This window comes from Pelophylax lessonae, assembly GCF_965119305.1.
Source record: "Pelophylax lessonae genome assembly, chromosome: 1".
NCBI lineage: Eukaryota > Metazoa > Chordata > Amphibia > Anura > Ranidae > Pelophylax > Pelophylax lessonae.
This window is the reverse complement of record NC_138768.1, coordinates 680656490-680787859: the sequence shown is the minus strand read 5'-3', so window position 1 is coordinate 680787859 and position 131370 is coordinate 680656490. Positions and strand designations below refer to the sequence as shown.

The following is a 131370-nucleotide window of genomic DNA, read 5'->3' as shown; positions in this document are numbered from 1 at the left end:
CATCCAGGCAGAATGAAATGGAAGGTCCATTAAGACCTTCTTAGAAGTTTGATCCGCAGACCAACACTCCGGTCAAGTAGACTCCGGTCAACCACCGCCAAAAACGACAAGGTGTTATACAAGGGAGCCTCGACCAGCGCGGCATCGCAAACAAAATGCAGCCCCTGCGCCAGCTGGTCCAACAGCTCCCTCAGAGCAAGAGGGACATGCCTCACACCAAATTGCGGTGTTGGGACTCTGCTCATCAGGCAGAATCTGCGTGGCAAGGGCAAACATGAACACTGTTCCAGTGCAGCCACAGCCCGCGCCATCCTATCTACTAAGTCCTTAAAGGACGGGGATTCCTCCACCGGAACAACGGTAGTCCCATTCAGCTAGAGACCGTACGTCCACCAAAGGCGGAAACAGTCCTCTGTACCAGAGACTCCCCCAAAAGGGCAACGGCTAACAGCCGCTTAGACACCCCAGGGGAACATCTTGGACGGTTCCACTCCTACATGAGCAGCCAACAAAATGAGCAGCTCCGGGTGGCATGTGAGTGCCAGATGCCACCTGCGCCCTAGGCGCAGCCGCCGCTGTGACCCCCAATTTGCACGGTGCCAGGCACCAAAAACAGCCAGTGCATCCACCAGCGCCTGTCGCGGCAGGGGAGGTGGAAATGTCATCCTTATCATCTGAGGAGACAGGGCGCGAGGTAACAGACCCGGCAGGGAGGCCCACGTCAGGCCCACGCCTGCGGCGCCTGAGCCAGACTCAGACTCCTAGACATCAGAAGAGGCAGGGGTAGGTGGAGAAACGTTTTAGCGCACCTACCACCACCCCCCAGGCCCAAATGCGTCCCGAAAAGGCATAGACGGACAGTGGAGATCCGGAAGGCCCTGCAGGCTCCGTGAGGGGGTCAGGTAGAAAAAAAAATGGCCCGCAGGGTCCATACTGAACCTGAGAAACCTGCCAGCAACTTTAAAAAAAAAAATTAAAAAATTACATTTTTTTTCTTAAACGGCCCCACAGCGCTACAGCGCCAACCGGAGGTCAGGCATGCGCTAACGGACCCCCACAGAGAGGGATAGACCACCCTCAAGACTCAATGTCCTTCAGGCACTCCCACCGGCCTTCACTGCAAAAAATCTCTAGCAAAATGGCCGAAAACGGGTGTACTAAGATGGCCGCCTCCATAGAAGCAGACAGAGGCTAAAACAAAATGGCGGCCCCGCCCGAAAATCGCGGTATTCGGGGCTCTTTGGGGGACCCCCCCAAATGCCCATCTGCACCAATCACTTCAGAAGAACCCCAGCAAGGCCCCCCCACACAATCTTTGAGCACCGCGGACAGCGCACACTCGCTCGGCTGCCCATGCGGCCTGCACACTAGGCCCCAGGCTCAGGTAGGCCCAAACAGTCCCCCACGTAGGGGGGGCAGGGGGGGTGGACAGGAGGGGGGTCACAATAGGACAGAGGGAAACCCAGGAGTGCGAGGGTCCGACCATCCCAGGGAGAGGGCCCCCGTCCAACGCAAAATCCGTCAGGGAGGGGGGGGGGACATTTACTCACCATACCGGGAACACAGGCGGGCGCCATCTCTTGACAGGACCCCACGCCACTGGCTGTTGGCCAAATAGGAACGCTGCAGCATCAGCCTAGACCCTGTAGTGTGGATCCTGGCGAGACGTTTAACTCGCGGGGCCAGTCCCCGTCCAGTGGGACTATGTCGCGGCTGATCCAGCGCGGAGCTAAGGCCTTCACGCGCTCGCTAGCCAAGACTGGGGTGACCACTGGATATGGGGGTCCAGTCTGTCGCCCAGCCCGGCATAATTGCTTGAAGATCTCACAGGAAGAAAAATTCCGGAGCAAAAAAGGTTAGCTAAAAAAATACTTTATATGCCAGGACCAGAGATCCCAGCAAGGAACTAGGTCCCTAACCTAGGCAGATTAAAACTTACATCCTATGCAGGAAGAGAGAGGGTGTACCCTCCGGGACTGCCCATAGGCGTAGCCAGAACTTTTTCCTGCCTAGTGTCCTACTCCTGTAGGGGGCAGAATAACCCTACTGATATGAATCAGAGAGAACTGCATCCGTCAATGAACGATAGAGAAACCTTTTTTTATAAGTGACTACGTTCCCTCTGTTCTCAGCTGCATAAGAGTCAGGGGGGGGGGGGAGAAGCAGCAGTACACTGAGCTTTCCAGTCAATGGTTGTGCAATGGGGGCGTCAGGATAAGTATGATCATTGGAGGAGAGTACACCGAGTCCCCAGCATAGCTAGAGAACAGACCATGCTGTGCTCTCCTGCTTAGTGTGGTCAGTTTTTAAATAGGAAAATAGAGGGACTGGCAGGATCACCAGGGATCACCAGGGATTTCACATAAAGGAAGCAATACAAAAAGAACAGGATACTTTCTTATACAAGGTACAGCAAGCCCATATCAGGTAAAGTGTTGGGGGTAACAAACGCTTTAACCCTTTCACTGCCACTGCTTGCAGCTGGCCATGTCCATACAACGTATGGACCTAATTTCTCCCTCTGCTATATAAGCTCATGGTCACTTCAATTACCATAAACTTATAACAGAATTGTTCCACAGATCCCTATCCCCTTCATCCCCCTAGCACCGATTTACCCCCCTCATACCTGATCCGACCCCCGCAAACCAAATCCCCTGCAGCTACCTTTAGAAGTTGGCATCCCTCCTCTGCCACTCTCGACGGCTTCAGGTGCTGCTGGGGCTTGCAGGGGATAAAAGTTTGTTCCCCCCGCCAGTCCTATCACCCCCTCCTTCCCCTCCCGCCGCCTGCAGCTACTGACCAGCACTGTCAGGCTGAGAGCAGGGGGGGCTGTGCAGGTGCTGGCGAAGATGGGGCTTGGTAAACCAGCCCCTCCCTGTAGTACAGTGAACCTAGGCAGCGATCACTACCAATTGCTCCTAAATCCACTGACAGCTGATCATAGTGAACCCAGTGTTTACTATGCCAGACTGTCAGTTTATGAATGAATGAGGAGTCTCTATACAGACTCCTTATTCATTCATGTAAAGTGGTGCAGGGAAAGAGACCCTTTCTCTGTCTCAAAAAAAATACATAAAAGAAAAAGTGATATGGGGGTCTGTTTAGACCTCTGATTTCTCACCAAAGAGCCCCCCCCCCCCAACAAAAATAACAACAAAAAAAAAATAATATACAGTATCTCACAAAAGTAAGTACACCCCTCACATTTTTGTATATATTTTATTATACCTTTTCATGTGACAACACTGAAGAAACTACACTTTGCTACAATGTATAATGAGTGTACAGCTTGTATAACAGTGCAAATTGGCTGTCCCCTCAAAAGAACAACACACAGCCCTTAATGTCAAAACTGCGGGCAACAAAAGTGAGCACACCCCTTAGTGAAAATGTCCAAATTGGGGCCAGTCAGCCATTTTCCCTCCCCAGTGTCATGTGACTCGTTAGTGTTACAAGGTCTCAGGTGTGAATGGAAAGCAGGTGTGGTAAATTTGGTGTTACCACTCACACTCTCTCACACTGGTCACTGAAAGTTCAACATGGCCCCTCGTGGCAAGGAACTCTGAGGATCTGATCCACTCAGAACAGTCCTCGCCATGGTCGACCAAAGAAGTTGAGTGCACATGCTCAGAGTCATATCCAGAGGTTGTCTTTGGGAAATAGACATATGAGTGCTGGCAGCATTGCTGCAGAGGTTGAAGGGGTCAGACTGTCAGTGCTCAGACCATACGCCAAACACTGCATCAAATTGGTCTGCATGGCTGTCAGATTGGGCCCGCCTGAAAAACGGATAGGCAGACCCGATCTGTCTGCTTGTGTGAAAGGAGCCCAAGGCCTTGTTCACACAGGGCATACACAGTGTACCTTTACAGGGATGCACAGGTGTTCCGTGCATGTCTGTGCAGGCAATCCCACTGATGTCATTTGGGATGTAACAACTGCACGAACAGAGCTGTTGCTCCAAATTTGACAACCATGTAGGTCCGCGTGCATGTCCCTGAGCTCACACTGTCTGCATTTGGGATCGTGTACCCACACACACAGATGTCAGATTGGGAACAGTAGCTATGCCTGTGCAGCTGTTGCATCCCAATTGACATTAATGGGAGTGCCTGTATGGGGATGCACGGAACACCTGTGCATCCCTATTCAGGTAAACATGGCCCTCCATGGGCGTACACGAAAGTATGCCACATGTGAACGATGCTTTGATAGTAATTTAGCAGGAATTTTACAAGTTATGTTGTGTCATTGTACACTATTAATGATTTTAGTGTATTTTTAGTGAAAATAGCAATTTGATGAACATTTGTGCAATTATTGCAGAGCTCAAAAAATCATTAGCGCTTTTTTTCATTCTACAGGTCATGCACTTTCAGAAAATGTATGGTTTGAGTTGGGGGGGGGGGGGGGGGTTTCTTTTTCAAATTCTGAAAGCTGTAAAGTAAATTGTTTTTATTCACAGTTTTGCGTACCTTTTGTTTTCACCATTTCACTAAAAGGTGAGATTTAAAATGTACAAATATTTGTTATTTATTAACTCAATATAGGTTTAACTTTTATATTTAGTAGGAATTTAGCAGGAATTTTGCCATGTATGAATCCATCCAGTAAACATTAGTGAACATTTGCGCAAATATTGTGGTGCCTTAAAAATCAGTAGCACCTTCTTTTTATTCTACTGGCCATGTACTTTCAGAAAATATATGCTTTACAAACTCTGAAAGCTGTAAGTGAAAAAAGGAAAACCTCCAGATTTTTAGAGAAATTTTTGCGTACGTCCGATTTTTACTATTTCTCAAAAAGGCAAAATTTAAAATTTACAAATATTTGTTATCAATTAACACAATACAGACTTAGCTTTTATATTTAGAAGGAACTTCGCACGCATTTTGTAAAATGTGCTGTGTTTTGCCATGTATGAATCCATCCAATTAATGATTTTAGCGCATTTTTAGTGAAAATATTGTTTTGATAAACATTTGCGCAAATATCCCGGGGCCTTAAAAGTCAGTAGCACCTTCCATTTTTAATACTGGTGTGAATAACCTACCCCGTGAGAAATGCCTACCCTCGTCACTTCCTGTCAGGAACATCTGAGCAGCGTAGCAGTGCGCATGCTCAAAGCTCCTGATACGTCATTGAACAGCTGAGGAACTGACAAGTGCGCATGCTCGGAGGGTATGGATTTATCACGGTAGTGTGTGTAACGTTACATTTGCGGCGGGTACATTAAAACAGCTCGGCTGCAATATGAGTCATCTCCGCTCCTATTCCTGTCACTTCCCTGATCTCGGCTAGTAAATATAAAAGCGGCGGCGGGTGTATGAAATGTAAATGACGGAGATCTCGGCTCCGTGATCCGATTTTACATTTAGTAGCCAAGATGAGGGAAGTGACAGGGATAGGAGCGGAGATGACTCATATTGCAGCGGAGATATTTGAATGTGGTGATGCGGTGTTATAACACACTACCATGAACATTTCATACCCTCTGCTGACATAGGTGCACCGGAAGTGACGAGGGTAGGCATTTCTCACGGGTAGGTTTTTTTCACGGAACACTGGCCCTTTGCTTTCAGAAAATGTATAATTTGGGGGTCTTTTAAAAACGTTGAAAGTGAAAAATGAAAATCTCCAGATTTATGGAGAAATGGGTTTATTTACATTTTTGCGTACGTTCAATTTTTACCATTTTGCAAAAAGGCGTAATTTAAAAATTACAAATATTTGTTATTTATTAACCACTTAAAGAGGAAGTAAACCCTCCTCGGGAAGTTGTACCTATAGGTAAGCCTATGATAAGGCTTACCTATAGGTACTGTAAATATCTCCTAAACATGCACCGTTTAGGAGATATTTACCTTTAATGCAGCCAGTGACGTCACTGGCGCATGCGCTCTGAAGGAACGGCTGATCGTGCCGTTCCTTCAGAGCCCCGTGCCGTGACCGTCGGCTCCCGCACGCGTGCGCGGGAGTGACGTCACCGCGGCTCCGGCCAATCAGATGGCCGGATGCCGCGATCCCGGAAGACGGGCAACTGAACATGTCGCTCGTCATACAGGTGAGTGAGCGGCACGGCGGGGGCTCGTTCTAAGGTAAGTATATCGCATACTAGCTCATTATGTGTTTCTCTTGCAGGTTGTAAAAAAAAAAAAAAAATTTTAAACAAGTTTACAACCTCTTTAAGTGCCGGTTCACACTTGTGCGAGTGCCGGGTTTGCATGTAATATCGGAGCGCACTGCTCCGACATTACATGCGATCGGCTGTGCGGTGCAAGTTTAGCCATACAGTTTGTATGGCTAAATTCGCATCGCACCCGCAGCAAACACGCACAGGAGGCATTTTTGCAGCCGCATCAGGATCGGATCGCACAGCGGTTCACACTTGTGCGATCCGATCCTGTGCGAACTGCACGATCGCACTGCGATATGCGATCAAACTGGGGGTGTCGTTAAGATTACATTGACACCCCCAGCGTATCGCATATGGCAGTGTGAACTGCCGGGGGTGCGTGTGCGATGCGGGAACAGGCTGCGAATTCGCAGCCTTCCCGCATCGCATAAATGTGAACCGAGCCTAAGCCCCAGCCCTATTTCGGACACTTTTTGTTTACAAGTTAAAATCAGTATTTTTTCCTAGAAAACTACTTAGAACCCCCAAACATTATATATATATATATTTTTTAGCAAAGACTCTGGAGAATAAAATGTCGGTCATTGCAATATTTTTTGTCACGCGGTATATGCGCAGCGGTCTTTAAAACGCCATTTTTTTGGAAAAATTACAAAAAATCACATTTCACTGCATTTAAAAAATACTAAACAGTAAAGTTAGCCCATTTTTTTTGTATATTGTGAAAGATTATGTCACGCCGAGTAAATAGATACCCAACATGTTACGGTTTAAAATTGCGCACACCCGTGGAATGGCGACAAATTACGGTCAATAGAAATCTCAATAGGCGACGCTTTAAAATGTTTTAATGGTTAGAGTTAGAGTGTAGCTCTTTTTTTTTAATTATTGCTCACGCTCTGGCGATCGCGGCGATACCTCACATGTGTGGTTTGAATAGTGATTTCATTCGCGGCTCGACTTCCGTTTACGTTTTCTTTCGTGCGCGAGCTAACGGTGACGGCTAAAAAAAAAATTTTTTCCTATTTATTTTATTTTTTAACTTTATTACAGGTTTTTAAAAAAAATAAAAAATCTGATCACTTTTATTGCTGTCACAAGCAATGTAAACATCCCTTGTGAAACCAATAAGCAGTGACAGGTACTCTTTATGGAGGGATCAAGGGTCTAAAAGACCCTAGACCACTCCACTACACATTCATTTATTCCAAACGCCGAAAACGGCATTGTTGCATACAGTCGTTTTTTAAATCTGCCACCTTTTGCAGCAGAGAAACCTGGAAGTGACATCATGGACGCTGCCTCCGGGTTACGTCATTGGAGACCCGATCGAAGCCGCTTCCGGCTTAGATCGGGACTCCATCCAGCCGGCGGACACGCCGGCTGGGTGCTCGGGTCTCCCGTGGGACGGGAGGCCCGGGCAAAGTCACGGAAGGCAGCGGGAGGGGGGGCGGCTGAGCCGCATCGGTCGTTACCGACAGAAAGCCGACCGTCGGCTCTAAACCACAGTACCGAGATGGTGCCTCTAGCTAGAGGCATCATCCCGGTATAACCCCGCAAAGTCTGCCGACGTACCCCTACGACACTTTGCGGTAAGTGGTTAACTCAATACAGGTTAAACTTTTATATTTAGTAATAATTTAGCAGAAGTTTTGTAAAATTTGCTTTGTTTATATCTGCTAAAAATGATTTTACAGAATTTTTAGCTAATATATTGTTTTGATAAACATTTGCGCAAATAGCGCAGGGCTTTAAAATCAGTAGCACCTTCTTTTTATTCTACAGGTCTCGTGCTTTCTAAAAAATATATGGTTTGGGTGGTCCTAAACTCTGAAAGCTGTAAGGGAACACTGAAATCCTCTGGGATTTTAAGAGAAATTTGGAAATTTCTATTTTTGCGTATGTTAGAGTTTCACCAATTCCCAAAAAGGCGCAATCTAAAATTTACAAATAGTGGTTATTTATTAACTCAATACAGGTTAGCTTTTATATTTAGTAGGAATTTTGTAAAATGGGCTGTGTTTCTGCTACTAATGATTTTAGTGTATTTTTAGGGAATAAAACTGGATTTTTGACTTACCGTAAAATCCTTTTCACTGAAGTTCATTGACAGACGCAGCTCCATATAATTCATGACCATTGGGTTATGCTGCCCTCTACAGGAGTAGAACACTAGGCAGGAAAAAGCTTTACCACGCCTATGGGGCCGTTCCTGCAGGCATACACCCACATACTCTGCTATAGGCTTCAGTTTCATTGCAAGTGTTTAGAGGAAAAACCCCAACCCACTCAAGATACATGGGCGGGTGCTGCGTTTGTCAATGAACTTCAGAGAAAAGGATTTTATGGTAAGTCAAAAAACTGAATTTTTGTAAAATCTTACCTGTAAAATTCCTTTCTCTGAGTCCTCCGACAGTCGCCGCCTCCTCTAAGTCATCCCTGTTGGGTATTGACTTCCGCTCCGCAGGAGTAGCTAGGCATAAAGACTTAGTCAAAAGAACAAAGGCATTTGCATATACACACCCATGGGGGCTGTCCCATCTGGTCAATACCCCCCTGCAGTGACCACTCCCAACTCAGTTTGGTAGCATAGCAGTAGGTAATAAGAACCCCAAAAGAGGGGCGGGGGCGGGGACTGTCGGAGGACTCAGAGAAAGGAATTTTACAGGTAAGATTTTACAAAAATTCCATTTTCTCTTACGTCCTCCGACCTCCTACAAGTCATCACTGTTGGGATGTCCCAAAGCAGTATAGACATGAGGGGTGGGAGACGCAACCGTAGAAAAGGCAACGCAGTACCCACATCAGAGAAAGGAACCTTACATGCACAGTAAAGGAACCTTCTGGGCAACAGAAAAAAAACAATGCTCAACAGGAGCAACAGCCCAGGAAAGCAAATACCAACAGCCAGGGACCCAGAAAAAAAACAAGGGTCCATTATGGCACTGCCGCACTGAGAACCTTGCGGCCAAAGGAGGCATCAGCTGATGCCAGAACATCTACTTTGTAGAATTTGGAAAAAGTGTGCACCGACGACCAAGTCGCAGCCTTGCACACCTGGGCACACCCAGGGAAGGGTGGAACCTGTTCCTTCAAGGCGTAAGCCTGTTCAATGGTCTGTCTGCTCCATTTGGCAATAGTCGCTGCGGATGCAGCCATGCCCTTCCGAGGTCCCTCAGGAAGGACAAAGAGGGAATCCGTTTTCCGAAAGAATTCCGTAGACGACAGGTAAACCCTGATCGCCCTGACAACATCCAATGAGTGCAGAGCAACCTCCTTAGGATGCTTAGGCTTCATACAAAGCGAAGGTAGGACAATGTCCTCATTAATGTGGAACTCAGAGACCACCTTTGGAAGAAAGGAGGGATGCGGACGCAAAACCACCTCATCCCGGTGAATCACCAAGTATGGAGAACGGCAAGATAACGCTGCCAGTTCCGACACCCTGCGAGCCGAAGTGATCGCCACCAAAAAGGCAACCTTCTTAGACAGCAAAGGCAACGATATATCCCAAATGTTTTTAGATCTCACAGGAAAAAAACAGGAAAGAAATTTCTATCTAAAAATAAAAGATTGCCAGGACCAGAGATCCCAGCAAGGAACTAGGTTCTTATCCCTGACTAGGCAGGAAAAAAAACTGGAGTACCTTATAACAGGGAGAGAGAGGGAGTATACCCCCTGTGACTACCCCTAGGCATAGCCGGACTTTTTTTTTTTTTTCTGCCTAGTGTCTTACTCCTGTAGACGCTTTCAGAAAGTATATGGTTTGGGGGATTTTTACCAAACTGAAAGCTGTAAGGAAAAAATAAAAAGCAATGAAAAAATTTTAAAAATGGCCTGGCCAACTAGGTTTAAAAGTTGCGCACAGGGTCGGGCAGAGAAAAGGGTTAAAGTGTCTGTATGGGGAAATAAAATTTGATATAAATGTTACAATAATAGCTCCCTAATAGCTCAACATAAGTACTTAAGATACAAAACTGTGTTCCTAACTCAGGGATATGCTAGTATTTGTAGCTAGCATAAGCTCCAAGTCACTTTGCTTCCTTAAGTAAATGAAGTGGCAAGGGGGAAAGTAAAGGAAAAAAATAAAGAAAAAAAAATATATATTGTGTAAATATTTAGAAATCTGCAGTCAAGAAAATATAACTTTAGGAAAAATCATCAGCATGAGCTGCAATAGCAAATACAATCTGTAAACCAAAACTGCACACACAGTCAAACATTTTATGCATATTTTTATTTTAATTTATATTCATAAAAAAACAAACAAAAAATGTAAACTTCAAACTCCTAGATTGTTCCCTTGTATTTTCTTCAATCTTTTAGAGCATAGCTTCAAATATTAATGAAAACTGGCATGATTTTCTTCATAGAAAAAGAACGTTTCTTGTGTCCCTGATTCCCTTAGTTTCACCAGAATAAAATAATTATATACAAATAAAAATCAGCGGCTCCACCTGGTGGTTAGTCTGGAAAGTGACTCATGTCTTAGAAAAAGCTGTCAGAAGAGAACCAGATAACACAATACAAAATGCCAGTACTAGCAGCAAGTAATTTCTCCTTCCCTGAAAAAAAAAAAAAAAAGAAAAAACAAATCAGATGATTTTTGCAAATTATTTCTTTACCTAAAGATGGTAATATATACAGAGATACTCCAGATCATTTTTGAAAGGAAATTTCTGATCTGATAATTACATGTCTGGTCTTCTAAGTAAACCTTAACCTCCATAGTTGTATTCCCGAGTGTGGCTTGGGGTTAATATACAGTGCCAAAAGCGGTAACCCCGAGCCACACTCGGGATTACTCCATAATCAAATTTACCTTCCACTGCGATCCCCTGCCGTCTTCCAGCCATCCTCCCGCTGTCCTCCTGCTGTGTGCTCGGCCAATGCCATCACTCGTCTTCCGGTTCCCTTCCCTGCGAGCGCTGCGACGCAGGGGGTGGAACCGGCGGGAGATTAAAAAAATAATAATAATAATAAAACAAATTACATGATACAGTGTAATCTGTTAGGATTACAAGTTTGTATCATGCCCTTTCACCACAGGTTTTCACCTAGTGGCTTTTCCAGTGCCCTGCCCTTTACTTTTTGCGGTTCTTTGTGCCTGGAAAATTGAGAACGTCCATGGCGTCCAAAAAGCGTTCCTTTAGCTCAAAAGCACTTTTGGACTAACTGGAAAACAGCGGCGGTGAATCGGAATTATTTTTAAGGACTGAGCGATAGTGATTCGTGGGTAAATTCGTCATCAGGTACTGAAAGTGACGATTCTGCGAATGAGCTCAGTGATGTGCGAACTTGGTGCTCTATTGACTGCGGTACGGATCAGACAGCGCCCCCAAGATTCCCATTTACTGGAGCACCTGGTATGAAAGTTGATGTTGACCATGACAACACCTTGGCATACCTACAATTATTTCTAACCGATGAGGTTATTGAAAAAATAGTTACAGAGACAAACCGGTACAAAGAGCAACAATTGGCTACGCATCAGAAGTTTGCAAGATGCAGAAAGTGGGAACCACTGACCAAAGATGACATTTGGAAATTTCTAGGCCTAATAATTCTTCAGGGAGTGGAGTGGAAACCCCTGCAGAAGTGGTATTGGACACCACAATACATTACTTGTCTCTCTATTCTTTGGCACGGTCATGTCAGAGTGCAGATTCTCCCTCATAATGAAATATTTCCACTTCGAAAACAATGAAGAATTTGATGAAATGTATTATTATTATATTATAATTTATTATTTTGTGTTTCAAACTTTATCATATCCGGGATGTCTACTAGACTCTTGTTTGGACAGATTTAAGTGAGTTATTCCTAAGAACTAGGGTCCTTTCACACGGCCCCTCCGCTTGTCCGCAAATCATCCCATCCATTTGCGGATGATTTGCAGACACAATGTAAGTGAATGGCACTGCGGATGTCAGCGGAATACCATCCGCTGACATCCGATTTTCCTCCTTTCAGTTCTGTTCCGTTTTTTCGAATGGAACAGAACCCTATTTTTTCTTCCGTGTAAAAAACGGAAAGGAAGGAAAATCGGATGTCAGCGGTGTCATCCGCTGACATCCGCAATGCCATATACTTACATTATGTCCGCATATCATCCGCAAACGGATGGGATGATATGCGGGCACACGGAGCGGATGACAGAAATGTCATCCGCTCCGTGGAAAAAAAAAAAAAAAGTCCCGCAGCGGACCTTTCACACGGAGCGGCCGTGTGAAAGAAGCCTTATAGGCCTAAAATATAAAACAACATATTTCCATGCAAAACAATGTACCGCTTTTAGCACAAAAATTCTGACATAATCAGACCGCCAGGGAGCTTAAAGAAAAAGGTAAAAAAGGAACATGCTACAATAGGTGTTCTGCATTTAATACTGAACAGTTTATGAAGCATTACAGAAAATGATGTCAATATGCATACACATATTAATAAAGGTTTTTCAATTGTAGGTTTCTTACAATAAAGCCTCCCCACCCTGCATTTTTTTATTTTTTTTAATCAACCTCTACCTTCATGGTGGTGAGATCAGCACATTTTAGATACTCCCCCAGCCAGCGGATCCAATACTGTTTAGGCAGAGATCCTCCTCTCTTCTGGCAGCGCTCGGTCTGTGCTGTCAAGGTTTGCAGTGACGTCATCAGGGAGCTGCTGGCTGTTCTAGGTTCAGCCGGCAGCACGTCTTTCGATGACGCCCCGCTAGGCCCGCCCCCTCTTTTACTGAATTACTGAATTAAACGCTTTACCTACTGGAATATGTGACGTTCCTATTCCCCGGAGGCAAAAGGGGAAAAGTGCACGTCATGTGCCTAGGCAAATTACGTGCAAGAGAGGGCGGGGCCAGACAATTTCATAAAAAAAAAAAAGATCCCTAATTGTGCAGAGGACCGGAGGAAGGGTGGAGAGGAGGGATGATTACATTGAGAGTGAAGATCCGCTTTAACTGGTGAGTACATATTCTGTGTATATTCTTAAGGCTGAACTCTAGGCAAAGAAATACAGTTAAAACATACTTATGGGATCTGTGTTACCTGCCAAAGGATCTGCACTTCTTGTCCATCCAGTTCTAAGATAAACACAGACCTACCACAAGGTACACTGAGCCTGAGACCTAACTCTTCTCTGCTGCAGTTATGCAACACAGTAACTGCCCCACCCCCAGCCTGTGAGCGAGGCAGCAAATAAACAGATGATATTCTTTCTTTATTTCTCCTTCTGTCAGCACTTGTAAATGCAGTGCTTAGAATTTTTTTTAAACACATACATAACTGATATCTGCCTGGAATTCAACGCCACCAGACAGCTATGCCCTGGCAATGCTAAAATAACACAAATGTTTGGCCTGTCCATTGAAAACAGTTTAGCACTGGATAGTTGCTGGTGACCACCCACCAAATCCTTCTATATTTTAGAAACTCTGAAAGATTTTTTTTTTTCTTTATACCTTTACAATTTTTTGGTTTAGTCCTGCATGCCGTTATTTCTGCTTGTAAAGTCCAGTTAGATCCACAGCTTGGAATTGTGACCTGTTCCCAATACGGTCGGCCCTTCACAACTTGGAATTTTCAAGCAGATACTGAAATGTTCTGATACTGAACACAATTTGGAAATCCTGTTCTAGTTAGCTTTATGTTAAAATATTGAATACAGTACTAGATTCATCACTAGGAAATTGATAGCCCAAAAGTGGATGCAGCTGGCTTTGCCTACTCTGTCCCCCTGGATGGCGGCCGTCAATGTCACTCTCCCTTACAAAAAAGTCCTTTATGCTAATAGGAGGTGCCCTAAAAGTTATCACAAGATCTCGGATACATGGCTCAAAGCCCCTGCCACGTGCACCACCTAAATATGGTGGTTTGTCTTGGAGGTGGCCCAACCATACTGTGCCTGTGGGATTTCGCCCACACCCGCAGCTCATGCCCAGCTTTTACAGTTGTTGACTTGCCATCGCAGACTCCTGCCGTGGGCCCTTATTACTGCTGTTACCTGTATTTGTTTAACATGCTGCCCCCCCTGGTTCCTTGGGAGTTTTTCATGTGAAGGGGGGTTAGTACGATACTGTCCGTTTACATGACCTCACCCGGTGTACCACATGCTTGGGTAATGTTCTCAATGACAGTGCCTATACCTGTTTGTATTTTCATATGTGATGTACTCAACTCAATAAACATTTGTTTGCTTTAAAAAAAATATATATATTGAATAAAGTCATGTTTACCTGGTGAGAGCGTGATATAGCAACCTCCAGACTTGAGTAGGACTCAAGGAGGACTGCAGTAATGACTGGCTTGGTCCAGCATAGCCAAATGTTATTTCAACACGGCCACCAAGGAGGCGGCCTATAAAGTCCTTCTCTGCTGGTTCTGGGTGTTGATAGGTTTAAAAAAGGTTGGGGGTTTCCGTGGCTGCAGCCTGCGCAGAGATGGGAACCACAACTGATGGACCTGCCTTCGATTAGTGTACTTTTAGTTAAGGGTCTTAGGTTTTCTATTGACCCTCTTTCATTTACCTTTCCGCTATGATGCTAGACAAGTGCTTCTCCATTGTCCAATGCTGGGACTCTTCTCCTATTAGCAGAAACTGCCCACGTACCTAATTATATAGTATCTCACAAAAGCGAGTACACCCCTCACATTTTTGTAAATATTTTATTATATCTTTTCATGTGACAACACTGATGAAATTACACTTTGCTACCATGTAAAGTAGTACGTGTACAGCTTGTATAACAGTGTAAATTTGCTGTCCCCTCAAAACAACTCAACACAGCCATTAATGTCTAAACCCCTGGCAATAAAAGGGAGTACACCCCTAAGTGAAAATGTCCAAATTGAGCCCAAAGTGTTAATATTTTGTGTGGCTACCATTATTTTCCAGCACTGCCTTAACCCTCTTGGGCATGGAGTTCACCAGAGCTTCCCAGGTTGCCACTGGAGTCCTCTTCCACTCCTCCATGACAACATCACAGAGCTGGTGGATGTTAGAAAACTTGCGCTCCTGTACCTTCTGCTTGAGGATGCCCCACAGATGCTCAATAGGTTTAGGAGACATGCTTGGCCAGTCCATCACCATTACCCTCTTTAGCAAGGTAGTGGTCATCTTGGAGGTTTGTTTGGGGTCGTTATTCTGGAATACTGCCCTGCGGCCCATTCTCCGAAGGGAGGGGATCATGCTCTGCTTCAGTATGTCACAGTACATGCTGGCATTCATGGTTCTCTCAATGAACTGTAGCTCCCCAGTGCTGGCAGCACTCATGCAGCCCCAGACCAAGACAATCCATCACCATGCTTGATTGTAGGTACGACGCACTTGTCTTTGTACTCCTCACCTGGTTGCCACCACACACGCTTGACAACATCTGAACCAAATAAGTTTATCTTGGTCTAATCAGACCACAGGACATGGTTCCAGTAATCCATGGCCTTCGTCTACTTGTCTTCAGCAAACTGTTTTTGTGCATTATCTTTAGAAGAGGCTTCCTTCTGGGACGACAGCCATGCAGACCAATTTGATACAGTGTGCGGCGTATGGTCTGAGCACTGACAGGCTGACCCCCCACCCCTTCAACCTCTGCAGCAATGCTGGCAGCACTCATACGTCTATTTCCCAAAGACAACCTCTGGATGGGATGCTGAGCATGTGCACTCGACTTCTTTGGTCGACCATGACGAGGCCTGTTCTGAGTGGAACCTGTCCCGTTAAACTGCTGTATGGTCCTGGCCACCGTGCTGCAGCACAGTTTCAGGGTCTTGGAAATCCTCTTATAGCCTAGGGCCCTAGGCCATCTTTATGTAGAGCAACAATTCTTTTTTTCAGATCCTCAGAGAGTTCTTTGCCATGAGGTGCCATGTTGAAATTCCAGTGGTCAGTATGAGAGAGTGACAGCGATAACAATTAACACACCTGCTCCCTCATTCACACCTGAGACCTTGTAACACTAATGAGTCACATGATACCGGGAGGGAAAATGGCTAATTGGGCCCAATTTGGAAAATTTTCACTTAGGGGAGTACTCACTTTTTTGCCAGCGGTTTAGACATTAATGGCTGTGTTGAGTTGTTTTGAGGGGACAGCATATTTATACTGTGTGAGGGATTAGCTCGGTGGCGGGTGTGGATGACCCCTTTGGGGGTGCGTTTTCACAGAGAGATAGCCGAGCAGAGGTTGAAAACAAGACTGATTTATTCATGCAATTTACTTCACACAATTGCAAGCGTCAAAACAGCCAAAATAAAATAAAAGACAAAATAAATCCTTGCCTCTGTGGGCGGCTACCTTCTCACGCTGGAACCTACCTAAGAAGTCTTTCCAACCTACTGTTGGGCCGACACTGCTGATCCTACAGCAGACACTCAAATGTCCATTTGTTTGCTTTTCACACAGCACAAACATTGTCCATTGAACATGTCCCTTTGTTTCTTTCACATCAACACATGTTCATTTATAACAGGATCCTTTACTCTTCAGATTCTTCACATGGAACACTTTGTCTTCTCACCTTTGAGACGTCTTCACTCGTGGTTACCCTCCTTAGCTTCACATCGCTGTAGGGGGTCTTCTCCCATGCTCACCAGCTTGTCGGGAGGCACACATCCGACTGTCCCCCTCTCCCAGCCCACACGGCGACAGGCGGCAGCAGTCCTTCTCCCATGCCCACACGGCGTCGGGAGGTACACGTATGTCTGTCCTCCTCTCCCAGCCTACACGGCGACAGGAGGCAGCACTCAATAGATTTTCTCTGGACAAATTATAGAGGCCTTGATCTCCTCATTCTGAACAGCTGAATGGTTTTCAACTTCCTGCTGGCTCTTTTTTCAGCCAACACCCTATAGTATCAGTGAACTTTTCAAAGCAGGTGGGAATGTGTCTCCTCTCAGTGACTACATTCCCAGATTTACCTGACTTCCTGTCACATACCCCCCCCTCTTGTTTCAACCCTAGGGTTGGGACACATATTTCCAGGCACGCATGTGTCAGGCACTGCTGACTCACTGATAAGCCTCCTATTATCCTCAAGCTTCCGGATGAAACTGTTTCTGTCATCTTCACTGACAGATTTCTCATAAATGCCACACAGTTTGTCTCTCATCTCATATACACATTCTTCAACTGCATTTTTGGCATAATTTTGCTCCTTCTCGTTTCTGTCATCTTCATTGACAGCTTTCTCATAAATGTCAGACAGCTTGTCCCTCATAACCGTCTGTCCAATCCACCATGGAGGACCGTGATCCATAGGCAACTCAATTGGGCTAGTCTTAAGGTCTTCAACATTCTTAAGACGCCTCTCTCTGCAATCCATAAATGTTTTCCACAAAACTTTGAGAACCTTTGCTTCACTAAGCTTTGTTCCAAGTAGGGACTCTTGACATCCCTCTGTGACTTGAGTTGCCTCTCCATACAGCTGTACACAATCATTGACTTTTTGTTGTAAAAGGGAATGATCTTCCTTCTTGAGCTTTGCTTGCTCTAAGATGCTGTGCAGAGGATTTTCCAATTGAGACAACAGGCTGTCACACATTTCTTCAAAGTGACCCCTGTTCCTTTTCCCAGAGATATCAATATCATTCAAACATTTCATATTCATAGGCAGATCTGAAGCATTTGCACTCATCAACTTCTTAAACTTTTCGCCCTCCTGAGCGAGTCGCAGTAAAGGCCTACTATTTGATTTGATATTCAGTTTATATTTCTTGCCAAACTCTTCACAGAAGTAGCCAACCAGAACATCATCAACTTTCCTTCCACCAACATAGGGGTTAAAGGCAACAACACAGTTGAACCCAGCGATCTGGGTGGTATCCATTATAGACCTCCTCTCTGCATCAGTGAAGAAGCATGGAACTGCAACACATTCTTTTACAGGTTTCTTCAATGCACTTTCTGCTGAACTATTTGACCGCTCAAGGTCACCTAGTTCCTTTTCTCTATCTGAATTCCACATGGAATGTATCTCAAGATCACGATCAAACTTCTGCCACCCGTCTTTCACCAGTTCCATTTTGGAAACACTCCCTGAAAGGCACTTATTCATTTGCTTCACGTTTTCACCAACAGCCTTAGTTTTCTCCACTAGGTGGCGTTTGCTTTTTTCTCCCAGATTTATATCACTTGCTTTAGTTTTCTCCGCTTTAGTTTTCTCCACTAGGTTTTCAGCCTGAACTGAGAAATCATCACATTTCTTACACAACTCTTTTGTTTGCTGAAGCTCTAATGATACATTTTCCAATGCTTGAAGTTTTTGAAGGAACGGTTTATTCCAAAGGGGTGATTCAAGCCACGTGTCATCACATTTCTGAGGCTCACTCAGGACAGACCCCAAAACACTGATCCTTTTAAAAACTGCATCAGGCACACTATCCCCTCTTTGGGACAGATCCTCTGTAGCCTGGAATTCCTCTTCCAGTTCCTGCAACGGAATATTCATCTCTTCTACTTGCTGTTCTAAGGCTCGCTTAGACTTTTCTAGCTCCTGAACGCTTTTCACAACATCATCCTTGGAGCTGACCAATTCTTCCATTTCTGTACGCAGCTGTTTGTTAACACTTTCTAGTTCAGCCTTACACTCTAGAGCTTCCTCCAAAGAGCGAGCCAAGAACAGGGCTTTGCTCTCGTTATCACGCACCTCCGTTTCTGCACGTGCGCGTTCTTCTGCATATTTTGCAGACACAGTCTTCTCTTCACCAAGCATCTGATCAAACTTCTTTTTCACATCTTCAACACGCTGTAATGAACCAACGCTTTCTTCCATGCGTTTTTTCATATCCGCTATCTGAGCTTGCAATGTTGCGACTTGCTCTGATAGGTTTTTCTTTGCTTCCGCCTCCTCTTTTAATTGTTCCAGGAAGCCATTTTTCTCATCTTCCATTTGTTTGAGCTTTGTGCTAAAACTCAGCCTTTGACACCTCTCTTCCTGTAAGAGTTCCTGCGTGTCTTGCAGCTGCGATTCCAAGATAGAAAAATCTTCCGCAATTTCTCTAGATTTTCTGTCTGCTTGAGAAAGCTGATTTGTAACATTGTCCAACTCAACCTGCAGTCGGTTTGCCTTCTCTGACAGCTTAGCACACAATCGGTCACCTTCTGACACCTTGACTTGCGATTCCAGAAGCTGTGCCTCTACTTTTTCCCTCTTATGTTCACAATCTCCTTTTCCCTGCATAAGAGCCTTCACCTCATTGGCTAGTTTCTGGGAATGAGACTGTAATTCTGCCACACAGGCTTCTTTCTCCTTTAACTGCTGCTGGAAACGTTGGGCTTCACCTTTCCAACTTTCACAGTCTGCACGTAATTCATCTACCACATTGCTCAAAGTGGTGAGCTCATACACAGTACTCAGTAATTTAGCCTCTCTTTCACTTTTCTCGTTGTCGCTGAGAGACAATGTCGCTTTCAGAGCAACATTCTGTTCCTGCGACTCCTGCAGGTCTATTTTTGTAACTTCCAAACACTGAAGACTTTTTTCCAGCTGATTACGCAACTCCAACATTTCACACATACTTTGCTTCTGCAAAGTCTGAATTTCAATTTCCTTTTCCATGAGGATGGTATCTTTCTCCTTTATAGTGTCTTGACATTTTTGCAACTCGACCAAAAGAAGAGCAGTGGATTCTTCCCACTGTAACACATGAGACTTGAGTAGTTCATTCATTTCCTGCAAGTTTCTATGCTCCATTTTAAGCAATTCCAAGGCTTGTTCCTTTTCTTCCATTTTCCGTTGCAAGGCATCCAACTCAGCCCTGCACACATACTCGGTTTCCTCCATACCGATGGCCTCCATTGGCTGCTGGCGTCTCTGTTTCCAGCCTGCCATGCTCTCTTGATGAGCCTTTTGTTGAGCTGCAAAGCTCTGCTGAAAATCCGCATTTGCCTGCTGTTGAGCTGCATTTGCTTGCTGTTGAGCTGCATTTGATATAATCAGATGTTTCAACATCTCCTCCATTTTGAGTTTACTTTTCATCTGAGCACACTGCGTCTCCATAGCAGTTTCATCAGTGTTGCTAGGGACAACAACCTTCCTCTTTAGTAGACTCTCTTTAGGCATGGATGGGGCTGGTTCAGACGGCAACATCCCCTCCATCCATAGAATCCGGTCTCTCATTTCATCTATCTTTGCATTCTTCAGGCGTTTTGAACGCCCCATCTTCAATAACTCCACAAACAAATTTTTTCACAGTCCAGCAAAAATTTTTCAGACCACTGTCTCTTTAACACATGTAGTTTTTCTCTCTCTCTTGCAAGATCTCTTTTCCTGCACACACAGTTTGTGCAGTCACTTGCACCAGACACAACAAAGTTCATCAAATAATTTTGAGACCCCTGTCTCTTTAAAACACGTTTTTTTTTTTTTTTTTTCTGTCAGGATCTTCTCTCCTGCACACATAGATTGTGCAATCTCATGCACCAGACAAAGTTCATCAAACATTTGCACTTCCTTGCAGGGATCTCTGCTTATGCCCACTGCATACCTCCACCATATGTGGGGGATTAGCTCGGTGGCGGGTGTGGATGACCCCTTTGGGGGTGCGTTTTCACAGAGAGATAGCCGAGCAGAGGTTGAAAACAAGACTGATTTATTCATGCAATTTACTTCACACAATTGCAAGCGTCAAAACAGCCAAAATAAAATAAAAGACAAAATAAATCCTTGCCTCTGTGGGCGGCTACCTTCTCACGCTGGAACCTACCTAAGAAGTCTTTCCAACCTACTGTTGGGCCGACACTGCTGATCCTACAGCAGACACTCAAATGTCCATTTGTTTGCTTTTCACACAGCACAAACATTGTCCATTGAACATGTCCCTTTGTTTCTTTCACATCAACACATGTTCATTTATAACAGGATCCTTTACTCTTCAGATTCTTCACATGGAACACTTTGTCTTCTCACCTTTGAGACGTCTTCACTCGTGGTTACCCTCCTTAGCTTCACATCGCTGTAGGGGGTCTTCTCCCATGCTCACCAGCTTGTCGGGAGGCACACATCCGACTGTCCCCCTCTCCCAGCCCACACGGCGACAGGCGGCAGCAGTCCTTCTCCCATGCCCACACGGCGTCGGGAGGTACACGTATGTCTGTCCTCCTCTCCCAGCCTACACGGCGACAGGAGGCAGCACTCAATAGATTTTCTCTGGACAAATTATAGAGGCCTTGATCTCCTCATTCTGAACAGCTGAATGGTTTTCAACTTCCTGCTGGCTCTTTTTTCAGCCAACACCCTATAGTATCAGTGAACTTTTCAAAGCAGGTGGGAATGTGTCTCCTCTCAGTGACTACATTCCCAGATTTACCTGACTTCCTGTCACAACTGTTATACAAGCTGTACACTCGCTACTTTACATTGTAGCAAAGTGTCATTTCTTCAGTGCTGTGACATGAAAAGATATAATTAAATATTTACAAAAATTTGAGGGGATATACTCACTTTTGTGAAATACTGTCTGCCAAACGGGCAATAGCCAGGGCTTGGAAAAAAACCCTCAGTCCAGTTTGCAGAGGTGAACAGCATTCCGAACACCTTAATAATCCAAGAGAAAATGACTAGTATGCCACAGGATACCTATTCCAAGTTTCTTAAGTTATGGGATCCCTGGTGTTTGTATGCCCTTCCAACCCTGCCCCTGGCAGTATGGGTCTCCCTGGCTAATATGACGCTCATCAGCATGCAGTACTATTCTCGCTTCTTCTTACTTGTCTTGTTCTTTTTCGTCCTCACTGCTCTTATCCCCCTCTGGACTCCATTCTACTCTTCCCACCCTCCGCACCCCCCCCACCTTATTTTTTATTTTTCTTCTCCTACTCCTACCCCCCCCAACCCATTCCTAGTCAGAGACTTCCCCATCTGATGAATTTTGAGACCCATCCCTACCCCCTCTCTTTTAATTTTGTGTTTCTCTTGATTTCTGACCTGGGTGCCTTGGGCCTGTCACTTGAGACTACCCCCGACCCTGTTGGTCAGGGCAGTTGGTTTATAGTGCTGAATATTCCAAATGTAAACATTGACGTGGTACTGTTGCTCCCGTTATCCATTTCCCTTGTATAGGAACCAAACATTCCTTTATTCATTGAGTATGGTTTACTTATTATTTAAAAAAAAAATTATTGAACAGTGTCATGTGTTAAACTTACCTTTATTTCTTTAAATACAAGCACCCCCCACATGGCAGCAACAAGTCCAGGACCCTATGACCAGAATATTAAGTGAAGATACAATTGTATATAAGTGTGTTAATACATTACATTTGTATTGCCCTTTAATTATTTGTCTCCCTGTTGGTGGCGATCCATCATTGTTTCTTGTCCCAATGTAATTTACCACTGGTGCAGAAAGCAAAGCAACATTCCCCATTGACAGCTGACACTGTCAAAAGAACAAGAGGTGGGTAGAAATCTCCCAGTGAGGATACTTGTCCTGTAGACAGCTGCCAAAAGTAGGATTTCCTCCTCGCTCTCTCTCTTAACATTGGGTCAGAAAGTAAATGTAAAATCTCCTCAATGGGAACGTTTTCAATTGTTCTAACTTTAGCAAAATTGAAAAAAAAAAAATGTCTGGAGTTCAAACCTAAAAACGAAAAAATTATATACCACTTTCATGCAGATACTCTTGATAAAAGCCTAACTCTAGGGATAGACAGCGCACGTGCGCACACACACGGGAAAATATTTATTTGATCCCCTGCAGATTTTGTAAATTTGCCCACTTACAAAGAAATGAAGGGTCTATAACTTTTATCTCATAAATGTATTTTAAATGATAGAATATCATTTAAAATACATTTATAAAATACAGATACAGAATATCAACCAAAAGTTTCCAAACAAACGTTATAAATGGAGTTGCAGTTCAGTGAGTAAAAATGGGATATTTGTACTTACCGTAAAATGCATTTCTCTGAGTTCATCGACGGACACAGCACTCAATAAATCATATCTACTAGGTTATATTGCCTCTTCCAGGAGTAGGACTAGGCAGAACAAAAAACATCTGGCTACGCCCATGGGCCGTCCTCAGCTTGGTATATAATCCCCCTCTCTGCTCTAGGTAATGTTTAGTAGCAATCAGTATTAGAAGTAGAAGAACTCCATAGAGGGGTGGGTGCTGTATCCGTCAAACTCAGAGAAAGGGATTTTACAGTAAGTACAAAAATCCCATTTTTTCTTTCGTATATCGACGGACACAGCGCTCAATAAATCATAACTACTGGGACGTCCAAAAGCAGTGCCAAAAGGAAAATGAGGGGTGGGGAAAATAACCCAAGCCTAAACAGAAGTGCCCTTAACCAGGACACAGGAGCCTTAACTGGGTCACAGAAGCCCCGTCTGAAAAAAGTTTAAAAAAAAACACCCCTCAAGAGGGAACAGCCCCTCTTAAACAGCAGTCTGCAAAACTTTGCAGCCAAAAGAAGCATCTGCAGATGCCAAAATATCTACCTTATAGAATTTTGTGAAGGTATGCACTGACAACCAAGTGGCCACCTTGCAAACTTGCGAGACTGATGCCTGATGACGGAAGGCCCAAGAAGCACTCAGTGCCCAAGTAGAATGCGCTGTGACAAGGAAAGGTAGAACCTGACCTCCAACAGAATAGGCCTGAGCCACTGTCTGTCTGATCCATCTGGAGATGGTAACCAAAGAAGCGGCCAGCCCTTTTCTTGGTCTGTCCGTAACCACAAAAGCTGCCAGATACACCCAAATCGCACGAACCACATCCAAGGTATGCAAAGAAAATTCCTTAGGATGAGCTGGCTTGGGACACAAGGAAGGCAACACCATGTCCTCATTCAAATGGAAGTCAGAGACAACTTTGGGCAGGAATCATGGACAGGGATGAAGAACCACTTTATCCCTATGGACCACCAAATAGGGACTGCAACAGGAAAATGCCGTAAATTCCAATACCCTGCAGGCCGAGGTTATAGCCACCAAGAATGTCCCCTTCTGGGATAAACGTAGACAAGGGAATCTCCAGAATATTCTCAAACGGAGGTTTCTGGTGAACCAAAAACACTAAATTGAAATCCCATGGCGGCAAAAGAGACCGTACAGGTGGAGCCACATGTCAAACCGCCTGAATGAAGGTACGAACTAAAGAGTGTGTGGCTAGGGGTCACTGAAAGAAGATTGCCAAGGCAGGCACCTGGCCCTTGATGGAACTTAAGGCCAACTTCTGAACAACACCCAGTTGAAGAAAGGTTAAGATCCGAGCCACAGAAAAGGATCGAGGATGAGCACCAATCGATTCACACCAAGAAATGTACGTTTTCCAAGTACGATGGTATATCTTGCTGGAAGACGACTTCCTCGCCTTCACCATAGTAGGGATTACTGATCCAGACAGACCTCTATGGCTCAGTACCTGGCTTTTAATAGAGAAGCCATTAAAACCAGTGACTGTAAAGCAGGATGGTAGAAAAGCTCTTGGGACTACTGGTCTTCTCTGAGAGGAAGCCCCCCAAGGGGCGTTTAGGGTCACAAGGATGATTGCATGATCCTCACTCTTGATTCCTCACAGGAACTGCGGAGGAAGCTTGAGCCGAGGATGATACTGAACTTACCGTGGCCCTTGGACGCATGTGATCTCGCCACGAACTTTGGTATCCTCCTGTGGAGCTGAACCTGCTAAAGGAGCTGCATGTAAGATTGTGCAAACAGAACTGTCTTAACGGTGGATACTGCCACACTCAGAACCTGTATGCAAATCGGGATAGAGAACTGTGTAACAGTAGCCGGTGAATCACGGCCTGTGGTTCCTGAAATTTGTCCAGAGGAAGGAGCACCCTGGTCAGAATCAAAATCAGACCTAGGTAATTCAATTTCCTGGACAGGGATAGGGGCGACCTTAGGTAGTCCAGACATTACCTGAACCTTTGCAGGAATTAAATCCGCACAAGGAGACTCAGGACCTAAAAAAACAGAAAAGAACAAACTTTGCCCCCCTTTCTTGGTACCCCCAAAAGAAACATTTTGAGGATCTCCTTGACGCGATGTTCCCCCACCCCAATAATGGGTGAGGGCAGACCTTCATGCTGAAGAGGGTCTTGTCTGCGGGTCCGGAGAAGCTAGCTCTAGTCTTACCAGACCAAGGTTGCTTGAAACCTCCCAGGGAAGATTTTAAAGATCTATTTCTCTTATTCTCAGTCCCAGAAGCACAAAATAAATGTTCTTTGGGATGAGGAGGGCCCCCGTCTGCGACGAGGCTCCTTCCCTTTTCTGGATTGTGGCAGGTAGGTACTCCCCCCCCCCCCCCCCACCGTGATACCAATAATGATTTTATCCAGGGTAGCCCCAAACAGGCGATCGCCTTGAAAGGGCAGATGAATGAGAGCTTTCTTGGAGGCTTGGTCTGTGGACCAATTCTTAAGCCACAGCACGCGCCTAATCACCACTGCTGAAACAGAATGTATGGATAGCACAGGAGCTGTATCCAAAGATGTATCATAAACTGCAGCCCATGGACCAATTGGTCCGCTAAATCAACATAAGCAGCGGGGACCTGCTCACCCCCCAAGCCCTGGCGCAAAAGCCTGGCCCATTTTGTTAGGGTCTGAGACACCAGCCATAGTAAACATGCTGCGTGCCACAGCCTCCGCTTTCCTGTCAGCCGGGTCCTTAAAAGGACAGGGATTCCTCTACTAGGATCATGGTTGCATTATTCAACCTAAAAACAGGAGGGTCCACCACTGGTGGACTAGTCCACTTTTTTAAAAGAGACTCCTCAAAAGGGTAACCTACGTTTGGGGACCACAAAGGGGAATTTTGGTTGTTCCTATACCTTACAGGAAAACCTGTCAAAGTAAGGCACATAAGGAAACACTTTTGGAGTACAAGGGGACTTATGCGTACCAAACGACACAGTCATATCTGTGGCTACATCAGCCACATCCTCCATTTGTAATGTCTCACGCACTTCAGTGACAAGTGCGTCTACCAGCGATTTTTTATTCGCTATTGCGACCATGGAGGAATCATCCTCACTATTGGACGGATCAGGGAGTGTGATATAAAGTCCCCCTGGAAGGGCCGCGTCCACAGTGGCATCAAGCTGAGAATCAAATAAGACAGACTGAGCAGGGGGACGCTTTCTCCTGGGCCTTTGCCCACACGCCACTTACACCCGGTACACTAAAGACTGCAGGACCGCCGTCAGTGCAACCATGGGAAGCTGGGGTTCCAAGGGACCTGTCCTCTTCATGAGGGGGTCAGTGAGGGAAATGTGAACCTGAGGCTCCATAAGGAAAGGGAGATCTTGCAGTACAAAAATAATATTTTGTGACCACTGAAGGATCACCTATCAGCAAGGGGAGAGATAAAGGGACACCCAAGGACTCACCCTACCAACCGAAAGAGCGCAGAAAATTCAAATCGTGGACACCATCCCTGTTCATATGTCCCGGGCAGAGGAAGAGGAAACTGAGGAGGAAGAGGCGGAGCTTCTGCATCCCGAGGCTTTGGTAGTCTCCAGCCTCTCCTGGACTAAGGGAAAATGGCCCCCGCTACACAAACATGCCCGCCAACCGGAGACCAGCCAGACTAAGGGCAAATGGCCACCATCAGCTACAAATGCTGAAGCATGCTGCAAGGATCTTCCCTGCGCCCTCCGCAACGCTACACCCCCTTCAAGGAGAACCCCCCAAAGGTAGGACACAGGTTAGGGAAGACTCTGCTGCGCACTCTGCACTGGTACCCCCCTGCACTATACCCAGACTGCAAACAGTAGGGCATGCCTAGGGGTCTCCTACACTGGGACCCCTCCATGGTACCAGGGCAGGACACACACTATCCCAGGACCCTTACAGAGTGGGGATAGCGGGGGAGACCCCAGGGGCCTCCGCTGCATTCTCTGCCCTCAAATACCCACCAGACTCCAGGTCCAGACAGCAGGAAAGGGAGTGGGGGAAGCCCAGCTCACTGAGGGATTTAAGGGGTGGAGGAGGGAACCTGCAGGCAGGTCCGACCGTAAATGGAGGTTACTCGCATCCACCCCAAAAAACCGCCAAGAGGGGGGACTGTACTTACCCTTCCATTGTGCGGGTAACGCTCCAGATGGAATCCTCGCCCCCAAAGTAGGAAAGCTTCAGCCAAGGGACCGCTGAGATTCAGACCTAAGCCCAGTCATATGCGACCCTGCGAGAAGTTTAACTTGCAGGCCAGCCTCTGTCTGTGAGGCTACGTCGCGGCTGACCTAGGGCGTAGATGCGGTCTGCACATGCTTGCTGGCTGGGCTGGGGAAATCACTGGATCTAGATTATCCAGCCCATCGCCCAGCCCGGCAGTTGATTGTAGATCTCCCAAGAGAAAAACAAAAAAGATGTAAGGAAGGAGAAAAAATTGCTAGGACCAGAGATCTCAACTGGGAGCCTAGGTCCTTACTCCTGACTAGACAGATTAAAACTGATTACCTAGAGGAGGCAATATAACCCAGTAGTTATGGTTTATTGAGAGCTGTGTCTGTCGGGGAACGAAAGAGAAATAAGTATTTGATCCACAAGCAAAACATGACTTAGTACTTGGTGGAGAAACCCTTGGGGAGGGGGGGGGGGATTTTGGTCCACTCTTCTTTAGAGATCTTCTCCAAACCTTTAAGGATTTTTGGCGGTCACTTGGCAACTCGAAGTTTCAGCTCCCTCCATAAATTTTCTATAGGTTTAAGGTCTGGGGACTGTGCAAAGGAGAAACAGGCGAAGCGCCTCTAAGTGCAGTACGTTTATTTAGGTAAAAGTGCACAAAGTTATGGCAACTCACAAGAAGGTGAATAACAATCGGCTCGATCTGGAGTCAGTCGGTGAGCAAGCAGTCCGAGGCCCAATTCCGGGAGAGAGGAGGAGATGGAACAACCTTGCCGGTAGATGAATGTGGAGGACAGGAAGAAGCCGGCTGTTGTCTGTATGGTAATGGTCTCCGTCAAACTGAAAATAATTGTGTGTCAAGCACTTTACTTTAAAGATATTTATATATATATGTATAATATCTTTTACGATTTTAAGCCATATATATATATATATTTATATATATATATATATATATATATATATATATATATATTATTATAATGCAGTCCTTATTAGTTTGCCTTTTCTTCAATATGGCCACCACCTATTGTCATTGGTTGCCTTGTTTCATGCACACTGCCACCTATGAATCATGTCCATATAAATTCCTGGCTCAGAGTGGTCTCCGTATGAACACTTGAGAAAAGAGCGTGCATGCTCCCCACGAGCTTTGGTGCATGCTCTGAAACGCGTCGTGTACTCCTTTGACCCTGTTGACGCCATGCGGCTGACGCTGCACTCCAGCCCGTCACGAGAGAACCAGCCGGTTCCGGAAGACAACAGCCAGCTTCTTCCTGTCCTCCACATTCATCTACCGGCAAGGTTGTTCCATCTCCTCCTCTCTCCCGGAATTGAGCCTCGGACTGCTTGCTCACCGACTGACTCCAGATCGAGCCGATTGTTATTCACCTTCTTGTGAGTTGCCATAACTTTGTGTGCTTTTACCTAAATAAACGTACTGCACTTAGAGGCGCTTCGCCTGTTTCTCCTTTACATCGTCCACAGATTTGTTCTTCCTGTGTGATGGAGCTGGCCCTTTGTTTGCAGAATTATACCCATCCCTCAGTCCTATTACCTTCAGTGTTCCTTCACCTTATGGACTTCCCTTATCCCTTGTGTTATGCCATATAGGTAACCTGCTTTTATTCTTATTTTTATTATTGTCATTTTGTCACATCCTCATATCGACCCTACCACACCAGACCAGAGCGCCAGCTAATCTTTTATAAGGTCTGGGGACTGGCTAGAAATAGGAAGCTACAGTATTTATGTTTACCAGTTTTGGAGGAATAGGAACAGTTGCTAGTGGGCACTGAATTAAAATAGAAGTGGTTGTGTACAAGCCTCATACATACACACATGATTACTGGCACCTTAAACACCTTTTTCTGCAGATAACAGACCATGTAATGACCAACCTAGTAACTTCTTTTAGCTGAATTAAATTTTTTTGCAGCAACAGGGACATATCTTTCCTCTAATGAAGCGAGTCCCCCCATGTGTTTCACTCATTTTATAAAATAATGCAAATGAGTTTCGTTTATTGCCATGGAGTGATGAGCCCTCCAGGCTCTGGAGGCCCAAAGGTCTTAGCACTTGTTGGCTTTCTTTGGCCGAGGGGAAAGCGAACAGAGGTCATAAAATTTAGCCTGACAAAATATGTATACACGGCAAGTAAAATGTTATTTGGATGGTGTTATTTACCAGAAGAGGCTTAAAAACGAAGAGATTGAGTCTTATACATTCCTTAAAGGTCATTTCATGTTGTGTAATTGTGCAGTTTGACATTTGGAAGATTTACTTTTCTCTATCTAATATCACAAAAGACCACAATAAATACTGACCGCAGTGATTATTGGGAAGCTGACCACAGCACTGAGGTAGTTATTAGCCAGGAACCAGCAGCAGTTTGCGATTGCCCAAAGGATGCCAGAGATAAAACCTTAAGGTTGCAGAGTAGGTAAAAAGTATCAAAATATACAAAATATATGCAAGCCAGAACAAACACAGATTTTTGCAAGCTTAAAGATCACATAACACAGGAATTTAAGGTTAATAGAACCATAAGGACAATGAAGATTGTCTTTTTAGTTTAGATAGAGTGGGCAATGATTAAAACCCATTTATTCTTATTTTTTGGCTCCCTTAACATTTTTTTCTGGGAGACAGAACAGGAAGTGAGATGAATCTCCCCACATTGAGAGGAAGTCTCCTTTTTAATAATTGTTTCCAGAACAGATGTTCACATTGGAAGATTTTTCCTAAATAATGTAGGATTTTCCATAATTTTCTGCCCCGAGGCAATGATAACCAGGATGAGGGTAAAACTCCCCAGCAGAGACACAGAAAACAAGGAAAGCCTGACAAAGTTTTAACTCCTCCCCACTTTATCCAAAACGGTTTACCTTTAGATATATGATTAAATCCAGGTCTGCCTTCTTCTATGAGGTGGGGAGACATTTGGCTGCTAGGGCTATAGGAATGTGTGCTCAACTTTAGTGAGTTAAATGTGAGCAGAGTGACAAGTCTTCCATATACTGCATGTGGGAAAATGTACACTATAAGGCATATTTATAAAGCAGTACGGCAACATTTACCAATTATTCACAGGTGGTAACGCATGCACCAGAAAGACTCACCTGCAAAAAATGTTTGTAAGATTTACTGCTTTACAAATAGGCCCCTAAAGCCAGCCATACATTATCTACTTGAAGACCAAGCCTTTTTTGGCACTTTTTGTTTAGAAGTTTCAATCAGTATTTTTTGCTAGAAAATAACTTATAAATAACCTCCAAATATATATTTTAGCAGAGACCCTAGGGAATAAAATGGTAATTGCTGGAATTTTTTTATGTCACACAATATTTGCGCAACGGTTTTTCAAACGCAATTATTTTTGGAAAAAAATACACTTTAATGAAAAAAAACCCCCAAGATATTTACCCCAATTTTTTTTTTTTGTAAAATATGAAAGATGATGTTTCGTCAAGTAAAAAATTGCGCATGCTCGTGGAATGGAAACAAACTACGGGCTTAAAAATCTCCATAGGTGACGCTTACATTTTTTTTTACAGGTCACCTGTTTAGAGTCACAGAGGAGGTCAAGCGTTAAAAATATTGCTCTCGCTCGAATGTTCGCGGTGATACCTCACATGTGGTGTGCACACTATTTACATATGCGAGCACAACTTACGTATGCGTTTGCTTCTGGGAGTGAGCACGGAGGGATGGAGGCGCATTCCATTTTATTTTTTTTCTTATTTTTTCCCGCTGCTTCTGAAAGCGATCCAGCAGCTAAAGAGCTGCTCAAACTGCTCTTGAGAAAGCCAGAAGCCAGCTGGAAAAAAAAATACTGGGGTTATGGCTCATGGTTGCAGCCATAACCCTGGAAAACCACTTGCAAAGTGGTACGTATACGTATATATACATATTGCGGTCTTCAAGAGTGTATTCAATTCACTTGTAAAAAATGTTTCTTTAGATTTACTAAAACCACATAATATGAGGTCAAACCTAAACACTTTCAATTTTCTATGTAATTAGGAATACCCTTAAACTACATAGTGGAAGGTAAATCTAAAGTAAATTGAATAAAAAAATTGTATGTATGACCAGCCTTATTGCATGTTAGGGCATAAAAAAAACAAAACAAACATATACCATACATCTCTACAATACATGCACATTTCCATTTTGGATGACGTGTTTCTACGCCACTTCCGCTTTTCTTGATGTCCGTGTTTGGGGATGCGTCCTCGCTTGTCTCTTCGTGAGCTTTGACCCCTACGGCCATGTGTTTATTAAGCTGCAGATGCAGCCATGGATAGCGGAGCCACATTTGGCACCCTTTATTCATTTATTTCAGATGGTTGGTACACTTCCCCATTAGAAAGAGGACCCGCCTGATTTCTAATGATTCACCTCCTCCCTCTTTTGGCTATCTAGAGGGCTGGTGGCAATGGGACAGGTTGCTGGGGGTTCAGGTCCTAGGGGGAACCCTGGAACCACTGCGGACTGCCATATACCCACTGGATTGTGAGTCATCTAAACCTCCCATCAGAATTGAGCCTGTTGTTGATCACCTTCTATATAAATGAGTTTCTGAGAACTTGGCTGTTCCTTGGTAAGCGCTTCCTGCATTTAGGACATTACTGGGCTTTTTGTGCAGCGGTTAATGTTTGTTAGGATATTGAATATTTTTTTAGTTCTATTTCTAGTTTTTAGCTTTAAGCTTATAAATACCACCACTGCTACAGACCTGGAGGGCTCATCTTTACAGTATGTTTGTATGTTTATATCTTAATAATGAACCTCATTTGTGACTCTGCATTTCGTTGACAGCCTGAGGACCTCTTTTGAGGTCTCGTTTGTCCTGCTCCACTCCAGGGGTTGGCTTTATGCCAGTGATGGTTCCTATACACTTGTCTCTCCATAGCTCAAACGGATGTGATGGGTATGGGAGGTAATGTCTATAAATTTTCATGGAGAACTGAGAGGGGTAGTTCTCTTTACAACTACCTGTGCATATTTAGGCAAGCATTTGCGTCAGTTTCAGTAGCACTATAACATATGCGCCAAATTCAGGTAGTTCAAACTATGGCCACTTTAGGAACCTGTTGCTATGGCAGCAATAGATTCTTTAAGTAGAGCTGGTGTGCAGAGGTACATCAGTGGAGCATGACTATGCTGCAAAGTTGAAAGTTTCCCACACAGTGCTGTATCCCCAGCCCTATTCAGCTGTCCGCTGGGATATTTCCCAAAAAGCTAAAAATGCAACAAAGAGGTACAAAATTGTGGTCATGTCATTGAGTAGGTGGCGTCTCATGGATAACTGAGAGGCTAGTTCTCCATCAGATCTTACCTAACTTTTAAATGACAGAACGGCAGGGTGGATTTCAAAAGCCTCTAATAAACTAAATCTGTCCACTGCAGTGAGCAGTGAATAAAAAGTAAGGTAGACCTCACTTAGAGCGCCTCGACCACGTGCCTGTCAGTGTAATGACACATTGGCCAGGGAGAGAGCACACTGAAAAAGGAGTGTCCTGTATGGATAGTCCGACCTTGGTGCCAGGTTTTGACCAAATTCCCAAAAGGGAACAAATGAGTTAATTGCTAGGGTTTACCTACACTACAACACAAACAATGACTGTTACAAAATGGTTCTATATATCTTTTATTTGGATGAAACAGACAGAGAAACTTACCAGGCAAAATTGCTTGTGGATAAACTTTAGGACGATTTTTCATAACCGCACAGTAAATGAGAAAATAAACAGTGCTGGTGATAAAAATTCCACTGTAGTGTGCAAACACATAATCTAAATCTGAAAAAGAATATATATATAAATATATATTTAATGGACTGCGCTAACAGAGGAATTACCCAGATCCCACTTTGAAAATAATTGCACTCCATCAGTTGTGGCATTAAAGCATCTCAAAAGCCAATGCATAAATTGTATGCGTCAGCACAGAATGCTGCCTGCACAAAAAAAGGTCACAAAGCATATATGGATTTATCAATTAAGGAGAGGTAAATAAGATTTACCATAAGACACAAAGTAGTACATAATTGTGTCTCTATGTTGAGACAAGTCAGCAGGCAACATTTAATCTTTAGGATTAATCATGCTCATAAAGCACCATCATTTTCTTTAAAAAGTGTGATGCCACTATTTAAAGAGCAGTAGAAATACTCATAAATAGGCATACCATTTCTCTCCTTATATTGTTAATGACACATTTCTGGAACGAATTACATCTTCAACAATCAATAATTGCAGAATTAAGAAAACAAAAAGCATATCCGGTTTATCGTTCTCTTACCAAATTGGCTTGCTCCAGCATATATGCTGCCATTTTGCTTGCTGTGGTCTTTGATATACAGGACAGGTATAAAACAGGAGCCATAAAGGACCCCAGCACAAATTGCCATCACTGAGCCGCTGTCAGAAAAATAAGAGCAGATAGAATATAAATAAACAAGTGTTGAACACTTACAAGTATAACTCATTTAAAAAAAGGTTAAAAAAAAATATATATAAAATAGTGAATTGCATTGCTCAAGGCGTCATCGCTGCCTGCAGACAGCTTGCTAGATCCTTTGTCATCCCGGACAGGCAAAGGTACTGTAAGAAGCCAAACATCTGCCAAATTCTTCTTAAATCAGTCAACCTGTACTAAGCATACACAAACACTGAGTGCCCACCCCCAGACCTTGCTCATCCCTCTAAAACAGGGTTCACCCCAGATCCCCCTGAAGTATGGCTCTGTGCAGAGGTTCAGGACAAAAAAGAAAGAAAAATCTACTACTGTGCTCTCTCTATGGAAAACTCTCAATGTCCCACAAAATTCGTCAATTATACCCCCTGCAATAAGTATATTAGAAGTATGGTGTTAATCATTATTCCAAATGTTTTTCTTCAACTGACTGAACAATTTGTTTCCTAGTGTAGTGAGAATGACAGGATTATTTACTTACATTATTCGTCTTTGTAAAGGTGAGAATTTGTCTAACCACGATTCATCTGATGGCATGTCCCCCTTTGAATTGACCTGTTCAAACACATTAAAAAGTCTTTTTTTTCAGCTGCACTTGCCACTTATTCAAATGACTGTCCTAAATAAGACTTATTCAAATTAAACACACACAAAAATTCAAGAATTTTATTTTGAGCTAGCACATGAGGAATAATTACAAAGCACCCAATTCAAACTGATTGAATTGCAGAATGCAGGTTAAAGTAATGTTATATACCACTCATGTTTTGAATTTAAATTAGAATTAAAATGGTTCTAAAGACTAAAAGGTTTTTTTTTTTTTTTGTTTTTTTTACCTTAAATCATTACATGCATTAAAGGTAAAAAAAAAACCTATGTCACAGAACCTCCCCCAGCCCCTACTTATACTTACCTGAGCCCATTCCTGATCCAGTGCTGTGCATGAGAGCAGCGGCTTTCTCCAAACTCTCCCTCCTCACTGGGCAGACTGATAGCGGAGGGAGCCATTGGATCCCGCTGCTGTCAATCAAATCCTGTGATGACAGAGCGGTGTCAAACCACCCTGTCTGTGTCAATAGACGCAGACAGGGAGGTTGAGGAGTTAGCCCACACCAGTGCCCCAATAGAAAGTGGCTTTCACTAACTGAAGAGGGAGGAGCCAGGAGCACCTTGTGGGGGACCCCAGAAGAGGAGGATCAGGGCTCTATGCAAAACCATTATACAGAGCGTGTAAGGGTAACAGGTTTGTTATTATATAAAAACAAAAAAAAAACCCCACAAAGCTTTAATATCAACCACTTCAATACAGGGCACTTTTACCCCCTCCTGCCCAGGCCAATTTTCAGCTTTCAGCGCGGTCACACTTTCAATGACAATTGTGCGGTCATGCAACACTGTACACAAACTCAATTTTTATCAATTTCTTCACACAAATAGAGCTTTTTTGGTGGTATTTAATCACCACTGTTTTTTTCTTTCTTTTGCTAAATAAACATAAAAAGACTGGAAAAAAAAAAGTGTTTTTCTTCTTTTCGGTTATAAAGTTTTGCAAATAATTGTTCTTCATAAATTTAGCCCAGAATGTATTCTGCTACATTTCTGTGGTGAAAATAACCCAAATCAGTGTATATTATTTAGGACAGTTATAGAGTTTACAAACTATGGTATACATCTGAAAACTGATCAATCCTGATGTAGACAGCCGATCTCATTTCCTGAGCCCCAAAAATACCAGGACAGTACAAATACCCCCCAAATGCCCGTTTTTTGGAAAGTAGACAGTCCAAGATATTCAGTAAGAGGCGGGTTTTTTGAAGTTGTAATTTTTTGGAAAATGTAGAAATTTAAAAAAGAAAATTCACAATGTTTTTTACATACCGTCACCAGTGCAGTTTAGAGTCATCATATAACTGGTGTGGCAGTGATCAGGGACACTGATTGAAAAAAAAAATAAAAAATTACAATTATTTTTTAATTTTGTTTTTTACTTTTATAAATTTTGTTTTTTAACACACTGTGACCAGAGCAATATAGTGTTACCGTAGTAACATTGTACTACTCTGGGGAAGTGATCAGGATTTTTTTTTTTTTTAAAACACATGTTTGCTTATAGCAGTGAATTACATTGCTATAAGCAAGCATTTTACTGAATGAAACAGATGCATTCAGTTTGTTTTTGTTGTGATTAGCGGTGATTGTGTACAACTGTCATGTGACCTGCTGCGATTGGTTATGGCGGTCAAATAGTACCGGCAGCGAGTCGGTACTCTGATCAGTCATTGGCTGTGTCCCGTGGACACGGCCAGTGACAGATCGCACCGCTGCAGGGCCCCATGAGTGTTGCTTTCTGACAGGACGTCATATTATGTCCAGTCAGGATATTAACCACTTTTGGACCAGAAGGATATACCCCCTTAAAGACTAGGCCATTTTTTTGTGACACGGCACTGTGTTCCTTTAACTGACAATTGATGTCCTTTTTTTCCCCACAAGCAGAGCTTTCTTTAGGTGGTATTTGGTGGCGATTTTTATTTTTTGTGCTATAAACAAAACAAAACAAACAAAAAAAACTTTACTTTCTGCTATAAAACATTCCCAATAAAAAAAAAATGTAAAAATCTAAAATGTCTTCTTAATTTTAGGCCAATTTTTATTCGGCTTTATAGTTTTGGTAAAAAAAAAAAAAATCACAATAAGTGTATACTGATTGGTTTGTGCAAAAGTTATCGCGTCTACAAACTAGGAGAAAGATTTGACATTTTTATTTATTTATTTTTAATAGCAATGGCGGCAATCAGCGATTTTTAGCAGGGCTATGACATTGCTGTGAACAGATCAAGCACCTGACATTCTTGACAATTTTGGGGGGGACCAGTGACATTACTGAAGTAATCAGTGCTAAAAATAAGCATGGTTACTATACTAATGACACTGGCAGGGAAAGGGTTAACATCAGGGGCGATCGAAGGGTTAAATGTGTCCCTAGGGGGCGCTTTCTAACTGCGGGGGGGATGGGCTTGCTGCATGAACACAGAGACCTGTGCTTGTGTAACTGCAGTGTGAGCTTGAGTTTGGCTTCAATATGTTAGTGTATCTAAATCGGCGAGCACATCCAACACTCCCCAATCCCTAGACAAGTGATCTTAAAAATGCAGCTACCTGCTAACCTTTATTCGGCCCTTGGAGCTCTATTCCCACCAATGATATGAGGCAATAATCCTCCTCAGCTCCAGTCCCCGAAGCCGACTATTTAGTGGAAACGCGTCGGAGGGACCAACTTAGCCACCTTTCTGATTAAAGTGGGAGGAACTTCATACCCTGGAGTCTGCAGCATCTAGCGCCCCCCCTCTCCCCTCTGGAGTTTTCACCATATCTCTGTATCCATTTTATACATTTTTGCCGGCCTCCATTCCCCTGAGAGTCTTCTATCAAGGCCCTTGACTGTGACATTTTTTCAGTCTTTCTTCTCAGCCCTCGGGTGTGGGATTTGGCTTACAGGCCTGTGCATGGATTGGGTGGTGGGTGGAGCCCTACCAGGGGTGTGACCAGCGTCCTTTTAGAGGCAGGACCCCTTTTGTTTGATTTTATCCAGTATCTTTGAGCTCTATGTACCATGTATTTTGTATTACTGTATTGCCTTTGTGCTTTTATCCCGCTTCAATAAAGTACTTGTCACGAACCTGGTCCTGAAGCCGAAATGCTGAGAGGGCTCTCCTTGCGGCTAGGTGCTCGGTGTCCCTGAAGGTGGAAACAGGGAACACGAAGCCCAAAGAAGCAGGGATTGCCGGCTGTGCCACGGAGCAGTAGGACCCAGTAGAGCTGATGATGGTGCAGACTGCACACAGCAGGAAACAGATTGTAGTGGCTCCAGTAAGCTGGATATGGCAAATAGGTATTGCAGGCTGGAGCAACAGGTAAGTACTGCAGGTGGGTACAGCAGGATGGGTACTGCAGGTAGGCACCAGGGTGGATCACAGCAGACAGGGTGAAGCAGGAAAAGTAGTCAGAGATGGATGCCAAGGTCAGTAAGCCAGTAACCAGCAGTCAGAAGAGCAGGGACGTAGTCAGGCAAGCCGAAGTCATACAAAGGACAAGAGACAAGAGCAGATGTGTGCTATCCGAGGTCAGAGCTGGGGGAATGACAAGAGGTATCCAAAGGCAGGCCGGGTCGGTAACAGATGATCAGAAGCATAAGCACACACACAGGAACAGGAAGCAGGAAGCTGAAGATCAGTCAGCAATGTCCATGTGCTGCAGTCCCTCTTTTAAAGGCCAGAGGGCGCCAAGATCTGACAAGCATTGTGTGAGCCAGCACACACATGTCTTTGCCGTAGTGAACGTGCATTCGCAATACGTGTGCGTGCATTTGTGCGAGTGCGGCCATATTGGAAATTGGCCACCATGCCAGGCCTACAGGCAACTCTCCTCTGGCTAGTCTCCTGACAGTACTTATCAATCTTATCCACCGCATGCCCATGTTTGAGCCTTCTATGCGACTTCTTCTTATTTCTGTTTTTCTAATCTGAGATACACCTTGCAATAAAGGTTTTGACAAGGGAAAGCAAGGCCAGACTCGTTTTGAAAAAAAAATAAAAAATAGATAAAGCTTAAGCCTGTCCGTTCAGATTGCTTAAGAGATACGTTCACAAAGAGACAAGTCTCCTACAGCAGGCAAATTCTTCGCATCTAGAGGGTGTCTAGCATTTCTCCCAAATCGATAAGGCTGGCATAATTTATGAGAATCTTCCAGACCATTGGATGGAAGGATCTTTCTGAATCCAGGGCTGCATTTGTGAGCAACCAGGCTAAAGACAACTGTGTCTTGGATGACAGGCGAATCTGGGAATTCAGAGACTGTACTGTGTCTCCAACAGATATAATGTTAATAGTAATATTGTAATATGTTACAGCTTACCAATCATTAGATCTGGTGGCTGCATTCATTGTCTTTTAGGCTTTTTTTTTCCCCAGGCCAGTAACACACCAACTGTATTAACGTGCCCCACTCTAGATGAAGGCACATAGAGATACAGCAGACAGTAGCATTGTTAATCTGGGGGGGAGGGAAATGTTAAGTGGATTAGCATATTTAGATACATTAACAAACTGAGGCCAAACTCCAGCTCACACTGCAGTTACTATACAAACATAAAAGTGCAGCGCAAATCATATATGAATAAGCAAATAATAAACATAATAGTCCATGCACAGATGATATAGTCCCACAGATCCAGTATAGTGATTGCTTCAGGATATATAAAAATATTGCTGCGCCAAGTAAGCATAAATAAGTGAGGATAAATCAAAATCAATCAGTGATTGTAATCATATACATATGAATATATATAAATAAATATATATAAATCCAGTGCAAAAAAGGTCAGTGTAAAAAAGTCCAAATCAGGTAACATATCAAATCAGTATAGTCCCAAAATCATATATAGTGCCCAAACGTGATAAATCTCTTCATCCAAATATATAAGTGATTAAGGGTGCTTGCATGCTCCACTCAAAAGTGCTCCCTGTGGCTGGTGACACACTAGCAGCTCACCTCAAGGATAGGCTCTTTGCAGAGCCAAAACACGCATATAAGTGATATATTCCAGTAGCCTGGTCCTCTTAAAACGATCTCCTGTTCATCTCTCCAAATACATCAGCATCGATATAGGGGATAAAAACAAGAGATCTAGTGCTCTCTGCTTGAATAGGGTTTATTAATGCAATAGATAGGAGGTGCACTTACATTTGATGGCACTCTTAGCAGTGCGGACTCACAATACATCAAACAACAGTCTATGCCAGTGTTCTTCCGGGTACCGGCGTGATGACACATAGGTTCCTCCCCCCGTACGCGTTACGTAATTAACTTCGTCAGCGATGTAAGTGCACCTCCTATCTATTGCATTAATAAACCCTATTCAAGCAGAGAGCACTAGATCTCTTGTTTTTATCCCCTATATCGATGCTGATGTATTTGGAGAGATGAACAGGAGATCGTTTTAAGAGGACCAGGCTACTGGAATATATCACTTATATGCGTGTTTTGGCTCTGCAAAGAGCCTATCCTTGAGGTGAGCTGCTAGTGTGTCACCAGCCACAGGGAGCACTTTTGAGTGGAGCATGCAAGCACCCTTAATCACTTATATATTTGGATGAAGAGATTTATCACGTTTGGGCACTATATATGATTTTGGGACTATACTGATTTGATATATTACCTGATTTGGACTTTTTTACACTGACCTTTTTTGCACTGGATTTATATATATTTATTTATATATATTCATATGTATATGATTACAATCACTGATTGATTTTGATTTATCCTCACTTATTTATGCTTACTTGGCGCAGCAATATTTTTATATATTGAGTTCACAGGTGTTTTGTGTTTGGCACTGATTGCTTGCTGCCTGGTACACCTTATTGCATATTTATTATTTGGTTTGCGCTGATTATTCTTTTTCTATACATTGCTTCAGGATAGCTCAAGTCCAAGAGACGGTGCTAGAAGAAATCCACACAAGGTGATGGTCCCTTCACTGAAAGCACTCAGATGTGCTCGCCTGATAAAACGCTGATACACTGACAAAGCCCCGAAGGACGTAACGCGCATGGGAGGTGGAGTCTGCCTTCCTGACGTCACTCGCTGCTACTATCGCTTACCGTTCGGCTCTCGCCGCTGGCTGGCAGGAGACCGCGGATGCTGTATCCTACGTCTGGATCATTTTATGAAGTTGGAAATGTCTGTTAGTCTGTAAGTGTCTCTCTTTACAATAAATCTTGCTTTTATACAGTCTGCACTTAGATTGGCTCTCCTTTTTATTTCTCTACCTAATGTGCGGTCCTTTTACCCTGGGGGGAGTGTACACTATATGCCCTGGAACTGGATATATGGCTGGTGGTGATTAAAGGAAGTTCCTGTGTTCCTGAATTGAGCCTATTTGACCTGCTGGTAACACAGGGTCTATTTTTCAGGTGAGCGCATCTGAGTGCTTTCGGTGAAGGGACCATCGCCTTGTGTGGATTTCTTATAGCACCCTGTCTCTTGGACTTGAGCTCTCCTGAAGCAATCACTATACTGGAACTGTGGGGCTATATCATCTGTGCATGGACTGTTATGTGTATTATTTGCTTTTTTATATATGATTTGGGCTGCACTTTTATGTTTGTATAGTTTCTGTCTAAGCTCTCTCAATGTACCTGGGTCAGTGTTCAGCTTGCATTTCAACCTAAACATTTCCTAGTGATTGCGCTGATTGTTTTTTTGTTTTATACACACTGCATTTACACAAGCAATTTTTTTCTTTTGGGATAAAGGGTTTTATATGAATAAATAAAAGCTGATCATTGTAAGCACCCCTGTCAGTGTTAGATGTTTATCTTAACACTCTTAACTGATACATTTGCAGGAGAGCTTGTTCTGGTGACTTACTGGCTGGATCACCAGGAAAAAAATGTATGCAGCCATCACATCTAAGAACTGATAAGCTGCAATATAAAAAGGTTTGCTTTTTGATTTAATACCACTTTAAGTTGCAATGGTCTGGAGTGGAAATGTGCATATGGGACTGCCTCAAAGGAGGCCACTATCAAGTCCTGAACCTTTTTTTATACAAAAGTGGAGAGTTGAATGGCTCCTTGGTTGCATATTGTCAATGTAGAGGAATAGAGTATTAGGAGTTTATCTTGTGGAAGAAAAACTCCCATCACTGACTATTTTTTTTTTGTTTAATTCCTTATTTATTATTCATGGGATTCTGCAATTCCATACTGAACAGGATGTGTACATAACAGTACAGAGTAGCAAGGTCTAGATTAATAGTCAGACAACAAAGATATGTAGAGTACAACCAGCAGTGCAGAACATATAGATATAAGGAAATCATGTGTCACAGCACAAAACGTAAGCTGTGTGGTATGTCAACGAGCTGTTGGCAGTTACCAATGAATGTCAAATTCCAAGGTAATTTATTCATATTTTCAAGAAGAAAGAAAACCTCTATAGCGGGTAAACATTCGTGAGCTGCATACAAAAAGTAACAGTGAGGCCCCTTTCACACGGGCTTTCCGATCAGGTCCACCTGTCAGTTTTTCAGGCGGATCTGATCGGATGCTCCATGCACCTTTATGGAGCGGTGGATGTCAGCGATGACATGTCAGCTCACACCCGCTGCTATCCGATCCAATCCTGTCCGTGAAATCCGGATGGAGATGGAGCTGTCATCCGCCTGCTCAGCCGGGATTGGTGGATCGATCCCCCCTGAGCAAAACAGATTCCGCCGGGTGCACCGCTCATGTGAAAGGACCCTAAGAGAAGATAAGAACTAATAAAAGGGGGGGAGGGGGTTGATATGAAGGGGGTAGGAAAGCAAGAAGGGGAGAGGGAAGGGTAGGAAATTATGACTGAGAGGCAAGAGAAGTCTGGTCTCTATGAAAGAAAAGAAATAAGGAGTCCAAATCCAATAGTTGTCTTCCTGTTCCTTCAGGATCATGGTAAGGCTTTCCATTTCCTGGATTTGCACAATCCTTACCCACCAATGAAATAATGTTGGGGGGGGGCACTTGTACTTTTCCATAATGCCGGCACTAGCCTTGGCTGCGGTGAGTTTTTTTAGTAAATAATTTTTTAATTTCTTGCTGCATAACGGAGTGTCATTCAAGAGGCACACAGTCGTATCTTTGTTAAAGCAATAGTAAACGTAAAAAAAAAAAAATTCAACAAAATGGTCTCCTGTAGAATAATAGCATAATGTGCTAATATGCATTGCATACTAGCACATTATGAAAAACTTGCCTTAGAACAATGCCCTCCAGCGGCATGCTGTCACCACTGACGGGGCTTTCATCTTCACCCAATCTTCTTTCCAGGTTCGCAGTCTTCAGCTGTTTGACTGGCTGAGCCGCAATGATGTCACTTCCGCGCATGTGCGCGAGAGTCACAGCCGTGGCATTGCTCACTCAAAGGTTGGCATGCATCCATTAAGAGTGCAGTGTGCATGCACTGGTGATGTCACCGGCTGCTACTATAATAAATATCTCCTAAACTATGCACATTTAGGAGGTATTTACTGTACCTAGAGATAAGCCTATAACGGACTTGACTTCAACTTTAAGGGATTCTCCCGTTAATGTCATAATAGTATTTTCTACTTCACCCCCCCAGGCATCTTTCAGTTTTGGGCATTTGCAGAAGATATGAATAATAGTCCCCTCAGAATCCCGACAACGCCAGCAGGTGTTAGGTAGCTTGGGGAACATATGGTGCAGTTTTGCTGCCGTTCTGTATCACAGTGTGAGGAGCCTATATCCCATCACTGACTTCTGATGGTTCATGATCCAACCACACCTTTAAAGAATCTAAACAGTCTTTTAGAAACGTATAAAAGTAAGTTGCGCTAAGCAATGACAAATATTATATCAAAAACATTAAATCAAATAAATGAGTGAAATAATGACAAAGTGAGCAGTCATGAACCATACACTAAAATAAGTGTAAAAAATATGCTTCCGTACCTTGAAAATGTCACATCTGACGAAACGTACGTCGGTCGCGCCGTGCTGACGTTACTACTACGAGTTTGAGGACGGGCGGAAGAGCCGGCGGCTCATTCAAATCCCATGCTCTACATTTCTCGATCCTTGTAAGTTGCTTTCTTTTTTGTTCATTAAACGTCTTTGGTTTACACTATGGGGCGCTTCGTTTTTTCTACATAAACCTCGCGATTGGATGCCTCTTTGGTGATCTCTTTTGGAGATATCCTGGCTCTGGAACCCATTGTGAATACATCCTTATGACTGGCATTTGGCTCTCCATTTATTCATATCTGGTAAGCAGCTGTGGTGTCGGTGGTGGTCTCTCTCTGACTGCCGTTTGGGGTGATTCATGAGGTTGCTCTTTTCCTGGCTACTCCTGAAAACTTGATATCTACCTATTATTTGCGTGTTTCTGGTAAGCAGATCCGGCTTATGGGTGATGGTCATTGCTACCTATATCATTCCTTTGGTCATTATCTAATGCATGTCTGGTAAGCAGCCTGTATTGGTGGTGGAATCTATCTTGGCAGCACCTATTTCACAGTGGATTGCACTTTGGGTGTAGACACTTATTGGATCTTTAACCGCTTGCCGACTGCGCACAGTATATTTACTGCGGCAGTCAGCCCCGGCCAGGCAGAGTGACGTAGATCTACGTCGCTAGCCTGTGACCGGCTTGCGAGCCAATAGCGCGTCCCCCCCGGCTCGTTCACTGAGGAGTCGCGTGTTTGACCGGCGGACCCGATGTCCGCCGGTCACACTACGATCGTCGGTAGACAGGGAGAAAGTCAGGCGGCTTATGTAAACAAGCCGCCTGTCATTCTCCCCTGTGTAAAAATGGAGATCAGACGGTTCTACTATGTAGAACCGTTGATCTCTGTTTTTACAATAGTACACATGTCCCATCACAGTTAGAAACACGCCCCTAGGACACACTTAACCCCTCCCTCTCCAATACAGTTAACCCCTTCACTGCCAGTGTCATTTTTAAATTAACAGTGCATATGTATAGCACTGATTACTGTAGAAATGTCACTGGTAACCCCAAAAGTGTCAAAAATGTCAGTCAAGGGTCCGATCTGTCCACCGCAATGTCGCAATTATTTCACTCATTATTTATTTGATTTAATGTTTTTGATTTAATATTTGTCATTGCTTAGTGCAACTTACTTTTATATATTCCGTTTAGCTGTTTGTCACACTTTAAGTTGCTGCTCACAAATTCAGGAGCTTAGTGCGGTTATCCCCCAATTTTCCACAGTCTTTTAGAAACTGACTGACCGGCTCTGGTTCGACTGTTTTCTGAGCAGGAGGTCATTATTGCCCATTATTGGAACACCTGTGAACGTAACAGAGCCAGACACAGGGCTAGAACCTTGGTGAATACTTGAGCTGCAGTGGACATATAAAAGGGAAGTGCTACAAACCGGTTGTGTACTGTTCCCATAGGAAAACACAGGTAGTGTTGATGTGCTGGAATGATGGGGGCATACAAGTAAGCATCCATGATGTTCACAGAGGCCAGTAAGCGTCCCTGATGGAGGGAGGCAATTACAGATCTGGGGGATTTCATTCAAAAGTTTTGAATGCATGGTTTCTTTAAACAATTGATGTGTCAAGTGCAAATCAATTTTTCATACTGTACATGAAAAAAAATCATATAATCAATTGCTCAAGGCTTGGGCGCGTGACTTGAACATCTCCCTGTCGGAAAAGGACTGGGAGACGATCTGCACTCGGACCCACCGTGCGTCGGTGAATGTCACAATTAAGGAGAATGGATATAAGATCCTGTCTCTTTGGTATAGAACGCCCTCGCGCTTGCACAAATTCTCCCCAGAGATATCTGACCTGTGTTGGCGCTGCAACTCGACCTCTGGTATGATGCTCCACATATGGTGGACGTGTAAGGTCCTGCAACCCTTCTGGAAGGCTATTCATCAGTTGATTGGTGAGGTCACGTCCCAGGAGTTGTAGTTCTCGCCGGGTCAGTTTCTTCTCCACTTTTCCACTCCCTCAGCTCCCAGATACAGGAATGCCCTAGCTTTGTTAATGTTGACGGCTGTGAAGTTGTCTGTCCCACGGCATTGGCAATCTACCTCCATCCCGACGATTAGAGAATGGTTTCATAGGTTGAATCATATAGGAGGAGATGGATGAACTGATCTGCACTTCAAACGATAACATCTCAAAGTTTACAGCGAACTGGTATGATTGGATGAGATTCAAGGAGACCTTGGCTTGCATCACCTTGGTGATCATTAGTTTCTGATGAGGAGTGGAGTGGCCCCCTTGCACCCCTTCAGACTGGTGATCAAGGGGCGGCCGGAGGTCCACCCGCTTCTTTGGTCCCATGTCCCTACTTCCTATTCCCCCCTTTTCCCCTTTCCCTCCCCCCTTTTTTTTCTCTCTCTCCCTCTTCTTTCCCCTTCTTCTCTTTTCTTCTTCTTCTGGTTCTTCGCTCAACCTACCCTATTTTTACACTTTCTGACTCACTACTTCCCAGCGAGTCTTTGCTACGTGCTGGGCAACTTCTCTAGATGAAAGCCCCACGGGACAGGGCCCACGTTACAAGCTCCCCTCACACATGACCGGAAAAAAAATAAATATATATATATATATATATATATATATATACACAGTGGGTATGGAAAGTATTCAGACCCCCTTAAATTTTTCACTCTTTGTTATATTGCAGCCATTTGCTAAAATTTAGGTTCATTCTTCTTCCTCATGAATGTACACATAGCACCCCATACTGAAAGAAAAACACAGAATTGTTGACATTGTTGCAGATTTATTAAAAAAGAAAAACTGAAATATCACATGGTCCTAAGTATTCAGACCCTTTGCTCAGTATTTAGTAGAAGCCCCCTTTTGATCTAATACAGCCAGGAGTCTTTTTGGGAAAGATGCAACAAGTCTTTCACACCTGGATTTGGGGATCCTCTGCCATTCCTCCTTGCAGATCCTCTCCAGTTCTGTCAGGTTGGATGGTAAACGTTGGTGGACAGCCATTTTTAGGTCTCTCCAGAGATGCTCAATTGGGTTTAAGTCAGGGCTCTGGCTGGGCCATTCAAGAACAGTCACGGAGTTGTTGTGAAGCCACTCCTTCGTTATTTTAGCTGTGTGCTTAGGGTCATTGTCTTGTTGGAAGGTAAACCTTTGGCCCAGTCTGAGGTCCAGAGCACTCTGGAGAAGGTTTTTGCCCAGGATATCCCTGTACTTGGCCGCATTCATCTTTCCCTCGATTGCAACCAGTCGTCCTGTCCCTGCAGCTGAAAAACACCCCCACAGCATGATGCTGCCACCACCATGCTTCACTGTTGGGACTGTATTGGACAGGTGATGAGCAGTGCCTGGTTTTCTCCACACATACCGCTTAGAATTAAGGCCAAAAAGTTATATTTTGGTCTCATCAGACCAGAGAATCTTATTTTTCACCATCTTGGAGTCCTTCAGGTGTTTTTTAGCAAACTCCATGCGGGCTTTCATGTGTCTTACACTGAGGAGAGGCTTCCGTCATGCCACTCTGCCATAAAGCCCCGACTGGTGGAGGGCTGCAGTGATGGTTGACTTTCTACAACTTTCTCCCATCTCCTGACTGCATCTCTGGAGCTCAGCCACAGTGATCTTTGGGTTCTTCTTTACCTCTCTCACCAAGGCTCTTCTCCCCCGATAGCTCAGTTTGGCCGGACGGCCAGCTCTAGGAAGGGTTCTGGTCGTCCCAAACGTCTTCCATTTGAGGATTATGGAGGCCACTGTGCTCTTAGGAACCTTAATTGCAGCAGAAATCTTTTTGTAACCTTGGCCAGATCTGTGCCTTGCCACAATTCTGTCTCTGAGCTCTTCAGGCAGTTCCTTTGACCTCATGATTCTCATTTGCTCTGACATGCATTGTGATCTGGAAGGTCTTATATAGACAGGTGTGTGACTTTCCTAATCAAGTCCAATCAGTATAATCAAACACAGCTGGACTCAAATGAAGGTGTAGAACCATCTCAAGGATGATCGGAAAAAATGGAAAGCACCTGAGTTAAATATATGAGTGTCACAGCAAAGGGTCTGAATACTTAGGACCATGTGATATTTCAGTTTTTCTTTTTTAATAAATCTGCAACAATGTCAACAATTCTGTGTTTTTCTGTCAGTATGGGGTGCTATGTGTACATTCATGAGGAAGAAGAATGAACTTAAATGATTTTAGCAAATGGCTGCAATATAACAAAGAGTGAAAAATTTAAGGGGGTCTGAATACTTTCTGTACCCACTGTATATATATATATATATATATATATATATATATATATATATATAAAACAAGGGCAGGCTTAACCACTTTACCACTAGAGCATTTTGCTGTCTTACGTCTGGGCCACTTTTTGCGATTCGGCGCTGTGCGACTTTAACTGACAATTGCGCGGTCGTGCGACACAGTACCCAAACGAAATTGACGTCCTTTTTTCCCCACAAACAGAGCTTTCTTTTGGTGGTATTTGATCACCTGTGCGATTTTTACTTTTTGCGCTATAAACAAAAAAATAGCGTTTATTTTGAGAAAATAACAATATTTTTCACATTTTTTTTATATAAAATTCCCCCCAAAAAAGATGTAAAAACCAATTTTTTTTTAAATTTTTTGCCAATTTGTTTTCTGCTACATATGTTTGGTAAAAAAAAAAATCGCAATAAGCGTATTTTGATTGGTTTGCGCAAAAGTTATTGCGTTTACTAACAAAGGGAAAGATTTTTGTCATTTTTGGTGTTTTTTTTTTTAACGCGTAATGGCGGCGATCTGCGATTTTTTTTGCGGGACTGCGACATTGGGGCGGACAGATCGGACCCTTGACTGACATTTTTGACACTTTTGGGGGTACCAGTGACATTTCTATAGTAATCAGTGCTATACTTATGCACTGTTACTTTAAAAATGACACTGGCAGGGAAGGGTTAACTTTATTGGAGAGGGAGGGGTTAATGTATGCCTGGTGCTTACTGACGTGTGGGGGGGGAGGGGACTGTGTGAGACAGGGACAGATCGGATGTCCAGCTATGCTGAACAGTCCGATCTGTCACTCCCTGTCACTGAGGAGATCCGCCCGCTTGTGTTAACACAGGCGGGCGGATCTCCACACTAGATCCCCGACGATCGGGGCAGAGCAGCGGCGATCGCCGCTGCTCCTCCCCTGGCCCGACTCCCGCTGTTTTCATTTGAGAGCGCCGCCTACAGGGGAGGAGTCTGACGACGTAGGTCTACGTCGTCGGATGGGAATGAGCCACTTTGCCGCAGTACTATTACAGTACTTAGCGGTAAAGTGGTTAATCAACCTGGTTTTTTCCTTCGCCTCTAATGGTACCGCTGTGGTCCATACTCGGGTTTTCTCTGCACTCCCCGGGGTGATTGAGTACGCCTAATTGCTACGATTCATTATTTATTCTGACCATGACCAGTCACTGTGGTTGTGTTTGCTCCCTAAGAAATATCGGTTTCCTACTTCCCACCCAGACAAATGGCTTCAACCTTTTATTTTGTACTCGTGATAAGCTTTTTGTTTTTCATTCCTTTCCTTGTTTATGTATTTGTAATTGCTCCCAAGTTGCACTTCTGTGTTTGTACTTTGTTTTATCTTCAATAAAACTTTAACAGAAAAAAAAAAAGAAATCAATTGCTCAAATCCTAAACGTGCAATATAGTGCAAACACGCATGCAACTTATGTGATGCAATAAATAAAGTACAACATGTACAACATATGCAATCAAATTGAATGATATATATATATATATATATATATATTACACACATATACATATATACACACACACACACACACACTAGTGCTGCAACCGATTACGTCAACTACGGAAATACGTCGGCATGCGTGAAAGGCGTTGACGGGTCACACTTATCTCGCTTGTAATAGCCGTAATGGCGGCTTCTGCTCCTGGGAATGGAGAAAGTTCCAGTCTACCACAAAAAGCTAAACCACGATTATCAAAAGTATGGGCATTCTTTAAACAGAGGCCAGATAAAATGGTCCTTTGTTCCCTTTGCAAAACCGAAATGGCGTACCACGGCAGCACAACTGCAATGCACGAGCACCTCAGAAGAAAACATCCTGTCGCTCTCCGACCTCAAAAGGACTAGCCATCTTTGGAAGTAGTACTATATTTATTATTACACACAATTAATTAATATATGCTAGGTAATAATTACAGATACATCATTTATTGGTGCATGCTCAGGGGTACCCATTTGTTGCTGCTTTGCTTTAAGCTTTGTAGTTGCCAGCTCACGTTTTTTTTAAATGTTCCACAAGGCACTTTGCAGCCCTCAGTGTCTTGCTGATCTGGGGATCCCTCAAGACACGGCTCAGGTGCCTCCATAGCAAGCGGCTTGCTGTGGGGTCAGTGAACAGGAAGGAGGGGCCAGGAGAGCTGAAGAGGGACCCGAGAAAAGAAGTATCTGGGCTGCTCTGTGCAAATCCACTGCAACAGAGCAGGTAAGTATAACATGTTTGTTATTTTTAATTTAAAAAAAAACAAGACTTTACAATCACTTAAACCACTTCCATACCATAGGACGTCATATGACGTCCTGGGCTTTGAGTGGAGATGTCTGAATGATGCCTGCAAATGCAGGCATCAATCAGATATCTTTTTTTTTCTGCAGGCGATTCCCTGCAAAGTAAAAGCCCTCATAGCGTCCGTTTAACCGCTTGATTTCTTTTAGAGGTGGCGGGAGCGGACGTCCCTGCTCTCCGGTGCTTCTCCCGGCTCGCTGACTGAACAGGCGAGAATGAAACGGTCGGCGTCGTAAGTTTACCATCTCTATGATCCTCAGAGGCTGGGAGCAATGCCATGACCTCACTTCCGGCGCTGGCAGATGTAAACACTGCCATTTCTTTTTTAGCTGAAATCTTTTTTTTTTTTGATCTCATGCTTTCCACTAGGAGGAGAGATCTGGGGACCCCAGATCTCTCCGTAAAGAGGACTTGTCATGCCCTATTCCTAATACAAGGGATGTTTACATTCCTTGTAATAGGAATAAAAAAAAAAAATTAAATAAAAAAAAAAAAACACAACAAAAATTAAAAAGGGAAAGTGTCCCCTCATGCTCGCATGCAAAAACGAAGGCATACGTAGGTCGCACCCACATATGTAAAGGATGTTCAAACCACACACGTGAGGTGAGGTATTGCCGCGAATGTTAGAGCAAGAGCAAAAATTCTAGTGCTACTCTGTAGTTACTCTGTAACTGGTAACCTGTAAACATTTTTAAAGCGTAACTTATGGAGATTTTTAAGGCCTGAAGTTTGGCGCCATTCCACGAGCATGCGCAATTTTAAAATGTGACACGTTAGGCATCTATTTACTCGGCATAACATAATTTTTCACATTATACAAATAAATTGGGCTAACTTTCATGTTTTGTGTTTTGTTTTTTTTTTAATTTATGAAAGTGTTTTTTTTTTCCCCCCAAGAAAATGATGTTTGAAAAATTGCTGTGCAAAAACCGTGTGACAAAAAATTGCAACGACCGCCACTTTATTCCCTAGGGTCTCTGCTAAAAAATTATATATAAAGTTTGGTGGTTCGGAGTAATTTTCTAGCAAAAACATTTTGACATTAACATGTAGGAGAGGAATGCCAGAATTGGTCCAGTATGGAAGCGGTTAAGTTATAGGAGGTTTATCTAGCACAGATAAAAAATGGACCCAGGATCTACCAGCAGCAGCCTAGAATATGTATTCAGCAACCTAAATCACTAGATGATTCTAGCGCCTTTCCACCATTCTTTGGACTCCGGCAAGTCACCACATCGATCAAAATGTAATGTCACTGGAAAAGAACATTCACAAAACCCATGGCCCCGTTTTAAATAAAAACACATATTTATTGTGTATGTTTACTCTCAAAAGAATCGGAAACAATCAGTCTGATGCAAGTATCATAAGTGTCCATTCACACTAATATGACTTGTCAGGCGACTTGTCAGCCTGACAAGTCGCGGTCCATTGTGTGGTACGGGAACCGTTCTAATAGGAGCGACACAAGTCGCTCCGACTTAGAAAAAGGTTCCTGTACTACTTCGGGGCGACCTGGAGCGACTTGCATAGACATTCATTCTGTGAAGTCCGTGCAAGTCGTGCCGAAGTCGCGGTGCACGCGACTTCACAGGTCGCCCCCGAAGTCGTGCCGCTTCAGTGTGAACCGGCACTAACACTTGCCTTGCTGCTTGGCTCGTGGAGAGCTTGGTGACATCTCAGGTAGGCTGGGCCCTATGGGTATCACAGCAACCTGCATTCGCTTGAAGACATTTATTCACATTAAATGGTCAGACGGAGCCTGCCTGTGACGGCATCACGCACACCACAAGCAGGGCAGGTTTTATGATAGTTGTGCTAATTGTTTCTGATTCTTGTGAGTGAAATTGCACAATAAAATTGCGTTTTTATTGGATACTGGGTCCTGGTTTCTGTGTCAAATGTTTTGTGCTTGTATAAAATTATTTGTACTATTCCTTGCCATATTGAGTCCCTTTACTTTGCCAAGCAAATGATCCAAAATGCCATACAGCATGCTAAATGGCACATCACAAGTATTGATTCAGGCATGTGAAAATGCACGAGATACATGTTTATTAGTGCATTAATTAGTTATTAATTAATAAACTCAAACTGTAGCCATAAGGATCACTGGTTCTGGACTGGTTTCCTAAATAAAACTGTCATACTGCTTACACTAATGCATATAAGTAAACCATTAAATAAGTTATAGGTAATGTATTTTCTCGTTAACTAGCTCTGACTGACAGTAAGCAGCTGGGAACTCTTCATGTGGAATACACAACACATAAAAGCAAGTAATAAATGCTGCTTTGACTTTGTAATACATACACTATTGATTAGAAGTGGAGTTGCTTCTGGTTCAGATGTAACAGGTTTAATGTCAGTTTTCACAAACAGGAAAATAACTGCACTGTAAGACAAATATTCTGCACATATTAATCTTATATTTTTTAACAAACACAAGTAACAAATCATCATCATAAAGAGCAAGTTTATTTTAAAATCATTAAAATAATTCTGTGAAAACACGACATTTCATGAATTTTAAATTACAATAATATAGGCATTATAGACAATGCATATTGATTTTCTAAAACACATAAAAATGTTCATGCATCAAATGAGAAACATTACCTTAGTGCAGAAAGTCCAGCTCCTGCATAGTTTAAAGACGGCCTGTGAACTTCTTCTGGATCGATTCCAAACATGCCAAACCTGGGGAAAAAAAACAGATTAGATACTTTATCTTGCGTTTAATTGACCAAAATTGTACATTTTGTAAAGGACGATGATGGAAGCATCTCTAGTGCTTTATATCGCAAGCCCACTGCAGGCAATACTACATTTACATGCCAGTAGCGCACATTCCACCCCACTCATACGTTCCATCACATATGGACAATACCTTTGTCTAAAGCGCAAAAGATAATGAAACTTTTGAAATGGAGGCCAAGTTGTTAAGGGATAGACTTCAGGCCAGAGGATACAGTAAAAAGTGCCTGGTGAGGGCCTATAATAGTACCAAAAGTCAATCCAGAGAAGCTGTACTTTTGAAAAAAAAAGACCAAGAAGCCCAAAAATATGGTTAGATTCATTACCAGTTTTAACTCTCAACATGTAAAGTTGAAATCCATTTTACAGAGATATTGGTATTTGTTGACACAGGACCCTATTTCCTCCAAATTTGTTTAATCTCAACCGACCATGGTGTTTAGACGAGCCCAGTCTTTGAAGGACAAATTAGTGCATAGTCACTTCCCGGGATCTAATTTGAAAAGCAACCCGCTGAAGGGCACCTATAAATGGGGCAGATGTGTCTACTGCAAATATATTAGCACCAACAAAAATATCACTTTACCCAACAGGAAAAAACATTTTCCCAAAAAAATGTGTAAATTGCAAGACGGAAGGGATAGTCTACCTCATGAGGTGTGAATGCGGGGCTTACTATGTGGGAAAAACCTTCAGAGATTTTTGGAGACGTATATACGATCATATATATGCAATTGAGATAGGAGATCTATATACCCCAAAGGGAGGCACGCAGCCTGCGGTCATGCCTATTGTTCCTTCAAGGTGCGATTTTTAGCCTTGGAACATGTCCCACAGGATCCATGAGGGGTTGATTGGGACAGACGTATCTTACAGAGAGAAATGCAGTGGATACATTCACTCAGGGCAACTTATGCCCTGGGATTGAATCAAACCACATCATTTAAGCCCTTCCTACAGGTTTGAAATAATTTTCTAGTGTAAAGGTACCATGTATACATTTTTCTCTTTTCGCATATTTTAAATATCTTGCATTTTTCATTATCTATATTTAGGTTTATCCTGGATGTGGAATATGTCTTTTATACCACTGGGAGATCTGGAGCTTCCCCTTTTTCTTCCTTCTCCCTCCCCGTTCGGTCACTTGTCTTTCACCCACCCTCGCAGGAGTTGCAAGCCCCCCTTGCCACATATCCAATTGGTGTTGGGATAGTGGGAATTTCCCGTTCCTCTTTCCCACTTTGACTCTAGATGTCTCCTGGGTGATTCCACTTGCATATCTGGCTTTACGCCCCCTTTCGCTATGCTCTAGGGGGCGGATGGGCTTGGCATTACATTCTGTCTCCTCTCAATGGAGATAGATAGTGTGTGATGGCACGTATGGGGGCCCCCGGCGTGCGTGCGTGTTGGTTGCCATGGCTCCCTCTCTCCAGTCTTCGATGAGGGTTCCTGCTGCACTTGCTGGATGGCATCTTGCGCACCTCCTCTCTATGTGCATGAGCCCAATGGTGACTTCCTGCCATTGTAATGCTAGAGGGGAGGGGACAAGTGGGCTCTTTGGCTATTTAGCCAGTGCCTGCTCCTGTATGATCACCATTTCTTAGATTGGATCTCACTATGCAGGTTCTGTCTTGATGGGGACACAGGGTAACTTACTTTAGAAGTGTTTTTTTTTTGCACTAATATTTTTTGCGGATTGCTGTGACACTACTCTCTCTTGCTACAGTAAGCATTTTTGGTGTGTTAGTTTACTAGTGCACTTTTTTCTTTTTATCACTTGCAGGTATCTTTCTTGGATCTGGTGTATTTTCCCCTTTTTTTGTCGTCACTTTTGAACCTGGCTTTCCAGGTCCACAGTATATTTTGGGTATACTCTTTCTTTACCCATCACATTACAGTATATTTTGGGTATACTCTCTTTATCCATCACATTATTTCACATTATGTCATCTGGTGGTCACTGCTTTGGGCACCGTTTCACTTTCAGTCAGTTTTAGTCACCTATTTTAGCCCCATTGGGAATTACAACAACATATTATACACAAGTATCTATGTATAAGAACCTTGTCCTTATCAAAATATTGTATGGTTATTATGCACGTCTGATGATCATATGCCCACTCACTTTGCATGTGGTTCTTCCTCCCTCTTTAGCAGAGTACACTCAGGTGTTCTGATTGATTGGTTCCTTCTTTATGGGCTGGTGACTTACTAGGCTATGTTTCAGTTTTTGGATCTGTACTAGATTTGTTATTGCCTCCTTTTGGTGTCCCTTCTGGGACAGGCAGTGAGCTGCTGATTCTCTCCCCCCCCCCCCCCTCGCCAGAAAAAGCCACCCAATGGTGCATTCATTTCACCCCAGGCGGCCATGATCCAAATGGACACACTGGAAGACAGACCAGCAGAGTGTTGGCGTGCTGCGGGGGGAAAAGGGGAGACCCCTAGTGTCCCTTCCTCCTGCGCGAACCTGCCTAATGGCAAGAGCGTCTCAGTGGAACATGCAGCCTGACACAGGATTTCCTGGTCGCTGCACAGTGAGCGTTTTTCTGGGCTCTTACCCCATCCTTAGCTTAACCTAAAGTAAGGGTGGGGGGACAAAAAGGGCAGAACCCCCCTCTCCTGTCCACATATCTGGTGTAGGGGGGGTGCTCAGGTTCGTTGGGAGTTTTTCAGGGAATCCTGTACTCCTCGGGTCCTTCTTCCCTCCCAGGATACCTGTGACTGACTGCTTCGTCAGCTAGAGCACTGGGGGAGTGAAGGAGGTATCGAGGGACGCGTGCCCTGAAAAAAAAAAAAAAAAAAAAGAGGAGTGTCTGAAAATAACAAACTGGGAATGTGTGCTCCCCTCCAGTGCCAGTGTTTTCAGGATGCAGGAAACACAAGAACTGAAGGGCACTCTTTGTACAACTGAAGGGCCAGCCTAGGGTGGCCTTATTAAACTTGTGGGTGCTTGTGTTTCCTGCAGGAGGTGGAGCCTATAGCCTAGTATATAGAGTCCACCTGTGTGTAATTTAATCTCAGTATAAAACACAGCTGTTCTGTGAAGCCCTTAGAGGTTTGTTAGAGAGTCTTAGTAAACAAACAGCGTCATGAAGGCCAAGGAACACACCAGAGGGTCAGGGAAAAATAAAGTGATGAATGAAGTAACTTAATACCCCTACACTTGCGTAAAAAAAAAATTACCCAAAAAAAAAAAAATAGTGATTCAATTATATACATAAAGCAGCATGTCATAAAAACAAAGGCTTAACAAATGAATAAAAAAATATATATATTGGCCGCGCTTCCAGTGAATAATAATATATTGAATGTATTAAAATGTAAAATAAATTAAAATACAAAATTGTGAAGAGTAAAGCAAAGTGCACAAAAGTCCCAATTAATTGCTGCAAACAACACAATCCCAAATGTGTTTGATCTCCTCCAAGACCATCCAAACCAAGAAATCACCCGTGAGCTGGTGTGTCCCTTCTCCACCGACCTTTACATGTGCAAAAATACTCGCCAGATGGCTTTGACCCCCCCTTGCAGGTAGTCAAAATCAGCATGAATAATATTCCCAAATCCATAAACATCCGGAAGAGCAAGTCAGTATATGTATAGATGTTCAGAGTACGATGTATAATTGAAAAAGAGATAGGCCCCTCATAGCGTAATACGTCCTAACATTTTATTAAATCAACTAAAATTGCACTTACAACAGATGAATGTTCTCAAGCATGTAAAAAGCAGGGGGCACAGCACTGAGCGCCACCTGCGTTCCAAAAAGCGGAAGTGGCGTGTCACCTCTTAGTCCCACCCTATCCGTTTCGTCAGAATGCATCCGACGTCATCAGGGATCATGTGACAAGAAAACTTGTTAGAGTTTCCAAAAGACTTGAGACTGGGGTGGAGGTTCCCCTTCCAGCAGGACAATGACCCTAAACATACAGCAAGAGCTACAATGGAATGGTTAAAGCCCCGTACACACGTACCGAATGTCGGGCGAACGATCGGCCGTCTTTTGTCCGATGCTGTCCTGTCGGTTGAAAACTGCAAAAGACTGCACATGAATTTTGTCGGCCAACAACAGCCGACTGCAGTAGTGATGTCATGTGATGGTTAACTTTCCGTGTGTTTTTTCTTTTCTGAGCATGCCCAGTCTTGCTAATCGGCTGTTTGTCGGCCGAATTCTGTACTGACTGGCGAACAATCGGCCGTTCTGGTGTTGGCCAACAAAAATTTTAATGCCTGCACACCCGATTCTGTTCGGCCGAAAAGTCGCTGTCGGTTCACGGAAGCATCATACTAACAAGCCGACAATCGGCCGATCGCTCGGCGGCCGAATATTTACGGCCGACAATCGCTACATGTGTACGGGGCTTTAGATCAAACCATGTTCATGTGTTAGAAAGAAAAAAAAAAAAAGAAAAATAGGTGCGCTAACTAAATGGGAATAAAATAACTGCTGCAACAAAATACACCCTGAACACTGGGTGCAAAAAAATGTGTATGGGCCCTTTCACACGGGCGCTCCTTATGTCCACAAATCATCCTATTTTTTGCGGATGATTTGCGGACATAATGTAAGTCAATGGCATTGCGGATGTCAGCGGAATACCATCCGCTGACATCCGATTTTCTTCCTGTCAGTTCTGTTCCGTTTTTTGGAACTGAACAAAACCCTATTATTGTTCCGTTCAAACAACGGAAAGAAAGGAAAATCGGATGTCAGCGGTGTCATCCGCTGACATCCGCAATCCCCATAGACTTACATTAGGTCCGCATATCATCCGCAAACGGATGGGATGATATGCGAGCATACGGAGCGGATGACAGAAATTTCATCCGCTCCGTGGAAAAAAAAAAAAAGGACCGCAGCAGAGCTTTCACACGGAGCAGCCATGTGAAAGAGCCCTATAAGAAATAAGTGCAATGTCAAAAAAAAATAAGTAAAGTCTTCACCTGTGTGAACAAAAACAAAATGGCTACATAACCCAAAACATTCAAAAACAAGTACCACAAGATAGTGTGCCAATATATTCTATTCAGATAGAGATAGAATATACATACATACATATATACAGGGCTTGACAAATTTGCCTGAAATCTAGGAGCCAGCTAAAAAAAGTTAGGAGCCATCTTTTGTTGGTGGTTCCAGTGAACCACCAACAAAAGATGGCAAGCGAGAGGCTTGCCATCTTTTGGTGGTGGTTCACTGGAGCACATTCACGGAGGTGCAACGTTGGACTTTTCTGGGATTAATAGGACTTGAATAGAAATTTCTTTCCAAATGTAGGCTAATATGTATTCTGCTTTACGTTCTTTGGTAAAAAAAAAAAAAAAAAAAACCTCAATAAGCATATATTGATTGATTGATTGGTTTACACAAACGTTATAGCGTCTACAAACTGTGGTAATTATTTATGGAACTTTTTTTGTTTTATATGATTTATGGTGGTGATCAGTGACTTATAGCAGGACTGCAATATTGCGGCTGACAATCAGACACTAACTGACACTGTGTGGGGATCAGTGACACTAATAAAATGACTAGTGCTAAAAATATGCACTGTCACTGTACTGACACTGGCTGGGAAGGGGTATACTAGAAGAAAACACAGGCACCACTCTAAGTGCAGTAACTTGAAACTTTTTTATTTGGATAAACCGCTAGATAGGGGGGTACTCACAAAAGGGATGATTGAAACAGCTCATAAAACACACTCCGGTAAGGATCAGGATGGCTCGAGCGGTGACAAGTAGACAGGCTGTAGCGGTAGCTGCCGCACTTCCTTGTCCCGGGGACACTCAGATGACCGTCCGTCGTCACTTCCGCGAGCGTGATTACGTCATGGCGCCGGCGACGCGTTCTCGGAGCATGCGCTCCTTCCTCAGGCCGCTACAGCCTGTCTACTTGTCACCGCTCGAGCCATCCTGATCCTTACCGGAGTGTGTTTTATGAGCTGTTTCAATCATCCCTTTTGTGAGTACCCCCCTATCTAGCGGTTTATCCAAATAAAAAAGTTTCAAGTTACTGCACTTAGAGTGGCGCCTGTGTTTTCTTCTAGTTGGCCCCAAGCAAATCTTCTACTTGTCACTAGAGCTGCCTCAGGAGTGCACCTTGAGCTTTTTATGGACTTTTATGGACTTTTTTATGGACTTTGCCATACATGGATTTCTCAATCTGCCCTTTTTACTGATTATCATTCACTCTGGTTAATTGTGTGTCCAGTGACATTAGTATAGCCCCTGGTGATATTTATTCCCCGTTGTGCGCCAGTTATTTTATTTTTGGTTTGGGAAGGGGTAAAACATCTAGAGTGATCAATGGGTTAACTGTGTTGCTGCGACAGTGTTTTTGGGTGTAAAGTGTGGTGGGTAATTTCACTAGGGGAAGAGATGGATCCTAGTCCCTTCTTTGTAAGAATAATAATCCATCTCTTCCCCCTGTCAGAACAGAGATCTGCCTTGTTTACATAGCAACCAATTAAAAAGGGTATCTCTCTGCTCTTTCCTCCAGTCAACATGTTCCTTTTCAGCACATGTGAAGGCCAGACATGTGAGAGAGTGCTGCCTCTCCCTCACCCGCCTAAGGCTGGCCATGCATTATATCAGCCCTCAAATTTTCCACTCGCCTACTCGCATTTTGCGAGTGGAAAATTATGTATGGCGAGCTACTGCCAGGGGAAGAGAGGAGAGGAAAGCCGCCGAAGGATTGGATAATGTCAGCGGCGGATCATCCCGCTCAGCTTTAATTGTAATGGCCGGGCGCTCGCCGACATACACAGTTCCGTCTCCTAGCGCGGCTTCTTTGATAGACAGAACACCTGGCCAACCAGGACGTGTTCTGTCTATCAAAGAAGCCGGGCTAGGAGGCGGGACTGTGTATGTCAGCGAGCGCCCGCCAATTACAATTAAAGCTGAGCGGGATGATCCGCCGCTCCGACATTATCCGGCCAGCAGGACTGATGGAGGGGTTCAAGCCCAAGTTGGAAAAATCGGCAGTACATCGGTACAAGGTAGGGTGGGATGGATGGATGGATGGCTGCTCTGGCTGGGCGTCTGTGTCATGGGAGGTGGAGGGGCGCTGCCAGGAGTGTTTCTGTGACAGGAGAGAGCGGGATGCGCTCTCTCTGTCTTCTTGCCGGGCTTCACACACTCCTGTCAGATCGGGACTTCTCCCCTGAGTCAGAGTGGAGGTGGAGCGGAGGAGAAGACAATTAATTCCTAAAGCTTTGCACGGACAGCTCGGGAGAGATGCGGCTGCAGAAGGGGTAGAAGATTGCGGCTCAGGAAGGACACTGGGTGTCAGATCGGGACTATACAGAGTTTGTTATCCCCTGTCCTCCGAGTCAAAGCAAGCAATGTGGAAAGGGGGCGGGTAACAAACTCTGTATAGTCCCGATCTGACATGCAGTGTCCTTCCTGAGCTGCAATCTTCTTCCCCTTCTGCTTCTGCAGCCGCATCTCTCCCGCCAGCTGTCCGTGCAAAGCTTTAGGAATAGGAATAGGCTTCTCCTCCGCTCCTCCTCCGCTCTGACATAAGAAGAGGAGGATCACAGAGCGATGTATCTGGTATCACAGGTGCTGTATCTGAGGTCTGTGACATGCTGGAGGAAAGGGTGAACTACACTGGGGTACAAATCTTATCCTGTCACCTCCCAAATTCCCATCTCAGCACAATCCCCCCCTCCCTCCTAGCACAGCCCCCCCATCTCAGCACAGTCCCCCCCCTCCTAGCACAACCCCCCCATCTCAGCACAGCCCCCCCCCTCCTAGCACAACCCCCCCATCTCAGCACAGCCCCCCCCTCCTAGCACAACCCCCCCATCTCAGCACAGTCCCCCCCCTCCTAGCACAACCCCCCATCTCAGCACAGTCCCCCCCATCTCAGCACAATCCCCCCCTCCTAGCACAACCCCCCCATCTCAGCACAGCCCCCCCCCCTCCTAGCACAATCCCCCCATCTCAGCACAGTCCCTCCCCTCCTAGCACAACCCCCCCATCTCAGCACAATCCCCCCTCCTAGCACAACCCCCCCATCTCAGCACAGTCCCCCCCCCTCTTAGCACAACCCCCCTCCCATATTGATCCCACCTAGAAGTAATCATCTTCTCCCCACCCCTCATGCTACAAATTCTCTTATTCCAACCCCCTCCCCCCAGGGACAATCCCCCAAAAAGTATTTGTACTAGGAGGGGTGGGGAGAAGATGATTACTTCTAAGTGGGATCGATATGGGGGGGGGAGCGGGGTTGTGCTGGGATGGGGAATTTGAGAGGTGACAATATAAGATTTCTTCTAGCAGGGGAATTGGGGGGGAGGGTGCTAGGAGGAGTGATTCGTGCTGGGGGGGTGAGGATTTGTGCCAGGAGTGGGGATTTGGGGATTGCCCTTATAGAGATTATTGGAATGGGGTGGGGGGATGGATTTGTGCCAGAACAGGAAGTCTTGGGGCTGTTAAAAAGGGGTATTGGGGGGGGGGGGGTTTGTGCCAGTAGGAATAATGGGTTTTTTTGTGCTAGGGGGAAAATTTTGATGGGGGGAGGATTTGACGGGTAGGATTTGTTCTAGGAGGTGAAATTTTGGGGGGGAGGGTACTAGGATGGTGATGTGGGGGTTCCAGACCCTTGATGGGCACTGATTAGGCTGCACTGATGGGCAATGAAAACGTTGTTATTAATATTTATTTTTGTAACTTCTGCATTTATGCAAAAACATTTAACAGTATAATTTTATGGCGTGTTTAGGGGCGGAATTAGGGGCGGGGCAGGGTAGGAGTTGGGTGGGGCAACTGGTGGCGAGTAACCCTTAAGGCCTGGCTAGTAGCTCAGGACTTTAAATTTTGAGCCCTGCATTATATCATTTTCTTGTACAACTTTTCTTTAGATTTACCAAAACCATTTCCTGTGAGGTCAAACCTAAAAACTTTCAATTTGTATGCAATCAGGCAGGCCCTTGCATTACTTAGTTGAAGGTAAATCTAATGGAAATTGAAAAAGAAAATTATATAACGCCTGCTGTACAGACAATTACACAGACTAAAACAAATTCAAAGAATTGGCTGCTTTTAAAATACATTTGATATACCTACAGATAAAATATAAATACCTTGAACTTGCCCAGCCAGTGAGAAGGTTGGTAGAAGCCCATAGGAGAAGGCCTAACCCAAGTCCTACGGTTTTCACAATTGGAACAACTGTAATATTACCTGCACATATAAAACAATACAAATTACTAAATTAACTTGCAAGAGCAATTAGCAAATGTTTGTTAGGAACATGAACTAAAGCTGGATGGACAAAGATTGCTTTTACCATGAAGAACTTGGGTATAAAGTTTGACAAGAACCTCTGATAGAAAGGCCTTGTGCTGTTGTTAAAGGGCTCTGATTAAAGCCTTCTTACATTGAAATGCCTTTGCGTACCTGACATGCTTCTATGTAGTGGTTTATTTTTAGGCCTCAAGCACATAGGACTTGAAAACACCTTTTTTAGGAGTTTCCGACTGTAAAAGCACCTCTATGTTAGCCTATGTATCCATCTATGTATAGAGGGCTGAGCGGAGTTTGAATTTGATAAAAACACAGTGGACCAACACCAGCAGATGACATGTCTCCCAAAATCCTCAGTGAATATGGAAACTTCATACTGGACCTCATGCAACTTGGATTTTGTACCTCTTCCTCCAGACTCTGGGATCTTGATTTTCAAATTAAATGGAAACATTTTCCATAGTCTGTGATGATTTGTGGAGCTATGCCATCTGCTGGTATTGGTCCACTGTATTTTATCAAGTCCAAAGTCATCGCAGCCTTCTTCCAGGAAATTCTAGAACATGTCATGCTTCCCTCTGCTGACCAGCTTTATAGAGAATGCTGATTCATTTTCCACCAGAACTTGGCAACAGCCCACACTGCCAAAATACCAATACCTGGTTTAATGATCATGGTTTCACTGTGCTCGACAGGCCAGCAAAATCCCCTGACCTAAACCCCATAGAGAATCTGTGGGGTATGGTCAAGAGGAAGAGGAGAGACACCAGACCCAACAATGCAGATGAGTTGAAGGCCGCTATCAAAGCAACCTGGGCTTCCATAACACCTCAGCAGTGCCACAGGCTGATCACCTCCATGCCACACTGCATTGAAGGAGTAATTCTTGCAAAAAGAGCCCAGACCAAGTATGGAGTACACACTATACTGTACATGGACATACTTTTCAGTGAGCCAATATTTCTGTATTGACCACCTCTCACCCGGCCACTGTACATATACGGCCGGGTGGGAGTCTCGTCCTTCTGATCGGACGTTCCGGAACGCAGCGGCGCGATCTCGATGTGCCTGTGTCCCTCGGACACAGAACAACAAGTTGCGGCAGGAGGGCCCTGTGATTGGCCCTCCTGATCACATGATGGCTGTGTCCAATCATAGCCGTCATGTAATGTAAATACAGCCGTTGTAACGGCTTTGATCTCTTCTTCTCCTCACACAGATCCTGTCAGTGAGGAGAAGAAGATGATCTGTGCTGCAGCCAGGGGGATCAGTGAGTTTTTCTAATTACTCACTGATCACAGGGGGGGGTCTGTGCTGGTAATCAGAACATTGATTACCAGTGCAGCCCTGGGAGGGGGGGGTGCCACTAGAGCCACCAGGGATGCCCACCCATGACCACCAGGGATGCCCACCATGGCCACCAGGGATGCCCACCATGGCCACCAGGGATGGCAATCAGGGCTCAGAGAGCCTGCCAGTGGTGCCCTCCCTATCAGTGCTGCCCACCAATGTCATCTATCAGTGCTGCCCACCAGTGCCCATTATTGCCATCAGTGCCGCCCACCAGTGCCCATTATTGCCCACCAGTGCTGCCTATCAGTGCCCATCAGTGCCACATAGCAGTGCCCATCAGTGCTGCATATCAGTGCTACCTATCAGTGCTGCATATCAGTGCCACCCCATCAGTGTCTCCTCATCAGTGTCTCCTCATCAGTGTCTCCTCATCAGTGCCTGTCAGTGCGGCGTCATCAGTGCAGGAAAAAACGTATCTATTTACAAAATTTTATAACCTAAGCAAAAAAACTTTTTTTCAAACTTTTCGGTCTTTTTTTATTTGTGCACCAAAAAAGGAAAAACCTTGCGGTGATCAAATACCACCAAAAGAAAGCTCTATTTGTGGGGGAAAAATGACACAAATTTGGTTTAGGTACAGTGTTGCATGACCACGCAATTTTCATTCAAAATGCAACAGCACTAAAAGCTGAAAATTGGTCTGGGAAGGAAGGGGGTTTAAGTGCCCAGTATTGAGGTAGTTAAAATGCTTTTTTTTGGTCTAATGTAATATTCTAATTTTCTGAGATACTGAATGTTGGGTTTTCACTAGCTGTAAGCCATAATCATCAAAATTAAAAGAAAATTAAAAGAAAAATGCTTGAAATATATCACTCTGTGTGTAACCCATCTATATAAAATGGATCAGTTTCACTTTGTTGATTGAATTATTAAAATAAATAAACTTTTTGATGATATTCAAATTTTTCGAGATGCACCTGTATATGGGAATGCAGGCATTTCAGAGGGGTGCATTACATTTCCAGCAATTCATTACTGGCATGGCTAGGATGTAAAGTATAATCTGAGCTCCTGGTATCAGAATTATTACATTAAAGAATGTACATTACAGTGCTTGAATAGTGCATAAAACTCATTTTACAACCAGCCATAGTATACCATACACTCAAATCAATTTATAATTAATGTACCCATGAGTTTTTTTATTAATCAGTGCTGCACTTCACAATATTTAAACCTATATTGCAATCATATGATCACTTTCACAAAAATGCAATAAAAATAAACTGAAATTAAAAAATATTAATAATAAGTCCCAATGTTGTACCAATGTGCAATCAGATCAAAAATTCTCAAAGTTTATATCCTCTTTAATTACCACCATTCCGTGCCAGTACTTTCGTGAGTGATTTGAAACACCTTCCACCAGATGTGCTCTCACCTAGAATATATGACTGTACTAGAGATGCACTGAATGGAAATTTTGGTGCCGAAGTTGAAAATGCAGGATGCACTGGACCGAAAAAAAATGACAGTTTTTAAAAAATATATAATTTTTTATATATATATATATATATATATATATATATATATATATATATATATATAAATATATATTGTACTATTATATTCAACTTATTAAATATTATGAAATTAAAGGAATATTAATTTTTTTGGTCGGCCATTACTGGCACCTTTCACGCAAGAAAAGCTTAAGAAAAATGTTTCCCTTAAAATTCTATGTAAGCGTTCACAATGGTCTGTGACGCTTCCGTTGTGATGTTAAAAATCCTGCTTGCTGCATTTTTGGCCAGAAAAAAAAAACTGGGATTTTTGACTTACTGTGAAATCCTTTTCTCTGAAGTTCATTGACAGACGCAGCTTCATATCTTCTGGACCATTGGGTTATGCTGCCCCCTACAGGATTAGGACACTAGGCGGAAAAAAACTTCACAATGCCTATGGGGCAGTCCCTGCAGGCATAACCCCACACATCCACCCTCAGTTTTGTTGCAAGCAGTGTTTAGAAGACAACCCCATTCCACTCATAATTAGAGGGGGGGGGGGGGTACTAAGTCGGTCAATGAACTTCAGAGAAAAGGATTTTACGGTAAGTCAAAAATCCAGTTTTCTCTATCGTTCATTGACAGATGCAGCTTCGTATCTTCTTGACCATTGGGACGTCCCAAAGCAGTATTTTCATATACTGGGGTAGGAAAAAAAAAACGCAAAGAAGAACGTAATTCCCCAAGGCTAAATGTAGCTAACCAGGTAACAAGGAGCTCAACCAGAAACAACTGGAGCTCACCTAGAAAAAAAACATACACCCTCAAAGAGAAAAAAAGTTATCTTTTAGACAGCACCCTGCAAAACCTTGCAGTCAAAAGAGGCATCCGAAGATGAGAATTTTGTGAATGTGTGCACCAACAACCAATTAGCTGCCTTGCAAACTTGCATCACTGACGCCTGATGGCGAAAAGCCCAGGAGGCAGTCAGCGCTCGAGTAGAATGCGCCTTCACCGGGAAAGGAGGAACCTGACTCTTTAGTGAATAAGCCTGAACCACCGTCTGCCTGATCCATCTGGATATGGTTGCAGCAGACGCAGCCAATCCTTTCCAGGTCCTTCAGTAAGGACAAAAAGTTTGATTTCCTGAAAGATTCAGAAGCCGCCAGATAAACTCTAATTGCCCGAACCACATCCAAAGAATGCAAAGCAATTTCCTTGGGATGCTTGGGCTTAGGACGCAGAGAAGGCAGCACAATATCTTCATTCAAATGGAAATCAGAAACCACCTTAGGAAGAAACAACTGATTAGGTCGAAGTACCAACTTATCTCTGTGCACCACCAGATAAGGGGAACGGCGGGACAACGCTTCCAATTCAGACACCCTGCGAGCAGAAGTGATAGGCACCAAAAAGGCAACCTTCTGAGATAAAGTAAGCAGAGGAATATCCCCAATGTTCTCAAAAGGAGGTTTTTGAAGAAGAGATAATACCAAATTCAGATCCCACGGAGGCAGAGGGGAATGGCCTCGGAAGAGCCATATGACGTACCCCCTGAATAAAAGCGTGAATCAGGGCATGAGACAGGACGTTGAAAAAAAAAGCCAAAGCTGACACTTGGCCTTTGATAGTGCCTAAAGCCAAACACTGTTCAACTCCTTTTTGAAGAAAGGTCAAAACCCTAGCTACCGAGAACAAGTGAGGGTGCACTTTCAGCGATTCGCACCATGAAATGTACGATTTCCACGTACGATGATAAATCTTCCTGGAAGTAGACTTCCTGGCCTTCAATGGTGTTGGAATCTCAGAGTCAGAAAGACCCCTATCCTTCAATACCTGGCTTTCAACAGCCACGCCGTTAAAGCCATCAACTGTAAAGCAGGATGGAAGATCGGCCCTTGAGACAGCAGATGTTCCCTGAGAGGAAGTCTCCAAGGAGCGTCGCCGACCAGCTTTACCAGGTCCACGTTCCAAGCCCGGCGAGGCCAGTCTGGGGCCACCAGAATGGCCGAAATCCCTTCCACCTCTATTCTGCACAAAAACCTCGGCAGGAGTTTCAGCGAAGGGAATGCATAGATCGGCTGATACTGACCCCAAGGAGCAACCAGTGCATCTGTGGCGTCCGCCAGAGGATCCCTTGACCTGGCTACAAACCTCTGTACCTTCTTGTTGAGTCGAGACCTGATTTGACATCGGGCATCCCCCACCAGACACACAGGAGGTGAAACACCTCCTGGTGCAGGGACCACTCCCCCTGATTTAACACCTGACGACTCAGATAATCAGCCTGCCAGTTGTCCACACCCGGGATGTGCACAGCAGAAAGAGCTGGAACAAACTTCTCCGCCCAATCCAGAATCTTTGCCACCTCCCGAGCCACCAAGACATTCTTGGTGCCCCCTTGGTGATTGATGTACGCCATGGCTGTGGCATTGTCCGATTTAATCCGGACCGGACAACCTTGCAGACGAGTTGTTTAATGACTCAGGTAAAGCTTTATCGCTCTGAGTTCCAAGATATTTAAAATCAGCAGCTTGGAGTGTTCCACTGTCCAAGATCCCTGGGCACAGAGCCTCCCCAGAACTCCTCCCCAGCCTGACAAGCTGGCGTCCGTGGTTACCACCGTCCGAAACAACGGTAGGACTTGCCTTGGCATAGTGCTGACAAGTAAAGCCACCATAGAAGAGCAGACTTTGCGTTGCGACTCAACCGAATCAAGGTGTCCAATGATTTTGGATCCTTGTTACACTTACAAGAATCTGCCTTTGTAAGTGTCTCATGTAGAACTGAGCAAACGGAACCGCCTCGAAGGTTGATACCATCAGATCCAAGGCTCGCATGCAAGTCCGCAGAGAGGACAGATTGTTTTCCAACAGCAACCGGATCTCCCCCTGCAACTTCTGCAGCTTGTCCGGGGGGAAAGACTGACCCTCGCTAAAGCTGAATCCAGAGTCAGGCCCAGACAATCAAATTTCAGTGAAGGTATCAGGCCAGATTTTTTTAAATTGATGTTCCATTCAAACTCTTGCAGTGTTTGGACACTGATCGTCAAGTCGCCCAACAGGGCTGAAGGAGAGTGCGCCCTCAGTAGGAGATCGTCCAGGTACCCCAGTCCTGAAATCCCCCGTTGGAGCAGTAACATGGAGGCCAGCACCTTGGTAAAGACCCTGGGGGCGGAGGCGAAACCAAAGGGTATCGCTGCAAATTGATAATGCCCCTCTCCTTTAGCGAAGCGAAGAAAACGCTGGTGTTCAGCGTAGATAGGGCGGTGTAGATATGCGTCCTTGATATCTATGGAGGCCAAAAAGTCTCCCTGGTGTAAGCCATTACCGTGCGAATAGACTCCATTTGAAACTTTTAGACCCGCACAAAACGGTTCAGAGTCTTGAGGTCCAGGATTGGATGCACTTTGCCTTCCTTCCTGGGCACAGTAAACAGGTTTAAATAAAACCTTTGAAAGCGTTCCTGAGAGGGAATTGGCACAATCACCCCTTGTGACAGCAGATCTTGTACATCCTCTCGTAAATCCGGTAACCGGTCTGGAGATAGGCGCAGATTGGACGGGAACAACCTGTCTGATGGTAAAGACCGGAACTCGATCTTGTACCCAGATCTGATCAAGTCGTGAACCCATTTGTCCTGAAACAAGGAAGTCCATGGTTTTGAAAAGAAGCGAAGACGTCCCCCCACCCCAGAAACGGGTGAGGGCGCCCCTTCATGCAGACAAGGATTTGTCTGCAAATCCAGATTGGCCTGTCTTCGGTTTACCTGACCATGTTTTCTTGGGGCCCCCTAAAGCCCTAAAAAGCTTTCCTTTTCCCTGCAGCCTGGAGGCACGAAAAAGCCACCTATGAGCAGTAAAAGAAGGCCTCCTTCTAGGACGTGGTGCCTTGCCCTTAAAGTATTGAGGCAGAAGAGTACTCTTCCCACACGTAAAGAGAAGGTCAGAAAGCCTTTTTGGAAGCCTGGTCCGCAGACCAGCTCTTTAACCACACCATGTGTCTAATAGCAATCCCCACTGCAGAAACTCTGGCCACCAGAGTCGCATCCAGCGATGCATCACATATATACAGCAGGGCTTGAGCCATTTGATCCATAAGCTCAATCAGCCCAGGAGAAAGCGGTTCTGTTTCCAAGTTACCTTTCAGTAACTTCACCCATTCAATGATGGTCTGTTACTCCAGAGTGATCACAAATATTGGTTTCAATATTGAGCCCCCTAAACACATGTAAATGGCGGGACAAAGACTCAATTCGTCTATCAACGGGGTCCGTAAAGACCGGAGATTCTTCCCCTGGGACCAAAGTAGACTTATTCTGGAAACCGGATGATCCACCTTTGGTGGCATGGTCTACCGAGTGGAAACTGCATCCACGAAGGGATAGCGGCGTTTGAACCGCTTGGGCACCACCAGCATGTGCTTAATGCGCCCCCACTGTTCATTGACAATATTGTCAAAAAATTCCGGGCAGGGAAACACTTTGCCCAATTTCTGGAGTTTGCGGGTCCCAAAAGAGACCTGCGTTCTTGACACTGTAGACTCATCCGCCATTCTTAATGTTTCTAGCACCGAAACTAGAAGTGCTTCCACCAATGAACTTTCCCGCGTGGCGGCTGACGAGAACATATCCTTTTCACCATCAGAATGCGATGACACAGAGCCACTAAGGTGGAATGCGTCTGCGGCTGCCATATCTGCCTCAGAATCTGAAGATATTACAGAGGGAGGCGAAGGCAAAGAGCGCTTACAGCTAGCGGTACTTTTCAACACTAAATTCACTTTTAATACCAGGCTTTCCAAAACTGCTGTAAAAGCCAACAGGGGCTGCGACCCAGAGGGTTTCGCCGCCGCACTAAGGTCTGTAGGTTATATTTTGTCCTGGGACTACATTTACACTGAAAATAAAAAAAAAGATGCAGTGTCACTTTAAAAGAGTTGTAAAAAACGAGATCGCACCGCTGCACTAGCAGTACTGCAAGTCCCAGCCTAACACAGTCTGTCAGCAGTGTGAGTGAAGAATGCCTACAAGGGACCCCAAAAACATTACCAAACCGAGCAGGAGGCTTCCAGAAACGTTCTGTGCAGGAAGCACAAAAAGCACCCGGGTCATGTCTAGAGTCTTTAGTGTCTCCCTTTGCTGTGAAGCAATCGTGGACTACAAGAAAATGGCCGCCCCATGCATTCCTATGGGGAACTAACAAAAAATTACTGCCCGTGCATTGCAATTAAGAAACATTTTACATTAACGGAGAGCAAAAGGTCCACAGCAAAATGGCGGCCCCCACAGTGCACCATGCGGTCTCCAGGACCCCCGAGGGGGGGGGGGGTCAGCAGACAAAAGGCATAGGAGGATTCCCGGAAGGAGACCCAATCAGAGAAACGCACCTCCCGGTATTGCAGAACCGCCGTAGCGGCTGCAATATATCCGCACCCAAGAGGTAGGAAAATGACATGGGGGGGGGTAACGCTAAGGGGGGGGGGGGCTGGTATACCCGAGAGACCAGGGGAACCAAGGGATACCCGAGGGTCCGACTATAATGTGAAGGGAGCCCACGTCCCCCCCAAGACCAGAGCATTGCAGGGACACATACTCACTATACCACGATATCAGGTGTGCGCCACTCTGAACACACTACCTTCCACCCGGGGTGGAGGGTGCTGCAAGCCATGGGGTACGCTGTGACTCAGGGCATCCCAGGTTGTATGCATCCCAGCGAGATGGTCCCCTCGTGGGCTCGTCCCCGTCCAACAGGGCTCTGGAGTGGCTGGACTATAACCTGCTCACGCTCGCTGGCCAGGCTGAGAGATCTTAACAATCTAGAATATCCAGTCAGAAACCCAGCTGACTGTTGCTTGTAGTTCTCCAGGAACTCTAAACTAAAAGAAATTACAAAAAAAGGTTCCCAAAAATAACAGCTAAGACTGAAGTCCCAGCAGGGAACTAGGTCCTACTCCTAAACTAGGCAGAAACAAACTGAGGGCTGTAGCAGAGTTGGGTTATGCATGTAGAGACTGCCCCATAGGTGTGGTGACATTTTTTCCTGCCTAGTGTCCTAATCCTGTAAGGGGCAGCATAACCCAATGGTCAAGAAGATATAAAGCTGTGTCTGTCAATAAACGATAGAGGGAAAAAAAAGCCTCAAAAACGCACCTCCACATTGAAAATATAGCAAGACTATCAATAACGCACCCGTGTTACACTTCTGATGTGGTTTTGGAGTCACATGACCTATGAAAAACAAACCATAAGCACAGTAAAATCGCAGCAAAATCGGTCTGGACTGTACCGTTAAGTATGGTCACTACACGCTTGCGCCCCCGATAGTGGACTTATTCAAATGTTCCCAGACTGATCATCTTCACAGGTACTTCTCAGTATCTTCGTATGTTCCTTTAAATATGCTTACTCCACCTAACATCTCCACTCACTCATTCCAGGTGAGCGCACATCTGGTGGAAGGTGTTTCAAGTCACTCATGAAAGTATTGGCAATTAAAGAGGAAATCCACTCTGGCAAATTCAAAAATCTTTTGATCTGATTGCACATTGATACAGCATTGGCACTTATTATTAATTTTCAATTTGAGTTTATGTTTATTGCATTTTTATAATATCTATCATAATATTGTACTATAAAAGTGGTAATATAATGTGAAGCGGGAAACTGATTGATAATAATTTATGTTGGTAGAGATATACGAGAGTGTGTAGAGTGTGGGCAATTCACAATAAATAAGATATCATAAAATTCAGTGCCAATAACTAATAATAAAAAATATTGTGCATAATACATATTGAATACTGGTGCGTAAAATTCTCACAATAAAGTTAATAAACAATCAATATAAATTTAGTGCATTAAATTAATAAATAATCTCACAATAGTGAATATCAGTACAGATGAAATACATATAATTGGCATTAAGATTAATCATGTGCATAATACAAATTAATCAAAAGTCCATAAAAGAGTGCATAAAAATGTGCATAAAACTTGTGCCAAAAAGCATCTATCTTGAACAGATTCCCACCGTGCCAATATACAACGAAAAAGTGACATAGTGCACTCAGATCTGTGCTCACACGCAGCTCACCTTAACGTTTGACTCATATATTCCAATGAGTCAAACACACTTTACACCTGGAGGTGTTAAAAGGATCAAGCACCACTCCTCTCCTTTCCTCCAGAATATACCGCCCCACAGTGCACACGAGAATTTGGAAAAAAAAAAAAAAGGGGGGGGGGTAGATGCCTCTAGTGCTCTGTGTATATTCCTTTATTAAACATACGGTGCATGAACCCCTGCTGACGAAGTCATTGGTTGACGTAACGCGTATGGGGCGGAGCCTGCGCACAGACGCCAAATCCTGATCTATCCACGGAAGCCTATGAGAGGAGTCTTTTCAAGCCTGCACGGCTAAAGTGCCGTATATGTGAATGTTATTTCATGCACCATATGTTTAATAAAGGAATATACAGAGAGCACTAGAGGCATCTCCCCCCCCCCCTTTTTTTTTTCATATCCTCGTGTGTACCACGGGGTGGTATATTCCGAAGTAAAGAGGAGGAGGAGAGGAGAGGAGAGGAGTGGTGATTGATCCTTTTAACACCTCCAGGTGTAAAGTGTGTTTGACTCATTGGAATATATGAGTCAAACATTAAGGTGAGCTGCATGTGAGCACAGATCTGAGTGCACTGTCACTTTATGTGGATTGATGCACCAGCACTTTCGTTGTATATTGGCATGCAACGGTGAGAATCCGTCCAAGATAGATGCATTTTGGCACATGTTTTATGCACAATTTTATGCACTTTTTTTTAGGGACTTTTGATTTTGACTAATTTATTATGCACATGATTAATCTTAATGACAGTTATATGTATTTCATCTGTACTGATATTCACTATTGTGAGATTATTTATTAATTAAATGCACTAAATTATATTGATTGTTTATTAACTTTATTGTGAGAGATATTGGTGCTGCATTTTAGGCCCCATTCACACTAGTGCGACTTGTCCCACGATTTTGGACCGCAAAATCGCATGACAAGTCGTTTTCCATTATTTTCAACGAGCCCCATTCATATCAGTGCGTTTTGAAGTTGCACCGACTTCAAAGTAGTTCCTGTACTACTTTGCCACGATTTTAATGCGTTTTGAGGCATATAGCCTTGCCATTGCTTTCAAAATTGCCGGCAAAATCGCGGCAAAGTCGCGGCAAAATCACAGGAAAATTGCGTCGCATAAGTGTGAAAGGGGTCTTGGGATATCTTATTTGCTTTTCTGTGTTCAGTGGAAAACACTTTATGTAAGCTGCCATTGCGTTTATACAGTATAGTATAGTTTGGGGTTGCGCCGATTATTTATACTCCTTCACAACAAACACTATTTTTTTGAACATTGCAGTTCGCAAGGTTATTGCTTTTTAAAATGAAGAGTTTATTAGTTATTTAGAGGAGCATTATAAAGAAGTATATACTTTATGCATTGCCTAATGCACAGAAACATAGAAGCCTGGCCCATCAAGTCTGCCCCTTTTTTCAGTTTTTTTAACCCTTTTACAGAGTTCAGATCTAGGTTTGTCTCAAGTTTTGTTTATATTCTCTTACTGTAGATTGATTCACTTCTTCTGCTAGAAGTCTATTCCAAGCATTAAATACCATAAGGAAAAAAAAAAAAAAGTGTATGCGTGCTAATTCTTTTTGATAAAACTATGGTTGCAAAGTCGACGGTAAGTGATATAGAAGGCTAAATTTCCATACAAATTAAAACAATTTCCACACAAATTAGAACAATTTTATGCCTTATTGTTGAGCGTTTTGGTTCAAATATACAAACCATGTAGCCCTTTATAGAACACAGTATTGGTCTTTGTGATAAGAGATCACACTTAGCAAAAGGAGGATTCTTCAGTGATTTGTTTCTAATTTGAAGAAAGTTTATTTGGGCAATTAATCATTACTACATCCCTTTTGTTTTGACTAAATGAATAATTAAGCTGACATCATCTTAATACATTCGTTTTTCCATTTACTTTTTTTACATTCAGGTGTGTCAGCATTAAAGTATTTGTTACCCAAAAAAAAAAAAAGAAGAAGAAACAGATACTGTTTCCTTAACCGCTTCCATACAGAGCAGACCAATGCTCAGCTTTCAGCACTCTCACACTTTGAATGACAATTGCTCAGTCATGCTACACTGTAACCAAACAAAATTTTTATCATTTTTTTTCACACAAATAGAGCTTTCTTTTGGTGGTATTTGATCACAACTGGGGTTTTTTTTTCCATGATATAAGCAAAAAAAGAGCAAAAATTTTGCAAAAAAAACACTTTTTTTTAGTTTCTATTATACAATTTTGCAAAAAAATAATTTGTCTTCATACATTTGGGCCAAAATTTATACTGCTACATATCTCTGGTAAAATTAACCCAAATTAGTGTATATTATTTAGTCTGTGTGAAAGTTATTGAGTCTAGAAGCTATGGTACCAATTACTGAAAATTGATCACACCAGATGTACTGATGGCCTATCTCCTTTCTTGAGGCCCTGAAATGTCAGGACAGTACAAATACCCCCCAAATGACCCCTTTTTGTAAAGTAGACAGTCCAAGGTATTTAGTAAGAGGCATGGTGAGTTTTTTGAAGTTATAATTTTTTCCCACAATTATTGGGAAAATGAAGAAAAATTTTTTTTTTTTTTTTTCCCAAAACATTGTCAATTTATAAGCTATTTCTAACACATAGCATGTACACAGCAAAAATGACACCCCAAAATTCATTCTGCTACTCCTTCTGAGTATGGTGATACCACATGTGTGAGACTTTTACACAGCCTGGCCACAAAAAGAGACTCCACGTCCAAGTAGCACCATAAGGCGTTTTAGGAGCATAAATACACATAAAACTTTCTTACTACCTATCACACTTTCCCTAGAGCACCAATACAATGGAAAAGTCCACAAAATGACCCCATTTTGGAAAGCAAACACTTCAAACGTATATTCTATGAGGCATTATGGGTCCTTTGAACATGTCATTTTTTTCCACAAGTTTTTGGAATATGTGGGAAAAAAATAAAACTTTTTTTTTTTTTACACAAAGTTGTCAATTTATAGGATATTCCTAACACATAACATGTACATAGCAAAAATGACACCCCAAAATACATTCTGCCACTCCTCCTGAGTATGGCAATACCACATGTGTGAGACTTTTTCACAGCCTAGCCATATAGAGGGGCCCAACATCCAAGGAGCATCATCATGCATCCTAGCCACTTGCCTAGGCCTATTTTTGACATTTGGTGTTTACAAGCTAAAATCAGTTGTTTTTGCTAGAAAACTACTTAGAACCCCAAAACATTATATATTTTTTTTTTAGCAGAGACCCTAGAGAATAAAATGGAGATTATTGCAATATTTTTTATCACACCGTATCTGCGCAGCGGTCTTCCAAACGCAATTTTTTGGGAAAAAATTCACTTTTTTGAATTAAAAAATAAGAAACCAGTAAAGTTAGCCCAATTGTTTTCCATAATGTGAAAGATAATGTTACGCCGAGTAAATAGATACCCAACATGTCATGCTTCAAAATTGCGCACGCTCACAGAATGGTGACAAACTTTGGTACTTAAAAATCCCCATAGGCGACATTTTAAAAATTTCTACAGGTTGCTATCTTAGAGTTACAGAGGAGGTCTAGGGCTCAAATTATTGCTCTTGCTCTAACGATCGCGACGATACCTCACTTGTGTAGTTTGAACACTGTTTACATATGAGGGCGGGGTTTCCGTATGCGTTCGCTTCTGTGCGCGAGCTCGCGGGGACAGGGCACTTTAATTTTTTTTTTTTTTTTACTATTTATTTTATTTATTATTTTTACACAGTTTTTAAAAAAAAAAAAAAATTGATCATTTTTATTTCTATTACAAGAAATGTAAACATTACTTGTAATAGAAAAAGGCACGACAGGACCTCTTTTTTGTGAGATTTGGGGTCAAAAAGTCCTCAGATCTCACAAGTACATTAAAAGATAGAAAAAAAAAAAAAATTAAATAAAAAAAAATTAAATAAAATGAAAAAAAAAAAAAGGGACCTTTAAACTGGTTGCTAGGCAACGACGTTTGCCGTAGCTCCGGTCCTCCAAGACCATAGAGTCGAGTGAGGGCAAGCTTGCCCTCACTCGACATCCTGTCTGTGAGGATCTGGGACCGGATCGTTTTCCCTGCTGCCGGCGGGTCCGGTAAGCGGGGAAAAGGACCAGAATGCGGCGGGAGGGGGGGGTGCACCTCTTCCGCCACCCCGGAAGGGTGATCCCGCGGCGAATCCGCCGCTGGGACCACCCTTATCGGAAAGCCAACCGTCCACCGTTTAAAAAAATACCAGGGTTATGGCAGCTATCTGCTGCCATAACACCGGTATTTAGGTTTAAACGGAGGACGTATAATATAAACCTTTTTGGACTTAGACATGGTGGCTGTATGAAGGGTGACAGGTACTCGGGTACTTTGCTGGGCAGGTGACAGGTACTCTGGTACTTATGAGCAAGTGGCAGGTACTCGAGTACTCCGATAGGCAGGTGACAGGTACTCGGGTACTCTTATGGGCAGGTGATAGGTATGGATAGGATGAGTAGTACTGATACTGATAGGTGATACTGATACTGTACTGATGGGTACGGATGATCAGTACTGATACTGATAGGTGATAGGTACTGATGGGTACTGATGAGTACTGATGAGTAGTGATGGGTACTGATGAGCAGGTGGCAAGTACTCGGGTACTTCAGGTGTCAGGTACTCTGATGAGCAGGTGGAAGCTACTCGGGTACTCTGATGGGTAGGTGACGGGTACTCGGGTACTCCGGTGACGGGTACTCAAAGTACCAGAGTACCTGTCATCAGAGTACCCGAGTACCTGTCATCAGAGTACCCGAGTACCCGTCATCAGAGTACCCGAGTACCCGTCATCAGAGTACCCGAGTACCCATCATCAGAGTACCCGAGTACCCGTCATCAGAGTACCCGAGTACCCATCATCAGAGTACCCGAGTACCCGAGTACCTGTCATCAGAGTACCCGAGTACCCATCATCAGAGTACCTGTCACCAGCCCATCAGAGTACCTGTCATCAGTCCATCAGAGTACCCGAGTACCTGTCATCAGAGTACCTGATGGGCTAGTGACAGGTACTCGGGTACTTTGATGGGCTAGTGACAGGTGCTTTTTATTGGGGGGGGGGCAATCAGTGTGGTTGGGGTGCACTGTACTTGGTAACTAGCTGTTACCACAATCTCTTCCTCACACAGGATCAGTGTGTGAGGAGGAGAACACGGTGACAGCTAGTTACCGTGTTCTCTGATGACATTTGTGACCGGCTGTGATTGGACACAGCCGGTTACGTGGTAAAGAGCCAATTTCATTGGTTCTTTACCTAGATCGGGGATGGGCTCAGTCCGAGGGACGAGCCTCACCCCCGGTCGCCGCGCTGCACGCCCCCGGGGGCGCGCAGTAGCGGGGAGATCCGGGCGCCCGGGGGGCGCGCATTAAGAAAGGAACGAGCGGCTCGCGCTGGAGCCGCTCATGTGATCGGCTGTGATTGACACAGCCGATCACGTGGTAAACAGCCAATTTCATTGGCTGTTTACCTTGATCGGGGTTGGGCTCAGTCCGAGGGACGAGCCTCACCCCCGATCGCCGCGATGCGCGCCCCCGGGGGTGCGCAGTAGTGGGGAGATCCGGGCGCCGTCATATGACGTCCGCTCGGATCGCTAAAGGAATGTTGCCGACGTCATTTTACAATGACTCGGTATTGAAGGGGTTAAAGCATGTTATACAGCACAATGCTTGTGCTATGTAATTTGGCACTCCGTATCACCTAAAAAACTTGGCTGATCCTACTAGTTTCTACCCTCCCCTCTGTAAACTGACCATGGTGTATCATGGCTGCTGAGCCCTGACACCGTGGTAAGTGTATGTCATCTGCAGCCCTGCTCTCTGTCTCCTGTGTCCTCTTCCCCCCCTCCTCTCCCTGTCTGCTGTGTCAGCGCCCACACCTCCACTCCTGCTGTGCTCATATTTATTATAAAATAATCCCATCCACTCTGTAAGATAACAATAAGTGCTCCTGCGCCTGTCTTATAGAAAAAATATGCTGATCTGTACCTATATCAGAGCGGCTCCCAGTGATACAGTGACCGCTTGGCTTGATCTCTCCTCCCTTTTTCTCATCTTCGGCTGACGTCAGCTGTCAGCCGGGCAGAGAAGAGAGCCAATGGATCAGCTGATCGTTGGGAGCCGCTCTGATTTAGGTACAGATCAGCATATTTTTTCTATAAGACAGGCACAGGAGCATTTAGTGTTATATTACAGAGGGGATTTGATTATTTTGTTGTAGTGGCTTAACAACCACTTTAAGTACTGTACAGTACAGTGAGACGTATGCCTCTAGAACAGGACTGATAAAAAGAAAGGATTTACAGTACATTTTGTATTACATAGATCATACTATAAAAGTAGTAATTTGCCATTATATTTGACTTTGAATGTATCATATGAGGCTATGGTAATCAGAATTAAAATGCAGTAGTTTGGGGAATATGTGGATTTTTTTTCTTCATCTTTGCACTGGATGGCACTTGCTGTATTGCTTTACAAGCTTTCATAAGAAAAACACAGGAAACTGGAAGACATAAAGTGCATTGAATTCTCTATGGCTTAGAGCAGCAGTCTCCAAACTGTGGCCCGGGGGGGGCCACATCCAGCTCTTTGCTTGCTTTTATCTTGCCCTTTGGGGATGATTTTCCCCACCATCAGCAATAGTGGGACATAGTTCCTGCCACTGATACAGACAATGGAGCACTACTCCTCCCACTGACGTCAAAAATTGAGCATCATTCCTCCAACTGACACCAACGATGGAGCAGGATTACTCCCACTAACACCAACGATGGAGCATTATTACTTCCACTGACACCAACAGGGGTCACTGACAGCTCCTGGTCTTGCACTAAGGATCGGGAGCAAGGACTCCCAATCATGTAATCACTGTGATTGGTCAATCACAGTGATCACTACTTTGAAAACCTGCCCAGTACTGTGCCTCCTCTGCAAGGAGAAAAATATATATTGTATGTTTTCCTCCTGATTAAAGCAGCAGTCCAAGTCAGATTGAAAGTGCATTTAGAATAAAGAATAATATTTTTTTTTTGTCCTACTATAGGTACAAGGAACAAATAACACATACATACAGTGCCTTGCGAAAGTATTCGGCCCCCTTGAACTTTTTGACCTTTTGCCATATTTCAGGCTTCAAACATAAAGATATAAAACTAATTTTTTGTGAAGAATCAACAACAAGCGGGACACAATCATGAAGTGGAATGAAATTTATTGGATATTTGAAACTTTAACAAATAAAAAACTGAAAAATTGGGCGTGCAAAATAATTCAGCCAGTGCAGAAAACTCTCTCCAGAAGTTCAGTGAGGATTTCTGAATGATCCAATGTTGACCTAAATGACTAATTATGATAAATAGAATCCACCTGTGTGTAATCAAGTCTCCGTATAAATGCACCTGCACTGTGATAGTCTCAGAGGTCCGTTTAAATCGCAGAGAGCATCATGAAGAACAAGGAACACACCAGGCAGGTCCGAGATACTGTTGTGGAGAAGTTTAAAGACGGATTTGGATACAAAAAGATTTCCCAAGCTTTAAACATCCCAAAGAGCACTGTGCAAGCGATAATATTGAAATGGAAGGAGTATCAGACCACTGCAAATCTACAAAGACCTGGCCGTCCCTCTAAACTTTCAGCTCATACAAGGAGAAGACTGATCAGAGATGCAGCCAAGAGGCCCATGATCACTCTGGATGAACTGCAGAGATCTACAGCTGAGGTGGGAGACTCTGTCCATAGGACAACAATCAGTCCTATACTGCACAAATCTGGCCTTTATGGAAGAGTGGCAAGAAGAAAGCCCTTTCTTAAAATATCTATAAAAAGTGTAGTTTAAAGTTTGCCACAAGCCACCTGGGAGACACACCAAACATGTGGAAGAAGGTGCTCTGGTCAGATGAAACCAAAATCAAACTTTTTGGCAACAATGCAAAACGTTATGTTTGGCGTAAAAGCAACACAGCTCATCACCCTGAACACACCATCCCCACTGTCAAACATGGTGGTGGCAGCATCATGGTTTGGGCCTGCTTTTCTTCAGCAGGGACCGGGAAGATGGTTAAAATTGATGGGAAGATGGATGGAGCCAAATACAGGACCATTCTGGAAGAAAACCTGATGGAGTCTGCAAAAGACCTCAGACTGGGACGGAGATTTGTCTTCCAACAAGACAATGATCCAAAACATAAAGCAAAATCTACAATAGAATGGTTCACAAATAAACATATCCAGGTGTTAGAATGGCCAGGTCAAAGTCCAGACCTGAATCCAATCGAGAATCTGTGGAAAGAACTGAAAACTGCTGTTCACAAATGCTCTCCATCCAACCTCACTGAGCTCGAGCGGTTTTGCAAGGAGGAATGGGCAAAAATTTCAGTCTCTCGATGTGCAAAACTGATAGAGACATACCCCAAGCGACTTACAGCTGTAATCGCAGCAAAAGGTGGCGCTACAAAGTATTAACTTAAGTGGGCTGAATAATTTTGCACGCCCAATTTTTCAGTTTTTTATTTGTTAAAAAAGTTTGAAATATCCAAAAAATTTTGTTCCACTTCATGATTGTGTCCCACTTGTTGTTGATTCTTCACAAAAAAATACAGTTTTATACCTATATATATGTTTGAAGCCTGAAAATGTGGCAAAAGGTCGAAAAGTTCAAGGGGGCCGAATACTTTCGCAAGGCACTGTACATACATACATACAGTGAAGGGAAAAAAGTATTTGATCCCCTGCTGATTTTGTACGTTTGCCCACTGACAAAGGAATGATCAGTCTATAATTTTAAGGGTAGGTATATTTTAAGTGAGAGACAGAACAACAACAAAAAATCCAGAAAAACGAATTTCAAATAAGTTCTAAATTGATTTGCATTTTAATGAGTAAAAATGATTTGACCCCTTCGCAAAACATGACTTCGTGCTTGGTGGCAAAACCCTTGTTGGCAATCACAGAGGTCATTTTCAATCCCCTGGCTGAGGGAAGGAGGTTCTCACCCAGGATTTGACAGTACATTGCTCTGTCCATCGTCCCTTTGATGTGGTTAATGTGTTCTGTCCCCTTAGCAGAAACACAACCCCATGCATAATGTTTCCACCTCCATGTTTGACGGTGGGGATGGTGTTCTGTGGGTCATAGGCTGCATTCCTCCTCCTCCAAACATGGCGAGTTGATTTGATGCCAAAGAACTCGATTTTGGTCTTATCTGACCACAACACTTTCACCCAGTTCTCCTCTGAATCATTCATATGTTAATTGGCAAGCTTCAGATGGGCATGCACATGTGCTTTCTTCAGCAGGGGAACCTTGCAGGTGCTACAGGATATCAGTCCTTCACGGCGTAGCGTGTTACCAATTGTTCTCTTGGGGACTATGGTGCCAGCTGCTTTTGATCATTGACAAGATTCTTCTGTGCAGTTCTGGGCTGGATTTTCCACTGTTCTCATGATCATTGAAACTCCACGGGATGAGATCTCGCTTGGAGCCCCAGACCAAGGGGGATTGACAGTTATTTTGCTTTTGTTCCATTTGCGAATAATCACACCAACTGCTGTCACCCTCTCACCAAGCTGCTTGCCGATGGTCTTGTAGCCCATTCCAGCCTTGTGTGGTTCTACAATCTTGTCCCTGACATCCTTGGACAGCTCTTTCGTCTTGGCCATGGTGGAGAGATTGGAATCTGATTGATTGATTGCTTCTGTGGACAGGTGTCTTTTATGCAGGTAACAAGCTGAGATTTGGAGCACTCCCTTTATAAGAGTGCACCTAACCTCAGCTCATTACCTAAATAGAAGACACCTGGGAGCCAGAAATCTTGCTGATTGATAGGGTCTCAAATACCTATTTCACTCATTAAAATGCAAATCAGTTTATAACTTTTTTAAATGCATTTTTCTAGATTTTGTTTGTTATTTTGTCTCTCACTCAAAAATAAATCTACTAATTAAATTATAGAGTGGGATGTACATGGTCAGATCAAGTGTGGATCAATTATGTGTGTATGACCCCCTATAATTAAGGGGTCCATTAATTCTGGTAAGAAGTACCTGTACATATCACTGTGTGAGCGTGTGGAGGTGGAGGCTTTATGAGATTCACTCCTATCAAGTCTGTGTTTCCATCGATTGCTGTTACTACTTTTTTAACACAGCGGAATATTTTTATTATATATTAATTTGTGGTTCATATTGTTGAGCGCAACATTTTTTCTTTATTTCCTAATTAAATTATAGACTGATTATTTCTTTGTTAGTAGGCAAACGTACAAAATCAGCAGGGGATCAAATACTTTTTTTTCTCACTGTATGTGGTATTGCTTCGATCGTCAGCAGTACAGAAATTTATCTTGTGTGGTAGGTTATGGTCATGACATGAATATTTTTTACCATTTTGGACCATTTTTTCTTTTAGCAATTAACAAAATCAGGAACATTTGGCACCAAAAATAAGCCCAATCAGTCCTGAAACAAAAACAAGGTATAAATTTGCCTTAGTTTGCAAAGATATGTACAGTTTTACCAAAAAATAAATAAATAACTTAGATTGCATTACAGTAAGCCTTCATCACTTGGTCACTGCAGCTTACCTTCTAGATAAGTCTTTTTAAAGAACAATAATAAATGTGTTGACATGCCTTTTGTTTTAGATGGTGCATTTACAGCTACATGGTAATAAACAATCATATAGCAATGTAAAGCCAATAATTTGCTTTCAAGGCATGTATCTTTATACTAAAATACAAAAAAAAAGTTACAGGATTAAAAATAAAAATGTGTGTCAGTGTTACCAGTCTAATCCCCTTATCTTCACACTCTGGAGGATTTGGGATTAGTAAATTTCATAAATACACTTTTCAGGGGAGTATAGATGGTTTAAATCACTGTCAGGAAAAATGTTAAAGCATGACAGAAAAATCAGGATACAATTTAAATAAAAAAATAAAATAAAAAAACTATGCAACCCTGAAGATGAATTATATTATAAAGTAACAAAACAGGTATGTGCTAAAACAAAAATACATTCAAATAAACAGAAAAGTAATTTTGATGTATGCATCTGATGGAACTAAATCATATTTCTGAAACTGTATTATTGTGTTGGAGTGATATTTAAATGTAAGAGTTAGGCTGGGTCAACACATATGCGAACTAGAAGTGGGTTTTTCTCTGCATCCAATTCACATGACAGAAGAGTGGGATCGGCTCTCAATGGAGTCAGTTCACACAGCTGTGGGGTGGCCGCGGGCTGCATTTCGAAAGGGTCCTGTGCGTCTTTGGCTCCGAATCAGGTATGAATTCAGGCAGAAATTCAGACCGGATTTGCACCGACAGGGAAGCACTGGACCCCCTGCTGGGACCCACGGTTGCAGCATGTGTGAACCCAGCTTTAGGCAGAAATTCACACCTGATTCACACCTGAATTCGTTGAACTGAGAAGGACCAGACCCCCTGCTGGGACCCGCAGCTAGTGTGAACACGGCCTTACTAAAAATAGGTGAAGGATACTTGTATATTAATCCATATGAACGTAGCTAAAATCCACAACAGCCTTAGGCAAATTCATGCTCTAGACAGGGTCACTGTCCACCAATATTTAAAGTGAACATGTGTGAAGGAAGGGGGTTTCAAACATGCATTACATTAAATAAGAAACTTGACAGTTTATGCAATCATTACATACAACTTACATGATTGTCCATACAGTGCCACCAAAAGGTGTCCAAAAAGTAATATAAAAACAGTGACATCTCTTCATTACTAAAAAGTATGTGAGACAAATTGGCAGTGGACTGAAACTGATGTCTGAGAAAGTTATGCCCCGTACACACGCACCGATTGTTGGCCGACCGATCGGCCGTCTTTTGTCCAGTGTTGTTGTGTTGGTTGAAATGTGCTCTAGACTGCACACGAATTTTGTCGGCCAGCAACAACCAACTGTAGAAGTGATGTCATGTTCGGGTCTACTTTTCGTGTGTTTTTTCTTCTCTGAGCATGCCCAGTCTTGCTCAACTGATTTTTGTCGGCCGAAATCTGTACTGACTGACGAACAATCGGCCGTTCTGCTGACGGCCAACAAAAATTTTATAGCATGCACACCAGATTTTCTTCGGCCGAAAAGTCGCAGTCCGTTGTCGGAATCATCATACTAACAAGCCGATAATCGGCCGATCGGGCGGCGGCCGAAAATTCATGGCCAACAATCGGTACGTGTGTACGAGGCTTAAGAGTTGGAGATTGCGGAGAGACAGAGGTAGTCTCTGTCTGAACAGACCATATGTATAAGCAGACAAGAGGTCCAATGTGGTGACTGATGGAACCAGTTCATCAAAAGAGCTGAGGCAGCTCTGCATTATCCTTGGTTCAAATCTAAGAAATTTCCGGGAGCTGCATTTGCTCAGGCACAGCAGCCCTTTGTTTCAAATAGGCTGTTGTACCTCCTGAAAATGCAGGGAAATGGTCCCTTCACCCTTTCAAAAAACACAGCTACACAGAAACCGCATAGTGCAGTTCCCAGTACAGGAAACAGTGCTACAGTTTCCAGTGCATGGGGGTGCCATTGGGACTAATCGTACCCCTACACATCTACTAAGCAGCAGCGCATTTTTCTCTGCAGGTGCGGGAAGGTGGGCGATTACACGCCTTTCTGCACTCACTCAGATGTGAACCTAGTCTTAGGTTAGATTCACACTATTGCGGTTCTGTGCAGGTGCATTTGCACAGGCAAAGCAGCCCATTCATTTGAATAGGCCACTGTACCTGCAGGTAAAAGGTCCCTAAACTTTTTTCAAAAATGCCCCTGCTGGGCGGTCACAGGGAACCGCATGGTGCTGATGCACATTGCGGTTTGCTGCACCCAAAATGCTCTGCATTTTTAGATGCATGGTGGTGCCATTAAGAATTAATGGCACCCCCGCGTGCCTGCTGAAGAGCAGCACATATGGGCTACAGGTCTGGAATGCATGCAATTTACACCCGCTCCCGCACCCACGAAAATGTGTATCAAAAACTTTAAGGAAGAAAGACAGAGCTGTGTACAAATAGCCAATAGACTGAGAGATATTTGTGCTTTTGTTACACTGAATAAACCCTGTGAGGGTAGAACCCTGTGTTAATTCTAAGTCTTGGATGAATAAAAGTGGGCAAAAAAAGCTCTAAAAAAGTACACTACTGAGTCCTTGAAGTCACATCTCATATACACACACACATATATACAGACTGCCCCCACCTTGCCTGTGACAAACCTGGGCCTGCTGATAGGTTGCTCAAGCACCAGGCATGACACTGTGGTATGGAAGCAGGAGTCCTGCATACTTTTCACTACCAAGAAGTGCTCAAGACATCACTGGAACCATAAACAAGAGCATACCCGATATACGAGTCTGCCAGCTGCATACTGTTATAGGTGTTGGTATATGAAACTTACAGATACCCTATCTTTATAAAGTATATGGTACTTTGCAGACTTCACAAAATGCACAGAAAGTTGAATAAACCAAGGCACAAAACAAAAATCCAGTGTAATTTATTGCAGATTTTCAAGCTGAACTTCACCCTACAATTAAGTGAACACTACTAAAACGTGCAGCTGCTGCTGTAATGTAACACTCTTACTTATTTTTTTTCCCCTGTACAGTACAGTCAGCACTGAACATCTGCCTCTGAAACATTAGTCATCCATTCTGAAAACATCTTTCATTGTTTTCAAGGTATGCAAGACATTGTGTCATTGGAGTAGGGGAGAATGTTCATTCTCACCTCTTCGTAAGGTGTTCGGCTTTAACAACAGAAAGGATGTATTAAAAAACCCCTTTAGGATAAAAACTGGTTTGCGTCCTAGCTTGTGTGATCCCTAGATGAAAGTTTTCTATACTACCAACCGCTATATTACAGACCAGAATAAGTCCACAGCATAATGCTGGGTCCTGGGATAGCATAGTATGTTTGCTAAAGCCTACACCCCACTCCCACGTGTTACTTAAGTTGCTCCATTCACAACTTAGTCTTATACATTTTTAAAACAAACGTGTGTTACATTTTCTCCTTGTTCAGTTGGTTAAATTTATGAAAAGGGAAAATGCAACATGAAGGCCAGACATACTGTACATAATATAAATGTTAGCAAATATCTGGTAAATTAAAGGACAGAGCAAGCTTGGCATCCATAACATCATGGGCTTGAGAACAGCAGAATCCTCAGTTACAGGCCAGGTTCAAAAGTGTTTCAAGGCTGGATAAAGGCAAGCAAAGTGTAGCAGTTTTCGAGACCACTGGTGTATAATAAAGGTTTGACGCAATGCGATAGATTAGACAGAGTAGACGTAAAGACGCAAGAGGACCTAACATTGTTTTCCAAGGGAAACCTTCACATCTTGTTTGCTAAGTACACCAATTCATAACAATGCTTTTTATTCTTTTTGGAGGGTTCAGTCTGCCTAATAGGCGAAGTTACATAACATCGGTGTGAAGTAGTCTTATCAATTTACCTGTTGCCCAAACACAGCCTCCAACCATAGCAAGAGGCCAGAATTTTGGACAGCGCAAGATCAGGTTCACCACTAAACCAACTATCCATATGGAAGCACAGAGAATCCACTGGAAGAACATACCTGAAAGAGAAAAAAATTAAAAAAATAACAAAATAACATGACATGGATACTTCTAGACTATACCAGACAGCCTACTTTGATTTTTACATTGAATTTCCAAAACTAAAAATATATGTGGGGACATATAGCAAAACTAAAATTATGTTGAAGTCAGCAGATTTCTTGCCTCTAAGTTTCCAAACCTCATTTTAACGAACGTGGTTGCAGGCAATGTTCTTTCTCAGTGCAGTGATCTGGAAACGAAAGACTTAAACTAATAGGAACTTCTCTAAGAAGCAACGGCTTGAGAATCTGCTGCTCGGCATAGCCCAGAATAAAGAGTTTTGCTAATTAGTCTAGCCAAAAAACACTCACTCAAATATTGCTTAGCAGAGGAAAATTATACCAGGTATCAACAATAAAATCCTACTAGACTTTAAAAAGTTATTTCATTCTTCATGATTTAGCGTGCACCCTACCCTGTTACCATGGTCTTTTTAAAAAGCCAGATACAAGAATACAGTAGTTTTTTTTTTTATATGCACAAGGCTTCTAGAACTTTAGAAATCACATACACTCAGAATGTATATCACATGTTATGTGTATTCGGTGTTCATACGCTTTGTGTGGGGTTTTTTAAAATGTGTCGCTGCTTTATTTTAATGTGACAGAAATAAAATTAAGATTTTATACTTTAAAGGGTTATAGGACAGGGCTCGACAAACCCCAGGTGCCAGGTCGCATTGGCAACTAGAAGCAGCGGCCTGGCGCCTGGGCTACACTGCAGCAGGTGTCTGATAACCAGATATCCCAAGTCTCCTGCGAGGTGTGGGTGTCTCCTGGACACCTGCAAGTGCCGCGCGATGTCCCGGCTGTCTGTGTCAGCTGTGACAGAAAGGAGCCGATGCTTCTTGTATATTTCTGGCTCCATCCTATCACAGGCAGAGTAATATCAAATGCACTCTGCCTGTGAGGGGACCGAGAGGTACAGGAAGCATCAGGTCTGCATGCTTCCTCCAGCGCCACTCCCCACACTCTGCCAGCATTTCCCGCCAGCAGTACCCGCCAGCACTAACTGCCAGCAGTACCCACAGCAGCACCAGCCAGCAGCACCCAAAGCAGCACCAGCCAGCAGCACCCACAGCAGTACCCACAGCAGCACCAGCCAGCAGTACCACCAGCAGTAAGTCCCATGTGCCAAGGGTGCAACTAGCCCCCAGCACAATATTGTAAATATCCCAGTATGTGCAGTGTTTCTGACTCCTACCACCATGACCACTTCAAATCACTGAAGTGGTCATGGTGGTTGGAGCGTTCCTTTATTACCTCTCAGAAGAAGTAAACCATGCACACACTGGTTGAATGCCGGGCAACATCAGCCGGTTGATTAAAAACTGGCCACCATTGGGCCAGTGTGTATGGCAGCTGGTCCGACAAAAGTCGGCTATTCAGCATGCACGAAAAAAAAAAAACTGGCTCGTAACTTTTTTACCTGGCTCCTAGATTTCAAGTTAATTTTTCAAGCCCTGTTATAGGATATGTACAATCCTTATACAATGTTCTATCTGATTTTTGTACTATGGCATATCAATATTCAAGGTGGATGTATCCTGTATCCAAAAACTTAAAAAAAAAACAAAAAAAACACCTTTCCTTCCTGCACTGTGTTTTTCACCTTCATAATTCAAAAGTGAATTGATCATGAAGTTTCATGGTATAATTTGTTGCCCTGTACGCACAGCCTATAATAGAGTAAATCTTCACATTTATGAGTTTCAGTTTGTGTTCAAAGATGCGGCATGGCTCTGTACAGATTAACCCCCTTCCTGCCCGGGCCAAATTTTCTAGCTTTCAGCACTGTTGTACTTTGAATGACAATTGTGCAGTTATGCAACACTGTACTTATATGAAATTTTTATTATTTGTTTCACACAAATAGAGATTTCTTTTGGTGGTATTTAATCACCGCTGAATTTTTCATTTTTTTGCTAAATAAACCAAAATTTTCTGTCTTTTATTTTTTAACAAAAATATGCTTTTTGTCATTGTATAAAATTTTGTAAATAAATAATCTTTCTGCATAAATTTAGGCCAAAATGTATACTGCTACATTTCTTTCGTGAGAGTAACCCAAATAAGTGTATATTTTTTTGCTGTAGGAAAGTTATGGAGTCCACAAACTTTGGTATATATGTCTGAAAAACGATCATTCTTATCTCATTTCTTGAGGCCCGAAAATGCCAAGGCAGTACAAATAACTCCCGAATGACCCCCTTTTGGAAAGTAGACAGTCCAAGGTCTTTAGCAAGAGGCATGGCGAGTATTAAGTATGTAAGTATGTATTAAGTATGTAGGAATGTGAGTTAAGCCTGGTACACACTACTAGTTTTTTTTTCAATCCAGCAGGGCTGAACGGAAAAAAACTGACAGCTGAAGAGGAACTGCTGTACTAACTATGAGATGTTAGTACAGCAATCTCCCCTGCTGTGCTATTGTGTTCTGACAGGGAAGACTGCACCAACCCCCACCCCAAACAACACTGTGGTCAGCGATCTCAGCCATTGGCTAAGCCCGCTGATCGGCAGACCTTTTTCGGTCATGCCCCTTTGACAGAAGCCAGCCGAACACCTGGATTTGGTCGTCCCGGCTGCAGTACACAGGGGCCGAATGTTGACTGGTTTCTATTGAACTGGCCAATGCTGCCCAACATTCGGCCTGTGTGTACTAGGCTTAAGAGGTCTTAGATTATAAGCTCCTTGAGGACAGGGACTGATGTGAATGTAAAGGTCTGTGTGAATTGACAGCACTATATAAAAGTGTCTGTAACAAACAAATAAATATTAAGTGAGCAGCAGAATTCATGGTACCAAAAAGCTTTACATACCATCTCCAGTGTCAAACTTCTTCACTGGCACAAAATTTGATCCAAATAAAATAACGGATATGGCAGAAGATGCAAAGCCAATTGCCAGATTGGAACTGTTACTTTGGACAGTATGATTGGTATCCGTCATCCAGAACTCCATGGCTTTTTCTCTGGTGCTTCTGTATCTGTGGAGTCTGCAAAAAAAAAAAAAAAACATACACAAAACACATGTGTAATGAAGAATACAGGAAAAATATTTGCTTTATTTTAAGCAAGCTGGTAAATTAAGTTTTTATATCACTATCCTAACTTAGTGTACATAACAGGTCTGAGGAAGAGAGGTCAACTCGTTAGAGGATTTTCATCTTTGTTGAAATTGCCTTTAACCACATTAAGACCACACACCATACATTTACTGCAGCAGGCTGCCTCTCCTGCGCAAAGCGACGTAGCCCTGCGTTAGTCGTGCGCGTGGTGCTTGGGGGCGCGCTCCCACCCCCACTAGGCAGCGGGGATGCCGATGCACGGGGACCGTGGCCACGATTGCAAAACACAGCTGACCATTCTTCTCTCTGAAATGATTGCAGAGCGCCTGTGATCCTTCTATATAGGAACACAGGTCTCTGTGATCATTTCACAAGCCCCTCCCCCATACAGTTAGTAAACACTATCCCTAGGCTCACACTTAACATTTTGATCACCCCTAGGTTAACCCCTTCCCTGCCAGTCTCATCATTGCAGTACACCGCCCTAGTGTAACACCATTTATTTGTGTGCGCTCTGTTCCTTTATTTTTTGTACAAATAAATGGTGTTACACTAGGGCGGTGTGCGCTCTGTTCCTTTATTTTTTGTACAAATAAATGGTGTTACACTAGGGCGGTGTGCGCTCTGTTCCTTTATTTTTTGTACAAATAAATGGTGTTACACTAGGGCGATGTGCGCTCTGTTCCTTTATTTTTTGTACAAATAAATGGTGTTACACTAGGGCGGTGTGCGCTCTGTTCCTTTATTTTTTGTACAAATAAATGGTGTTACACTAGGGCGATGTGCGCTCTGTTCCTTTATTTTTTGCCAAATAAATGGTGTTACACTAGGGCGGTGTGCGCTCTGTTCCTTTATTTTTTGTACAAATAAATGGTGTTACACTAGGGCGGTGTGCGCTCTGTTCCTTTATTTTTTGTACAAATAAATGGTGTTACACTAGGGCGGTGTGCGCTCTGTTCCTTTATTTTTTGTACAAATAAATGGTGTTACACTAGGGCGGTGTGCGCTCTGTTCCTTTATTTTTTGTACAAATAAATGGTGTTACACAAGGGGGGTGTGCGCTCTGTTCCTTTATTTTTTGTACAAATAAATGGTGTTACACAAGGGGGGTGTGCGCTCTGTTCCTTTATTTTTTGTACAAATAAATGGTGTTACACAAGGGGGGTGTGCGCTCTGTTCCTTTATTTTTTGTACAAATAAATGGTGTTACACTAGGGCGGTGTGCGCTCTGTTCCTTTATTTTTTGTACAAATAAATGGTGTTACACTAGGGCGGTGTGCGCTCTGTTCCTTTATTTTTTGTACAAATAAATGGTGTTACACTAGGCCGGTGTGCGCTCTGTTCCTTTATTTTTTGTACAAATAAATGGTGTTACACTAGGGCGGTGTGCGCTCTGTTCCTTTATTTTTTGTACAAATAAATGGTGTTACACTAGGGCGGTGTGCGCTCTGTTCCTTTATTTTTTGTACAAATAAATGGTGTTACACTAGGCCGGTGTGCGCTCTGTTCCTTTATTTTTTGTACAAATAAATGGTGTTACACTAGGGCGGTGTGCGCTCTGTTCCTTTATTTTTTGTACAAATAAATGGTGTTACACTAGGGCGGTGTGCGCTCTGTTCCTTTATTTTTTGTACAGCTGCTTTGCCTCATATCCCATGGAGGGTTAGGAGAGCTGCCACGCTTCATTCATGTGTTTCACCACAGGCCATATTACAAGATTCCCCAGCTTGAGAATCAATCTCCAGGATCTGCGCAGGGACTGGTAATGTGTGTTTTCTCATTATTGCAGTAACAGTGCATATTTTTAGCACTGATTACTGTAGTAATGTCACTGGTACCCCCAAAAGTGGCAAAAATGTCAGTTAGGGGTCCGATCTGTCCGCCGCAATGTCACAGTCCCGCTAAAAATCGCAGATCGCCACCATTACTAGTAAAAAGAAAATTAAAAATAAAAATTAAAAATCTTTCCCGTAGTTTGTAGACACGATAACTTTTGTGCAAACCAATCAAAATACGTTTATTGGGATTTTTTTTTACCAAAAATATGTAGCAGAATACAAATTGGTCTAAAAGGATGACAATTTTAGATTTTTACTTTTTTTTTGGGGGGGGGGGGGGGGAGGTTATATAGCAGAATGTGAAAAATATATATTTTTTTTTTCAGAAATGTCGCTCTATTTTTGTTTATAGCGCAAAAAATAAAAGTCAGAGAGGTGATCAAATACCACCAAAAGAAAGCTCTGTTTGTGGGGAAAATAAGGACATCAATTTTATTTCTGTTCAAGTAACGCAGTGCCGAATCACAAAAAATGGCCTGGTCATTAAAAGGGAAACTCCAGTCAAAAATGACATTTTTCCTATTAATAGTATTTTAAATATCTTTGAAATTATCAATTTTCTGGCTAGCTGCTTGTGAAGCTTAGGAAGTTTTATCTAAACTAGACAATCAGCTTCTTCCTGTTCTTCACTGACAACACTATTTCCTGTTATCTGAAATTTGCTAAGCTGTATTTTACTTCCTGAAAAGGATGTCAGGCTTCCTAATGCCTCGTACACACGTTCAGATAATCGTGCAAAAAAAAAAAAAATAATCGCTTTCAACTTGATCGCACGATAATCTGATCGTTAGTACACAGCTTTCGACAGCCGATCACGACAGTTCATCCAACAAAATCCGAAGGGAAAAACAAGAAAACGTCTGTTGTATGATAGCCTAGTGAACGACAATCGTTTAACCACTTTACCACCGGAGGATTTTGCTGTCTTACGTTCAGTTTCACTTTTTGCGATTCGGCGCTGTGCGACTTTAACTGACAATTGCGCAGTCGTGCGACGCCGTACCCAAACTAAATTTACGTCCTTTTTTTCCCACAAATAGAGCTTTCTTTTGGTGGTATTTGATCACCTGTGCGATTTTTACTTTTTGCGCTATAAACAAAAAAATAGCGTTTATTTTGAAAAAATAACAATATTTTTAACATTTTTTTTATATGAAATTCCCCTCAAAAAAATGTAAGAATCCAATTTTTTTTAAATTTTTGGCCAATTTGTTTTCTGCTACCTATGTTTGGTAAAAAAAATCATGATAAGCGTATTTTGATTGGTTTGCGCAAAAGTTATTGCGTTTACTAACTAAGGGAAAGATTTCTGTCATTTTTGGTGTTTTTTTTTTTTAACGCGCAATGGCGGCGATCTGCGATTTTTTTTGCGGGACTGCGACATTGCGGCGGACAGATCGGACCCTTGACTGACATTTTTGACACTTTTGGGGGTACCAGTGACATTACTGCAGTAATCAGTGCTATATATATGCACTGTTACTGTAAAAATGACACTGGCAGGGAAGGGGTTAACTTTATTGGAGAGGGAGGGGTTAATGTATGCCTGGTGCTTACTAACGTGTGGGGGGGGGGTGACTGAGTGACACAGGGACAGATCGCAGGTTCATCTATGCTGAACCCTGCAATCTGTCACTGTCTGTCACTTAGGAGATCCGCCCGCTCTGTTTACACAAGCGGGCGGATCTCCAAACTCGATTCCCCGACGATCGGGGAAGAGCAGCGGCGATCACCGCCGCTCCTCCCCTGGCCCGACTCCCACTATGACTGAACACAGCGGGAGCGCGCCGCCCACAAGGGGCGGAGTCCAGCGACGTAGGTCTACGTCGCTGGACGATAACAAGCCACATTGCTGCAGTAGCAGCAATGTGAGCAGAGTTAAAGTGGTTAATCAGTACAGTATGCGTCCGCTAAAAATCGATAGACAAAGACCACGCATGATCAGAAACACCAAAATAACCCTGAAAAAGCCTGGCTGCCATTGTTTTTTGTTTTGCACCATCTGATACGTAGCTACGCAACAGGAAGCTTTTCCAGAATCGTACAACAAAAATCATTTGTGTAGTACGCATTGTTGAATTCAATATTAGTATCATGCAACAAAATGCGAACTACAAGCCGTACGATTATCTGAACGTGTGTACGAGGCATTAGACAGGCAAGCCTAGACCTGCCCAGCCCCACCCCTCACCATGACCCCTCCTGTCTTCATTGCCTTGTTTAGACTAACGGGAGAGGGAGAGGGATCATGTGACGGGCACAATATATGAAAGAAATAAGATAAGGTAGAAGGGAACATTAGTGAAAGTTTAGAAGGATACAAATCTATTTATATTCCTCATTACATGTGAGTAATGAGTTTTAAGCCCATTTTCCACTAGTGCGACACATTAAGTCGCATGACAAGTCACAGCCCATTGATTTCAATTGCACCCATTCCCATCTATGCCACATTGAAAATCAGCAACTTTAAAAATGTGCCTGCACTACCTTGATGCGACTTTGATCCAGAGAGTGTAAAGTTGGATCAAAGCTGTACTCAAAGTCGCACAACTTAAGAGTCGCACTAGTGGAAACATAGCCACTAGGCTAGAGTGCGACTTTGGAGTGCAACTTTGATCCAACTTTACACTCTCTGGATCAAAGTCGCATTAAAAGTTGCATCAAAGTAGTGCAGGTACCTTTTCAAGGTCACTGATTTTCTAAGTCGCATAGATGGGAATGGGTGACATTTAAATCAATGGGCTGTGACTTTTCATGGGACTTTATGTGCCCAAAGTCACATGACAAGTCGCACTAGTGGAAAGGGAGCTTTAGTCTATGTTTCCGTTATTGTAATTTAGAGTGCGACTTTGATGTGACTTTGATCCAACTTTACACTCTCTGGATCAAAGTTGCATCAAAAGTTGCATCAAAGTAGTGCAGGTACCTTTTCAAAGTCGCTAATTTTCAAAGGTCGCATAGATGGGAACAGGTCCTGTTGAAATGAATGGGCAGTGACTTGTCATGCGACTTTGTGTGCCCAAAGTCGCATGATAACTCACACTAGTGGAAATGGAGCTTTAGTCTATGTTTCCACTATTGTGCTTTAGAGTGCGACTTTGATGCAACTTTACACTCTCTGAATCAGAGTCGCATCAAAAGTTGCATCAAAGTAGTGCAGATACCTTTTCAAAGTCGCATAGATGGGAACAAGTGTCATTAATTAGTTGCACTAGTGGAAACAGAGCTTGGGGCCCCTTTCACACTTGTGCGGCTTAAAAGTCGCAATTTTTTGACGCAATTTTGACTGCAATTGAAGCAATGCCTATGTCTTTGGACCTCAAAATGCATCAAAGTCGGACCAAAGTAGTGCAGGGACTACTTTGAAGTCGTTGCAACTTGAAGTCACACAGATATGAACGGTACTCATTGGAAATCATGGAGTGTGACTTGTCATGCGGCTTTGCAGTTCCAAATTGCAGGGCAAGCTGCACAAGTGTGAAAGGATCCTATGTCTACGTTTCCACTATTGCCACTTAGCCTCGGTTTCCACTAGTGCGGCTACGAAGTCGTGCTACTTCTAGCACGACTTCGTAGCAAAAGTAAACCGCGGCTTCAGTTAGACTTGTCCCTCATATATAGAGGGAAGTCGCGCTCAAAAGTAGTACACGATTTACTTTTGAGGTCGCGGCAACTGAAGCCGCGGCAGTGGAAACGGGCCCCAATGGGTTTTGACTTGCTGTGCGACTTGACATGTGTCAAGTCGCACCGCAAGTCGCACTAGTGGAAACCGAGCCTTAGGGTGCCACTTTGATGCAAATTTGACCCACCTTTATACTCTCTGTATCAAAGTTGCATCAAAGGAGGGCAGGTACCTTTTCAAAGTCACTGATTTTCAAAATCGCATATGGGAACTGGTGCCATTGAAATCAATGGGTTGTGACTTTTCATGCGACTTTGTGTGTCCAAAGTCGCATGACAAGTCACACTAATGGAAATAAAGCTTTAGTCCTCCTTTCCACTATTGCGATTTAGAGTGCGACTTTGATGCGACTTTGATCCAACTTTACACTTTCTGGATCAACGTAGAATCAAAAATTGCATCAAAGTAGTGCAGGTACCTTTTCAAAGTCGCTGATTTTCAAAGCCGCATAGATGGGAACAAGTGTCATTAATTAGTTGCACTAGCGGAAACGTAGACTTATAGTGTGGTTCCCTGTACTATGATCATTGTATACTGTGAGCTGAGACCCCAAGCACTCCCCCAACCCCCCCCCCCCCCCATGTCCAGCTTCCTTCTCCTATGGGGGTTTTCATTCAAAGCCCAACACAGCTTTACTGTATATGTGCCCCTCCCCCCAGCACAGCTATGCTGTATATGTGCCCCTCCCCCCCCAGCTATTCTGTATATGTGCCCCTCCCCCCCAGCACAGCTATACTATATATGTGCCCCCCCCAGCACAGCTATACTATATATGTGCCCCCCCCAGCACAGCTTTACTGTACATGTGCACCCCCACCCCCAGCACAGCTATACTGTATATGTGCACCCTCCCCCCCAGCACAGCTATACTGTATATGTGCCCCCGTCCCCCGCAACAGCTATACTGTATATGTGCCCCCTCCCCCCAGCACAGCTATACTGTATATGTGCCCCCTCCCCCCCAGCACAGCTATACTGTATATGTGCCCCCGTCCCCCGCAACAGCTATACTGTATATGTGCCCCCTCCCCCCCAGCACAGCTATATTGTATATGTGCCCCCCTCCCCCCCAGCACAGCTATACTGTATATGTGCCCCCCTCCCCCCCAGCACAGCTATACTGTATATGTGCACCCCTCCCCCCCAGCACAGCTATACTGTATATGTGCCCCCCTCCCCCCCAGCACAGCTATACTGTATATGTGCACCCCCCCAGCACAGCTATACTGTATATGTTCCCCCCTCCAGCACAGCTATACTGTATATGTGCCCCCCTCCCCCCCCAGCACAGCTATACTGTATATGTGCCCCCCTCCCCCCCAGCACAGCTATACTGTATATGTGCACCCCCCCAGCACAGCTATACTGTATATGTGCACCCCCTCCCCCCAGCACAGCTATACTGTATATGTGCCCCCTCCCCCCCAGCACAGCTATACTGTATATGTGCCCCCGCCCCCCCCCCAACAGCTATACTGTATATGTGCCCCCTCCCCCCCAGCACAGCTATACTGTATATGTGCCCCCCTCCCCCCCAGCACAGCTATACTGTATATGTGCCCCCCTCCCCCCAGCACAGCTATACTGTATATGTGCACCCCTCCCCCCCAGCACAGCCATACTGTATATGTGCACCCCCCAGCATAGCTATACTGTATATGTCCCCCCCCCAGCACAGCTATACTGTATATGTGCCCCCCTCCCCCCCCCCCAGCACAGCTATACTGTATATGTGCACCCCCCCCCAGCACAGCTATACTGTATATGCCCCCCCCCCCAGCACAGCTATACTGTATATGTGCACCCCCCCAGCACAGCTATACTGTATACGTCCCCCCCCAGCACAGCTATACTGTATATGTTCCCCTCCCCCCAGCACAGCTATACTGTATATGTTCCCCTCCCCCCCTTGCACAGCTTTACTGTACATGTGCCCCTCCCCCAGCACAGCTATACTGTATATGTTCCCCTCCCCCCTTGCACAGCTTTACTGTATATGTGCACCCCCCAGCACAGCTATACTGTATATGTTCCCCTCCCGCCCAGCTATACTGTATATGTGCCCCTCCCCCCAGCACAGCTATACTGTATATGTGCCCATCCCCCCAGCACAGCTATACTGTATATGTGCCCCTTCCCCCCAGCACAGCTATACTGTATATGTGCCCCCTCCCCCCCAGCACAGCTATACTGTGTATGTGCCCCCGCCTCCCCCACACTAGCTATACTGTATATGTGCCCCTTCCCCCCCAGCACAGCTATACTGTGTATGTGCCCCCGCCCCCCCCGCAATAGCTATACTGTATATGTGCCCCTTCCCCCCAGCACAGCTATACTGTATATGTGCCCCTTCCCCCCAGCACAGCTATACTGTATATGTGCCCCTTCCCCCCAGTACAGCTATACTGTATATGTGCCCCTTCCCCCCAGCACAGCTATACTGTATATGTGCCCCTTCCCCCCAGCACAGCTATACTGTATATGTGCCCCCCCCCCCAGCACAGCTATACTGTATATGTGCACCCCCTCCCCCCCAGCACAGCTATACTGTATATGTGCCCCTTCCCCCCAGAACAGCTATACTGTATATGTGCCCCCGCCCCCCCGCAACAGCTATACTGTATATGTGCCCCCCCAGCACAGCTATACTGTATATGTGCACCCCCTCCCCCCCAGCACAGCTATACTGTATATGTGCCCCCTCCCCCCCAGCACAGCTATACTGTATATGTGCCCCCGCCCCCCCGCAACAGCTATAATGTATATGTGCCCCCTCCCCCCCAGCACAGCTATACTGTATATGTGCCCCCTCCCCCCCAGCACAGCTATACTGTATGTGTGCCCCCCTCCCCCCCAGCACAGCTATACTGTATATGTGCACCCCCAGCACAGCTATACTGTATATGTGCCCCCCTCCCCCCCAGCACAGCTATACTGTATATGTGCACCCCCCCCAGCACAGCTATACTGTATATGTGCACCCCCTCCCCCCAGCACAGCTATACTGTATATGTGCCCCCTCCCCCCCAGCACAGCTATACTGTATATGTGCCCCCGTCCCCCGCAACAGCTATACTGTATATGTGCCCCCTCCCCCCCAGCACAGCTATACTGTATATGTGCCCCCCTCCCCCCCAGCACAGCTATACTGTATATGTGCCCCCCTCCCCCCCAGCACAGCTATACTGTATATGTGCACCCCTCCCCCCCAGCACAGCTATACTGTATATGTGCATCCCCCCCCAGCACAGCTATACTGTATATGTTCCCCCCCCCAGCACAGCTATACTGTATATGTGCCCCCCTCCCCCCCAGCACAGCTATACTGTATATGTGCACCTCCCCAGCACAGCTATACTGTATATGTCCCCCCCCCCAGCACAGCTATACTGTATATGTGCACCCCCCCCAGCACAGCTATACTGTATATGTCCCCCCCCCCAGCACAGCTATACTGTATATGTTCCCCTCCCCCCCAGCACAGCTATACTGTATATGTTCCCCTCCCCCCCTTGCACAGCTTTACTGTACATGTGCCCCTCCCCCAGCACAGCTATACTGTATATGTTCCCCTCCCCCCCTTGCACAGCTTTACTGTATATGTGCACCCCCCATCACAGCTATACTGTATATGTGCCCCTCCCCCCCAGCTATACTGTATATGTGCCCCTCCTCCCAGCACAGCTATACTGTATATGTGCCCCTCCCCCCAGCACAGCTATACTGTATATGTGCCCCTTTCCCCCCAGCACAGCTATACTGTATATGTGCCCCTTCCCCCAGCACGGCTATACTGTATATGTGCCCCTTCCCCCCAGCACAGCTATACTGTATATGTGCCCCTCCCCCCAGCACAGCTATACTGTATATGTGCCCCTTCCCCCAGCACAGCTATACTGTATATGTGCCCCTTCCCCCAGCACAGCTATACTGTATATGTGCCCCTTCCCCCCAGCACAGCTATACTGTATATGTGCCCCTTCCCCCCAGCACAGCTATACTGTATATGTGCCCCTTCCCCCCAGCACAGCTATACTGTATATGTGCCCCTCCCCCCAGCACAGCTATACTGTATATGTGCCCCTCCCTCCAGCACAGCTATACTGTATATGTGCCCCTTCCCCCCAGCACAGCTATACTGTATATGTGCCCCCTCCCCCCCAGCACAGCTATACTGTGTATGTGCCCCCGCCCCCCCCGCAATAGCTATACTGTATATGTGCCCCTTCCCCCCAGCACAGCTATACTGTGTATGTGCCCCCGCCCCCCCGCAATAGCTATACTGTATATGTGCCCCTTCCCCCCCAGCACAGCTATACTGTATATGTGCCCCTTCCCCCCAGCACAGCTATACTGTATATGTGCCCCTTCCCCCCAGCACAGCTATACTGTATATGTGCCCCTTCCCCCCAGCACAGCTATACTGTATATGTGCCCCTTCCCCCCAGCACAGCTATACTGTATATGTGCCCCCGCCCCCCCGCAACAGCTATACTGTATATGTGCCCCCCCCCCCCAGCACAGCTATACTGTATATGTGCACCCCCTCCCCCCCAGCACAGCTATACTGTATATGTGCCCCCTCCCCCCCAGCACAGCTATACTGTATATGTGCCCCCGCCCCCCCCGCAACAGCTATAATGTATATGTGCCCCCTCCCCCCCAGCACAGCTATACTGTATATGTGCCCCCTCCCCCCCAGCACAGCTATACTGTATATGTGCCCCCCTCCCCCCCAGCACAGCTATACTGTATATGTGCACCCCCAGCACAGCTATACTGTATATGTGCCCCCCTCCCCCCAGCACAGCTATACTGTATATGTGCACCCCCCCCCCAGCACAGCTATACTGTATATGTGCACCCCCTCCCCCCAGCACAGCTATACTGTATATGTGCCCCCTCCCCCCCAGCACAGCTATACTGTATATGTGCCCCCATCCCCCGCAACAGCTATACTGTATATGTGCCCCCCACCCGCCCAGCACAGCTATACTGTATATGTGCCCCCCTCCCCCCCAGCACAGCTATACTGTATATGTGCCCCCCTCCCCCCCAGCACAGCTATACTGTATATGTGCACCCCTCCCCCCCAGCACAGCTATACTGTATATGTGCACCCCCCCCAGCACAGCTATACTGTATATGTTCCCCCCCCCAGCACAGCTATACTGTATATGTGCCCCCCTCCCCCCCAGCACAGCTATACTGTATATGTGCACCCCCCCAGCACAGCTATACTGTATATGTCCCCCCCCAGCACAGCTATACTGTATATGTGCACCCCCCCAGCACAGCTATACTGTATATGTCCCCCCCCAGCACAGCTATACTGTATATGTTCCCCTCCCCCCCAGCACAGCTATACTGTATATGTTCCCCTCCCCCCCTTGCACAGCTTTACTGTACATGTGCCCCTCCCCCAGCACAGCTATACTGTATATGTTCCCCTCCCCCCCTTGCACAGCTTTACTGTATATGTGCACCCCCCATCACAGCTATACTGTATATGTGCCCCTCCCCCCAGCTATACTGTATATGTGCCCCTCCCCCCAGCACAGCTATACTGTATATGTGCCCCTCCCCCCAGCACAGCTATACTGTATATGTGCCCCTTTCCCCCCAGCACAGCTATACTGTATATGTGCCCCTTCCCCCAGCACGGCTATACTGTATATGTGCCCCTTCCCCCCAGCACAGCTATACTGTATATGTGCCCCTCCCCCCAGCACAGCTATACTGTATATGTGCCCCTCCCCCCAGCACAGCTATACTGTATATGTGCCCCTTTCCCCCCAGCACAGCTATACTGTATATGTGCCCCTTCCCCCAGCACGGCTATACTGTATATGTGCCCCTTCCCCCCAGCACAGCTATACTGTATATGTGCCCCTCCCCCCAGCACAGCTATACTGTATATGTGCCCCTTCCCCCAGCACAGCTATACTGTATATGTGCCCTCCCCCCATCACAGCTATACTGTATATGTGCACCCCCCCAGCACAGCTATACTGTATATGTGCCCCCGCCCCCCCCCCCCGCAACAGCTATAATGTATATGTGCCCCCTCCCCCCCAGCACAGCTATACTGTATATGTGCCCCCTCCCCCCCAGCACAGCTATACTGTATATGTGCCCCTCCCCCCCAGCTATACTGTATATGTGCCCCTCCCCCCAGCACAGCTATACTGTATATGTGCCCCTCCCCCCAGCACAGCTATACTGTATATGTGCCCCTTTCCCCCCAGCACAGCTATACTGTATATGTGCCCCTTCCCCCAGCACTGCTATACTGTATATGTGCCCCTTCCCCCCAGCACAGCTATACTGTATATGTGCCCCTTCCCCCAGCACAGCTATACTGTATATGTGCCCCTTCCCCCAGCACAGCTATACTGTATATGTGCCCCTTCCCCCCAGCACAGCTATACTGTATATGTGCCCCTTCCCCCCAGCACAGCTATACTGTATATGTGCCCCTTCCCCCCAGCACAGCTATACTGTATATGTGCCCCTCCCCCCAGCACAGCTATACTGTATATGTGCCCCTCCCCCCAGCACAGCTATACTGTATATGTGCCCCTTCCCCCCAGCACAGCTATACTGTATATGTGCCCCCTCCCCCCCAGCACAGCTATACTGTGTATGTGCCCCCGCCCCCCCCGCAATAGCTATACTGTATATGTGCCCCTTCCCCCCAGCACAGCTATACTGTGTATGTGCCCCCGCCCCCCCGCAATAGCTATACTGTATATGTGCCCCTTCCCCCCAGCACAGCTATACTGTATATGTGCCCCTTCCCCCCAGTACAGCTATACTGTATATGTGCCCCTTCCCCCCAGCACAGCTATACTGTATATGTGCCCCTTCCCCCCAGTACAGCTATACTGTATATGTGCCCCTTCCCCCCAGCACAGCTATACTGTATATGTGCCCCTTCCCCCCAGCACAGCTATACTGTATATGTGCCCCTTCCCCCCAGCACAGCTATACTGTATATGTGCCCCCGCCCCCCCGCAACAGCTATACTGTATATGTGCCCCCCCCCCCAGCACAGCTATACTGTATATGTGCACCCCCTCCCCCCCAGCACAGCTATACTGTATATGTGCCCCCTCCCCCCCAGCACAGCTATACTGTATATGTGCCCCCGCCCCCCCCCGCAACAGCTATAATGTATATGTGCCCCCTCCCCCCCAGCACAGCTATACTGTATATGTGCCCCCTCCCCCCCAGCACAGCTATACTGTATATGTGCCCCCCTCCCCCCCAGCACAGCTATACTGTATATGTGCACCCCCAGCACAGCTATACTGTATATGTGCCCCCCTCCCCCCAGCACAGCTATACTGTATATGTGCACCCCCCCCCCAGCACAGCTATACTGTATATGTGCACCCCCTCCCCCCAGCACAGCTATACTGTATATGTGCCCCCTCCCCCCCAGCACAGCTATACTGTATATGTGCCCCCATCCCCCGCAACAGCTATACTGTATATGTGCCCCCTCCCCCCCAGCACAGCTATACTGTATATGTGCCCCCCTCCCCCCCAGCACAGCTATACTGTATATGTGCACCCCTCCCCCCCAGCACAGCTATACTGTATATGTGCACCCCCCCCAGCACAGCTATACTGTATATGTTCCCCCCCCAGCACAGCTATACTGTATATGTGCCCCCCTCCCCCCCAGCACAGCTATACTGTATATGTGCACCCCCCCAGCACAGCTATACTGTATATGTCCCCCCCCAGCACAGCTATACTGTATATGTGCACCCCCCCAGCACAGCTATACTGTATATGTCCCCCCCCAGCACAGCTATACTGTATATGTTCCCCTCCCCCCCAGCACAGCTATACTGTATATGTTCCCCTCCCCCCCTTGCACAGCTTTACTGTACATGTGCCCCTCCCCCAGCACAGCTATACTGTATATGTTCCCCTCCCCCCCTTGCACAGCTTTACTGTATATGTGCACCCCCCATCACAGCTATACTGTATATGTGCCCCTCCCCCCAGCTATACTGTATATGTGCCCCTCCCCCCAGCACAGCTATACTGTATATGTGCCCCTCCCCCCAGCACAGCTATACTGTATATGTGCCCCTTTCCCCCCAGCACAGCTATACTGTATATGTGCCCCTTCCCCCAGCACGGCTATACTGTATATGTGCCCCTTCCCCCCAGCACAGCTATACTGTATATGTGCCCCTCCCCCCAGCACAGCTATACTGTATATGTGCCCCTTCCCCCAGCACAGCTATACTGTATATGTGCCCCTTCCCCCAGCACAACTATACTATATATGTGCCCCTTCCCCCCAGCACAGCTATACTGTATATGTGCCCCTTCCCCCCAGCACAGCTATACTGTATATGTGCCCCTCCCCCCAGCACAACTATACTGTATATGTGCCCCTTCCCCCCAGCACAGCTATACTGTATATGTGCCCCTTCCCCCCAGCACAGCTATACTGTATATGTGCCCCCTCCCCCCCAGCACAGCTATACTGTGTATGTGCCCCCGCCCCCCCCGCAATAGCTATACTGTATATGTGCCCCTTCCCCCCAGCACAGCTATACTGTATATGTGCCCCTTCCCCCCAGCACAGCTATACTGTATATGTGCCCCTCCCCCCAGCACAACTATACTGTATATGTGCCCCTTCCCCCCAGCACAACTATACTGTATATGTGCCCCTTCCCCCCAGCACAGCTATACTGTATATGTGCCCCTTCCCCCCAGCACAGCTATACTGTATATGTGCCCCTTCCCCCCAGCACAGCTATACTGTATATGTGCCCCCTCCCCCCCAGCACAGCTATACTGTGTATGTGCCCCCGCCCCCCCCGCAATAGCTATACTGTATATGTGCCCCTTCCCCCCAGCACAGCTATACTGTATATGTGCCCCTCCCCCCAGCACAGCTATACTGTATATGTGCCCCTTCCCCCCAGCACAGCTATACTGTATATGTGCCCCTTCCCCCCAGCACAGCTATACTGTATATGTGCCCCTTCCCCCCAGCACAGCTATACTGTATATGTGCCCTCCCCCCAGCACAGCTATACTGTATATGTGCCCCTCCCCCCAGCACAACTATACTGTATATGTGCCCCTTCCCCCCAGCACAGCTATACTATATATGTGCACCCCCCTGTGTCCTGTGTGAATTACTTCTTCAATTTTCTCATGAATTAGGATGTACAATGCATCCTTACTGAAGAGAGAACACTGGGCGGGAACCTATGATCAGTTCCTCCCATCCTCTATACACCCACCGGCTACACGGGAACAGTGCCCCTCCCTGGAAGTGATGTCACTAGCTTTCAGTAACCACACCCACTTGATTACCTTGGACTCAGCAGAAAGAGGAATTGAAGTCATGTGACAGCACTGAAAAATACAGAATTCAGGTAGAAAAACTGGAATTTTTTTCATTTTCACACATAAGGCAGAACTCCACTCACATTAATTATTGCAGGGGAGAATTTAACCACTTGCCGTCTGCTCACGTTGAGCCTACTGCGGCAAAGTGGTTCGTTATCGTCTGACGACGTAGACCTACGTCGTCAGACACTCCCCTTTCTCGGCAGTGCGCGCGCGCCGCCGGAGGCTCGCTCCCGCTGTATTCAGTCACAGCGGGAGTCGGCCAGGGGAGGAGCAGCGGCGATCGCCGCTGCTCTTCCCCGATTGTCGGGGAATCGAGTGTGGAGATCCGCCCGCCTGTGTAAACACAAGCGGGCGGATCTCTGAAGTGACAGGCAGGGCCAGATTTCAGGGTTCAGCATAGCTGAACCCTCAATCTGTCCTTGTGTCACACAGTCACCTCCTCCCACACACGTTAGTAAGCACCAGGCATACATTAACCCCTCCCTCTCCAATAAAATTAACCCCTTCCCTGCCAGTGTCATTATTATAGTAACAGTGCATATGTATAGAACTGATTACTGCAGTAATGTCACTGGTACCCCCAAAAGTGTCAAAAATGTCAGTCAAGGGTCCGATCTGTCCGCCGCAATGTCGCAGTCCCGCAAAAAAAAAAAAAAAAAATCGCAGATTGCCGCCATTACACTTTAAAAAAAAAAAACACCAAAAAATGACAAAAATCTTTCCCTTAGTTAGTATACGCAATAACTTTTGCGCAAACCAATCAAAATACGCTTATTGTGATTTTTTTTACCAAACATATGTAGCAGAAAACAAATTGGCCAAAAATTTTAAAAAAATTTGATTTTTACATTTTTTTGGGGAATTTCATATAAAAAAAATGTGAAAAATATTGTTATTTTTTCAAAATAAACACTATTTTTTTGTTTATAGCGCAAAAAGTAAAAATTGCACAGGTGATCAAATACCACCAAAAGAAAGCTCTGTTTGTGGGAAAAAAAGGACAAAAATTTTGTTTGGGTACGGCATCGCACGACCGCGCAATTGTCCGTTAAAGTCGCACAGTGCCGAATCGCAAAAAGTGGCCTGGACGTAAGACAGCAAAATGCTCTAGTGGTAAAGTGGTTAAGGTATTAGGCTGAATTTCCGCTTTAAGGGGACAAATCCTTCCGGTCCTGAACTGGATAAGGGATAAGAGCATTGTAAACTAGATATCTCAGACAACCCCCTTTCCTCCTAAACAAAATGTCAATATAATCACACCCCTCACATTTACAGGAAATGTTTTACAGTGTCCATCCTGCCAGGGCCAGAATGAGCTTTCTTTGATATCCTGGACATGCCTTAAGCATTGCCATAGAGAATAATAATCAGCTCCACCTTTAGCTCAGCAAATGTGACATGCAAAGTAGAGCTGCACGATTAATCATTAAAAAATTGCGATCTCCATTCACCCCCCTCACAATCTTAATTTGGCATTTCCACGATTCATACAGAGCAGCGCTGTTCTCTGCTCACTTGAAGATGTCAAAAAATAAAAAATAAAATAAGCCTCTCGCAAATGTTTAGCTATATCGGTTGTTATTACAAGAAAGCCGACCGTCAGCTCTGAAGGACGGTATTGGGGCGATGCCTCTAGCTGCAGCCATCACTCCGGTACAACCACTTGAAGCAATATCGGTCATTTCGGCAAGTTTGTGGCCGATACCGGTACTGCAAAATAAGTGAATATCAGCCTCTGATAATCGGTCGATCCCTACTGTTAACCCATGCTGGGCCAATCTCTGTCAACCCCTGCTATGCCAATCTCTACCTGTGTGCCAAGCACTGTTAATCCCTGCCATGCCAAACTCTGCCCATGTGCCAAAGACTGTTAACTCCTGCTATGCCAAACACTGCCCAACCGGTGTGCCAAGGACTTTACCCCACTGTTGTACCATACACTGCTCTGTCTGATTTGCCCTGTGGACTATCCCTCCTTTGCTGTCCCAGATTCTCGTTCTAAAGACCCTGGACTGGTTCTCCATGCATTGCGTTTCGTGTGATCTGCCCCTGTGTGCTATCGCTCTGCACTCCTAGTTCGCTACAAAAAGAAAGATAGCCTAAAAAAGAAAACAAATGCAGCCATTGCATCTAAGGCTACATTCACACCTGAGCGTAACGTTTCCGCGTGTTTTTTACCGCAATTTTTACCGCGATTTACAGGCGTTTTTTGTGCAGGCGTTTTTAGATTGAATAGAGACCAATGGAAAACGCCTGTAATCTGCCCAAAAAGAAGCTCAAGTACTTTTTTGAGCGTTGGGCGTTTTGCTCACAGCGTCACAGGATTTGTCTTGTTGGGCATTTTGAGAGCTGATCCTAGAGCAGAAAAACTCCCCAAAAACGCCCCAAAACGCCTACATGTGAACGGAGCCTAAGAATCGGTAAGCTGCAACATAATAAATGTTGGCTTTTGGGTTTAATTAGCACTTCTGCCTAACAGCACTGGGGTCTTCAATTGAAATCCCAACCACGGCACTACCTGCATGTTCTCCCTGTGCCTGTGTGGGATCCCCTCCGGGTACTCCAGTTTTCTCCCACACTCCAAAGACATATTGACAGGTTAACTTTCTCCTATCTAATAAATCTGACCTAGTATGTGTATGTATAAATGTGAGATAGGGACCTTAGATTGTAAGCTCCTTGAGGACAGGGACTGATGTGAATGTACAATATCTATGTAAATTGATGGCGCCATACAAGTACCTGTATTAAAATAAATTCTTTGTACATTAGATGACTGAATGTCGTTTGAAAGGACTTCACAGTTTTGTTTGATTTCCAGATGAATGCCATTTCCTGAATAAAAATCACATTCTCGGTTAAAAATCCAACCTGCTTTTTTTTTCGTTCAAAACGAACATCGTTTTGATCCCACACGTGATTGGAAAAATGAACCTTTTATTACAAAACGAACGGCTGGATGGGTAAGGGAAGAGTTGCACTCTGGAGGTTTTCTACCTTCATGCATAGAATGAACCTTCAGCCTTTACAATCACTTTAACCACTTGCCGACCGCCGCAAGTACATATACTGCGGCGGTCAGCCCCTCACAGGCAGCTAGCGCGGTCACGGACCCCCCCCCCCCGCACGTGTGAGTGGCGGACCCGATGTCCGCCACTCACTCACGATTGTCCGTGACAGCGGGAGAAAGGCAGGCGGCTAGTGTAAACAAGCCACCTGTCATTCTCCCCTGTGTGGAAACAGTGATCATACAGTTCTACTATGTAGGACAGTTGATCATTGTTCCTACACCTCAAGCCACAGCCAATCACAGTTAGAATCACGCCCCTAGAGACACACACAGCCCCTCCCTCTAAAAAAAGTTAACCCCTTCACTACCAGTGTCATTTTACAGTAACAGTGCATATGTATGTCAAAATGTCAAAATGTCAGTCAAGGGTCCGATCTGTCCGCCCCAATGTCGCAGTCCAGCAAAAAAAAAAAAAAAACGCAGATCGCCGCCATTACGCGTTAAAAAAAAAAACAACAAAAATGACAAAAATCTTTCCCTTTGTTAGTAAACGCATTAACTTTTGCGCAAACCAATCAAAATACGCTTTTTGCGATTTTTTTTTTTTTTTTTTTTTTACCAAACATATGTAGCATAAAACAAATTGGCCGAAAATGTTAAAAAAATTTGATTTTTAAATTTTTTGGGGGGGGAATTTCATATAAAAAAATGTGAAAAATATTGTTATTTTTGCAAAATTGAAGCTCTTTTTTTGTTTATAGCGCATGATCAAAAAATCGCACAGGTGATCAAATACCACCAAAAGAAAGCTCTGTTTGTGGGAAAAAAAAGGATGTCAAATTGGTTTAGGTACAGCGTCGCACGACCGCGCAATTGTCCGTTAAAGTCACGCAGTGCCGAATCGCAAAATTCCCACTGGTCAGGAAGGGGGTAAAATCTTCCGGGGCTTAAGTGGTTAAAGCAGAGCTCCACCCGAAAAGTACTCTTCCCCCTCCCCTGCCACATTTGGCATGTCATTTTTCTATTTTTTTTTTGGGGGGGGGGAGTGGGCACCTCGTTTTGACAGGTAACCACTCCCACTTTCTGCTTGGATTGCCTCTCCCCCCTCCTTGCAGTATTCAGGGACACATCACAGGTCCCAGGTGACTGCCAGACCATTCAGGACTCATGCATGCTGTCACAGCTGGGTGCCCACACTTGTAATGCCAGGGAGAGGAGAGGGAGCCAAGCGATAGCTAGGATGAGTTCATTGCTGGATCCCTGGACAGGTGAGCGTGTGTTTAGTAAACAGTTTTTGTAGCTGCTGACTTTTAATAAACATAGAAACTACTGGAGCTCCTCTTTAAGGACAGCTATCTAATTCCTTGTATTCTGTACACCACTACAGATATCCACACAAAAGTTCTAAACAACAGTACATGCGGTTCATGCTTCCAGGATCAAATCCCTGGGTCACTGTACCTCTGATTCTGTAACCAAAACTTCCCAGGCATGAAAGAACTAGTCTATTCACAACACTCACTCCCTCTCTAATACCTCTGCAGACTATTTTAGTAATGTAAAATAAAAACAAACAAATAGAGTAGAAGAGCTGTCCTGGTAACCAGCTGTACATGTATGACCCCTCTATGGAAGGATCAGCTCACTTACCTGTGTCAGTGTTCACCCTCTACACTTCTGTGTGCTTTGTTTCCTCATTGTAAACTGAACAGATCCCATGACTTCCGGGTCACATGACAGCTGCTGAGCATTTGTTTTGTTTGGGCTCACCTCCCAGAGTCTCGTGAGCGGAGAGAAGCTGTGCTGGCTCAGGCTGCCTGCAATCATGTGACCCCATGACCAGTGTTGGGGTAGTTACTCAAAAAATGTAACTAGTTACTAGTTATTAGTTACTTCTGTAAATTGTAATGAGATTACTTTACTAGCTACTGCATTTGAAAAGTAACTTCACTACTTATTACTTTACTTTCCTCTTTCTTAATTGACCGTGTAGAAGAAGATATATGACACTCTTTCTGCATAGAGTTTATTGTATAAACACAGGCTTTGGGAAACATGAGAACAAAACCTGAAAAAACAGAATAAAACATAAAGTGCAACAAAAAGTCATAAACTCCATCCCTCTCTATTCTTCGAAATAACGATTGTATCGCACGGCTTGGGTAACGCAGGAAAGCGCATTCCTATAGCCTAGTAAAGTAGTGTATTACCAATATTAGTATTGTAACTAGTTACATTATTTAGTTACCAAAAAAAGTAATGTAGTTACTGTAATCAGTTACTTTGTAACTAGTTACAACCAACACTGCCCATGACATGATGACAGGCACCTTTTTAAGGTTTTGGGGGTTTCCTTTAGTGAGAGATGATTAGTAGTCTAGATACATCAGAGCCAAGATAACAATGGACCAAATAGTTTACACACACACACACACACACACACACATGTGTGAGTATGTATATATATATATATATATATATATATATATATATATATATATATATATATATATAAACACACATGAGCTGTTACAGGGAAGTGTGAGCACTAGGGTTACCACCTCATCCCTTTAAACCAGGACACACATTATTTACACAGGTTCTGTGGCTGATTAACCACTTGCCAACCGGGTCATAGCCGAATGAAGGCTACAGCGCGGTCAGCTTATTCGGGGAGGGCGTGCTATGACATCCTCCCAGAATTGCATTTCCCGCGCGCCCACTGTGGAACCCGGCGCATCACGGATCGTGGTAAAGAGCCGATGGCAGCGGCCCTTTACCACGTGATCGCTCCGTCCAATGACGGAGCGATCACTTGTCAACAAACCAGCGCATGTCCAGTTCATTTCTCTCCTCTCACACTGTACACAACGATCAGTACAGCGTGCGAGGAGAGGAGAGAAACTGCAGCTGCACCCATCCTCTGCCTCCTTCGTACTCCAATTATGTCCATCCTTGCCTCAGCCATGCCTCATCCGTGCCATATCCATGCCACATCTGTGCCCAACCATGCCACCTCAGTGCTCATCCATGGGTCATCCATGCCACATCTGTGCTCATCCATGCCACATTAGTGCTCATACATGCCACGCCAGTCCTCATCCGTGCCACATCCATGCCACGTCAGTGCTCATCAATGCCATGTCAGTGCTCATCCGTGCCACATGCATGCCACATCAGTGCTCATCCATGCCACATCCATGTCACGTCCGTGCTCATTTGTGTCACATCAATGCCTCAGCCGTACCACATCAGTGCTCATCCGTGCCACATCCATGCCGTGTCAGTGCTCATCCATGCCACACCCATGCCGTGTCAGTGCTCATCCGTGCCACACCCATGCCATGTCAGTGCTCATCCGTGCCACATCCATGCCACGTCAGTGCTCATCCGTGCCACATCCATGCCACGTCAGTGCTCATCCGTGCCACATCTATGCTATGTCAGTGCTCATCCGTGCCACATCCATGCCATGTTAGTGCTCATCCGTGCTACATCTATGCTATGTCAGTGCTCATCCGTGCCACATCCATGCCACATCAGTGCTCATCCATGCCACATCCATATGACGTCAGTGCTCATCCGTGCCACATCAGTGCTCATCCATGCCACATCCATGCCACGTCAGTGCTCATCCATGCCTCGTCAGTGCTCATCCATGCCACATCCATACGACGTCTGTGCTCATCCGTGTCACATCAGTGCTCATCAGTGCTCATCCATGCCACATCCATGCCACGTCAGTGCTCATCCGTACCACATCCATGCCACATCAATGCTCATCCTTGCCACATCAGTGCCACTACAGTGCTTATCAGTGCCCTACAGTGCCTCTCAAAATTGTAATGGGAAGTCAGGAAATGACGGTGCTCCCTGCATGTTGGGCCTCTGTTAGAAATATCTTATAAATGGACAGCTTTGTAAAAAAAAAAAAAATGCATTTTCATTTTCTTTCCACATTTTCCAAAAACCTTTGGAAAAAATGACATGTTCAAAAGACGCATTAGGCCTCCTAGATTATGTGTTGGAGTGTTTGCTTTCCATAATGGGGTCATTTTGTGGGTGTTTCCATTGTCCTGGTGCTCCAGGGCCTTCAAAATTGTGATAGGTTGTCAGGAAATTATAGGTGTAATTTTTGCTTCTAGAACACCTGGAGGTGCTACTTGGATGTTGGGCCTCTGTATGTGGTCAGGCTGTGGAAAAGTCTCACACATGTGGTATTTCCATACTCAGGAGGAGTAGCAGAATGTATTTTGAGGTGTAGTTGCAAGAATGCCTTTACAGTGTGTGAGAAATAACTTTGTAATATGACCATTTTGTGAAAAAAAAATCTTAATTTTGCAAATAATTGTGGAAAGAAAATTACAACTTAAAAAAAACTCACCATGCCTCTTACTAAATACCTTGAAATGGGGTCCTTTGGGGTCAGTTAGGATCTCAAGAAATGATATAGGCCATCAGTTCATCAGGTGTGATCAATTTTCAATGATTGGCACCATAGCTTGTAGACTATAACCTTCACAAAGACTAAAAAATGTATACTTATTTGGGTTATTTTTACTAAAGCTATGTAGTAGTAGAAATGTTGGCCCAAATTTATGAAGAAAAATTACTAAATATTCGCAAAATTTTCAAACTGAAACAAATAGAAATGCATTTTTTTACAATTTTTTTTTCATTTATAGCGCAAAAAAAATAAAAAAAAAACCATGATGATTAAATACCAGCAAAAGAAAGCTCTGTTTGTGTGGAAAAAAAGGACGAAAATTGCATATGGGTACAGTGTTGCATGACTGAACAAATTTCATTCAAAATGTGACAGTACTGAAAGCTGATAATTGGTCTGGTTAGGAACGGGGTTAAGTGCCCAGTGGGTAAGTGGTTAAGGTGGTAATTAAACTCACTTAGTGCCTTATGTGCATTATATTAGCCTCAGAACTGTTGTAATTAATATGTGTCCTGGATTAAAGGCATGAGGTGGCAACCCTAGTGATCACATGTTAGGACTGAAAGCTCTGAATTTCCCCTTTGCACGCTGTACAACTTTCCATATTCATAGCACACATTTCCAGAAAAACAGGAATTTTTGGTTCACATATATGGCAATGCGTGTCTAAAGTGTCACTAAATGCAAAACCTTTTTTTTCCTTTTGGATAGAGTAAGGGAGGGTTACAACATTTTTTATTTGTGTCCCATTGAAAAGATTTCCCTTTACTTCCTGTTCCATAGAGAAAACAGGCATCGAGAGAATCTTAGGGTGTCACCAACACCAGTGTCTCAATTTAAAGATTAGGTACTTATATAGCACCATCAATTGACGCAGCACACACATATATATATATATATATATATATATATATATATATATATATATATTTTTTTTTTTTATAGATATATATATATCCATGTAGCACCCTCCTAGGTATGTGCTAGGAAGAAGCATATGGGTGGCCCTGTGCATATCAGGAGGGTCTGATCAATTTGTTAGGCTGTCATGTGTTAACCAGGGTGTCTGTTGAGTCTGGGGAGTCTCCCCACTATGTCCTATGAGGGCTCTCATTGGACAGTGGAGGAAACCTGGCCAATAGTACACCAGGGCTTGTATCTATCCCAGAGGGCAGATTCTGCCGCAATGCATGCTGGGATGGGGTATAAGTCTGAGGGGAGCACATGACAGAGTGTCTTTGGCGGGAAGCAGCGTCCCAGGAGGAGGGTGACGGCTGTCTCTCCTCCTGTCAGCGCAAGTGAGAGTGTCCTGGGCAGTCAGCCTAGAGGACAAAGGTTGAACTGGGCTGCAGAGAGGGATCCAGTGTGCTGTGGACCTAGTGAAGCTGCTGGGCAGAAGTTTTGAGGAAAACAGTATCGTGAGTACTTGGGACTGCCCAGGGGTCTGCCTAGGAGAGGGGACCACTCCAGAAGGTCAAGGGGATCCAGGAGCTAGCTAACCTGAGGAGAAGGTTTAGAGAAAGGGGGTGCCAGTGTTGAAGCCCTGAAGATAAGAGAGAGAAAGGGGGTTCTGGTGTGGGCCCTAAAGTGTTTAGCAGCGCAGCAGCAATGGAAGTAGCTACCTCAGCAAGGAGTGCTTGGGGAGCTAAAGAAGGGACTGTTTTAAGTGAGAAAGTAGTCCAAAGTCAGTCTGGAGTTAACAGGCAGCAAGCCAGCATTAACCAGCATCAACCGGCATTGACCGGCATCTAGTCAGTGTCAAGTCAGCGCCAAGGAGCGTTTCCAGTTGTCCCTAGAAAATTGTGCATAGTTGAGCCAGAGGAGTATCCCACTCGTTCCCTTCTCCCATCCAAGTTCTCAAATAAACCAAAAAAAAAAACCCAAAGATACCGGACTTGTTGCACCCGGTGGCCCAGGGGGACCCATATCCAGCAAAACGGTTGGGAAAACTGCTATATATATATATATATATATACAATCTAAGTTCCTTGAAGCAGTTGTAAACCACTGAACATTTTTTTTTTTACCTGCACGGCAAAGGCATAATGTGCTAGCATGCATCGCATTCGAAAGAAATAAGTAGTCATTTACACAAATATATACATTTTACATACATATATTAACAATTCATTAAAACTAGCCATACATTAGATATGTGGAACCCACCTCAACGCAAAAAACACACATGCACACAGCCTACCTGGCTGGGTGCTGGAATGTAAAAGAAGAGATTGACCGGAGAGAACCTAAACATATATAAAGAGGGGTATGTAATGATGTACACAATTATGTCGCTTGTAGCCAACTGGGTTATAATAAATGGAAATCTTGGACCTCTTTTCACGCCAGCAAATAGTAAGATATTCCTTAAAGTGGAGTTCCACCCTATTTTTATACTTACCTCCATCTTCTCGCTCCGGGTCACCTGAAAAAGAAATGGATAATCGCATATTTTTTTTTTTTTTACTTACCTCGTAGCGAAGAAAATATACTTACCTTACTTCCTTCTTCCTCCTTCCTCGGCCGCGGCCCGTCGTCACTTCCTGGCTCTGCAATGATTCCTGGGAGCTGGACGTCATAGCTCCCAGGAATCATTGCGCCTGCACCGGCCCCGACGTCAGTTCCGGGTCGCGCGTGTCATCCCCTTCTAAACAGCTTCTGGGCATGCCCAGAAGCTGTGGAGGGGTGACGCGCGCGACCCGGAAGTGATGTCGGGGCCGGCGCAGAGCATCGTGGGACCACAGAAGGCGGAAGAAGATGCCGAAGAGGACGCGCTGGCTTCAAGCTGCCCACATCTGAGATGGCAGCGCTGGACAAGACGTTTGCAAGGTAAGTATTTCGTCTTGCAGGTAAGTGCAACCCGGGACAGATCAGAGGCTAGCCATTGTGGAATGCACTAGCCCTGACTGTCCCGGGGGTATTAAAAAAAAAAAAAACAAATCCAGGGTGGAACTCCGCTTTAAAGATACATTGCTAAGCCAATAGCTACCACTCTATACAACATTGTTTGAGATGTCGGCCTTTGCAGGAGTGGGAGGGCTTCATGTTGTGTATCCAAAAAGATTGTTCATGGTCACAGGGAGGTGATTTAGAATTGAATCTAGTTGCCCAAAAATTGAAAAAAAACCCTTGATTGCAAGGCTAGCCTATTTTGGCATGTCAAATAATTTGAAAAGTACATCAGAGAGGATATAAACCCTAAGGGATTGTAAACCCAATTCCTAAAATTTGACATGGGCACATATATCTGTAGTGTTTACTTATCTCTCTCCAAAGCACTGAGATTTTCTGCTGCTCCATTCTTCTGTTATCAGCATGATAACTTCTGACAAGTTCTCTGACACTGGAGATAAAAGCAGCTGAAAATTTGTGTTGGGATGGGTGTTATAAATAGATTAGCAGAGGGCTGGTCTATTCACAGCACAGCGTTCTTCTGCCTATGTGGAAGGGGGGGGTGCCTTTCCTCCAATAAGCTGTCACACAGTGTATGACAAGACTCCACTCCCACAGCTGAAACAGGAAGAACAAATTGTAACATGGTGTTCGCTTTCTAAAGAACATAGCAAGCTGAAGACAGCAGATATATATGTAAAACTTATGTAAGGAGATTTGTTTCATCCCTGTGTATCATCTGAGGCTGTTCACTTCACTGGGTGTATGTGGGGGTTTATATACACTTTAAGGGTTCAGGTTTTTCCAAATGCCTAGGAGGTCAACCTAGACTTTAAAGTGATTGTAAAGTCTCTTTTTTTTTTTTTTTAATAACAAACATGTTATACTTACCTGCTCTATGCAGTTGGTTTTGCACAGGGCAGCCTGGATCTTCCTCTTCTCGGTCCCTCGTTGCTGCTCCTGGCCCCTCCCTCCGATCGAGTGCCCCAACAGTAAGCAGCTTGCTATGGGGGCACTCGAGCTGAACTGCAGCTTTGTGTGTCCATCCAGACATGGAGCTGCCATTTGGCCCTGCCCCCTCTATTTCCTGATTGGCTAACTGACTTTGACAGCCGCAGGAGCCAATCGCACCAAGGCTGTGTCTCAGCCAATCAGGAGGGAGAGTTCCAGATGACCGAGGGGCTCGTGGACATCGCTGGATAGAGAGGGGGCATAGGTAAGTGTTAGGGGGCACTGGGGAGGCTGCTACACACAGAAGGCTTTTTATCTTAATGCATAGAATACATTAAGATAAAAAACCTTCTGCCATTACCCTAAGAGGGGATATAATAGCAATTTATAAATACCTCAATGGTGATCTCAGCATAGAAAAAAAGCTATTCAGTCCAAAAGGATTGCATGAGGACTCGAGGGCATACAATGCGATTAGAGGAGAAGCGTTTCAACCTCAGGCAACACAGGGGGTTCCTTACTGTTAGGGCTACAAGATTGTGGAATTCTCTACCACAAGAGGTAGTTTCTGCGGGAAGTATGGCTACTTTCAAAAGACTCTTGGACGTACATCTCAAGGATCAGAACATTCAGGGGTATGAGAGATGATTACGGCCATACACACCTACACAGGTTGAACTGGATGGACTATTGTCTTTATTCAACCTCAACTACTATGTAACTATTACAACTCCTTTAGGCTACTATGGGAGTCTAATCTGAAAGCATGCTTGAAAAAAATGATGGAATTGTTAGTACAATACTATAACCAGCAAATTTTAATAGTAGACGAAGAATTCCTAAAAATATACAGTGAAAACAACCAGATTTGCTCCCATACTGACTTCAAACTTAAAGAGAAAGTTATTAAAGAACAATTAGAAACCTTTACTAAAGAATTATACAGAAAAAGGAACAAACATTTTATAGAGATAAAATTGCCTTTGGGGATAATATGCCTATATGTGGCCTTAAACAAGAAATAACAGATAGAAAAGATGGAACCGTCACAATACTAATTATGTAAGGGATACAGATAGTGAATCTGACTCAAATGTATCTCATATGTCTCACTCTTCCCGTTCTTTCAGCCATGCATAGGCGTGCGCACGGGGTGTGCCGGGTGTGCCTGGGCACACCCTAATCACCCTGTGTCTCCAGCAGATAGTGCGGCTTACCAGAGCAGTTCAGTGTGTGTGACACTGTCAGGTAATGTTACTGCTTGCAGGGGGAAAGACAAGCTGTCAGAACTCAGGGGTGATGTCGGGGATGGGTGGGACCGAACAGCTATCAAACACCAGCCAATGGGATGGGGTCTGGGCGGATGCTTCATTTATGTGGCTCCGCCCCTTTCTTAAGCAGCCCAATCATTGGCTGGTGTTTGACAGTTGCTCGATCCTGCCCACCCCCGACATCACCGCAAGCAGCTACTACAGGACAGTGTCACACACACAGTGGGGTACCAATGGGGGGGCGCACTAGGGGTATCAGCCAGCGTCCTCTGAGAGATCCTGTATGGCAGTGTGAAGGCAGCTGCAGTGGCAGCTCCTTCAATCTGTGCTGCAAGCGGGGGGCGGAGCCTCGGCGGGAAGAAAGGGGGACGGAGCCTCAGCGGGAAGAAAGGGGGCGGAGCCTCGGCGGGAAGAAAGGGGGCGGGGCATCGGCGGGAAGAAGGTGAGTGCCCATTGCTCAAGGGTGTGTGCTCTGTGCTGGATAGGAGGGGGATGGGGAACCTGCATATAGAGGAATTCGTCCTTCCCTATTCTTCCTGCAGCTGCTGAATAACTGATTGTCCTCCTCTCCCTCCTGCAGGAAGAATAGGGAAAGATCAATTCCTCTATATGCAGCTGCCCTATCCCCCTCATACACAACTTCCTTTGCTGACCCCCCAGTGATCTTAACCCCCCAGCGCACTAGACACCCCTGTTCTTTAGCCCCCCCCCATGCTCTTCAGCTCCCTTTTCATCTCCCTCCCCCTATTCTCCCTGTCCCCCCCAGTGCTCTCCACCCCCCTGGTTTTCCCTGCTCGCCCCCCCAGTCCTCTCCACCCCCTGCGCCTTCCAACCCCCCTACAATGCTTTCCAAACCCCCTCTTAATTCTCTCCTGTCCCCCCCCCACCGTGCCCTTCACCTACTCCAGTGCTCTCTGCTTCCCCTGTGCTCTCCGGCCCCCCTAGTGCTCTTCAATCTTCTATCATGTCCTCAGTCTCTGATCATCTACTGTATTATGTCTGCAGTCTCTGACCATCTCCTGTATCATGTCTGCAGTCTCTGACCATCTCCTGTATTATGTCTGCAGTCTCTGACCGTCTCCTGTATCACATCTACAGTCTCTGACCATCTCTTGTATCATGTCTGCAGTCTCTGACCATCTCCTGTACCATGTCTGCAGTCTCTGACCATCTCCTGTATTATGTCTGCAGTCTCTGACCGTCTCCTGTATTATGTCTACAGTCTCTGACCATCTCCTGTATCACATCTGCAGTCTCTGACCATCTCCTGTATCACATCTGCAGTCTCTGACCATCTCCTGTATCACATCTGCAGTCTCTAACCATCTCCTGTATCACATCTGCAGTCTCTGACCATCTCCTGTATCATGTCTGCAGTCTCTGACCATCTACTGTATCACGTCTGCAGTCTCTGACCATCTCCTGTATCACATCTGCAGTCTCTGACCATCTCCTGTATCACATCTGCAGTCTCTGACCATCTCCTGTATCATGTCTGCCGTCTCTGACCATCTACTGTATCATGTCCTCAGTCTCTGACCATCTACTGTATCATGTCTGCAGTCTCTGACCATCTCCTGTATCATGTCTGCAGTCTCTGACCGTCTCATGCCAAGGTTCACCATCACTGCTCTATATATATATATATATATATATATATATATACAGGCATGTGTGTTTGAGCTTTGGGGTGCACACCCTAATGCAATAGGCTGCGCACGCCTATGCAGCCATGCACACTTTAGAACACAGAATTCAAGAAAAAGAACAAAAACTGATGAGGAACATGGTTGTATTGACAATACAGAAAAATGTGCTGGGATATTCTCAAAAATCGCCAGTGGTATAGACCTATAACTGAGGACAAAATGATCAGCTTCCAAAACAACGCACATAGGAATGACGTAATTAATAAAGATACATATGAGTATATGAAAGTACAGCACCTACATACTCCAACATTTTATGCCCTTCCAAAGACCCATAAAAATACAACAAAACCCCTCGGCAGGCCAATTATCTCTGGTATAGGATGATATACCAGAGATAATTGGCCAGTAGTATGGTGGACCAACATTTACACCCTCATATAACGACTTTGCCATCCTATGAACAGGATACTTCTGATCTTTTTCCCCTATGGAGCATTTTTAGTGGGCAAAACAATTAGACCCTTCTAGAAGATAATTTCAGACCACATCTCATACATCAGAAATGGCCAAATGAATACCCTGATTGGGGGTCATGTTGGACTACAACACAATTTTGAAGAGTCTCTTATCAAATTTGCGGTTCTTGAAACAATAGCAGAGGATCCTAAAGGGGGAGACATAGACCCTAAAGTACTGCGTAAGAAAGCAAGAGGGATTTACAATCTTAGTGCTACAACCCCTCCTGGGTTGAATGATATGCTAAGTTATAAGCCCTTTCTTCAAGATCTTGTTTTGTGGTCCCACAATTGCACTTTGATGGGTTTATTTGCCCCCATATTTAGAGTGGGTGGATGATAGAACCGATATTTCATACTTGTTCAGCACAAAGTGCAAAATTGTTAATCTCTGATGATGTATACAGCAACAAGGTAGCTATATGTTAATATTTTAATAATATTAACAATGATCATGTAACTGTATTGCAGGTGTATGCATGCATACTATTCTATGTACTTTGGTTTTGGTGTCTCTTTTTTCCATCTTTTTGAGGTCTGGCATATGTGGAAGCAGCCTGCATTAGTCTGTGTGGAGCGGCATCTCGATATGGCCACGCATGCGCAGTGACTTCCATTATGTGGGCGTTTGGCCCATGCTATCAGCAATCTGAGTCCATGGGGTAGAAACCCATTCTTGGGCCTCTCCTCTGCCATCTGTGTCCCCCTGTGCTCTCATGAGTTAGGGACGACCTAGGACCTGGCGTGAGGCTTACTCGGTCATCTGACTGGCTACATGGGTGGTGAGTCGAGCACAGATGGGGGGTGCCAGCCAGTAGCATGGTCTGCTGCACCTGACCCCAGTGTGCATGACGTGGCAGCGCCAGTGCACTCAGATGAAGCGACCGATATGTGACTTGGGTCACATGTTAAGTCCTATGAAAGACCTATATATAGGTTGGAACACAAGCAGGTACATTGGTGAATAGGCTGTCCCTGGGTGTATTTGATAAATATATATTCTATATCTGGTGATTTGTTTTGTTTTACAGTAAAGGAACAGTGTGACAATATCGCACATTCCCCAATATATCATGTATGTGAGATGCCTCCGACACTCTGGTATCTCGGACCTATGTGACGAATCCTAGTTCCGGTAAACTGCATGTTCCCCTAGTATAATCAGTCCATAGTAAGATTTCCATCTTACTATATAAAGTACAAGTGTCTCTGCGTCCAGTCCCTTTGTCCGTGGGATTGCGCTATTGCGCATGTGCCCCACGGACAGCCGTTGGGACTTGGAGCGCAGAGACTTCGGGCGGCCGGGCGAAAATGTTGAAGCGGCGGGTGTGTGCGGGCACGTGGCGGGTCAGCTCTGCGCGTGTCCCCGATGTTGCTAGGGCAACAGGGACGCTATGCGCAGAGCTGCCTACGTCATGCGGCTCTCGCGTTGTTAGAAAAAAAGAACGAGATAAGCGAGAGCCGCTCAGTCAGCTCTGCGCATGTCCCCGACGTTGCTAGGGCAACAGGGACGCAGAGCTGACAGAGGCTCTCGCTTAACTGGAACAAGTATGTTTTTACAAATGACCACCTCCAGAAGCAGATGTGTTAATAGAGCTTATGTTATAAAGCAGGGCTCAAAATTTAAAGTCCTGAGCTACTAGCCAGGCCTTAAGGGTTACTCGCCACCAGTTGCCCCACCCAACTCCTACCCTGCCCCGCCCCTAATTCCGCCCCTAAACACGCCATAAAATTATACTGTTAAATGTTTTTGCATAAATGCAGAAGTTACAAAAATAAATATTAATAACAACGTTTTCATTGCCCATCAGTGCAGCCTAATCAGTGCCCATCAAGGGTCTGGAACCCCCACATCACCATCCTAGTACCCTCCCCCCCAAAATTTCACCTCCTAGAACAAATCCTACCCGTCAAATCCTCCCCCCATCAAAATTTTCCCCCTAGCACAAAAAAACCCATTATTCCTACTGGCACAAACCCCCCCCCCCCCCAATACCCCTTTTTAACAGCCCCAAGACTTCCTGTTCTGGCACAAATCCATCCCCCCACCCCATTCCAATAATCTCTATAAGGGCAATCCCCAAATCCCCACTCCTGGCACAAATCCTCACCCCCCCAGCACGAATCACTCCTCCTAGCACCCTCCCCCCCAATTCCCCTGCTAGAAGAAATCTTATATTGTCACCTCTCAAATTCCCCATCCCAGCACAACCCCGCTCCCCCCCCCATATCGATCCCACTTAGAAGTAATCATCTTCTCCCCACCCCTCCTAGTACAAATACTTTTTGGGGGATTGTCCCTGGGGGGAGGGGGTTGGAATAAGAGAATTTGTAGCATGAGGGGTGGGGAGAAGATGATTACTTCTAGGTGGGATCAATATGGGAGGGGGGTTGTGCTAAGAGGGGGGGGGACTGTGCTGAGATGGGGGGGTTGTGCTAGGAGGGGGGATTGTGCTGAGATGGGGGGGTTGTGCTAGGAGGGGAGGGACTGTGCTGAGATGGGGGGATTGTGCTAGGAGGGGGGGGGGCTGTGCTGAGATGGGGGGGTTGTGCTAGGAGGGGGGGATTGTGCTGAGATGGGGGGGACTGTGCTGAGATGGGGGGTTGTGCTAGGAGGGGGGGGACTGTGCTGAGATGGGGGGGTTGTGCTAGGAGGGGGGGGCTGTGCTGAGATGGGGGGGTTGTGCTAGGAGGGGGGGGGCTGTGCTGAGATGGGGGGGTTGTGCTAGGAGGGGGGGGACTGTGCTGAGATGGGGGGGCTGTGCTAGGAGGGAGGGGGGGATTGTGCTGAGATGGGAATTTGGGAGGTGACAGGATAAGATTTGTACCCCAGTGTAGTTCACCCTTTCCTCCAGCATGTCACAGACCTCAGATACAGCACCTGTGATACCAGATACATCGCTCTGTGATCCTCCTCTTCTTATGTCAGAGCGGAGGAGGAGCGGAGGAGAAGCCTATTCCTATTCCTAAAGCTTTGCACGGACAGCTGGCGGGAGAGATGCGGCTGCAGAAGCAGAAGGGGAAGAAGATTGCAGCTCAGGAAGGACACTGCATGTCAGATCGGGACTATACAGAGTTTGTTACCCGCCCCCTTTCCACATTGCTTGCTTTGACTCGGAGGACAGGGGATAACAAACTCTGTATAGTCCCGATCTGACACCCAGTGTCCTTCCTGAGCCGCAATCTTCTACCCCTTCTGCAGCCGCATCTCTCCCGAGCTGTCCGTGCAAAGCTTTAGGAATTAATTGTCTTCTCCTCCGCTCCACCTCCACTCTGACTCAGGGGAGAAGTCCCGATCTGACAGGAGTGTGTGAAGCCCGGCAAGAAGACAGAGAGAGCGCATCCCGCTCTCTCCTGTCACAGAAACACTCCTGGCAGCGCCCCTCCACCTCCCATGACACAGACGCCCAGCCAGAGCAGCCATCCATCCATCCATCCCACCCTACCTTGTACCGATGTACTGCCGATTTTTCCAACTTGGGCTTGAACCCCTCCATCAGTCCTGCTGGCCGGATAATGTCGGAGCGGCGGATCATCCCGCTCAGCTTTAATTGTAATTGGCGGGCGCTCGCTGACATACACAGTCCCGCCTCCTAGCCCGGCTTCTTTGATAGACAGAACACGTCCTGGTTGGCCAGGTGTTCTGTCTATCAAAGAAGCCGCGCTAGGAGACGGAACTGTGTATGTCGGCGAGCGCCCGGCCATTACAATTAAAGCTGAGCGGGATGATCCGCCGCTGACATTATCCAATCCTTCGGCGGCTTTCCTCTCCTCTCTTCCCCTGGCAGTAGCTCGCCATACATAATTTTCCACTCGCAAAATGCGAGTAGGCGAGTGGAAAATTTGAGGGCTGTTATAAAGCATGCTGGTTATGTGGGGAATGAGCATTATTTAACACAAGCTTATCATGCAAAGTTTTCAGGCTTACTTAACAGTGCAGTGCAAAGTGCGACAATGATCAGCAAAAGACAAGACCTAATGACATCCAATTAGATACCAGTTTACTGAAGGCAGAGATGATGATATGGGTTACTTTACACATCCCTGCTCTTTGTGTTACTGAACAATTCCACTATTTTGCAATAGGGATGCACCCAGACATCGGCGCTCATATAGAACCGCAGGAAATTAGGACTACTGATAAGGTCCCCATATATAAAGTGAAATAAGGGAACAATATCTGACTGACCAAAGAGGTAAGTGCAGTCAAATGATGATATCAGTATGTAATTATAATACTTTTTTGTCTCCCAGAATAAAGTTTAGATTGGGAATTGAAAGGCTGGTCTTATTTTGTTTGCCAATGAATGACCATACCTACTTTTTATCAACTGCATGGTTGTCCACTTTTTTTTGTACTGGAAAAAGTCTGTTTTTACAAATGTTTGACCACATATGTTCTAGTGCCCGTTAATTTAGCGGGCTTAATGTCTAGTTTATTATAACCCAGTTGGCTACAAGCAACATAATTGTGGACATCATTACACCCCTCTCTTTAGATATGTTTAGGCTCTCTCTGGCCAATCTCTTCTTTTACACTTTTGTTTTGGTTTTTGTGTTGAGGTGGGTTCCACATATCTAAAGTGTGGCTGTAGTTTTAATGAATTGTTAATATATGTATGTAAAATGTATATATTTGTGTAAATGACTACTTCTTTCTTTGTAAATGTGTACTATATGGTTTCCTCAAGTCCTGATGAAGCCAAAATTGGTGAAATGTATCGGAAAATGAGGATCTATTCTAAAAGAACTCATAAATTTAATGAAACGCTTTAGTAGCTTTATAATCTTTTATATGCAAAACACTTTAGTAAAATTGTAACTTTTATATTATTCCAGTGTATGCACCTTTCTGGCCTGTACAAATTGACAATCTTTTTCCTTCTTTACCTATGTTGCAGAACAATGTGTCTTTTGTTTCTTGATAATAGTGTGCGATCGGTCCTTACATACCCCCCTGCTCCTCACCATCTTTCCTTCGCTGCAGTATTTACCTCACTGTGCAAACTTGACTGGCCTGCACAACCCGATAGAACACCTTTGGAATGAATTAGAGCGGAGACTGTGAGCCAGGCTTTTTCATCCAACATCAGTGCCTGACCTCACAAATGCACTTCTGAAAGAATGGTAAAAAATTCCCATAGACACACTCCTAAACCTTGCGGACAGCCTTCCCAGAAGAGTTGAAGCTGTTAAAGCTGCAAAGGGAGGGCCAACCCAATATTGAACCCTAAGGACTAAGACTGCCCTTTCAGTCAGAGAGGAAGATGGAGGTCTTGTGTTTCTGCTTAGCAGAAACACAGATTGCTGTCTTCCCCTGGTCAAAGCATCCCCACACACTTAGCAAGCACTCCCATGGAACACATGTAACCCTTTGATCTCCCCTGATGTTAATCCCTTCCCTGCCAGTGTCATTATTACAGTTACAGTGCATTTTTTTTTTTTTAGCACTGATCACTTTATTGCAGGATGTTAGTACAGCGATCTCTACTGCTGTGCTATTGTGTTCTGTTTCTATTGAACTGGCCAATGCCGGCCAATGCCAGACACCATTGGGCTCTTGTGTACTAGGCTTAAGACAGTAAGTTTGTTACTGGGCAGATCACCAGAGAAAAAAAGGAACAAAAGCCTAAAAAAAAAAAAAAAAATTATTGGAGTCACCACATGTAAGAACTGGTAAGCTGCACCATAATAAATTTGTGTTTTTGGGCTTAATACTGCTTTACGTTAAAAAAGAAAAAAGTATATAAAAAAAGTTTAAAAAATTCAAGTTAAATGAAATAAATTAAACCAAAAAATGTTTTAAAAGCCCCACCCACAAACACAGGAATGCAGCACATTCTGTGGGTGCCCACACATACATAATGTTAGGTAATACTGTGTACTTGAGCCCCGGTTCACACTTCTGCGAGTGCCGGGTTCGCATGTAATGTCGGAGCGCACTGCTCCGACATTACATGCGATCAGCTGTGCGGTGCGAGTTTAGCCATACAGTTTTTGTATGGCTAAATTCGCACCGCAGCCGCACCAAACACGCACAGGACCCTTTTTTCTAGCCGCATCAGGATCGGATCGCACAGCGGTTCACACTTGTGCGATCCGATCCTGTGCGAGCTGCATGATCGCACTGCGATATGCGATCAAACTGGGGGTGTCGTTAAGATTACATTGACACCCCCAGCGTATCGCATATGGCAGTGTGAACTGCCGGGGGTGCGTGTGCGATGCGGGAACAGGCTGCAAATTCGCAGCCTTCCCGCATCGCATATATGTGAACCGAGCCTAAATGTTAGTTGTTGCTGTCTGTGTTCACTGGAGCAAGAGCAATCATTTTAGAGTCATCATTCACTGGTAACTTTTAATCCATGAGCTGCAAAGGTTTTCTAATTGTCCTCTATGGACAATTTTGGGTAATATAGTTTTACTGTATGGTGGGGAACAACTGCTCTATTTTATATGCAGAAATACATTACAAGTAATTAGGCACCCTACTGTTACTCATCTTGCAAGTTTATTTTCCTAATTTCCAATTTCGCAGCTTGTGGCAGAATTCCGTAGCATAAAGGAAGATGTTTAAAAAACTGTGGGCGCTAAAAGTGTTAAACTAATGAATAGATATGACATACATAATCCCAAGCAAGCTTTTATAAACAGATTTTTGATCATAAAAAGGCTCCTTAGTAATTTAAAGTCTTGCGGAGAAGCCACTAGAGGGCTCTCATGTTCCAAATTTTGACACTTCTATGCAGAAGCATTTAAATAGCGCTCAAAAAAGCCTTTTTATGAAAGTATGATATTTCACCATACTTTTATTTTTCATAACAGTTCAGACAGTTTTACTATTTATAATACTGTTTTGGGCAATATCTTTGTCATATTTGGGCTCAGAGAAGTTTATCTTGTAAATAGACTGCTAGTTTATTACAATTTCTACTTTTTCCTGAGAACTTTTTTAAAGTGTAACTAAAGGAAAACCTTTTTTTTTTTGGCTAGAGTAAGAGAGGGTTATAACCCCTGTTAGTTTTTTTTTTTTTTTTTAAATCTGTGTCCCATAAGGGAGATTTCCCTTTTTTCCTGTCCCATAGCCAATACAGGAAGTGACAGGAAATCCCCACAAAGTAAGGGAGTCCTGGGGTGTCACCAGGGTGTCCCCATTCCTCTATTACTGTTCTGATGTAAACCAAAAATTGGGATTTTCTTTCTTTTTCACTTTGGATGATAACAATAATCAGGACAAACAGAGAGGGTGAATCTCCCTAATGGGGGCATGGACAGCAATAGAAACTGACAGATGTCCTAATCCCTCTCCACTCTTATCTAAAACAAAAATAAACGTTTTGCCTTTAGTTATTTTAACCGCTTGCCGACCGCCGCACGACTATTTACGGCGGCGGTCAGCCCCTCACAGGCAAAGCGACGTAGGGCTACGTCGCTAGCCTGTGAGGCTCTAGGGAGCGAGCGCATGCCGCCGGAGGCGCGCTCCCGCTCGGTCACGGACTCTCCCGCGCGTGTGCCCGGAGGACCCGATGTCCGCCGGTCACTCGCGATCGTCCGTTACACCGGGAGAAAGGCAGGCGCCTAATGTAAACAAAGCCGCCTGTCATTCTCCCCTGTGTAAGAATGGTGATCACACAGTTCTACTATGTAGGACCGTTGATCACTGTTCTTACACATCAAGCCACAGCCAATCACAGTTAGAAACCCGACCCTAGGGACACACTTAACCCCTCCCTCTCAAAAAAAGTTAACCCCTTCATTGCCAGCGTCTTTTTTACAGTAACAGTGCATATGTATAGCACTGATTACTGTAGTAATGTCACTGGTAACCCCAAAAGTGTCAAAAATGTCAGTCAAGGGTCCGATCTGTCCGCCCCAATGTCACAGTCCCGCAAAAAAAATCGCACACTTCCGGTTCCGGCGCCGCATGGAGTAGCAGGCTCCTAAGCAGCTCCCGCGGTGCGCCCCAGCAATCCGGCATATAAAACCTTACCCGACGCATCCAGCCTGCCATCAGCACCCCCCTCTGCCTCGGGATACCTCCCGGACCCGGCCGCTATCTGCCCTTCGTTCCGGGATGGAACGGTTCCTGGAGAAACCGGCCGCGAAGCCTCCGCCGGGCTCGGCGCAAATCGAGGCCGCAGTCGCGGCCTACTCCGGTCCGGCAGCGGATTCGGCAGCCATGGACACTAGCAGGCAGCCAGAAGGTGACCTCCGACCACCCAATACAGCGTCCTCTTCGGCCCCGGACCCCTCCACTGAGAGGATTGCGAGGGCGGTGGTGGAGCTGCTCACCCCCACGATAAAGGCATCGGTGGAACAGGCCGTGTCTGCTGGCATGGCGGCGATAAGGAAAGAGCTGGAGTCTCACTCCCACCGCCTCAATGAGGCCGAAACCCGGATTTCCAGTATAGAGGACGAAATCTACCAGATGCAGGGCACAGAGCAAACCCAAGACAAAATCAATCGTCTTGTTATGGACAAACTGGAGGACTTGGAAAATAGGTCTCGGCGGAGTAACCTAAGATTTATTGGGATTCCAGAATCCGTCCAACCCTCGGCCATTCCAGAAATCTGCGCACGGAAAATCCCTGCGGCCCTGGGCATACAAGGGACCTGTGTGGTTGAACGGGCCCACAGAATGGGACTTTATTCAGAGGAACGTAAGACCCCTCGCCCAGTCATCGCGAAATACTTAAACTACGCAGACAAATCTGCCATCCTTCAGAAGTTCCGCCAAAACCCACATTTCCAGATCGAAGGTATGAAAATCCTCATCTTTGCAGACTACTCAGTCGAAGTCGCAAAAAAACGCAAAACTTTCCAAACCGTATGCTCCCAGTTACACCAGGAACGCATTAAATTTACCTTGGCCTACCCGGCGACTTTGCGCCTTCGAGCCCCGAACGGCAACCAGCTATCATTCCAAGATCCTGCGGAGGCAGAGAAATTTGTCCGCTCACTACAACATGGCGAACCAGGTCATAGCAACTCAGCCAAATCCCTCTCCTTTTACAGACCAGGCATCTCTCACAGCCCCAGGAAGGAATCCCCGAAACGGCAACGATACTCTGATGTGGTTAGCTCTGGCCGCGGAGACCCCCCCCCCCCCGCTGACTCGGCCATCTGACTTGTTGGGTTTTCTACTTCTAATAGGGCCTTGGGGAAGTTTTCCTCCGGGCCTTGCTCCCAGGTGGCTCTGGCCGTGCAACGACTGATAACGTAAGTTTTCTCTCACTGGAGATCTGTACTGTATTTTACTACTTGGTAACCAATGTTATATTTCTGCTGTTCATTGGTTCTTTTTACTGATCCTTTTATCCGTTATGCTATATATGCCATGGCTGCTCAACACTATGTTGTAGGTCGCGACCCAAGTCTCTGCGGACACGTTCTTTGACGGGGTTAAATTTGTCCCCTGCAGTGTCTGGAGACGCACTTGGGGAGCTGTGCTCCATCGCATATGCATGCGGAAAAAAGAGAAGTCTTTGCGACTATGTTTATGTTCCTGTTTTATACTTGTGTCTTCCTACCCAATTTTCCAGATCCCCCCTCCCCCAGTCCTTTTCCCCAGGGGTCAAACTCCTTATGGTCTGCACACATACATGGCGACACGTTCTTACCAGATGGCGATCTTTACTTATTCACATATATCTAGCTATCCCCCTGATAATGGTTAGACACCATACGAACTGTGACAGATATCCATTCTCGTTAGGTGAACTATGACGCTAATTTCCTGGAATGTCAAATTTCTCCGATCCCCGGCTAAGAGAATGAAAGTCCTGAGACATCTTAAACGTCTCCGGGCCGATATCGCTCTTATTCAGGAATCTCACCTTCCCACTGCTGACATGGCTCGTATGGAAAAACTTTGGGTAGGCAAGGTGGTAGGTTCTGCAGCACTAGGACGCAAAGCAGGTGTCCTTATTCTGTTTCATAAACGGCTCTCGGTAGAAATTCTTGCGGTGGATGGGGACACGGATGGCCGATATATCTCGGCCCACGTCCGCATCAACAACAAGGAATTTATTATTTCTAACGTTTACGCTCCCAATGTTTTTAAACAGTCCTTCTACTCAATGTTATCAACCCGAACTCTGGCCCTCCCTCCTATCCCCCATTTGATGGGGGGCGACTTCAATGCTGTCATGGACCCAGTTCTTGACAGATCTCGACCCCTCGCGGATACGGCGGTCTAGTTCAGGCGGTCCCCCCACTCCTCTAGCCACTCTTACCGATTCCCTCTCACTGACAGATGTCTGGCGACACTTCCACCCGACAGACAGAGAATACACCTTTTATTCCCACCCCACAAAATTCTCACGAGAATTGACTATCTCTTTTGTACTGACTCGCTACTACCAGTAACTCAAGACGCGGTGATCCACGAAATAGCAATATCGGACCACTCCCCACTCTCCCTATCTATTGACCTTACCGGTTCCCCCGCTGTTCCCCTAATATAGCGATTCCCCTCTTTTCTGACTAACAACGAGGACTTTAAAGGTTATCTTGAACGGGCATGGCAGGAATATGTTGACACCAATGCATCCCACGTCTCCTCCCCCCATTTATTCTGGGAAGTGGGTAAGGCTTTCCTGAGAGGTCGTATTATCTCCTATGCGGCGGCTTTCAAACGACACGCGAAGAGCGGTTATAAGTCGGCGAGTAATCGTCTCCGCAAAGCACATCGTAATCTATTACTGGGAGATACCCAATCAACCAGGGAAAAATGGGTCTTGGCCAAAAAGAACTTTGATGAATGGGCCGATAAGGTCGAACGTCTGCACACGGCGCATTTTGCAGCATCCTTGCACAGGTTCGGCAATAAGGCTGGCAAACTGTTGGCGAAAATGTGCAAGGGTCGACCGTCACCCACACATATTGGGTCCCTGCGAGATCCATCGGGTATAGTAGATTCCACCCCCCAAGGCGTACAACGTATTATGAGAGACTTCTACTCTGCGCTCTATGGCCCAGAGAAAGTCAATGATGACTCGGGTGAGATGTTTTTATCAGGTACGGGACTCCCTCGCATCGCCCCTGCCCAGCTTGACATGTTAAATGCTCTTATCTCGGCGGAAGAGGTCACACACCCAATTAAACACCTCACGGCGAATAAGTCGCCTGGTCCAGACGGCCTTACAGGGGAATTTTATAAATCCGTTACGGCAAGCCTAGTTCCCACTTTGGTGGTGGTTTACGCCAGCATTTGGGAAGGCGGGCCTTACCTCCCAACGGGCAACCAAGCCATAATTAAACTGCTTGCAAAAAAAGGTAAGGACCCCCTAGAGCCAGGATCCTACCGCCCTATCTCATTGCTTAATCTTGATGTGAAAATACTGTCAAAAATCGTTGCCTCTCGTTTGGCGGCCATTATGCCACACTTGATCCACCCAGCGCAGTCTGGCTTTACTAAGGGAAGATCGGCCTCGGCGAACATCCGGAAAGTACTGCTGGTACTGGAGCAAGCACGTTTGTACCCCTCGCAAGACTTGGCCATTGTGACCCTAGACGGCGAAAAGGCATTCGACAATGTTAACTTTGTCTGGCTGCGTAAAGTCTTGGATGCCATGGGTTTTCAGGGCCTGTTCGTCCGACTGATTACTTCTATGTACACTTCCCCGACGGCCAGACTCTGCGTAGGTGGTTCGATGACCGAGGACTTTCGACTGTTTAAAGGTACTCGCCAAGGTTGCCCGCTGTCCCCACTACTCTTTAACCTGGCCATGGAACCTTTATCTAGGTACCTCTCTGGCCCTGCCCCCCTACATGGGATCCGCCTGGGTCACTTAGACCTGAGGATCTCTTTATTTGCAGATGACGTCCTCCTATTCACCTCATGCCCCTCTGCAGACATTCCCACGATTGTGTCCACGTTTAATGCCTTCAGGAAATGTTCGGGCCTCAAAATAAATTATTCCAAGAGCGAGATTCTCCCCTTGGGGTCGGGCACGGCCCGAAGATGGGAATCAGACTCCCCCTTTAAAATAGCGAAACATTCCATCACCTACCTGGGTATAAAAATTGGCAGGACCCCCGCATCTATCTATACCCTCAACTACCCACCATTGTTTACCAAAGTGAGGGGGGAACTGGAAAACTGGAAGGACCTGCCGCTGTCTCTTTTGGGGAGATGCCACTTGATCAAAATGGTCAGTTTTTGCCCGCATCCTGTACTTTCT

The 131370-nt window shown here is 44.8% G+C and overlaps 1 protein-coding gene across 2 annotated transcripts; it reads right to left on the bottom strand.

The window, feature by feature from the left end:
- Positions 1 to 10386: 10386 nt before the first annotated feature.
- On the bottom strand, positions 10387 to 109176 carry TMEM144 (transmembrane protein 144). 2 transcript variants are annotated; one of them, XM_082262109.1, is made up of 12 exons: positions 109108 to 109173; positions 89281 to 89456; positions 86295 to 86417; positions 61668 to 61767; positions 52438 to 52518; positions 52132 to 52213; positions 34178 to 34251; positions 33523 to 33641; positions 32901 to 33020; positions 29541 to 29638; positions 22277 to 22330; positions 10389 to 10704 (listed from the first exon to the last, which is right to left on the bottom strand). In XM_082262109.1, exons 2-12 carry the CDS (start codon positions 89420 to 89422, stop codon positions 10621 to 10623), a joined length of 1077 nt encoding a protein of 358 aa, XP_082118235.1. In that variant the 5' UTR covers positions 89423 to 89456; positions 109108 to 109173; the 3' UTR covers positions 10389 to 10620. The 2 variants fall into 2 exon arrangements, with proteins under 2 accessions (XP_082118236.1, XP_082118235.1); XM_082262110.1 differs by lacking the exon at positions 86295 to 86417 and having other exon boundaries at positions 10387 to 10704; positions 109108 to 109176.
- Positions 109177 to 131370: the final 22194 nt, after the last annotated feature.

Bases quoted from the DNA above. Each gene is read 5' to 3' on its own strand.
- TMEM144 (XM_082262109.1), bottom strand. From the start codon at position 89,422: ATGGAGTTCTGGATGACGGATACCAATCATACTGTCCAAAGTAACAGT. The intron at 33,642-34,177 runs GTAAGTAAATAA...TTTTTCTGACAG, and splicing joins CCTTTACAAAGACGAATAAT to CGGCTCAGTGATGGCAATTT. The intron at 33,021-33,522 runs GTAAGAGAACGA...ATTCTTTTTCAG, and splicing joins TGCTGGAGCAAGCCAATTTG to ATTTAGATTATGTGTTTGCA.